Source organism: Saimiri boliviensis, chromosome 2 (assembly GCF_048565385.1).
Source record: "Saimiri boliviensis isolate mSaiBol1 chromosome 2, mSaiBol1.pri, whole genome shotgun sequence".
Classification (NCBI taxonomy): domain Eukaryota; kingdom Metazoa; phylum Chordata; class Mammalia; order Primates; family Cebidae; genus Saimiri; species Saimiri boliviensis.
In genome coordinates, this window is record NC_133450.1 from 72,769,724 (window position 1) to 72,913,902 (window position 144,179).

General features: G+C 40.5%; 2 long non-coding RNA genes across 4 annotated transcripts; both read right to left on the reverse strand.

The window, feature by feature from the left end:
* Nucleotides 1-13,951: 13,951 nt before the first annotated feature.
* LOC141582670 (uncharacterized) lies at nucleotides 13,952-16,135 on the reverse strand. The gene is made up of 3 exons (XR_012515553.1): nucleotides 16,020-16,135; nucleotides 14,369-15,366; nucleotides 13,952-14,287 (listed from the first exon to the last, which is right to left on the reverse strand). It is a non-coding gene; the product is annotated as an uncharacterized LOC141582670 (long non-coding RNA).
* A 1,003-nt stretch (nucleotides 16,136-17,138) lies between these two features.
* On the reverse strand, nucleotides 17,139-117,202 carry LOC141583593 (uncharacterized). Of its 3 annotated transcripts, none has more exons than XR_012516256.1 (8): nucleotides 117,031-117,202; nucleotides 89,896-90,013; nucleotides 86,558-86,676; nucleotides 81,733-81,865; nucleotides 80,141-80,296; nucleotides 35,154-35,327; nucleotides 29,729-31,679; nucleotides 17,139-17,232 (listed from the first exon to the last, which is right to left on the reverse strand). It is a non-coding gene; the product is annotated as an uncharacterized LOC141583593 (long non-coding RNA). The 3 variants fall into 3 exon arrangements; XR_012516255.1 differs by having other exon boundaries at nucleotides 81,733-81,868; XR_012516254.1 differs by having other exon boundaries at nucleotides 81,733-81,905.
* Between the last annotated feature and the right edge of the window lie 26,977 nt (nucleotides 117,203-144,179).

The window sequence follows — 144,179 nt, forward strand, 5'->3', positions numbered from 1 at the left end:
TGGAAATCAAGATATCAGCCAGCAGGAAAATCTCTCTCTTCAGGTTTTTATAACACAACCCAATCAAAGAAGTGACTGCTTCATCATATTCACAGGCCTTATCCACAGACAAGGGGAAGAGATCAGAGGTTCTGTGCACCAGGGGGTAGAACTCCTGGAATTCTTGCTGTCATGCTTGTCACTCCTGGTGTCTCCTGTGTGCACCTGCTGTGTATCCTCTTCTGCCAGGTCCAGGGTCTGAACACATTTTAAAGTGGAGATGATTTTGGCCTGGGTTTTGAAGGAAGAATAGGAGTTAAATTGAAAAGGGAAAGAAGACCATTCAGACACAGGGAGTGAGATGACTTGGTGGAGGTTTAATAACAGTAATTCCTGCCGTGCTTGGGTCTATGTCTACTGCTGGGGACATGGAAAGTGGTTATCAGATACTTCATTTTTTTATATATCATGTATGTGGTGCTAGTCACTCCTGAAGCCCTAATTCTTACAATGTAGATCGAAAAGCACGAATGAAGGGAAAAAGTAAAACAGCTTTCCTCCACTACTCTGGCATAATAAGAATAAACATGTATTTAGAGCTGCAATCTTTCCTTTATGCTTTACCACAGATGCAAGTTACCACAGATGCAACAGCCTTGAAAAAAAAAAAAAAGCAGATTCTTGAGTTCCATGCCCAAAAATACCAATTAAACAGGACAGATATGATTAGCCAGGAATCTGAATTTAAACAAACATCAGGTATATTTCTCATACAGATGTCCAAGGGCATCTCTCCCCCAAGGTAGAAGCTACAGGCTTTTCATATAAAGCTGCTGTGAGCTGGGCACAGTGGCTCATGCCTGTAATCCCAGCACTCTGAGAGGCCAAAGTGAGCAGATCATGAAGTCAGGAGTTCGAGATCAGCCTGGTCAACACGGTGAAACCCCATCTTTACCAGGCATGGTGGTGGGAGTGTGTAATCCCAGCTACTCGGAAGGCTGAGGTAGAAGAATTACTTGAATCTGGGAGGCGGAGGTTGCAGTAAGCCAAGATAGTGCCATTGCACATCAGCCTGGGCAACGATGGAGACTCCATCTCAAAAAATAAAAAAATTTAAAAAAGCTTTTGTGATCAGGTTTCTGGGGCTTCCAGGAATTCCTACAGTCTTCTTACTGTATCTTCAGTATTCATCGGCTTTGTTGTATTAGTTTTCTGTGGTTGTGTAACAAATTACTGCAAACAGTGGCTTAAAACAAGCAAATTGGTAATTGCATGGTTTCTGTGGGTGAGAAGTCTGGACACTGGTTCTTTGCTTTTTCCAAGGGCAATCCTTTGAGATACACTGGTTTAATGTTTTCCAAGTCCTTCACAGAGATGTCACTTTCCCTCGAAGTGACATGATGTTCATTTTACAGATGAGTCAACTGAGGCTTAGAAAACGATCTTCCAAAACACTAAATCAATACATGATAAGAGTTGGGAACAAATTCAGATTTTCTCTTTCAGGACCCAACATCTTTTTTGGCTTTCCTGTCTCTGAAGGCATCATTTATCATAATATACACATGTGAATATTGACTTGATCTGCTTCCGACTGGCGTTTTGGCTTTTCTTTGTTTGTGACTTCATCTCCTTAATATTTATGCACCCTGGACCAAAAGGTCTGCCGTTGCTTCGATTCCTATCCGAAGCCCTGCGGAATTCACATTAGCACTTCCATAACAGTCATAAAGGCTCTGCAAACTGCTCAGAGTTTAAATATGGAAGTGGAAACCCTAATCACAATTTAATATAACTAAATATGTACATACTTTATGGTCAATCATCCAGACCATTTACAGGGTCCCCGGGCTTTGAAATTACTAGATCTCAAATGGTGCCATAGATGAGCTTGGCTTGACATGACATATATTGAAATAGACTGTGGAGTGATTACTTAGGGATGAAAACCTCACTGCAGTCTTAGTGAACCAAAGCTAAGAGGCAAATTATTCAATTACAGTAAATTTACAGTAGCTTAATATTTGATAAAAGTGGTTCTTCTATCATCAGAGCATCTTATTGAAAACTCTTGAGCAGCAAAATAGCGCCGGAAACTCTTAAGATGTTTTAACCACTTATTAAGAAAATTCATCTAGCTTGATCTTTTATGAGCCGTTTGCCTTAAATATACTTTTTTTTTTTTGTAATTGTCAGGTACTTTGCACATGCACCATTGGCCTTGAAATTAACCCACTAATTGTTCTACTGTGAGCAGGGGCAGGCGTGGGTGGAGCACATAGCGACACCCACTGCAGAAAAGGCTGCTTTGGGTTGAAAGCGCGGCCTTGGGAAGTAGGGACTTTGTCTGTACTTTGGACTTGCAGGTGAGGTTTCAGTCCTGAGTGCTTGCCCTTCTCAGATGTGTCTAGCAAGGGGACAAATGGCTTTATGAAAAGGCAAGATGCACGTCACAAGTCACGTTCAATGAGAAGCCAGTTGTCTGCCCCAGAAAACTACAAAGCAGGACTTCTCATATTTTCATGCAAAGAGGGAGGAATTTGGTTAAAATGTAGCTTCTAATTCGGACTAGCATCTGCATTTTATTTTTTATTTATTTATTTATTTATTTTTTGAGACAGAGTTTCGCTCTTGTTACCCAGGCTGGAGTGCAATGGCGCGATCTTGGCTCACCGCAACCTCCGCCACCTGGGTTCAGGCAATTCTCCTGCCTCAGCCTCCTGAGTAGCTGGGATTACAGGCACGCGCCTCCATCATGAGGTCAAGAGATCGAGACCACCCTGGTCAACATGGTGAAACCCCGTCTCTACTAAAAATACGAAGAGTCTGCATTTTTAACAAGCTGAAGGGTGATGATGCCCCTGCCGTTGCTCTGCAGAAGGCTCTGAGAGTTGCAAGGAGAGGCAGATGCTCCCAGCCCCACCTGCATTGGGTGCACTTACAAAAATGGGGTCTCAGTTGCAGCACCTGTCCTGCAGGAAAACTGAACAAAGCAGGTGCAGTGATGGGGGGGTTTGAACCCAAAATCTATCGGTTCCTAGTTGTGATAGTTTGGGACGAGCTGTTTAATCCAACTGAGAAAATTCTATTCCATTGGACCTGAGGAAGGACACTGATACCCATCCGTCCTAACTCTGGCATGCTGGATTGAGGGGCACTTAAGGAAGTTCACCTGGCCCTCTAGCCTCCTTGGATAGGTGCATTCAAATACCAATGCCACTCTGCGGCTTGCTTTGGAGTCGTCCTCACGTAAATAAACATTCTCTCTGCCCATACTTCATCCTTGTGAAGCCACACCGGCTATTTTTCTAACTTCTAGAACGTGAGTTCGTTCGACTTCTTAATCTGGGTTTAGTTAAACTTCCCTACTGCTCAGGCACTTGTCTTCAAATATAAAAGAGGCAAAGAGAGGGGGTGGAAATGCTAATTAGGCCCTGTCACAATTCCAGCTATTGTTGTGAGAACTCACAGTATGCAAATCAGATTAAACCGACCCTAAGCTTCTCAGGGCTATAAGGGCAGGGGCGGGGGACTGGATTGACAATTGCAGGGTGAAAAGGTAAAAGCTGGTCCTCAGCCTCCTCCCAGGATTCCCGTTTTTTTCTTTTTTTTTTCATTTGCTCTGCAGTGTCTCTGAAGCCCCCAAGCTGCGAGATACCCAGGAGGTAAAGTCGAACCAGATGAGATGTGTGTGCAGTGTGTGTTAAATACAACACAGCCTGCTCCCCAATGTCGCAGCTGTATTCAGAGTAAAAGTGAGCTAATGGCTTTAAACACACACACACACACACACACACACACACACATACACACACACACACACACACAATCACTATTCAGCTCAGTATAAATGTCACAGCATCAAATACCAAATACTGAGAATTATTAGCGTAAGTGGCCTTCTATAATAAAGCTCATTATTAATAGGCCTATTAGCTCAGCATTCATTTGAACTGACAGCAACTTCTTTCTACAGCAGCTGTTTGCTCCCTTTTTACATCCAAGACCCCTTCTGACATCTCAATGTATATTAAGAGGCAGAGACTGGGGTGGGGGAAGGCAGGGTGGCATAATGAAAGGAATGTAGATTATTTTAAAAGGGAGAAGAGAGATGGGGAGTTACTATTTATCAAGCATGCATTATAAAATAATGGCAAGCATTATTGGGCATAGATCACATGCAAGCATGTTACAGGTATTATTTTATCGCAGTCCAAGAAAATACAGCACACTAGTTAAAATTAAATTACAGGTAAATCACTTTAGGAAATACAGGCATGTTCCAAATATTGTCCCAGTTGTATATTGTTTATGTGAAATTTAAATTTAACTGGGAATTCCATATCCTTAGCTGCTAAATATAGAGCAAATCCTGTTATTATCCGCATTTTACAAGTAAGGGTACTGAGTCTTAAAGGAATGCAGTCCAAGGTCAGCCTGCACGCTGGGTGAGAATTGCTGACCTTGAACCTTGTTCCCTTCAGAATTCGTTCTCTCACCAGGATTCCTACATGTGTATCAGTTATGATGCACACAGCTCAATGCATGCTTTCTCTCATTTATTCTCCCAGAGGTTCATGTAGTTGTCTTTACTGTGCCCATTTTCCAGATGGAATTGAGACTCTGAGCTGTCAAGTTTCAGGAGAGTCATCTCGGTCATTTATCCAGCATTTGCTGAGCAGGTACTCAGCACCAGGTGCTCTGCTGGACACTGGGACCATAAAACACATATAGAGGCTCAGTCCTCAAATATGATGCACACAATACATGGAATAAGGCAAGTGCACCAGTCAGGTCAGCGAACTGTCTGGTGAGACAAGGTTACCTATCACAGCTCCCAAAATATTCAAGCGGTTATGTCAGCTTCTCTTTTGCAAAAGCTTTCACCTAGTGAAGACCTTTTGAGGGGCAGACAGTGCAGATGATTTTTTTTAAAACAGTCTTAAAGAAAACCCTATATTTCTATATGCAAAAACAGTGTTTTATTTTTAGCTTAAAAGTATTGTAAAACTTCTAGGAGAATGAATCATTAGGTGAAAAACTGGACAAGTTTAATAAATGAGAATCTGCAGAGACCAGTTTAATATCACACAGAAAATGACATGAAGAGATGGTCACCTTTCATTCCTCCATCTCAGCTAAAGATCAAATGATGGAGAACAGATTATTTGACATTTATTAAATGAATGTGTGTTAAACACCTAGTATGTGCCAAGCATCACAATGGAAAATTACACACCTGCTCTAAGGGGATACACAGCTGTTGGATACCCTCTTTGACCCTCATTTTACCCATCTGCAAAATGGAAATTTTGATAATGTTTGCATCGCAGGGCAGTTGTGAATGTGAAATGAGTTAATATACTTAAGCTCCTAAAATAGGATCTGGCATATACTAAATGTTCAGTAAACTTGAGCTCTCATTATTTTTTTTGTTGGGAGCTGATAGAATCACATAGAGCTATACTAACAATGGGTATGACATTACAGCATTACAGTGTGATAAGGGATTATTTGGGGCAAACACATGGTGATGTGGGCCCAATAAAATCAATCCCGAACAAGGCCCGAGAGATAAATGAAGTCTTCATAGACTACAAGATGAGTCTTTCCCCAGAAGTCAGGAGGAAAGGGCTTCCCAGCTTAAAATAAGTTAACATTTATTGATTGATGCATTGGTGTAGGCACTATTTGCACATACAGGTGAAGAAACAGGCTGTGGCTTGCAGATCTGGGATAAGGACCCATTGGTGTGGTTCTTGTTCCTGGTAAGTCTCTCTGGAGTACAATGGCAGGTGATCTGGGGCAGTTGGCACCCAGTGAGAGTGGAAGGAACATGGAGGCTGAATGTGTGGAAGAGGCCACACCAGGGGCAGCCTCAAAACTCATGGAAGCTGCTGACTTTGTCCTGTGAGTGAGGGAGGACCACTGACTAATAGGCAACAGAGGGACACAGGAATAACTTGGTCAGAGTTGAGTTGTAAAAAAAAAAAAAAATGGCTCTACTGGATATGACAAAAATGATTTGGGGAAAGAGAGACAGATTAGCACCACTTTCACTCATTCTCCTTTCCCCCAGCCTCATAAATAAGCACACACACACACACACACACACACACACACACACACACGGAGAGAGAGAGAGAGAGAGAGAGAGAGAGAGAGAGAGAGAGGGAGAGAGAGAGAGAGGGAGGGAGAGAGAGAGAAACAGAGAGAAAATGGAGGAATAGTTTTCAAGTTGTTTTGTTTGTGTAGCTATAAACTCCAAAGTAGTTTTGGCAAATGCGTCTAAATTACATATATAATAGCTTTTTATTTTTCAACAAAGAGATCCTTCCTGAAGGAGGCTAAAGTATTCCTTGTAGCCCAAAGTTGATCACTCCTTGTAACTGAAACCACTCAAGATAGTGTAACATGGCTCTCCACTTGCATGATACCTTTAATGAGCTGTTGAAAGACATACAGGAAATGGACTGTGCTTAGTCAATCCCAGTACTGTGTTTGCGTGTAACTGATGGTTGGTAATTTAACAAATGAAATGGATGGATGGATAGAAGGATGGATGGATAGAAGAACGGATGGATGGATGAATTAGTGGGTGAATAAATGAATGGATGAGTGAGTGGATGGTGAGTGGGTGGATGAATTAGTGGATGGATAGATGAATAGATGGATGGATGGATGAGTGGTTGGTGGGTGGATGGATAGGTGGATGGATGGAAACATGCATAGACAATAACATGAATTATTAGGCAAACAGAAAAGTCAAAAGATCAATGGATGAGATGCTAGTTTAATGGATAATAACTGACGATTGAGTGAACATAAGGTTTACAACTTACTGTTTCTGGAGTCTTCATCTTCTCAGTGGATATCCTTGGTGAAAAACAAAGCTATTACATATGTAATTTAGAGGTAGAAAGTCGTGAACTTCAGCAACTTAATAAAAATACATGACTTCTAGAAATTCAATCACTTTTAGAAGATAAAGAAATCATTCAGAAATGTGTCTTCTTTTGAACAATAAACCCACAAATACTGTGTTGACAAAAATTAGATGTATTTCCCAAAACTTTGGGGTTTATAGCTGCACAAACAAGACAACTTGTTACCATCATGAAATGAGTGAACAAATGGCCAATGCTTAGTAGAAATTTATTGATGGCTAAATATCAATAAATTTAGGAATGGAGCTATAATATCTAAGATATTCACTAGGTTAATGAACACTAGTTGCTATAACAGGTAAGTCTTGAAATCTCAGTGGCTTACCACCACTGTAGTTTGTCTGTTTTCACACTGCTATGAAGAACTTCCTGAGACTGTGTAATTTATAAATAAAAGAGGTTTAATGTACAGATAATTCTGCAGATCTGGGGAGGCCTTAGGAAACTTACAAGCAGGGTGGAAGGGGAGGCAGTCATGTCTTCCGTGGCAGCAGGTAAGAGACAGCAAAGGAGAAACTTCCAAACACTTATAAAACCACCAGTTCTCTTGAGAACTCACTACTATAATGAGAACAGCATGGAAAAAATCACCCCCACGATCCAATCACCTCCCTCCTTTGACATGTGGGAATTACAGGTCCCTCCCATGACACATACGAATTACAATTTGAGATGGGATTTGTGTGGGGACACAGACCCAAACCATATCAACTGCCAAAGGTTTTTCTTCTTACATTACAAGTTCAACACCAATTATAGGAGATTGTGAATGCATGGATAGTTCCACACAGTAACTCAGGTATCCACGCTGGTAAGTTCATCATGGTACAGCTAATTCATTTGAAACATAGGGCTGCGTGGTCACTGAGGTAATGGAAGATAAAAAGTGGTGAAAGCAGCCCTTAGCCTGACAGGGTTCACGTCACCTCCTCTCCAGTCAACTGAGCAGAACTTGGCACATGGTTGGTGTCATGTTCACATCCACCTTAATGCTGCTCATCTTGCCATGCTCTGCTCTGCCATGGGAGATGACTGCCCACATACAGGGTCAGCAGGGAGTGCCTGAGAGTGCAGACCTCTGAGAGCAGCCCTCAGCCAACAGTGAAAGATGAAGCAGCAGATAACACCCCAGTCTCCTTATTCCATCAGGGTGATTCTGAGGCTCCTTTTATACTAATTTCTAGAGTTCCAGTGCAGTAAGCTCCAGCTGACACAGTGGAAGTCGGCTTGATACCATACTGGTTCTTGCCCTTGGGTTCTCCATCTGGGGAAACCCATACCATGAAACCATCCAACCCTAAATGAATTGCATAGGAATTGAAGAGGAGCACATGGAACATTTGGAATCCACTGGCTTTGCCACACCCAGCCTGTCCAGTGAAATAACAGCACCCAAACTCACAGCACAAGGAGAGGTTTCTGCCTGTTCACAAGATATTCTTAAGTACCCAGAAATGGAGAAAAATTGGAAAACTCGTGGTCCCCATGAATTGATTCTTAGTGTTGTATGTCTGAGCCAGCCACATAATGAGGCTTTGTAATCACATCCGCCCTCCTTACACTGATGCTAAGCTTTGATTAATGAAGCGATGCCCATTGTATGAGTAGGAAAAAGGACTCGGGCCTAGTCACTTCCACTCAATTGCACATAGTTAGTGTGATACTTGATATAACATTCCAACAATTCTCTATTCAGAGTCCAGTCTTTTTTTTTTTTTTCTTTTTTTTTCTTGTCTCTTCATATGACAACGAAGTCGAAAGTTATTCATCTTGGTATTAGGCCCTTAATTCCTATCTATGCATAAAAGAGCAGGAATAGCTACCCCGCTCAGGGACTTAAGCTGTTACTTAACCTTGAATCTTTTTGGCTCTTGATTTAAAGCCTTTCAAACCCTTTTTTTAAGAGAAAAAAGACATTTATCATTCTAACAATAATATCTTCACAGTCTTTTCTCCCCTGAAGGATGAGGCGTAGAATATGTATATGGGCCAGATTAACCAAAAAAATAACTATGCATCATTCATTCATCCATTTATTTATTGCTCATACATTCATTGAGCATCTACCATGGGCTAGATGTTGTGATGGCTCATGGTGGTTCTCTCATCCATGAGAATTGTGCAGCCTTGTAAACACAATACAAAATGCACACATATAGCAGATCCGAAATAAAGAGGGATACATTACCTAAAAAGAATATAGTTCAGAGTTTGGAGGAAGAAAAGATGGCAGCTCACTGGGTATGCAAGTGTGTATGGAATCCAACAGATATTTATTTATTCATTCATTTAGAATAAGGGTGATCATCTGCCATGTGCTGGGAATCTGCTAGCTCTAGGGAAAGTGTGGATGGATACAAGGGACCCAGTTACCGCTTTCCTGTGATGTCTACAGTTTCCTGGAAGGGAAGGTAGGTAGTATTTGAAAATGTTAAAATAAATGAGTTGTTAGAGGTATGAGGAGATAAAAACTTTTTAGACCAAGGGAATAATGCAGGCATAAAGCCACAAAGTAGATATGGGCAAAATAGTGAAAACAAAGAAGTCCATTCCATTGAGTAGAAAGGACTGGGGTTACACATGAAAGGACACCAGGCTGAAATCAGGGCTCTTGGTCAGATCTGGGAGGAACTGGCTGCCCATCCAAAGAGAATCTGAGATCATTTCAGCAAAAAAGGCATGGGATTGACTGATCCAGCAGAGAAAGACAGGTGAGCCATTAACGCAGAGAGGAAGCAGTTCCAACAACAGAAGTGAAAACACCAGGACCTGAACCAGGGCAGTGGCAGACTGGTGAGTGACGTGGGAAGGACCTGAGAGGTATGATGGCAGCAGGGCCTGTGAGAATTGTGACTGCCAGGATGCAGCTGCATAAGTTCACAGAGAAAAGTGGGACAGAGGTTGGGTGCTCACTGATATCAGTTCCCCTTCATCCTGGGCACAAAGATGGACATTTTTTCCAGCATCCCCGAGAGATGAATGTGGCCATGTGACTGAGTCCTGATCAATACAAGAGGAGCAGAAGTTTCCTACAACACTTCCTTACCCAGCCCATAAAAAAGACTTTCACGTGCCAGGAGCGTGGGCAGAACAGGCACAGAGAGGAGAGTGGAGCCAGTCAGAAGGGGACAGCACTCCTGGGCACCTGCCGAGGGCAAGGGTCAGCAGACATGTTCTGTGAAGAATTAGAAAGTACACTTTCTAGGCTTTGAGGTCATATGGGATCTCTGTTGCAGCTACTCACCTCTGCCATGGTAGTGCAAAAGCAGCCGTAGACAAAGTGTGAATGAATGGTGCGGTTGTGTTCCAAATTAAACTTTCTTTGGGAAAACAGGTGACAGGCTGGATGGGGCATATGAGTTTTAGGGTGGTCAACTCCTGGCCTCCAGCAAACAGCGACCACCTGCTGACATCCCTGGACTGTGAGAAACCAGGGCATGAGGTCCACTTGGGCTGGTTAAACTCCTGAGCCTCGGGGTAGTTTGCTGTGATTGCTAACTTTGACTTATATAAGAGAAGAGAAAAAAGGCCATGAGACTGTCCTACATTCCTCAGTGAAAAAGTGACACCCATGGGATTTAAGATAAGAAATTCCATCACAAGCTTTAAACAATCCCTTGAAAGTGAGTGTGACTGGGAACGTACTGGGACAGAGCACTAATATGCCTAGAAAATCCTGGACGACACAGTCTACGAATACCCAAGGACCCAGAATTTCATTGCTTAAAAGTGCAGCGAATTGATGGCGAAGGGCCCCTTTTCGTGGCACGGTAAGATAATTGGAGTTTAGACACTTTCGTTTACTGATGGAAAATTTTGCTGTCTGCATTCCAGAATTCAAAAGAAAGAAGGGGTAAAAGAAGCCTTGGATGTGAGCCAGATAGAGGAGAACTGAAGAAGTCTGTCAGCAAGCCCTCAGGTAACAATATCGTAATTTAAAAATCTTTCTAACAGTGGGGGAGTAATTAACGATGCAGCTTCTCCTTTTCCTGTTTCTATTTCGGCCAGGCAGAATTCTCCGTGTGTGTGTGTCTCGCACACACATGCGGGTGCACACATGGAATTGTCAGGGGCAGGAGAAGGGAAGAGCGTGTAGCAATAAGTTTTAAAAAGTGGATTTATTCATTTGAAAGTCATCATTAAACATGGGCCACATATTTGCCTCTGTTGCGACTTGCAGGTTCCTTGAGGTGTTTTAATCAGTCTGCAGACTCCGAGACAAGTTGATAGACCACCCTGAGCAATCCACAGCGGTATTCTTGCAGGACGGATTTAAAAACCTTTCTGATTTATTTGGGTTTGAAAGGAGAGAAGACAAAAGTATCATTCTGGCTGGCAACCACGTTGATTTCTCTTAGAGAGACTTCTCCTCATGCCTTAGTGACAGGGAGATTTCAAGACCCCCAGATGCCCAGTGGCAAACATTCCATTACAAGGTCACCCAAGACGGCTTTCTTTCACTGAATTTCTGTCTGAGGTATACAAAGATCTGTAATTCATACACTCACACATTTATACAGTGGATCTAAAATGATTTTAGAATTGATCTGGCAAAGATACGTGAGTGTGGTAAGAGCAAGAGACTGATTCTCAGGTCACTTGAGCCAAAATGCAGTTGTATGGGTATACAGCTGTGTGACTACTGACCTATCACCGCCATTTCCTGAGCCTCAGCTTCTTCTTCTTTTTTTTTTTTTTTTTTTCCGAGACAGAGTCTCACTTTATCACCCAAGCTGGAGTGCAATGGCACGATCTCAGCTAACTGCAAACTTCGCCTCCCAGGTTCAAGCGATTCTCTTGCCTCAGCCTCCTGAATAGCTGGGATTACAGGTGCGTGCTACTGCGCCCAGCTAATTTTTGTATTTTTATTAGAGATGGGGTTTCAACATCTTGGCCAGGCTGGTCTCAAACTCCTCACCTTGTGATCCACCTGCCTCAGCCTCCCAAAGTGTTGAGATTACAGGCATGAGCCACTGCACCCAGCCAAGCCTCAACTTTTTCCCTGCAGAAGTAGGCATTGAAGACTGGCTCAGATTTCTGTTTTTTCAGAACATGTTCCAAAGGATGTTAGTAGCAATACTGTGGTAAAAGAGTTCGATGATTAATTCTATCAGGAGTTGTGTCCAGTACCACCAAAAAAGGCCAGAAGTGACAGTAGTTTAAGCAAGATAGAAGTTCTCCTTTTTTTTTCAAATAAAAGAAGTCGTGACCAGGCACAGTGGCTCATGCCTATAATCCCAACACTTCGGGAGGCCAAGGCAGGAGGATTTCTTATAGCCAAAGTTTTAGACTGGTCTTGTCAACATAGTGAGACTCCATCTCTACAACAACAACAAAAAATTAAAACAATTAGCTAACTGTGGTGATATGTGCCTATAGTCTTAGCTACTGAGGAGGCTGAGGTGGAAGGATTACTTGAGTCCAAGAGTTCGAAGCTACAGTAAGCAATGATTGTGCCACTTCTCTCCAGCGTGAGCAACAGGGTAAGACCCTGATACGGTTTGGCTCCAAGTCCCCACCCAAATCTCATCTTGTAGCTCCATAATTCCCACACGTTGTGAAAGGGACCTGGTGGGAGATGATTGAATCATGGGATGGGTCTTTCCCATGCTGTTCTCATGTTAATGAATGGGTCTCATGAGATCTGATGGTTTTTTACAAAGGAGTTCCCCTGAACAAGCTCTTATTTTTCTTGTCTGCTGCCCTCCATGTAAGACATGGCTTGCTCCTTCCATCATGATTGTGAGGCCTCTCAAGCCACTTGAAACTGTAATTCCAATGAAACCTCTTTCTTTTGTAAACTGCCCAGTCTCAGGTATGTCTTTATCAGCAGCATGAATACAGACTAATGTAGACCCCATCTCTAAACAAAGAGATACACGAGTAGAGAGGTTAGCAGTCTTTGGCTGCCATACCAATGAACCCGGATCCTCTGTCTTTCATCTCCCCGTCCTTAGTAATGACTTTCTTCTGTGAAATACTTTGTACTTCAAGATGGTTGCTAGAGCTGCAGCCATCACACCCACATTCCTAGAAGCAAAAAAATCCAAGAAGCGTAAAGCATGGTGGACAAAAAGAAACTTCTAGATAAAAAGCTCTTTTAAAATATCTTTCCTGGTGCTCCTTAGGATACTTTTATTTTAATCTCATGGATCAGAATATAGTCATATAAACATATCCAGCTGTAAGAGGTAGTGAAAAATGTAACATTTTAGCCAGAAGTATTGCCAACGTGAACAAAATCAGAGTTCTATTACCAAGAACTCTGAAGAGAATGGTTACTTACTGGTAACTAGTAATTCCTGCCAAATTGGCCAAAGAAGACTGTAACATACCGGGTTACAGTTGAGTAGATTTTCCTACTGTATTTTTCAGAGTTCTTTAAGTGCAAATGTGCATTGTAACAGTTCCAGTATGGGTTGTATGTCTCTTAATTATTCAATTATAGACTCCCATTATTTCGGAGCATCGTGTGAAATGTACAGTGTGAGAAGTAATTGTGAGGGTAGCTGCAAGCAAAGATTTCAAGTTTTCCTTTTGTTATTGACAGGTATTATATTACCTAGATCAGGGTCCCTTCTTCCTCACCAGATCCCCCAAGTGGGGAGAAAAGATTTTCTTTATTCTTTCCCTCCTGACAGCCCTCTGAATATTCCTGATAATCCTAGGACTGACTCCAAAGTGCCCTGTGGGCATTTCATTGCCCTCCCTGGACTGAAGGGACACAGGAATACCTACCTCCTCTCTGTCGTTGTCATATGTAGTCACTCATCGATGTATATTCACCAGGATGAGATCATGATGAAGTTAGGCAGCAAAGTCTTGATTTGATTCACATCAAGTTAGGATGTATTTGGTAGAGACCAGAATGAAGTGTTTTCCATTTTAGGAAAAGCCCTTTATGCAGAAAAATGTAGTGATCATGTCATTGTGATTTAAAGGGGCAGTTGTGAATTAAAAGCATGGCAAATAAAAACAAAAATTACTCTTCTCTGTGTTCCCTTCATGCAAGGCCCTACCTTGGTTCCATTAGCAACACGATGACCTGTGATGATGTCAACATACAGTTCTAAGTTTCAAAGCTTTTCAAGGGCATCACTGATGCATGCATACACATTTATTGAGTCCTTACAACTTGTGAAGCCCTTTGTGTTTGTCCTTTACAACCTCATGGGTCAAGCAGTAGAGAAGAATCCTAAACAATTAAGTCAGAAAAGAGTTCTCGAGGTCTTCATAGAGCTGCAGGTGGCTGATGGAGAGAGGAACTCTAGCATAAGACATGCCCACAACTAAGTCGCAGCTAGTTGGCATTTCCTAGACCTTGAGCAAGTTATTTCACAGCTTTGCCTTAGTTTCCTCATCTGTAAAATAGAATAAATGAGAGATTTTATCTCATAGGATAGAATTAGCTATTAAACAAAATAATGCACATAGCATTTTACCTGACATGTGAACGTCCAGCAATGACATTGTTGTTGTTAATGTTATTCATTCTTATTATTTTCATGGCAATATGGCGATGGGGATACACGAAGGAGAGAAGGATGGCTCAATCTTGGAGAAGGGTGACTGGGTTACCACTTTACATGGAAAAAACTTTAAATGAGGTCAGGAGTTTGAAACCAGCCTGACCAACATGGTGAAACCCCGTCTCTACTAAAAATGCAAAAATTAGCCAGGTGTGGTGGCGTGCGCCTGTAATCCCAACTAACTACTACTCAGGACACTGAGGTAGGAGAATTGCTTGAACCTGGGAGGCAGAGGTTGCAGTAAGTGGAGATCACACTCCAGCCTGGGTGACAGAGTGAGACTTCATCTAAAAAAAAAAAAAAAGTTCCAGAAGATGAAGATATTTCAGTGATCATCTAGACCAGCCTGTCAAACAAAACATCAGACTTAGTTTATAGTCTGGTCCATGCTGGTTTTCAAATCTGCTGTTTACAGTAAGCTTCAGCCAGTTCCAACCAGCAGACATATTGCTTTAGCCAATCAAATTCGAGTGATTCTCTTTCACTTGATGACCTGCCCAGTTTCTGCGGGATTTTTTTTTTTTTAACCTGGCATATTTTTGTGTTTACATGCCCGGCCCTCTTTTAGGGGAAGATGTTGCTAAGAAGAGAGACAGTGGTGACCTACTGAAGGAGTAAGGCCTGGGCCAAAAAATCCACTGTCAGGTCAGAAGCCAAGAAGGCAGAGAACGGGACTGAGCATGTAAGGTGAGTGGACCAGGGCAAGGTGTGGAGAACCAGCCTCCACCTGCATGGTGCTCACTCCACAGAGCCATTCACAGCTCATCAAGGCCATTCTCAACCACCGGACCACTCTGGACAAGTGACTTCCTCCCTCCAGGGCCTCTAGTTTTGTCACGATGAAAGGAAGATGTGGGTAATTGACATCACGATGGTCACTTTCCGAAGTCTGGTTTCAATCGCACAGCTCCCTAGAGGCAAGGCAGAAAGATTTTGTTAGAGGAAAGAGTATGTCTTCATCTACCGACCCACATATGCTATCCAGAAGCTTCTGAGGTTCTTGGAATTTCTTGCAAGAAGTCCCACTATCTGAAGAATAATTCACAACACCACAGTTTCTTTTAATAAGCAGTTACATCATCCTTCTAGAGACTACCACCCACAGCCTCACCACAGATGGGTTGTTCTTAAAAATGAAGTCTTTGGATGTCGAGGTCACCCAGGCCGCATGGGAGCCTTGGGTCCAGGCCTCCCACCTCACAGCCCCCTCGCTTCTGCCCACAGAGCAAACCAGCAGGGCAAGAGAAGCTTTTTGCTTTTCAAGGAGATGGTTCCCTACTCCTCAGCTGCGTTTCTGTGTTCACTGCACTGGGTTTAGCAACGCCTGTTCACGAAGTGCAAAGAAAATTAAAGTGAGGTGTTTGTGATAAATCTGATAGTTTCCATTTCCATTTTTAATGTTTCTTGAGGATATGTAACTGATTTGCCACACCTCCTGTGCCCTGTTTTGTTCCAGTTCTATAATGAGAGTATTAATTGGTACCACTTTTCCACGAGGTCTGGAAATGCTGATGGGAAAGAGGAGGCATCCAGAGTGAACATAAGCTGTAAAGTCTTCACTTACCAGAGCTACGGAAGATATGGAGTTGCACATTGGAAAGCATTCTTTTCAAGGCAGCCTGTTCAAAGGTCTTGGAAGCAAATGTCATCTGGGTGGCATCTTCATGTGCTGGAGTCACTATGGTGGCTGCAAAAGAGTTCCTGGCATTGGCTAAATTCCTAGCACCACATTTGAGAGCCATGCAATTTATCCAGTTTATCTTAAAGTCTAAATCTGCAATTTGAGGATTGTCATAATTTGTATGAGATTGCTATGAAGATTAAATGACATAGCAGAAGCCAGTCATAATAAGGACCCCAAAACCATTTGCATCTTTCTTCTTTTTCTCCTATTGGCACAAGGAGTTCACTTATTAAGGTATTTTTCCAAAATGTAATGCTTTTATTTGTTTGAAGCCTTGAAAACCTCTAGCAGTATGTGGACTGATTTTTCAAAAATTAACCGATCTATATCAAATACACGTTAAGTTTATAAAACGATACTAAGCACTATGGGAAACAAAGTTGGCCCCTTATTCTAAAGGCACTTAGTTGGAATGGCAAAACAGAAATGCATGCATTATTGAGTGACTGTGAAAATCTGAAGGGAGGTATTAAGAGGGGTGCTGTTTGGTCACTTGGGAGTGATGGGTCAACAGCAGAATGAGTGGTATGTCTGTGAGCTCCTCCGGGCCTTCACTTCTTTCTTTACCTCTGCAGCCCCCAGGCTTATAGTCTATGATACACAGTGGGACATCAGCAAATGTGTCTCTGGTGGATGGATGAGTAGGTGGATAGATGAATGAATAAATGAATGAATGAATGAATGAAGTTTGGTTTCTTTTTGTGACCAGCAGCAGACTCACAGATTCTGGGTCAGCAATAGGAACGATGCAGAGTAGAGATATTATAGTTGTCTCTACTCCAAGATATCTGAAGTCATAACTGGAAGACCTGAGTTAGGGCTGGCTCAAGGGCTGGAGCTGCCTAGAAACTCATTCATTCACATGTCCAGTGTTTGAGACTGCCTGTAGGCTGTCAACAATGGGAACACCTATGTGTTCCTCCCAGTGGCCTCACAACATGGATGACATCTCAAGGAAGAGGGCTAGCCAAGGGCTGCATGGCCTTTGCTCACCTGGCTTCAGAGTCCACACAGTGTCTCTTCCACCTGTTGGTTAAGGCAGCAATCACAAAAGCTTCTCACGTTCAAGGGGAAGAACACAGAGACTCTGCCGCTGGATGGAAAGAGACAAAGCTTTGAAAGAGAAATATTGTGACCATTTAAAAAAAAAAATCCTCCACAAATATGACAAATGTGAATGAATGCTTCTGAGTTCAGATTCGCCCAAGTTGGTACTGACGTGGGGTAACTGGAACATATTTTTTGGGAGATTTGGAGCAGGGAAGCCTGGAGAATAGAGTTGGAGGAAGGTGTTGGAAATGTACTAGCATTTCAAAATCAGGAGTGAAGGGCTCCTTGGTTACTTATGATATAAAGGAAGGACTTGAAGGAGCACACAGCCAAAGAAGCATCACTGGTTTGACTGGAGAAGTGGAATCCTGCGAGAGAAATACGGAGAAAGAGAAGCCTGGGGGGAGCCGAGTAGCTGGTGGCCACAGGCCTTGGGTGTTCAGTCCAAAGTTCACCTTCCCCACTTCCCACTTCCTACTTCCATGCCTTGGAGATGATGGGAGGCACATGGACCCTGTTTCAGGCCAACATATAGTGACTCAGCAAAATGCACTGAAGAGGATGGGAGAAAAGGAACCGGGGTTGATTCTTATGATTTGGGGGGATAAGGGAGAACCTATGGGAAAGAAAATTACTCCACTGCTTTCATTTGAAGCAATACTGAAATTGTCTTTCTTGAAGGAAACAGAAAAGGAAATATATATATATATATATATATATATATATATATATATATATACACACACACACACATTTCCATTTTTTTGAACGTTGAAGGCCAGCACGAGATGGAAAGCATTCTCTGAGAAGAACACGTGAGGTCACTGTGTTCCCCAAGCAGGCTGACACGGGAGGAACTTTTTATTTTTCCCTCCGATGTTAATTGAATGTGCAGATAGAGAGGTACTAAAGAGATGACATTAAAATGAAATGCGTCCCCCAGGCCCCTACTTCATCTGCACTCTCACCCACTGCCCTCAAGCCTGGCAGAATAACTTTTTCTGGCCAAGAAAGCCATCTTCAGTTATTATTTCTCTTTGTCTCTTCTCATATCTCCTAATGGAAACGTTCCAGTAGCTGCTGGCTAGAAAATTAGCCATATGAACTCTGATTCTCCCTCTCTCTCTCATGTTCTTTCTTTCCATGTCTCTCTTCTCTTCAGATTAGTGAGAAAATTCAGCATTGAATCTCTTTCAAACCCTTCTCTCTGCGCAGCCTGTTAACACATGGAAAGGGCTAAGATTAAACCTTAATTTAACTCTGTCTCTCACCCAAACGTCACCAGACTCCTGGCCCAGTTTAACTTTCAATCATTTTCAAAAAAGCCTGGAGAAGTGTGGCTCCACACTGCCTGTGTCTCCTCCGTGACCTTCTTCGCCTGGTCAGACGCCTCGTGATGAAATCCAAGATGGCATTAGGGAGGAGAAGGAGGGTGAGAAGAGATGAATATTTATTGAGTTCTGGCATATGCCAGGCACTTTAAATGCATTATCTCCTTGGATGGAACAGCCCCAAGGAATGAATATGTGTTTCTCTATTTTTTTCATGGAGAGAAACTGAGGCTCATAGAGTATATCTCTCTTGTCCAAGTTCACACCAAGAGTAAGGGTAGGGTCATAATTTTCTAGCACTGATGCCAGTGTTCTAACTGTCCATGAGGCTGGATTGGCCACAGGAGTGCTCAGTGACCGACACAAACCCAGGGATCAGAAGCCATCACAGGGACTCTTCCAGTATATGCTGCCATCCTCCATTTCCAGATAGAACACTGAAGCTCAAAGAGATTTAATCACTTTTTCATCCTTCACACATTTAGAAAGTAGAGGAGTTGAGATGGGAACTAGGCTCTGCTATAGCTCAAAGCTCATGCTGTTCAAACTGGAATTATAATTTTGAATATTTGCACCACAGCTAAACCACCTAAAACCAACTTATTTCACTTTATGCCTCCTGGAATACCTAATATTTTTTCCATTCAAAATCAAATTAATGGAAAGATGAGCGGCAAAATGCTTTCTAAAAAACAGTATGATAGAATAGAGTCAGTTATGTTTTTTTTGTTTTGAATAATTATGAATAGTAATATTAACTCTAACACAATCAGGCAAGTAGGCATGAATAGGAGCCTAGACCAGCAATGCCCCTGGAATGATGGATCCAGTTCTTAGTAGAAAAGATGTGGTACCCAAAAGGTGGGGAGACAAGTAGCAGGTCAAGCAAGAGGGTGCAATCCATCATTGATGAACCCCAGAGAATCCAAGGGCTAAAACTCAGGGTGGTGCTTATGTCATCCACAAATGCAGGAGAGGAGGTAAGAATTCAACATTAGTTAAGCTCATCATGTCAGCAAGCCAACAGATACTCTCCAGGTTATATGAATGAAGGTGGGTTTATCACAGTGTTGTCCAATTGTAATAGCCATATATATATATATACATATATATATACATATATATATATTTATAAAATTTGTGTATGTATGTTAATAATTTTTCATTCAAGAATCGTTGAATGAATAGAGACACTCCTTCACCCAAAAAACTATTACACAGCCATTATAAAATGTTGCAAAAATTTGCTGACAAAGAATGACTTTCAGCTCTACTCCCCTCACTTCCCAAAATGAGAGGGTGAAAAATTGTCCTCCCTCTGGATAAATTTACCCATATAAAATATATAGAATGTACCCGGAGGAAATAGTGCCGAAATATTCATAGCACATGACTCTACACACAAAAAATGAGGATTTGTTTCTTGTTAGTTATGCTTTGTTTTTATTTTTTTTCATAACAAGTGTCTATTTTTTAATAAAATGACAGTCCAGCCAAGAGTCCAAGGCAGAAGAGTCTGGGGCAGAACTGGCTATGATCCAAGGCCAGGGGCTCCAGCTATGTGCTGTTGGTAAATTTCAACACACAGGGGCTGTCCAGAATGACAGCCAGGAGGGAGAGACCAACATGGATGGATGCCCTCTCTGTTCCAGGAACATGCCTTGTTATCTCACTCCATCTTCTCAATGCCTTGCTTAAGTACATATACTTATCCCCACTGTTTAGATATGAACTTGGAAGTTAATAAAGATTAAATAACACATCCAGACTCAGCCAGCTCGAATAATAACAGTAGGTAACATTTATTGAACACTCATGTGCCACAAAAAATGCTAAGGTCATTCCATACATGCATCAGTTTAGTCCTTGCTACAGACCCATCTGGTAGGTGCCATGCTTTCCTCAATGCTACAAACGGGGAGCATGAGGTGCACTTGACTCAGCATCCCACAGGTCATAACAGTGAAGTCAGTATTGGGTAGTGGACCCCAGAGAGCACCATAAATGACTTCAGGACACAGCAAGCAAATTCTGTAGCCAGTAAGATCAACATCCCAACTCAGAGTGAAGCCAAAAGATGTTCCTCCTTCCAGTATAGTTCCTCTGGTTATACAAATGTCAAAAAATGAAACAGCTGCAAATCGATGAATGACCCTGATATTTCATTACAGCTTGATCACCAATGCATTCATACCCAAGTTCATCCTGTCTAGGATTCTATTTAATTTTCTACATGGTGGAGAGAGGATGTGATTTGAAAACCTTTGAAGTCCCTTCCAAGTCCAACCTTATTAGGAAACACATCTCTGCTCTGGAGTCTTTGCTGGCTTCCTTTAACCTTTATGTCTTAGAATGCTTAATAAAAAAAGTGTATGTGTGTGTGTGTGTGTATGTATACATACACATAAATATACATGTACATGTAAAAATATACATGTATATATACACACACATAAATATACATACACACATACATAAATATATAAAAAGTGTGTGTGTGTATATATACACATAAATATACATATACACATACATAAATATACAAAAAGTGTGTGTGTGTGTATACACACACATAAATATACATACACACATACATAAATATACATTTATAAAAATACATATATTTATCCCCATTGTATACATATTTACATGTATGTATATATGTTAAGAATCTTCCATTCAAGAATCATTGAGTAAATACACTCCTCTCCAAAGAACTATTATATTACTATAAATATTACAAAAATTTGTTGAGAAAGAAAAATGACTTTCAATCTGCCATGCATCACCACTTCATGGCAATGGCTTGCTCAGTATATGTATATATTTACATATATAATATACGTATATAAATAGATATATATTATAAATACATATATATGTATGTTTAAAACTACTTTTACTTTAAAATGATTTTAAAATCATAAGAAATTGAAAGAAATTCATGCAGAGAGTTCCGGTGTACCCTTCACCCAGCATCCCCCAAAGATAGCCAGGAAATTGACATTGGTTCTTTTAACTAAGTACTACCACTAACTAAGCCACAAAGTTTATTTGAACTTTTCTCATTTGCTTGCAATCATCTATCCAGCTTCCTTTACCCTCACAGAGGCCAGGCACATGGAGGAGCCCACTAAGCTGTCCTTCCCATTACCAGCTCACTGCTCACCCTTTGCTCTGCAGCAATTTTGTCTGCTGATGAGTCCCCAAGACATCATGTTGTTCGATTGTGTTCTGCTCTTGATTCCAATTATCCTTTGTCAAATCACTGCCAGCAAATGTCTCAGATCCCAGGCTCCCACCTTGGGGTCGCCTCACCTGCCCTTCTTCTCCCATGTCCCTGCTGCTGCCATGTGTCACCATCTCATTGCAACGGATTGCTCAAAGGCCAGCCCCCTTTGGAAATATGTCTACCTTGGGCTGGGATTCATCTTTACTTTCTGGAGATTTCTATGCCAGCACCATGCCTGAGACACATGCTCAAGGGAGGAATGAACAAGATGCAATCTGCGAGCTTCAGAGCTACTCTGTTTGTATTCTGAAGTATTTCCTAAAAGAGAACCTCCTTCACCTTAAAAAGCTTCCTACTGAAGGATAATTAATTTGGAAATAAAAAGTATATATAGGATGCAGTACAAAAAATAAAGAAGGATGTATATACATATATACTCAAACTATCATCCCACTTAAGGTGCTATAGAACTGTTTTGCCATTTAAGGAAAAGCAAAGCCACTGTACATATAATTGAATTTAAATGGTGAAAATAATATTCATTCCACTATGCATTAGAGATGCTATTTTAAAATTATTTCTAATTTAAACACATTCTCTCCAGTCCTCATTTTTTCTCCTTTTTGCTCCTGCTCTCAGGCACAAATTACTGTTAAGTTAGGCTGAATAATGAATGAAAACAGTGTCGTTAATGACAAAGTGTAATATTGAGCTGATGAGCCCTCTTGTTTGCAAAGCTTTCTCTCTCTCTCTCTCTCTCTTTTTCCCTCCAAACATTCCTTAGCAAGAATCACTGGGAAAATAATTTATATTCAACTGAGTATCTAATTGAAAGATTATGAACCCGTGGAAATGTAGACTAGCAGGACTGCTATCCTAAGGAAAAATAAATAAATAAAACAATCCTCCCTTTGGATAAACACACTTACTGGTGTATGGAAGTATCTTATGTGGAAGAGGAGCTTCCATTTTAGAGCTTATGCAAGTCCCACAGAGATAAGCTCTCAGCTTATGAGTCTCCATCACTGCGTTTGGGAAGAGTTTACTTGAGCAGAGGTTAATTTCACCCTATTACAGTTACTGAAGTGCAGCGTGCCTTGACATCAATTTCCTGTCAGACACATGTTCTTTGAGATGTGAGATTCATATATATGAACATTGACTTGGAGGAGGCCATCTGTTTTCTCAGGGCTAGGTGATCTTCAGGGAGTAGGTCAGGTGGGGCAGGTTCAGGGTCTGTATCCCATCAGTACCACTGTCTAGCATTATTTTACTACCTACCCAGGTAGACGTCATCACTTCTTGCCACCTTGGACTTTTATAGATAATTCTGAAGTATCTCTAAAGTATTTCAAATTATTTCAATTAACAAAGACTCAATCAGAAAATTGTAGAATCTCAATAATTAAAGGATAACTATGCTATTTTTTTCAGTTATTTATTGAACAAAGCCTAAACTGAATGCCAGTGAACTAAACAATTAACATAGGGCAGATTAGAGGTTGGACCCCAGAGATAGAGAGATCAATATTCCACAAGGTCCTAGTTCTTCAGGAACTTAAAAGTCATTCAGAGGAGAGAAGCAGGTAAAGCAGGTACACTATGTCCTCCCATGTGAAAAGTCCTCACGCAGATTGCAAGAAGAAAAGCCTGCGGATGAAATAAACGAGCAACATAGAGGAGTGGGCCCTTATCACTGAGGAGGGCAGACTTCTTAGAAGAAACATCACTAAGCTTTAAAATTTACAGCATGGTCCTGAGGTGTGTCTCAGCCAACGTTTAACCCTGGTGTTCAGAAAGTGCTTGTACACATATGGGTGTGGGGTAGGGTAGTGGCTCAGTGGATGGGCACACTGTGTCCTGGCATGTAAGCATAGCTGCTGAGCCCCAGATGCTGATGTACTGTCCTAGCATGCATTCAGAGGAAGGCAACAGGGATGTCTGACTGATTATTTGCTTACATAGGATGGAGATGATTTCTGATTTACCAAATACTAGAAGAAGTGGGGTATAAAGGTAAAGGTACAATTCTCCTTCTCCCAGAGGGTGGATAACCCCATACAGACATGGGCAGCCATGCTGCTTAAAGGCAACAAAAAACAGGCATTTAGAAGGGACGCATGTGTTCTCACATGTCAGGGCTCAAATACAATGTGTTCTGGTTCCTAAGTCCCCAGGTATGACATGGATGTCTTTATAGCTGCTTTGGCTGAAAGAACAAACTGGCTTTCTCTCAATTTTATCTTTTCCTTTCCAAGTTTAACATTCTTCAAATATGTACCTTAGTCTATCACACATTTTGCAATAAATAATAGCTCAGCCTGCTGGAATCTTCCAAGGTAGTGGGGAAATAACCCCAACCCAAGGAGACAGCATTTTGAGCAGGTGTTGTGGGGCACTGGTAACAGCATGAATGCCTAAGTTTGGGGTAGTCAGAGAGGGCTCCCTGGAGGTGGTGGTAATGTTTGTGCAGGCTTTAGAGAAGTAAAAATAACTTCTCCTGATCAGTTTATTCAACCAATCTTTACTGAATCTGCAGCACAGAGGTGGAAGTGAACATTCTAGACAAGTGGATCAATAAATTCAAGAGTACCAAGATCATTACTGTAAGAGTAATCAGAAAAACAACTAAAACAGCAACATCTAGAATAGAATAACCAACATTAACTGAGTGTCACTATATTCCAGGCAAAAAATATTCAGTACAGTGAGCGCATCTCTTTTATCACTGGAGTCTTGGGTACTGGGGTGGAAGGGAGAAAGAGGAAGTTAGAGAATGCTGGTGCAGTGCCTATGTGGTTGCAACTTGATGGCATGTCCTGGATTCTAGGTCCCTTTGTAAAGCATCTTAAAAATTATGCAAAGAAATTCGAGTTTTACCCAGGTGGCCTGCTTGTACAGTCTAAACAAATGCATGATATGGGGAGAAAGAGTTCATTTGCTGATTTCCTAGAGAGACAACCAGACAGAGCAGATACCTACTGATTCTCCCCCAGGTGAATGGAGCCGCTGGCTATGGGAGTATTGCAGAGGCACTCTTGTGTGGACAGGAACACAACTAGGATACAGTTTTATGTTCTCCAGGTCCTTTTGAGTCTCTGTGCACCTGATGTCACCAGCCAAAAGGCTAACAGGCAGTCCTTCCCACATCCAGGAAACCCAAGCTCCAGTGTCCCCACATTCACTTCTGTTCCTTCTGTTCCCCTCATCCTAGCCACCCCCATCCTCACCTGGACAACTTCACCACCTACAGACTGACATTTGGGTTTTTCCTCTTGCCTTCTTGCAGACACTTTCTGCTCAGCAGCCTGAAGGCTGTCAAGGAAGTACAAAGTGTTTACATCCTTCTTCTATGTAGACTCCTCCCGTAAGAATTCCATCATATTTTGAATTCAGTTCAAACCCCTTGACCTGCTTACCAGGTCTTTCAGAAGCTGACCCTCCGGAATTCCTCTCTTGCCCTCTTTTTGCATCTGTCACCTCCCCTTGTTGCTAAATAGGCTCCAGCCACACTGACTTTCTCCTTGATTCCTGAGCCCTCTAGCTTCACACCCACTATAGTGCATTAGCTCCAAGGGCACCTCCACCCAAGTGCCTTTTTTGCCATTGTCATAAAGGGTTCCAACTGCATTTCCATCTCCACCCAAGTGCTATCTCCTCAGAGAGGTCACCCAGGCTGTCCACTTCCAGCAGCCATCAGTTGCTGTCCATGGCACCACCCATTTTCATTCTCTGCATAGAATATTCACTGTTGTCTTTCTCTTTATTTTTCATTTTTTTTATTGTCTGTTTCCCCAGCAAGCTCCTTGGGGTCGGAGGCTTTACTTCACCTTAAGGGGCACCTCCTGAACAGTGCTAGGCACAGCATAGGGTGCTCAGAAAACATACACAGAGAAAATGAATCTTGCATATTCATTCTGTAGATGGGAGGACATCTGGTACAGTGTGGATTTGTGCTCTGGCCAAAATCTCATGTTGAGTCATAATCTCCAGTGTTGCAGGAGGGTCCTGGTAGGAGGTGATTGATCATGGGGGTGGATTTCCTCCTCCTTGATGTTCTCATAATGCTGAATGAGTTCTCATAAGCTCTGGTTGTTTAGGAATGTGTAACACCTCCCCCTTCACCCTCTTCTTCCTGCACTGGCCATATAAGACATGGCTGCTTCCTCTTCACCTTCCACCATTATCGTAAATGTCCTGAGGCCTCTCCAGCCATGCTTCCTGTACAGCCTGCAGAACTGTGAGCCAATTAAACCTCTTTTCTTTATAAATTATGCAGTCTTGGGTAGTTCTTTATAGCAATTGTAGAACAGCCTAATATGACATCTACCATGGAATAGTTTGACCAAAGATCATATGATGAACTTTTAGGTGTCTGCACAACAATAATAATAAAAATTCAAATGAACTGACAAATATTGAATTTCTATATCACACCGTGCTAAACATTTGAGAAGCTCCAATTCCATTAAACACATCACAAACTACTCAATGTAGTACATACTAGGCAAATTCCTAATTTGGGGATGAGGAAACAAAGATTTGGAGACTTTTAAGTATTTTGGGTTAAAAACTGGTGGAGTAATGCTTGGTCAAGTGTCTGGGTGCACGGCCCAGACATATGGACACATAAAATTAACCATCATTCCTAGTTATGCCCACCTACTTACCTTCTTTAAATCAGCTCCCAAAAAGCTGCTTGCAGCTAGAAAATGTTACAGAATGATGTTGAATGGACACATATCAGTAAATGACCAAGCATCTGAAACAGGCATTTAATCCAACCAGATGATTCTTCTGCATTTTCTAAGCAAATTTATTTTCCCAACTCTAGACATGATGATTTCACAGCTTCTCTTTCCTCAGTCACACGGTCTATTGATGACCTTACCTTACATCAAAGATAGATTTAATTGGAGAGTTTATATCTGATTGCATCTATCTTTGATGCAATCAGATATAAAGTCCCCAACTAAATTTTTGCAGTGATCCTGGCTGGTTTCTTTATGTACAAACCCTGACTTCCACCCTATTGATGGAATAACCACCACAACTCATCCCAAAGACAAACTCCACTATTTTCAATCTCTACCCCGTACGTTCTTGCTTTCTCAAGAACTGTATGCCTCCGGTTTTTCTCATTTTAGTCAGTACTATCAATTTCTCCTTCTCTTCTAGATCATTTCATAAGCTTACAAATTTGCTGCAAAATTATACATCCAAAATAAAATTTCCCATGCCCTGACATCCTCTTCAACTACCATGCTGTCTTCCCGGTTCATAACACTTTCCTCTCTCCACCCAAGAATATTCCACAATTTGACTATGATTGCCCTTGTTACCTATATTTTCCTTAGTGGACCATTTACTTGTCGTCTCTGTGGAGAGGTCATCAGACCCTGTCCAAACTAAAGCAACCCCCTTCCATTGCTTTCATGATACTATATTTTTCTTCTTCACAGAAATTAGTAGTAGTAGCAGTATGTTTGTATCTACTTAGTTTTTTATTCATGCACATGTTTTTATCTGTCTCAGCCCAGGAAAATGTAAGTGAATTGAGAACAGGTCCTCAAGCTGCATACACAATCCCTCACTGCCTGTCACTAACCTATATATTACATGGTTTATGGCCACTATTTCTAAACAAATTGCAACCAGCATGAATTGTTACCAAGAAGAGAAACAGTGTTGTAGGGGAAACCAAGTCTGCAGAAATGTAGTTTCCCCTAAAAACAGCACTTAACAATTTGCATAATAAAGCAGGATATTTAACTTCTGAGTCTAACGCACCTGCATTCTCAGATTTTACCGTGAATACCGAGGAGGGTGTTTGCTTAATAATCTTCCCTGCGTAGAGATTGCATCCAAGAAACAAAGCAGCCTCCACCAAGGGCCAACTCCAGCCTCCAGCTCTTGGGAAAGGGGAATTGCCTATAGCTTTTAAAAGACAGCTTTATTATTTTTACTTTTTCTCTGTTATTGTACTCATTTTGGTTTTTGTACATTTTGCTACCCCACCCATCAAGATAGCAAAAAAAAAAAAAAAAAAAAAAAATTTTTTTTTTGCATCCTGGTTCTGGGCATGACACCCTAAAGCTAAATGTTCCACATGTTTATGTTGTTTCCTTGGGATAAGTTTCCAGATGCAGGTCTGCAGGGTCCAAAGGTATGCATTTTTTTTAAAGGTTTTGAAACACAATGCCAAATTGCCCTCCAGAAAAGCAGAAACTGTTTATCCTCTCCCAGGCTGGGGATGTGGGGGCCCAGCACCCCATGGCCTTGCCTGTGCTATGCATTATTTTTCTCAGGCTTTCCAATTTAACATCAGGGTGTCTCTTCCTCTTGCAGGGGAAGGGCAAAGTTAGCTGCTGCCAGCTCTTCCCTTTCCACAGGTGTTGAGCCCCTTCCTGACACCTCAATCATGCCACCCACGAGGATTTGGTGGAAGGCAACCCAAAGCACCCCTAAGCCTACCTTTCCAGGGCTCTGAGTAGCTTGTAAAACTTGGGCTTTCCAATTCAGGCTCCCCTGCTCTCAGAATGAATGAGGTTGGAAGGCACACTCTCCATCCCAGGATCCCTGATCCTCCACCCTCTCCACTTCTAATACCATATCCTCCCAGCAGCTTCCACAATAATGGACACATTTTCAGCTTTCTCAGGTCGGGCAACTTATCAAAGAGAACTCGGTGGGCTCACGCAGAGCTGCAAGTGAATCTTAGCAGCTTCCTGCACAAGTACATCATGCAGGGACTTGTGCTCCATTTTCATGGATTACGGACTCTGCCAGTCCCTGGGAAATGAAGTTACTATCCAATACATGCAGCTCTACTGAGCTGTGGAAACTTTCTAAGGCAAACAGACTTTCTTCTTTTATTTCTCTCCAAATTTTATTATCATTTTGGGGAGGAAGGAGGTGGAATGCACAAGAATTCATTGCCGCCAGAATTTACAGGGATAAATAAATCTGCAACGTTGTCATTAGCTGTAAGATTTTTTTTAAAAGGTGATGGAACCACATGCATCTAATTTAACCTACCTTGTTCCCATCAGGTGGCTAATCTCCGCACTGTTCTCATGAGCACGATATTAATAATAATAGTAGCAGCGTTCCCTGATGGAGCGCAGTATGTACCAGGACACACAGGGAGGGCTTTTATAAGCATTGTTTGGCACAATCTTCATGGTATTATTAAACATAAGCCATCTGCACTTTGCTGATGAAGAAACTGAGGTTTGCAAAATATGAATCATAGGTTTTAAGTTTTCATGATTCAATGTGGAGTCTAAAGATCACTAGCCTGAGTGTCACTTACTGTGGGGTCTGTGGCAAATGTAGTTTCAGGCTCACCCCAAACCTGGAAAATTCGAACCTGCACTTTAAAAAGATGCTTGGATGTTTCATGAGCACATTACAGTTTGCAGAACAGTAATTGACATTGCATAGCTAATCAGGAGAGCATCTGGGATTTGAACCCTTGTCTCAAGGATGCCCAAAGCCCAGTTTTTTTCTATCATGCAATACCATCTCTCATATAGTAGCAAAATGGAGAAAGAAATTTTCTAGCATCAATAAAGGAGCTATTATCATGTGACTATGCCACCATTATCTTGCTGGTGTGTGTGTGCATGCCTGATTGTTTATTCTCTGTCTATCAGTGTGGGAATATAGCCACAGATGTAGTAATATCTCTACTGTAATGGGGTATGAAAATAAAGGTGTTTTCATGAATAGAGAATGCCTGTCTGTCGCATGTTCATCTGTGACACTAAAGGATTATTTACCTATCATTAAGATACAAATGCTTTATCTGGTACTATTTTGCCTGTAGCAGAAATTGTATGAAACGTGCAGACTATTATGCTGTCCATCCATTGAGCTGCGTTCCAATCCTATGTAATGTAATATAAATGATGAAAAATAAATCCAAGGCAATTTGTCAAGCAGTTTCCCCATTCTCACTCCCCTGCCCTTACCTGATTTTGCCAGAAGGAGCAAAATCCAGCAAGTCTTGAACAACACGGATCCTCTTCAACATCTCTTCCAGGCTCAGTGTGGAATTTGTGGGGCAAAGTTAAAGCAAACACTTAGAAAGTTTTATCATTCATTAAAAAAATCATATTCTTCATAATGGGTCCCTCCTTGGCACCCCAGATGGGCTAGATCACGCGCTTCCCAGCGTCACTGCTTCCCTGCCTCCTAAACAACTCTCCACCTCCCCCTGTCTTCTGCATGGTCACGCTCTGGTGTTGCAAAGTCTAACAGAGGTATTTGCACTGTAAATCCTGCCTACCCTTTTTGTCTGTCTGTTTTATTTATTTTCAACTTTCAGTATGTTAGTGTTCACTTAGAGAAACACCAGAAAGCAATCTCTCTTCTTTAATAATAAATAAACTCAGTGAGGAAAGGTTGGTGCCTTATTTTCCGTAGTTTCTAACAACAACAAAAAAGCAGGCAATATATTTCCTTTTATTGAACACTTATTAGCACCTTGGAAATGATATATAAAGTGACAGGGCCCACAGCCAGCACTCTGATATTGGTGTTAGGAAACCCATTTTGCAGTTGAGAAAATGGATACTTAACATTTCACTGATCAAACAAAAGTGACATTCCTTGAATATGATTTTTTATATTTACATCAACAGTCCCAAGGCAATTTGTATTCTTTTTCCCATGTAAAGAAGAAATGTTGCTTGTTGAAACTCAAACTATTTATTTACCAATGTATTTATTTATTTCTGTATTCATGTCAGTCTTACTATTTGGGCTGTTTTTATTTGTTTATTTTTGAGAGAGGGTCTCACTCTGTCACCTAGCCTGGAGTGCAGTGACGCACACCTGTAGTCCCAGCTACTCAGGTGGCTGAGACATGAGAATCACTTGAACCCGGGTGGCGGAAGTTGCAGTGAGCTCAGATGGTGCCACTGCATTCTGCCTGGGTGACAAAGCGAGACTCTGTCTCTCTGTCTTCTCTCTTTCTCTCCCTCTCTCTCTCTCTCTCTTTCTCTGTCTCTCTCTCTCTCACACACACACACACACTCACACACACACGTATGTATGTTTATCCACACATGTGTGTGTATGTGTGTGTATATGTTTACATAGCGTTGTTGGCTATTAGGGAATTTAAGCAAGCAGGAATGACAAAAAGCACTTGAGACTACGAGCTCTAGCAGAAAGCATGTGGAGAGCAGAGTTTGTATGCTGGAGTCTTGGGATCTTAAGCACCAGGGCTTTATCTCTCGGAGACGGACAACAAGGGGGTGGGCTCTGGCTGCTCCACACTGTGGCCACCATGAAGAGGGGAAATATGCTTTGCGAATCAGAATTCCTGAGAATCCTAGTCTGAGGTTTAATACTGAGTATCCACTTGATTGGATTCAAGGATGCAAACTACTGATCCTAGGTGTGTCTGTGAGGGTGTGGCTAAAAGAGATTAACATTTGAGTCAGTGGGCTGGGAAAGGCAGATCCCTTCTTAATCTGGTGGGCACAATCTGCTAGTGAATATGAAGCAGGCAGAAAAACGTGAGGAGGAGAGACGGGCCTAGCCTCCCAGCCTGCGTCTTTCTCCCGTGCTGGATCCTTCCTGCTCTCGATCAACGGACTCCAAGTTCTTCAGTTTGGGGACTCCAACCGGCTCTCTTTGCTCTCCAGCTTGCAAACAGCCTGTTGTGGGACCCTGTGCCTGTGTAAGTTAATACCTAACAAACTCCCCTTTACCTATATATATCTCCTATTAGTTCTGTGTCTCTAAGACAACCCTAACTAATACATCTAGCTTTATCGTTGTTAGAGAAAATGGTGTTCTAGGAAAGAGTACAAACCAAACCGTCTTGATTGCAGCTCTGACTAATTTCTATGGCGTAAACTCCTCTACCATAGCTGATTGCAGGCCACCAATGGGACATCACTTGACATGGATCTGTAAAGAGGTGGTTGTAGTGAGTGTCTCCCAGGAGCAGGTGTGCCCTGTGCAGCCTCCGGCTCCTCACCAGGTTGGAGTGTTTTTAGTCACTCTACCGTTTAGCATCTTGTGTTAGAGTTCTCCAGGAAGCAGATACAAAAACTACTTCTGAACCGTAGGAGATCTATCAAGAAGAATGCCAGGAAGGATAAAGGGAAGAAGGAGAAATAGCAAGGAGATCTGTGGGTCTGATACCTGTGAGAGGAGAGAGAGAAAGGAGGAGGGTAGATTAAGAAGCGCCTTGGGCTTCAGAGCAGTTCTGAGAAAGGCATGGATTCCCTGTTAGGGACATTGTGCTACAGGCAGAAAAAGGCCTGGCTCTCTCTCCCTCATTGAATCTCTAGTTATTAGCTGTGAGCAGCTCAGGGAGTGATGGTTTTGTTGTGAGCCCGTGGAAGATTCTGGATCTTGAAGGCATGGCCACTGGAGGCTGTTGGCTAAATACAACCCTCACAGAAGGTTCTACGTTGGAAGGAGATTTGAGTAGTCCAGATCTGAAGCTGTGCTACTTCAGCTGGTAACACATCTGAAACCAGAGAGGATCAAATACAAAGGCAGCCTGGTGTGGGATGCCACAGACTCCCTGTACCAGAATCTAAAAATACAGACTTCTGGGACCCTCTGACCTGTGGAATCAGACAGTTTTGGAAAAGCTACAATTTTTGATAAGCTTCCTAGGTATTTATTTTTTCTCATCATAGGCATTTTTTTTTTCCTCATCAAAGCGTAGTAGAACAAATCCTGCCTTTGCAGTCGGATCTTGCTATGTAATCTTGGAGGAAAAAAAGATACTTCAATTTCCTAACTGCAATTTCTTTAACTACAAAGTGGACATATTAATAAAGTGATTATTTGGATTTTGGTTTTTATTCTAATCTTTCTATTTCTGACAAGAAGTAGATGATAGGAATAATTATCTGTTAGTTGCTATCTGCCATAACAAATCTCATTATAATCTTCTATCTCTGGCTAGGCACGGTGGCTTAAGCCTACAATCCTAGCACTTTGAGAGGCCGAGGTGGGCAGATCACCTGAGGTCAGGAGTTCAAGACCAGCCTCACCAATGTGGAAAATTTCTGTCTCTACTAAAAATACAAAGTTAGCCTGGCATGGTGGTTCATGTCTGTAATCCCAGCTACTTGGGAGGCTGAGGCAGGAGAATCACTTGAACCCAGGAGGTAGAGGTAGAGGTGAGCCAAGATCGTGCCATTGCACTCCCGCCTGGGCAACAAGAGTAAAACTCCATCGCAAAAAATAAAAAATAAAATAAAATCTTCTATCTCCAGTTGCATTCAGCTCATCCAGAACTGTACAAGGAGATAGGTTCTTGTTTCTCCTGATGGCTATTGGCCTGAGAAAACCAGACCTGCACTAATAATTATACGGATACAAGTTTTAGAAGGATTGTCCTGTAAAGTAACAGATACAGTGGAAAGGACATATTCCTTGGAGCCAAATACAACCAGTTTTTTAAACTTTCTGAGTCTGACTTTTCCCCTCCATTACATTGTTACGCCACCTCTGAATTGTCTGTTTCCCTCTGAGGAATAAGAAGAAATCATGATATATTAACACACATGCTGTTTTTTAATGTGCTCATCCCATTGCATAGATTCTATGCTGAGGAAATAATGCAGAATGCTGTTTTGCCTTCTGCCAAGATATTCATTGTAGGATTTTAAACATTATTGAAAACAAACAACTCAGGAAAAATTCAGTTGTCTAATAATAAAATAATAATGATTAATGTATTCATAATGTCAATAACGGTCTTCCATTCCAGAGACTGAGTGATTTAGTCTCAGGGAAGGAGGTACTCAGGCACTGAGGTTTTTCAAAAATCACCCCAACGCCATTCCAATGTGTAGCATCCCAAATGCAGTAGAATGTTTTGAAACCATGAAAACCATGTTATCAAGCATTTGTTACAGCACGTAAGTGCTTATATTATTTGGCAAAAATAAAGAGAAACACCAATGATGTCAAAATATATGCACAGGTAAAATAACAGAAGGAAATACAACACAAGCTGATCTATAGTTGTTTGTAAGTGATAATACTCATTTCTTCTTACTTTTCTACATGTTTAAAACTTTCTTCCATAAGCATGTTTAACCTTATTTATGATTATAATAACATTTCCACAACCTCACCAACATCTGTTGTTTCTTGACTTTTTAACAATCACCATTCTGACTGGCGTGAAATGGTATCTCATTGTGGTTTTTGGAAGGCAGTGTGGTGATTTCTCAAAAATCTAGAACCAGAAACACCATTTAAACCAGCAATCCCATTACTGAGTATATACCCAAAAGAATATAAATCATTCTATTACAAAGATACAGGTATAATAGGTTCATTGAAACACTATTCACAATAGCAAAGACATGAAATCAATCCAAATATTCATTATTGATAGACTGGATAAAGAAAATGTGGTACATATACATCATGGAGTACTATGCAGCCATTAAAAAAACAAAACAAAACAAAAAAACGAGATCATGTCCTTTGCAAGAAGATGAGCAGAGCTGGAAGCCATTATCCTCAGCTAACTAATGCGAGAGCAGAAACCAAACACCACATGTTCTCACTTATAGGTGGGAGCTGAACAATAAGAACACATGGGCCCAGGAAGGGGAAAAACATGCATTGGGGCCTGCTGTGGGGTGTTGAGGGAGGGAGAGCATTAGGAAAAATGGCTGATGCAAGCTGGGCTTCAGGCCTAGATGATGGGTTGGTAGGTGCAGCAAACCACCATGGCACACATTTACCTATGTAACAAAACTTCACATCCTGCACATGTACCCCAGAACATAAAAATTAAAACAAACAAACAAGTGTGCATAGATAAGATAATCAACTATAGGCGGATAATCCTGCTCTCTACTAAAAAGTCCAAGTTCGCCCTTCCTCTTCAGTCCTCTGCCTTCCCCGTTAGTAGTCATTCTTCCAAGTTCAACATCTTCTTCCTTGTAGAAACCATGACTTTTTTTTATTGCGTTTTAGGTTTTGGGGTACATGTGTGAAGAACATGCAAGATTGTTGCATAGGTACATACATGGCAATGTGGTCTGCTGCCTTCCTCCCCATCACCTATATCTGGCATTTCTCCCCGTGTTATCCCTCCCCAACTCCCACCTCCAGCTGCTGGTACAGAATTTGGCATAAAGGTGGCACTTAATGACTATTTGTTAAATGAATAAGTAGGTGGTTCCGGGCATTTAAAAGGTATTTAAATCGCATACTCCATTATTTCATAACTGAAACATAACAAACACTACAGCCCGTTCCTCAGGATGTGTGTTCATAGTGGCAGGATCCTGATACAATGAGGCTGCTTATCCATTCTACCGGTTGGAGTGTGATTTTTAATGTGTCTATAAAGAGTGGTTTTGAAATTTAATTGCGGTGCCGTCTCTTCACACTCACCCTTATCTTTGACCGCTCTTTCCTCTTGGTGCTCAGCCTGGATTTTATGGCACTTCCACATGTAATAAAGCATCCAAACAACTTTTTCACGTCATCTTCAATGAATTCAGAAAATGCAACAGTTTGCACTCTCCTCTGTGCACGGTTTATGGCTTCTGCTTTCATTCTACAAGGCTAAAGCGAATCAGGTGATAAATATCTGTCCTGCAGCTGTGAGTGTGATAAACTGTTTCCTTCCAAGTTCTCGCCCCTTGTAACTTATGAAGCCAGAGAAAAGAGCATTCCAAGACATCTTTCTTTTTCCTTCTTAATTCTACCAAATTTTCCAACATCAAGATTTCTGCTGTCACCCCATCCCAACCTCCATTCTGGGCTCTTGGGTAGAGAATCAAACTTCCAATAAGAAATGTATGCCTTTTCACATAGAGTAATTGTAGAATGTGGTCATATGCCATGATTAGTACTAGTTTGAAAGAAGGCAAGATAATTAGAACAGGTAGAACTGAATATAGAATTAATACAGAAAGAAAAGGCATCTGTCCTGAAACAGTGCCACTTCAGATGTGTGACCACTAAGAAACCTCAGAGCCCATTCCCAATGTCAGTTTTCTGTTCTCTAGCAGAAGCATAGAGAAGCTTATAGAAGTTTCCACCTTAAGTTTTTAAGTCATTCTTATAAACATAAATGTCATGAGGTGACCCACTTCGTTTATTCCTTTATTTAGCCAAGGTTTATTGGATACCTCTGAGGCAAGACCATAGTCAACACTAGGACAGTGTAACACTTAAATTCAGGTACCCGGAGGCTCAGAATTAGGCCCTGTATTCTCAAGGGTCCTTCTGGTCTCTCCTCCAACCTTAATCTTTTCATCAAGACAAGGACTTCCTGGAGCTGGAGGGACCCGCTCATCCAGAACCCACTCCTCCTTCCCCATCACCCTTCCCCTGCCCATGACCGCAGAATTCCTTGCTTAAAGCTGCAAGACCACTTCTCCTGTGCCTCTGAGGGCCTCTTGTGACTGCATTCTGCAGGGCGATGGTGGCACCAATGAGAGAGGAGTGGCTGTAGACTTGCAGGCAGTCCTTACTGCAGGATGGGCTCCAGGGTGGGAGGGAACTGTGGAGAGGGCCTGGTTCTCCTTTCTTTCTCTTATACCTACACCGCAAACACCGGGATTGCCCTGACTGAGGAGACCATGTCATTAAAACACTAAAACAATGGTCGCCCTCCTGAGCATCTTTTCAATTAGGAAAAGTATAGAGCTGTTAAACAAATAGATTCAAACAGTGAATACGCCAGGCAAGATGACTTGCACCTGTAATCCCAGCACTTTGGGAAGCTGAGGGGGGCTGATCACCTGAGGTTAGGAGTTCAATATCAGCCTGGTTGACATAGTGAAACCCCATCTCTACTAAAAATGCAAAAATTAGCTGGATGTGATGGCGGGTGCCTGTAATCCTGGCTACTTGAGAGGCTGAGGCAGGAAAATAGCTTGAGCCCGGAAGGCAGAGGTTGCAGAGAGCAGAGATTGAGCCATTGCACTCCAGCCTGGGCAACAGAGCAGCACTCCATCTCAAAATAAATAAATAAATAAATAAATAAAACAACCACCACAACAAACAAATAGTGAATGCGATGCTAGTGCCAGATGTAAAATATTTAATTTAGGTAAAATGAAGCAGTTGGAATCACTGTGCCTTGATTAATTTTTTCTTTACAGGCATGTACATATATACATCTCTTATTTTACAGTTTTGTTCCCAGGAACAAGAAAAGCATGATTATTATTTCAAACACCAAAGATCTATAAATAATAAAATTAAACTAAGACTGAAAAGCATTACTCAGATATATTCACTGTTAGTACGATGTTGATTGTACCCTCTTCTAAATTTTTCAGTCTTCAAAGTCTTCTAACACATGTGACCACATTCGATACAATGCCTGATATGGTTTGGCTCTGGGTCCCCACCTGAATCTCATCTTGAATTACAGCTCCCATAATTCCCATGTGTGTGGGAGGACCTGGTGGGAGACAATTGAGTCATGGTGCAGTCTCCCCCGTACTGTTCTCAGGGTAGTGAATAAGTCTCACGAGATGTGATGGTTTTGTTAGGACTTTTCGCTTTCACCTGGCTCTCATTCTCTCTTGCCTGTTGCCATCTGAGATGTGTGTTTTGCCTTCGGCCATGATTGTGAAGCCTCCCCAACCACGTGGAATTGTGAGTTCATTAAACCTCTTTTCTTTATAAATTACCCAGTCTCGGGAATGTCTTTATCAGCAGCTCGAAGATGCACTGATACAACACCCCTGCTAGGTAGGAACGATTAGCTTCATTTTGCAGAAGGAGGTGGGGTGGGCTCCCTGAAGATAGGAGGGCTCTTACATTCACACTCCAGAGTCTAAGGACACCGTGGCATGGGAAAGGGTTGTTTAGACAGGAACCTTGTCTTCATGATGGTGCCCTAAGTTTGTGAAGCTGGATGGAAACCTCTGCCCCACCTCGAGCTCCCTCTTGGGGAAGCCTCTGCTCCTGTAATTTCCCACGGGTGGCCTCGCTGCGTCCTTTGCTTTACTGCTCTTCCTATTTTAGAATGCTTTTTCTCATCCTTGTCTACAGGGGCTTAGAAAGCCTTAGGAAATTGCCATTAATGGCCTTGTCCAAGCGTCTTCTTCTTTGCATAGAGAAAGGGAGAGAGTTGGATAAAATCTGCAAGAAGAAAGTACGGTGTAAAACAAGATCGGCCTGCAGAGGCGGAGAAAGCAGAGCTGTGTGCTGGGCGCTGTGTTGTGACTGCAGTATATATGAAAGGTAACATTTCAGTTGTGTACGTGAAGCAGGAAAGGAGTTTCCAGGCGTGAACACCGTGAAGAACGTTTCCTTCAGGGCCTCAGTGTCCCAGCTCTGGCAGCCTTATTGTAAGTAAGCGTCAGTGTTAACCCACTATATTATTAACGTGTTCCATTAGCCCTAATACCCAATCTAGCATTCATTCTGCAGATTACTTCCCTGAAAGAGAATAGCACCTTTCCACACGCCTCCAATATTTTACAGAATAAAATTAAGTCACTAAGTACTAGCTGCAAACCAGCATTTACAATTTACAATTCTCAATGCTGTGAATAGCCACCTGCCTGGAAGGTGGCTCAAATGGGAAAGACAATTGAATAAAATGCTGATCAATGTGTATTTATATCTCTACTTATATAACATTTTAATAGATCAGAAATCAACTGTAGTTTTTCAAAAAGCACTCAAATTAAGGACTTATTTTGCATATGCTGTTATAGACAGGGAAGAACAACTTTCTTTCTACACCGTCTTATCTTCTACCCTCCTATGGGTGGGTTCCCTGCAGACGGGAAGAGATCTTTAATTCTCACTCCAGAGTTTAAGAACAAGACAGGCAATCATTTTAAACACACACCCACATGCACACACATACACACACTATATATACATATATATGTTTCTATACATTGAAACATACATATGTTTTTGTATATGTATTTATATTTATATAGAAGAAAGAAAATGCATCTGTAACACAAAGCTGTGTAATTTTGTGGGAGGCAAAAACTATCTGCTTCTCTTCTGTCCGATGTGGCTTGAGAACCAAAAACATCCACCATACACACAGCTGGATCAAACCACCAAGGACTGAAACTCTCTGTTCTCACCCGATCTATTCCCCACATTAATAGGAGGCCAAAGATTCTGGCCCCAGGCAAATGGCTTGATAACTTTATTGTTCATAAAAGGACTTCCCAAAACAACCATCAACTCTTCTTCAGTGTAAAAAACAATTGACAGTGTGCACCCTAACATTCTTTTAATCCCTTGTTCACTTTGCAAGCTCTATTCAGTCTGGACTGTAGTATTACGATTCTTACTTAATCACAGTCAAGCTGTCCATTGGAAAACTTGCTTTAAACCGAATTTTCAATCTGGAATAATTTCCAGCCTTCTCTCCCTACCTCACAGACACTGCCTCTGCTCTTTTGAGGTTCACCATTACTTTAGTAGGCAGTAAACAGCTTTTACTATCCACAGATTGTGCTGGTGGTATTTGGAGTGCCATTGGTAAGGTTGTACGAAAATAGAAGGTAACAGTGTATGGGCAAAGACTTTGCTGGCCTTAAATACACAGACGTGTCCTTATGGTACTTCTGGACGTATGATCAAAAAGGAATACAGGGGTAGTTTGGCATTTATTGCTTCTTTATTGAAATACTGATGCAAGACATATACTTTTAGATAAAAAATTAGCATTCACCTAAAATACAAGTATAAATTAACACTGATGGTTCACGTTTTTTCTTATTTTAATGAAATTACGTTGTTGCAAAGAAGATGCATATGTACCCATTCCCAAAGACATTTCAGTATAGAAATTTGCTTCGTCCAGCCCTAGGTTCTGCATCTTTTGTTTATAATAAATTCTTAATTTTATGATTTGGTTTTATAGACTTATAACTTACAGAGCTTTATGCTTTATTGTTAGTATGAATCTTTAAAAAAAAATAAAAGTAAAAAGCCTTGGATTAACACATAAGAGGAATCATGTCATTTAGTGGCAATGATCATTTAAAAATAGTAGAATCATAGCTTTGGAAAGTGATCATTTCTTTACTCATATATTCATTCAAATATTATACTTTAAGCCACTCCTGTGTGTTAAATGATTTTCTCAGAGCCTGGGAAGATGACTATAAGCTAGACGTAGACCCTGCTCTCAAGTAGTGGATAAGAAACATCAACAAATGTGTATAGATCAGCCATCAACAAGGCAACAGGTGTCAAACTTCCAGAGAGTTGCAGTTTAAAAGCCACAGTGGTCAAAGCCAGAGGACATCATTCTCAAGTCCTTTAGAGGGAAGAAGATGAGGAGACAAGAGAGAAGCATTGAAGCCGGGCGCGGTGGCTCAAGCCTGTAATCCCAGCACTTTGGGAGGCCGAGGCGGGTGGATCACGAGGTCGAGAGATCGAGACCATCCTGGTCAACATGGTGAAACCCCGTCTCTACTAAAAATACAAAAAATTAGCTGGGCATGGTGGCTTGTGCTTGTAATCCCAGCTACTCAGGAGGCTGAGGCAGGAGAATTGCCTGAACCCAGGAGGCAGAGGTTGCGGTGAGCCAAGATCGTGCCATTGCACTCCAGCCTGGGTAACAAAAAAAAAAAAAAAAAAAAAAAAAAATAGAGAGAGAAGCATTGAACTGAGAAAGCCTTCCTGAAGGTGGCCTTTCATTTCAATTTTGAGGTCTGGGTGGGAGTCAGTCATGAGGATGTAGCTATAAGAGGATATCCCAGTGGGCAGAGACCCTGTGAGAGCAAAGGCCACAGCCCAAGGTAGCTATGGGGCATCTGGAGGACCAGGTAAGGCTGGAAAGTGGTGTCCCTTTAGAGAGCTATGACCCTCCAGTGCAGGCATCCCCAAACTTTTTACACAGGGGGCCAGTTCACTGTCCCTCAGACCATTAGAGGGCCGCCACATACTGTGCTCCTCTCACTGACCACCAATGAAAGAGGTGCCCCTTCCTGAAGTGTGGCGGGGAGACGGATAAATGGCCTCAGGGGGCCGCATGCTCCCCGGGGTCCGTAGTTTGGGGACGCTTGTTCTCGTGGATAGAAGCTTGTCATCCCATTTGTTCACTTTAGCAATGTATTTTTGACACCTGCTACATGCCAGGTGTGTTCTAAGTGTGGGGGTGACAGTGGTGAAAGAGATAAAGATGATCCTTACTCTCCCAGAGCTTACAGTCTGCTTAGGGGAAATCACCATTCAACAAATCAGTGTGCAAATCATTGGTTAGAGTTTTGAAGGAAATGGACCCAGTGGCAGGCAATAGAAGTTCAGGGGGATGTCGAGTCCTTAGCCCTGTCTAATGGAATGCTCTGTAAGGGCAGAACTGCTCTCTGCACAGGGTGACACAACAGTCATAGCCACATGTAGCTACTGAGCACCTGAAATGTGGTCAGTGAGAAAAAGGATTTGTATTTGTAGTTTTATTTCAACTAATTTGAATTTCAGCAGCTGCATGTCGTTGGCGACTACTGTATTTTCCTCCAATTATACTTGCAGAGAGTATGTTTCAAGCCCGTGGATACCAGATAGTCTTTTCAGTGCTGCAATACTTCTCTAGCCAGGTCCCGACTATGTACTAGACACAAATTTGAATGCCAAAAGCAAATGCTTTTGCAAGGTTTGCTGTGACAAGTGCAATAGGAAGGGCTGAAAGAAACTGCTGTCCTGTTTGGGGAATCCAGAGACTGCCTTTGAGTACCCAAGGTGTGTACAATACATCTCTATGGAAGGAAGGGGCAGAGGAAAGGAGGCATTGCAGACACACCTTGCAGCATTCAGAGAATTTCACTGGGTGGAGTTGGCAGGTTAGGCATTTCAGAGGGTGACTATATGAGCAGAGACCAGAGGGTGCCTAAGGATGCTGAACTCTGAGAGTGGGGGACAGTGCAAGAAGAGCTGTCTGCAGCTTTATACACTGCAGCCACTTCTCATTCATGGACTCTTACAGCAGAGAGGGTAGCTTCAGCAGACGTCTGCCAACCTTTCCAGGATCCTCACATTTGGCCTTGGCCTTGAAAATTCAGATCACAAAAATGGATCTTGACATTCTTGAGTCTCATAACAGGTTGCTGCCTTCTTATTTCCCTGACATCTACAGTGGAAAATTTCCCAGCTCTAGAAGGAAAGCAGGGGCTCTGGTAAAGAGTGCCAATTACGAAGGACCTACTGAGAATCAAGAGCTTTGTGCACTGTATCACCTCTAGCCTGCCAGTGGCAACAAGGGGTAGGGGTTGATGTCAGAAGGTCTCAAACAGTATATAAGGCTTGTCTCTAAGTACTCAGCTGGTGTACTGGGGCCTGGCTTACATAGTTGATACTGCTCAATCCAGACCTGTGCATGTGCCTCCAAGACACACTCACATTGACGTATATACCTGTTACGTTCCAGTTTTATGTTGAGCCTTGAAACATGGGCTATCTCTGCAATTCCTTAGCTTTTGTAATTTAGGTGTTAAAATGACCACCATTTATAGATGAAGAAACTGAGATTTCAGGAGGGCCCTGGCCTAGAACTAAGTGACAGGGTTGTAACTCCAATCTGGCTTTGTCTGACATCAGAGCCTGCTGCATCTTTGACCTTTCAGTCAGCTTCCTACAGTAATAGAGCCTTTGGAAGTACATCTTTTCTGAAGTCCCTGATTTTATAGAGGCAAATCTTGCTTGGGGTTGAAGCACACCTGTTTCAGACTTTGAGAAAGCAAGGTGGGAGTCTCAGCTCTAGGGCAAACCCAGTACATGGTGAGCATTGTAATAAGAGTAGTAATAACAATATATGCTACTATTATAGTATCTATATCACAAATATGATTATATACTCTATTATAATAGATTACATTATATACATCATGCTTCCACATTTATAATAATTTATAATTATAATTTATAATAATAATAAAATGTAGGTATATTAATACGTATAACATGATAAAATGATGTAAAATAATGCCTTTATATAATACTAATTTAATATGTATACTATGACATAGTTTATTATAGTTATATTATATACAACTATATTATTATGTTAGCATATATGAAGACATGTTATGATATCATGTTATATTGTATTAATACTATGCTATTTTCTGTCATATCACATAACATATATAATATAATAAGAATGATCATCACCCACACTGGTAGGTAAGCTCCCTAAAACCCAGGAAGATTGTCTTGCTCACACAGCTCTGAAGAGTTAGGGTTTGTTTCTGAACCAGACCCTCAGCTCTCAGTTCTAGGCCCTTCCAGTCAGATGTGGGCTGAGCTCATCCTTCCCCTGCCAGAAGGTCCTCTGTCACTAAATGCAGGTGCTCTGTCCAGCTCCCAGTGCTGCCTCTGACCAGCAAGTTGCTGACCCTCTCTCATATCTTCAGGGGATGTCACCCTGAAGCATCCTGGCTGCAAGGAGGCCCCTTAGGCTCAGGCTGCCTGGGAAGACAAGGGACTTTTACCTGTCAAGAGACCTCACCATTCCCCTTCCAGGGCTGGGCGGGCCTGGAAGTCACCGAGGAAACAGACAAGATTTCAGAAAACAAAAATAGACTAAATCACAGTGAAGCAACCTGAGGGTTGGGATCAAGTTTCTGCACAAAGGATGATTAACTGAATACCATCACTGGAATGTGGGCTTGGCAAGGGGTGAAAGGCGCATGAATGAAGCTGTCTGCATACTTGGGAAGTGCTTTTAATTCTCATTTTCACTTAAGAAAATATTGTCTAACTTGCCAACTCTACTTGTTTCCCCTCTCCTTTTTTCGTGGTAGACAGCGAGATATATGAAAAGAACAGGAGCTTTGGGGTCAGACCCTCACTTAGTGCCGTGTGAACTTGCAAAAGTAACTTTAGCTGCCTGAACTTAGGTTCCAGATTCACAAGGTCTGAGAGGAGCCATGAGACCTTTGCATATTTAGTAAATTCCAAGGTGAGGTTGGTGCTGTTGATCGGGGCCACACTTTGATTGCTGCCAGAATTGGAGACCGAGGTGATTTAACTCAAAGTTTTGTAGCAGATTAGGACCAGGAGAGCCCAGAAGAGGTAGATAAAAATGTTTGCAAGTTTTCATACTCCGGTTGTATTTGAATTACATATTCATGCCTTTGGCCATGTGACTTTCAAGATCACTCACTAAGGTGGTATTCCTCTGCCCCACTAATATCAGCCTTGGACATATGACTTGCTTGGGCCAATGGCATTAGTTAAAAGGACCGTGAGCCAGCTTTGAGCCAAGGCTTCCTAAGGCGTTGTCTGTTTTTGTTGACTCTTGGATTTCTGCCATTCACCAAGAGCAGAGCATGCCTCTGATGGCTCTAGTCCAAAGAGAAGCAGGAAACACACAGCATGGTATTCAACACAACCCTCAGTCCAGAAGCAAGTCCAGCTGCTCATGATCGTGCATTAGAGCCACTCAGGCAAGACCCCAGCCTAGCTCAGTCAAACTGCAGGTGACTCATAAATAAGAACATATTTGTTGTTGTAAGCCACTGATTTGGAGGGTAGTTTGGTATACAGCATTAATGCAGCAATTGCTGACAAATACACATTAGTGTATTAGCATTATGCTAGGATCATCTTTCTGTGCAGAAAGACAACATAGCTTGTCATTTATTGCCTACCATGTGCCAGGACAGTGCTTGTCACCTTGTATCTCGGAACGCAATGTTTCGATCCTTGTAATACATGTCTCTCTAAACTTAGCACCCTTTAAAAAAGCAGTTCCTGTTAATTACAGCTTTTACTTGCATGAGCTTCACTCTTTATTGATAGCCCTAAATCCAAATCCTAACATGTTTTAGTGGGTCCCCTCAAGACTCTCTGGCAGGTGTCTCTGATGTTTATGTTTAATTACCCAGGCTTCAGAGGTCAACAAAGTCTTTGCTTACAGTCTAGCCGTCACCGTCATTGCTTCATCCCAACGCATTCTTTGGGAAAAAAGAAAAAAATAATAAAACAAAAAAATCTGAACTTTAGAATATGGGAGAGAGGCAACTTGTTTGGTTGGTTCTCATTTGCAGAGAAAGAAAAAAGGGGCCTATTTTCTTCTTATGAATAGGCAGGATTGACATAAAAAAGTACTTAAAGAGCTGAACTCACTCACTGAACACAAATGCAGAAAAATTCTGTATATCTTTAAATGTTTTATATGTCCCAGTCATATATAATTTATTATGTTGTGAAGCTGAGTCCTTCTTTGAATGAAAATTTTACTGTCAGAGCCTAGGGTACTTTAGTTTGATGATTTAAAACTCCCGATGCACTTGTAGCAAATAGCACGATTTTATGACAGTGTGTTTGTCCAAGAGGTCAGCTTTCAGCACGGTAGGAAATGTCCCTAGTAAAACTATTTCAAAGAGAAATATGTCTCCCAGCCTAATTCTTCTTGCAGAAAATGCAGGTGCAATTCCAGATAGCACTGGTGTCCATCTTACAAGAAAGCACAGGGCAGCAGGGCTGTGCACTCACCTTGCTATTTTGGATGAGGGCTTCAGACATGCAATTTGAATCCTGTCTTTGCCCTCAATTGGTTGTGCCTCATGGCTTTCAGCTATAACATGAGGTTAATAATACTAGTTTTGAGGTATTTATCTGTAAGAATTAAATGAGACAGTCATTTGTTGAAGTGCCTGATCCACAGTTACTGCTATTTCATATTACTCTGCAGGCTCTACTTTGAATAGAAATCAGCCCAACAATGAGATGTGACAACATCCAAAATAAATAAAGTGACCAGTGTGCTTCTAAGAAAAGATCTAAGAACATCTATTTAATGCTGCAAAGATTCGGCAGCTGGTGGAATAGGCACTAAAGGGAACAAGTAAAGATAATTTAGTTATAAAGGTTTGATGAAGAGAACAGTGTGCATCAGGGAAGTATACTCTGGTGCTTCAACCTCCGCCCCCTTCCTATCCTGTGTAATTCTGGGAGCTCTGAACTAGGAAAGGCAATAGCCTTTTAGACAACTATGCATCCAACCATCCATCCATTCATCTTTCCAACCAACCTTCTATCCGTTTATCCATCCATTCATCCACTATCTACCTACTCATCCATTTATGCATCTAACCATCCCCTCATTCACCCATTCATTCATCCAACTATCCATTCATCTACCCATCCACCCATCAATCCAACTATTCATTCATCCACCCATCTAACTATACATCTATCCATCCACTCGTCTACCCGTTCATTCATCCAACTATCCATTCATCCACCCATCTACCCATCCAACCAGCCATCCATTTGTCCATCCATCCGTCCAGTCTTTGTTTACTTATCAATTCATTTCATCCATCCATCAGTCAATCTACTCTACCAGCAATGATGAAATTTGAGTCCCTTACATATACTAAAATGGGTTGGTTGGTTCTGCCAACACCAAGATGTAAGTCTGAGTTTAGGGCCTCAAGGTATTTAAAGTTTAGTTGAGGGCAAAATTAGGCAATGCCACATTTTCAACATAATATGTTTGACATTATAAGAGAAGGGGTATAAGTTTCTAAGTAAGCACTGAGCAAGGATACCCTTTTCAATCTAGGAAAATCCAGGGCTTTTTTCAGGAACTTGAGCTGAGGATCATTTGATCATCAAGGGGGTGATGATCAAATAATCCTCAGAAAAGGCATTCCAAACAGAGGGAGCAACTGGCATAAGGCCTGAAGCATAGGGATTACTCTGAGAATAGAAACTTACTTAGTCCAGGCTGCCATAACATAATACCACCAACTGGCTTGAACAACAGGTATTTATTTTCTCGTAGTTCTAGAGGCTGGAAGTTCAAGATCAGAGTGCTACCAGGGTTTGCTTCTGGCAATGACACTTTCCTGGCTTGTAGACAGCTGTGTTTTCTCAGCGTGTCTTTGCATGGCCTTTTTTCTGTATACATACAGAGAGAGAGGGTTCTGGTGTCTCTCCTTTTTCATATAAGAACACTAGACCAGGCATGGTGGCTCATGCCTTTAATCCCAGCATTTTGGAATAACGAGGCAGGTGGATCACCTGAGGTCAGGAGTTTGAGGCCAGCCTAGCCAACATGGCAAAACCCCATCTCTACTATAAATACAAAAAGTAGCCAGGTGTGGTGGCACATGCCTGTAGTCCCAGATACTCTGGAGATTGAGGCAAGAGAATCACTTGAACCCAGGAGGCAGAGGTTGCAATGAACTGAGATGGTGCCACTGCACTCCAGCACCAATCCTATTGGACTAAAGTTCCACCTTTATTATGAACTCATTTAACCTTCATTATTTCCTTCATGGATGCATTTCTAAATACAGTCATAGTCATATAGGGCACTAAGGCTTTGACATATGAATTCGGGAGACACAACTTCATCTATAACAAATGATAACTAGCTTCATAATTCTGGCAGAAGTGAAGAGAGGCAAGGCTTGGGTGGTAAGCAGGGTGCATTCAAGGTGGGTCCTGGTTCTCATAGGATCATGCATAAGCCTGGACTCAACCCATCAGCATGAGAAGGGGCTTGCCTTAGGCAGAAGGAAATTGAAACCAGGAGACTTGAGCCCTTTTGGGGTCTGTATTCCATTCAGATGTGCCCCTTTTCCCTAAAACACAATTGCAGGCCACAAAGCCAAAGCCACCTTTATTAAGGTTTCAAAATTTTGCTTCCCACAGCTTTCTCTTGGGCTGGAAGCTTCCAACCTCAGAAGCCTGCAGATTTGATTGGGGAGCAACTCTCTCAAAATCCAGGTGTACACTGATGGGTTTTCATTTAGGATTTTGTTACCTTTGAGATGATCCTAAGTGGAAGCTGTCTCCAGAGTAGGCTAAATTCATTCCTGAGATCTGTGGAAATGGATTAAAACCATGTGCCTGATGCCTTGAAATTTGCAAAAGGAGGGGTTTCCAGTTAGATGAGAAGCCACATTCTCCAGGCACTGTGATCAGCATCCCCTGCCTCCCAAGGAAGCAGGGTGGACGCCCTTCTGCCATAGGCCCCAGCCTGCATCCCCAGCTCTTATTCTCTGCTGAACTTATTAAGTCGGTATCAAGTCAACGTGTCCCTTCCTGATAGTACACAAATTCTCCGAGTGCTGCAGACTTCTGCATCTCTCCTCTTACCTGTCACTTCAGCTGCCTTTTAGTGATGTTAAAAGAAATCTTTACTGTCACTCCTATCACCCATTCACTTTGTTCCCTGGCTGTGACACTCTTGTTGTGTTTCTCCCACCGCCGCAACCGACTCTTGTAAATTAGCATTCGCCAAATTTATACACGCTCATTAGTCTGAATAAATTTAAAAGCTGCTGCTCCTGAGTTTTAAAAATGTAACCAGGCTTTTCCTTGGATATAATTGAGGCATCTTTAGAAAAATAAATTACAGTCTGACTCCCAAGTAGGCATTTTATGAGTTTAGAGTCAACGGGTCTCTTTGCAGCATTATTTGAGCTATAAATATCTGGGGATGGTGGGGGGAATAAAATAATAAAATCCCCCAATCAATTATTCCTTCTCCTGTTTACTTTGCCCCCCTCCTCACCCTCCTTTCTCACGCATGCATAGAATATCAGCTACGTACAGCTACTAAGGAAATTCCAATGAAATTCACTCCAGCTATTTCAATAGAGGGCAGTGGGCCAAAAAGTGGGGTTTCTCAAACCCAGGTCCATGGGCCAAACACATCAGAACCACGTAGGACAGCTTCTGAAAAATGTGATTCCCTGGACCTCTGGAATCAGAAACCTTACAACTGGGCCCCTGAGAATCTCTATTAAAGGGCCACGTCAGATTCTGACTCTCAATAAATCTGAAACGTCCTCTTTCAATGGGCTGAACATGAACTTTGGAGCCAATCTGGCACAGGAGATAATCCAGACTTTGCTATTTTTTTCACATGATGGTGCTGAGCAAGGTGTTCGTCCCCTCTAAAGGGAACAATTCTTTATAGTGCTCCTGATACAACAACAAAAAGAGATCTTGTAGTACATGTGGTTGTAGGTAATTGACATGCAATCAAGGGTAGCTGCTATAACAATAATTCAGTCAGGTCAATATCCTATCGATCAGGGTTAATCAGTGTGTTAGTTCCCAAAATCATCTGAATGCCTGGCCTACTTGGCAAGAATACTTGCCTGCAGGAATTTCATTCAAGGAATATTATTTTAGAGCTGCAACTGTAGGTGATGAGGATGTGGGAGTGAATGCCCTCTTAAACATTTCAAATAACAAATCATATAAGCTAATATAAATAAAATATGAAAAGTGCGATATATAGCATTTTCGATAGGAATAGTCCTGTGAAGGCACATAAAGCAAGATAGGCAGATAGGAAATGCCAGGGTGGGAGACTGAAGGGTGCATTTTAAACAGGGTGGTCAGAGAGATTTTTTAGAGTGGCAACATTGAAGCAAAGACCAGAGAGGAAAAAGGCACTAGCCAGAAATATGTGGAGGGAGCACATCATGAAATACCAGGGAAGGAGAGGCTGAGGGTCAGGTCAGGGAGCAGCTTCTTTAGCAGGAAGACTTAGATGGGCAGAGTCCAGGAAACATGTGCCCCAGAAGGCATGTGCATGTGCAAACCCATCTGCCTGAGTCCCAAATGTCTTCGAATGAGCTCCCTGGGCAGAGGCTGTTGAGGATTTATCCTATTTCTCTTGAAGCAGAAGTTACAGTTCTGCTTCTAGCTGTGTTGCTTTGTGCACGTCACTTACCGTTCCTGGGCTTCCATTTCCTCATCTTTCAAACAAGTAAATGGCACCTGTCTGTCTTGGGATGTGGCCTCTAACAGGTGCTCATTTAATGAGGGGTCAAGGAGGTTCCTAACTGCAGGCTGAAATCAAAGCTGGGAATGATCTTAGAAGGACTTCTGAATCAGGAAAGTGACCAAGCCAGGACCTTGGTTCAGCTGGAATGCAGGAGCCTGGTTTGCAGAAACAGCGGCAACTCCACAGCAGTGGCTGTTTATCAGGACAGGGATGGGCCACCAGCAAGAGCATATACGTCAGAAAGCTCTAAGAGTATTTGGATGTTTCAAGAGGAGGGAAAGTCCATTTGGGATAAAGAGTAAACAAAACAATAAAAACATCATTAAGTAGACCTTTTTTAGTAACAATAACAACCATTAATTAGCAAACATTTGTTATACCCTGGGAAATAACCAGGGGCTTTGGTATTAGATATGGTCCTAATCTTTGTGAATTAGGCACTTTGAAAAGCAGAAAGCATGGATCAGAAATGCAGAAAGGAGCCCGAGGTTGCACAGGTAAGAAGACTAGCCCCATCTTTCTGCTTCCATCTGCCTTCTCCAGAACCACCACTTCCCCAGGCCCCAGAGCATCACCATGTACCCCTGAGCCCAGACCGTATTCACAAAGTGAATGTTCTCAACACCAGAGGAGAGCAGAATATTAATACATATGGCTGAGAAAAACTCAACAAAAGCCCAAAGTGACTTTTCTTCTGTGACGGCAGCCGGCATCATTTAATACTGATATGTGTGCATTCATGCATCAGTTTGGGCCAAGGCTCTGTTGTCTTTCACACTCACGAACCCACAGATACCAGACTCTTCAAACTCTCATGAATGCAGCCAGGCAGCCCAGATGCCTTCAGGTGCATGCCCATGCATTGTCCTGCAGTGGGGCCTGGGGCTCAAGAGCACTGGAGCTTTCAAATTCATGCCTGTGTCCTCAAATGGCAGAAGAGGCAAGGGAGCTCTCAGGTGTCTCTTTTATGCAGGTGATAATCTAATGTACCATCTAATCACCTACTGAAAACTCCCTTCCTGAAATCATCAGGGTGAAAATTAAGGCTTCAACATACGACTTTTGGGAGAACACAAATAGTGTGTCTTTAGCAACTCTAAACTCCTTGAGACTACATTTTATTAAAATGTTTTATTCAAGCCTAAGGACAGCACTTAGAATATTGCCTTCACCGTGCGGCATGGTGGCTCACCCTTGTAATCCCAGGACTTTGGGAGGCCGAGGAGGGTGGATCATGAGGTCAGGAGTTCAAAACCAGCCTGTCCAATATGGTGAAACACCGTTTCTACTAAAAAATTCAAAAATTAGCTGGGCAGGGTGGCACACACCTGTAATCCCAGCTACACAGGAAGCTGAGGCAGGAAAATGGCTTGAACCCAGGAAGCGGTGGTTGCAGTGAATCAAGATGGTGTCACTGCACTCCAGCCTGGGACAGAGTGAGAATCCGTCTCAAAATAACAACAACAACAAATAGAATATTGCCCTCAGTTGCAAAATATATGTTGGATAAAATATCAGTTTGAGAATTGGACATAATTCAGAATATGCTTGTTTCAACTGAAGCAAGGACCTAATGCAATTTTGTCATCTTAAAGAATAGAACTGAAGAATGGAAAGGGCACAGATGAGTGGTCACTGCACTCACACTTACCACCGCCACCATCATCAGCTTGGTCACCTCACGTCATCACCACTGTCCTCATCCTCCCAACATCAGCACCACCATCGCTGCCGTCGTTACTACCATCCCTCTGTCCGCACTACCATTGTCATCTTCACCTCACTGCCACCCTCACAGTCACTTGTTCCTAGGGTCTTCTAGCACTTCGCACATGTTTGAAGAGCATTTCAAAGTTCCTTCTGGACCAAGCCTTCCAAAGCCATTTTGGTTTTATTTATTCAGGGTGAATCATTAATTTTGTTTCTTCCGCTAGGAAGCAGAGCTTCAGCTCTGTGGGTGAATTGGATAATCTCTCTCCACTGATTCTGTCTGATAGCATAAAGGACACTACAGGCTGGCTTTGATTTTTATGTTTTAGGTATTTTGCCTGCATAGGACTTTAAGGGAGCTCTAACCTCTAAGCCCATAGGCACTGGATATCCCCCCAGAATCTGCCATCCTTCTCGTGTTTCTTCACCATTTTGGGTTTGATGACAGACTAAATTCGGGTAGACAGAGAGGGGCAAACATTGCCGGGCTGGAATTCAAGCCTCTGTGTGTTCTTCAGTCCTGTGTGATGAGCAACAGTCTTCTTAAGTAGCCTTAAAAATACCTTTAAAGAAACCATATTTTTTTTTGTCTTGAAGAACATATTCTGTTCACACACCATTAGAAAAGACCTGTTACTGGCAATTCACTTTGAAATGAATGGAAAAAAGCATGCATCTTGTAAATACGCCCTTACTTATATATGGATTATTAAAAATATTTGAAAGTATGTTTTCGAGGCACAAGAAATATTATCTTTAAAACCTTCTTGTTAAAATATCATTCCTGATTGAAAAAGCCCAGCCTTGTTCTAATCTACCAGATTAACACAGGCCAGAGGAACCTTGATAGGGTGAGACATACCATGAGGATGGTACTAGATTAATTGCTCTCTGCCATTACTTTCAATGAAAAACAAAAAACAAAACAAAACAAACAAACAAAAAAAAACACTTACTTTGGCACCAACCTAATGTTTCCTTTGGCTTCTGTAACAAAGCAAAATTAGTGTTGCTGGTTTGCTAAAAACTACAAAAGTTTTTTCTCTCCTAGTTCTAGAGGTTAAAGTCTAAAATCACAGTTGCCAGCAGGGCAGCCTACCTGAAGGCTCTAGGAAAGAATCCTCCCTTTCCTTTTCCAACATCTAGCAGCTCCAGATGTTCCATGGCTTGTGACCATATCATTTTACTTTGCGACTCCTCCTCTCCTGTCTCAAAACTCTCTCTGCTTCTCTGGGATAAGAACACATGGGACTGCATTGAGGGCCCACCCAGAGAATCCAGGAGAAACTCCTCTAAAAGCCCTTAACCTAATCACATCTCTTGCTGCAAATATGTTCATATTTGCAGACAGGTTCTAGGGATTAGGACACAAACATATCTTTTGGGGGATCACCATTCAGCCCAGGACAAGGAGGAAGCAGATACTTGGGTTCAAATTATAGCAACACTTACTAGCTGTACAGCTACAGGCATGTTACCCTGATTTCCTGAGCCTGTTTTCTGCCAAATGGGGTAACTTCTATTATATAAATTCATGTAAATTTTCTTAGGGTGATTCGATGAGATGATGAGTATAACAGCTACTTTTAAGTGTGACTCTAGAGAACCATGTACAGGGAATTTTTTTCTGAGATGGGATCTTGCTATGTTGCACACTGCAGTGCAGTAGCTATTCATAGGTGCAATCATAGTGCACTACAACCTCGAACTCCTGGGCTCCGATGATCCTCCCACCTCAGCCTCCCAAGCAGCTGGAACTACTAGAGGCAGGCACCATCATGCTTGGATGGGATTTTTTAAAAATGTGTGTTAGAGTTGACAGTGAATTCATATCCAGGGTATTTTTTCTTCTCTTTTTTCTAAATGTCAGTCTCAGAATCAGCTCCAGCTATGTATGGCCCATGGACTATGACTTCCTCAGAACACTAATCCCCACAAACTTTGGTTCCTTATCTGCCCCTCTGTGGTCAGGGATAGTGAGTGGGTTAGCTCTGGACCACTGGGCTCGTCTGCTTGTGTAAACCAATTTCCCAGGAGCTGCCCTGTGCTGCTAACTTGAATTAGACTGAAATTAAAAGCTTGTGAACAAAGCAGAGCAGGCGTGGGAGTGAGTCTCAGTATGACTCCCTCACAGAAAGTAACAGCACTGCCCTGTAAAATGCTGGCTTTGAATGCAGGGTTTGCCCAGAACTTTGCAGAGTGAAGTTCTTCATAACTCAAGAGTGGACTGCCTGGATTCTAATCCCAACTCTGCCACTTGCTTGTGAGCTTGGTCACATCATGTAATCTTCTAGATGTCTCTGTTTCTCATGTTAATGTGGTGATAACAATTGTGCTTACCTTGCAGAGACATGAGAATAACCTCATATAAAGCATATGAAATGCTTAGCATCATATAACACACAGTACCCATCTATGCCTCCATTCTTCCATCCATCCATCCATCCATCCATCCATCCATCCATCCTTCCATCCATTCTTCCATTCATCTAATATTTATTTGTTGAACTAGGCAATGTTTGAAAGAATTCAGTCAATTTAGAAAGCAAACACATTAAAAGCAGATGATTTCGGAAAACGGCAAGTGTTATGATTAAACCTAAATAAGTACAGTCACAAGATAATGGGCAATTGAATCTTGAGACCATGAAAAAAAGATAAGGAGAATTTAATGCAGGAGCCATAAGTAACCTTTGCTTATAAATGAAACATAAGAACATTTTCCGTTTAAGTTAAATATGAAGGAAGTCACCTCAGACTCATTCTTTGTGCCCTTGGACAACATAGTTTCCCTCGTTGGTCTCAGTTTTCTCAACTACGGAATCGAAGAGACGGCCTGGACTGCTCAGAAAGTGTAATGACAGAATCACTGCTAGCCCAACACCTCTCTCTGCCATGGGTTCCAGGCTAAATCTGTCTCTAGACTAGGCTCCAAATGTGTCTATGGGATCATGTGGTCCCCACCATGTGTGATCAGCAGAATAATGACCCCCAAAGATGTCCACATGATTATACCTGGAAATTATACCCATGATACCTTATGAGCAAAAGAGTCTTTGCAGACGTGGTTAAGTTCAGGATCCTGAGCTGGGTAGAGGATCTTGGATTATTTGCATGGGCCCAATATCATTAAGAGGGGATGGTAGCAGTATCAGAGCTGGAGAAGGAGATGTGAAGATGAAAACAGAAAAAGATTTGAAGATGTCACGCTACTGGCTTCCAATATGGAGAAATAGGCCATGTGCCAAGAAATGTGGGCAGGCCCTGGTAGCTGGAAAGGGCAAGGAAACAGATTTTCTCTCCCCTGAAGCTTCCAGAAGGAATGCAGCCACACCAGCACTCTGCTTGAAACTCAGTAAGACCCATTTTGGACTTCTGACCTTCACAATTTTAAAATAAAAAATAGTTTTGTTTTAAGCTTCTAAGCTTGTGGTAATTTGTTAGAGTGGCAATAGGGAACCGCTATGTAGGAAGCTTCAAAGAATTAATCTATATTCATAGAATGATAGCCCACTGTGTGACCAACACGATGTACATCTTATTTACTTCCTAATATACCTCCATGAGTTAAGTATGGTCCTCGTTTTAGAGATGAGAAATCTGATGCTCAGAGAGGTTAAGTGCTTAGTGAAGGTCACACAGCATGTGTATGAGAGAGATTTTGCAATTCTGGAGTGGTGCACTCTTAACCCACTGATTTCCAAGTCTACCATGCTGCCTGCCCACTCAATTCAGTGTCCTGGCTGCCCAGCGATCAGCCTTTCTCTGATCTCACACCTGACCCTTTCCCAGCATCCAGGTGCCCAGGTTTTTACGTTGTTCATGAAGTAGCTTTGAACCTTGTACTACAGCCCAGGAAATGGAATTCTGTGCTTGGGTTTCCAGTCAGCCCTAATACACAGCTTGCAGGTTTTCCAAACACAACCCCGTCTCTAGATTCTCTGACGACAAATGGTGCCTGTTGCTGAGTCTCGGTCTCTCCAGCTCAAATCTTGTAGAAAAAAAGAGGGCTTTTCCAAGCGCTGGGGGTTCATATTAATGGAACATAAGCAGATCTCTGGGAGGCAAATAAAGAGGCTTTTGTGAGAAGTGTTTGCCATTGGAAATGAGGGAGAACCCGATGTGTGCTGAGGTCACTCAGGTCATTAACATGGACCTTCACACTGACGCTCAGAGTCCCCACCAAACAGAAAAACTGCTAGAAAATAATGAATTTCAAGGGGAAGAGGGATACACGATTTTCTTTCAACGAGATAAAAATGTAGAGTACAATGTCAACTGGGTAAAACAAATGAGAGGGCATTTCCCCTTGGAAAATCAGGAAAAAGGAAGTGATCAGTATTCATTGTACCTGTATAGGAAGCAAAGGTAGAAAGAAGCACTCCAGACTGGTGAGTTTGTCTTTCCTGGCTCTCCTACTTGTTAGCTGTGATAATTTTATATGTCAACTTGACTGGACCACAGGGTGCCCAGATTAAACATTATTATGAGATTAGCATTTGAATCAATAGGCTCAGTTAAGCAGATTGCCCTTTGCAGTGTGGGTGGGCATAGTTCAATCTGTTGGAGACTTAAATAGAACAAAAAGGCAGAAGAAACTACTTCTCTCTGCTGGACTGCTTCTGCCCTCGACTGGGGCTTATCAATTCTCTGGTTCTCAGGACTCCATCACCAGCTTTCTTTGGTTTCCAGCTTGCAGACAGCAGACTGTGGAACTTCTCAGACTCCATATTCACACCAGCCGATTCTTTACAATAAAGACGTTTGATATTCCTGTGGTATTGGCCAACCACAAAGCCTCAGTTCTCCTGTTTTCTCCTCTCTACATTGTGCAGAACCCAACAATTCCAGGAAGAGTTGTTGTGCATAAAAAACAAAATGCACCAAACAAACAAACAAACAAAAAACCTTGTGTAAGTTTTCTAAGGTTAGCAGAATTGCATTTGCTGCCATTATTTTTGTTGTTGTTGTTGGCATGACCTAGAAGGGATTTGTCTTCCAAAAAGAAAATTGACATAATTGCATGATGTAGACATTTGACCTGCTGGGTGTTAGATGTGCTCTGAAAACAAAATCTGAGTAATGTAGCCCATTTCTACATAAGGCAGTCATGTATCTCTGATAATCATTTTTTAAATTAGTTGATTAATTATAAAATGGTTGCAATGCAAAATACTGCAATAATACAATGGAGTATACATAAAACTAGAATGTTAAGACGAAAGAAGAAAAATAAATAATACCATAGCAGCCATATCTGACTAAGTGGACCTTCCAGTTTGTTCCAGAGATTGCTGGTGTCCCAAGTGAAGTAAAGACATGATCAGTCTTGAAATACTCATTTTTGGAAAAGAATGATCAGATCACTCTCTTGGGGTAAATTAATTTATTTTCTAGCTATATTTCTAAAGTATTTTTATGAAGAGTCTATATAATTTTATATTTTAAAAATTGAGATATTTCATAGCTAGTCTCAAATGTTTAGAATATTATGCCAAACCTCTTTCTAGCCCAGCTTCATCAACAACTTTTTTTTATATATTTTTTTCATTATCGACTGGTTGTATAACAAATAAACACTATTCACTTTTACTCTCAGAAATGCAGTTCCTTTACCATGTTAAGAAGACTAGAGAAGACTAGAGATGCTATTTGTTAAATAGTTAGCATGGTCTCTGAGCCTTTGTCAATTCTCAGTATACAGTTGCTGTTATTATTACTGTTGTTCTTTTCAATATGTGGAAGTCCAGGAGACACTGAATAATACAGATGGAAACATTCCTCTAAACTTAACTCCAGCAAGTGGGCTTCCGGAGCATGACAGGCAAAAAGACCAGAAGGATGTCTTGGCTGAGATACACTAGCTCTTGAGTTGATTAAAAAATTACAGCACAAATATAATTTCGATGCTTTTCTGGGATTGATAGAATGTAAAGGAAATCTCTAAGAAATAAAAACAAAGAAACAGGTGTATTAGCAAAATGACTGAGCTGAGACTGGAACAAGAAACTTGAGCAATGACCAAGTCTATGTTAAGGAAGCCAAGCTCAAGACCCCGGTGAGATGGAGGAGCTTGACCTCAGACCTACATGTAAGACCAGCAACAAAGAGCCAAAATAGTACCAGGTCCACAGCATTCTCTGGCTCTCAGCAAAAGCAAATGAAATTCCTCTCTGAGATCATATGGCACATGTAGTCCCTATTCACGTGTGTATGTTCACTCACACACATAGAGTTATAGATTTGATATAAAATAAATAATGTGAAACAGCTGAAGAAGTAAAAGATGAAATCAAAAAATTAGAAACAATTTATCAAACATGGTGCAGCAGATTAGAGAACTACATAGTCCTCCTAAAAATAAAATTATTGAAATTCAAAATCCAGGAATTATATAAACATTAACTGAGACACAAATTAACTGAAAATTGGTGATTAAAGATATACATCTGAAGAATTGCTCAGAATGTTTGAAAAAAAGGCAAGCATACAGAAAATATAAAAAGGTTATAGAATATAGAGATACAGAATCTAGAAAAATACAGAAATTGTAGTGGATATCAAGCAGTATTACAGAAAGCACACAAGTAACTTCACACTTCAATGTAATGTTGTAAAACTAAAGAACTTCAAATAAGATTTTACAGTAGCCAGAGTGAAAATATTATGAAGTTGACACTAGACTTCTCAAAAGAAATAATGGAAGAAAGAAGACAGATGAGTAACATTTTCTAAGTTTTGAGAGATAGTAACTTTCAAGCAAGAAATGCATACTCAGTAGAACTATCATTAAAAAGAAATGTACAAAAATATTTTGTTTTCCGACATGTATTTATTCCAATATTTGTTTTCCAACATTTTATTTATTTTAAATGTAGGGGGTACCCGTGCAGGTTTGTTACATGAGTAAATTGTGTGTCACTCAGCTTTGGTATACAAATGATTTTGTCACCTAGGTAGTAGCCGTAGTACCCAATATGTAGCTTTTCTATCCTCTCTCTCCTCCCAGTCTCCATCCTCAAGTAAGCCCCAGTGTCTATTGTTCCATATGCACTCACTGTTTAACTCCTACTTATAAGTATGAACATGCCATATGTGTTTTTCTGTTCCTGCATACATTTGCTCAGAATAATGGCCTCCAGCTGCCTCCATGTTGCTGCAAAGCACATGATTTTGTTCTTTTTCATGGCTGTACAGTATTCCATGGTTTATATATATGTGCCACATTTTCTTTATCCAGTTCACCACTGGTGTGCATCTAGGTCGATTCCATGTCTTTGCTATTATCAAAAGTGCTTCAATAAGCATACGTGTGAATGTGTCTTTAGAGTAGAATGATTTATATTCCTTTGGGTATATACTCAGTAATTGGACTGCTGGGTCAAATGGTAGCCATTTTTCCAGTTATTTGAGAAATCTCCAAACGGTTTTCTGCAGTGGCTGAACTAATTTACATTCCAATCAGCAGTGTATAAACATTCCTTTTTCTCATCTTGCCAAGATCTGTTACATTTTTTTTGTATTTTTAATAATAGCCATTCTGACTTATGTGAAATGGTATCTCATTGTAGTTTTGATTTACCTTTCTATAATGATTAGTGATGTGGAGCATTTTTTCTTATACTTGTGGGCATGGTGTGTATGTCTTGTTTTGAGAAGTGTCTGTTCATGATATTTGCTTATTTTGAATGGAGTTTTTTGAGGTTTTTTGCTTGTTGACTTAAGTTCCTTACGGATTCTGGATAGTAGACCTTTGTCAGATGCATAATTTGCATATATTTTCTCCCATTCTGTAGGTTGTCTGTTTACTCTGTTGATAGTTTATTTTTCTGTGCAAAAGCTCTTTCATTTTATTAGGTCCTATTTGTGAATTTTTGTTTTGTTACAATTGCTTTTGGAATCTTTGTCATAAATCTTTGCAAGGCCGATGTCCAGAATGGCATTTCCAAGATTTTCATTGAGAGTTTTATAGTTTTATCTTTTAAGTTTAAGTCTTTAATCCATCTTGAATTGATTTTTGTGTATGGTTTAAGGAAGTGGTTCAGTTTCAGTCTTCTGCATTTGGCAAGCCAGTTGTCCCTGTACTACTTATTGAATAGAATTTCTTTCCCCCTTGCCTGTTATTGTGAACTCTGTGGAAGATCAGATGGTTGTAAATGTGTGGTTTTATTTCTGGATTCTCTAATCTGTTCCATAATACCACGTTGTTTTGGTTACTGTGGCTGTGCAGTATAGTTTGAAGTTAGGTAGCATGATGCCTCTGGCTTTGTTCTTTTTGTTTAGAATTCCCATGACTATTTGGGTTCTTTTTTGTTTGCGTATTAATTTCAGAATGGAATTTTCTAATTATGTGAAAAATGATGTTGGTATTTTGATAGAAATAGCATTGAACCTGCAAATTGCTTTCAGTAAAAGATATTCTCTAATAGCTCAAAACTGAGAAAATTATGAATAACAGAATGTTCTAAAGACATTTTTAAATGTCTTTAGACATTTAAAAGGTATTTTAAAGACATTTTAAAAAGTATTTCCAGGTGTACATACAAATATTTTGGAAAGAAAATTTGAGAAAATGTGAACATCTGCATTATCCCAGCAGTTTCCCTCACAGGATTTCACTCAGTTTTCACAGCAGATGCATAACATAGGTATGATTCAACTCACCTGAAGGCGAGGACTGGAGTGAATTGACCAGTGTGAGCCATGTCAAAAGTAGCAATAGCACTTTTCCAACACACCTCACCACTGTCCACTGGCATCAGCATTTGGCCATGTCTTAGCCCTAGTAAATAGTTTGCAGCTCTCATTCATGTCCTGTTTTGGAAAGGGTTCTAATTCTAATTTCCCGCTCATGTAGAGGACTGGGAGGATTTGCATAATGTAACCTTGAAGCACATAGAAAGCCAGAAGAGCTCCAAAGTCATTCTCCCTTTCTGACAATGACAGGTGCTTTGAAATCTTTGTTTTACTTCAGAAGTTAGGTGTTGAGGAAAAGGTCTTTCCATGTTCCACGGAATTAGTACTGATCAAGAAAATGGATTTGTAAGACATGGCATTGAAAGGCAGGTAGATGAAAAATAAACAAACAACAAAATAATAAGCTAAAGTAAGTACCTCGTAAAGCCTGTTTCTCATTGTAGCTTTTGACCGGAATCATTCTCTCTGCCACTGCTATAAAAATAAATTTCTGCCCCTGATCTGTCACTTTGTACCCTACCACTTGAAGACCCAAATGCTATCAGATGTGGACATTTCTCCACAGCTACATTTTAACAGCCTCAGAACTTTCAGTTTGATTAACACATTGATAAGACATATCTTTTACTTAATACAAGGGTGCCTGTGGGATTTTTTTGGGGGAAAAGAATTCCAAAAATGAGGCCACACTGGAAATATTAAATACAGATATAGTAGTAAAACACTCAGCTAAAATGGCAATAAAATGGACCTCCAATGGGCCCCTTGAGGAATTAAAAAGAGCAGCTTCATTGCGAGGGTGTGTTCAGACAGAAATAAATCAACTCAGCTCTACCAAGTAGAAATAAGACCCCGATATATCTTTATTTAAGATATGTAGGTTGCCAAGTCAGGAGACTTTGGAGGAGAAATACATATTGTTTTTAAAACTGAAACATGAATATGGTTGTAATTTTAATGTTTCTTGTTGCAAAAAAGGTCATCTTTGGCGAGGTCGGGGCTTTCTTAAGGTCATTTCCCTTTGAGATATCTGCCTTCCCTTGACATTTCATCCAACAGAAGCCTAACTCTTCTGACATACGAAATGGGTTCTGTGCACACCCCATGGCTATTTCCATCAACATTTGTGATTCTTACATGGAGCAGAATATGCACTGATCACAGACAAAGCTCCAGTCCCTTGGAGGCTGGAGATGAAGTTCAGGGAACAAGAGAAAGGTTTTTTTGTTTTGTTTTGTTTTGTTTTTATTATTATTATTATTATTATAATTATTATTATTATTATTTAAAGGGATAGAGACCATATTTCTAAAATAAAAATCTAGTATTAAATCCCTGGGTGGGCGAAGGGGCTATAAAGAGATTGTGAATATAAGAAGTATTTGGTTTGTTGTTGCCCCTTAGTATACTTTAAGGAGACAGTCATTTAAGTCATTTCAAAATACTAGCAGGTCACCTCTACTCTCAGGAAAAGCAGAGCAGATTTATAATTGTATAATAATTTTAAAATTAGATTACCTGAAGCTACACTCTAGTAAAATACATTATGAGTACCTACCTCAATCAAACTTCCCTTGGGTAGAATTTTTAAATGGCATCAAACGTGGATCTGAAAGAAGACCTTGTAAACCTGCCCCTGTCACTTTTCATCTGTGTGACTATGGTCTAGACGTTTGTCCTCTCTGAGCATTGATGGAATGTAGTGGCAGTAATATATAATTCTAGAACATGGATCACACTGCTCTGAGAGATGTTTGCAGAATAGTCTAAATTGGAAAATACCATTATTATTGTCTTTTGCCACTGATGACTGTGATGTTTATTTTAACAGCTATGTACAACAGAACTGGATTTCCTATGTCATTCAGGGGCTATTAATCTATATGGAACTTCATCTAAAAAACTGCAAGAAAATCATTTTTTATTGAGCTAAACTTCCATTTATAGTATCCATTTGCTTTTCATTAATTTACTTGATGTAATCTTTTTATATTATACTTTAAATTCTGGGATACATGAGCAGAATGTGCAGGTTTGTTACATAGGTATACTTGTGCCACGGAGGTTTGCTGCACCCATCAACCTGTCATCTACATTAGGTAATTCCCCTAGTGCTATCCTTCCCCTCCCCCCACCACAGGCCCCAGTATGTGATGTTCCTCTCCCTGTGCTTGTACGTTCTCATTGTTCAACTCCCATTTATAAGTGAGAACATGTAATGTTCTTGTGTTTGTTTGCTGAGAATAATAGTTTCTAGCTTCATCCATGTCCCTGCAAAGGACATGAACTCATTCTTTTTCATAGCTGAATAGTATTTCATGGTGTATATGTGCCACATTTTCTTTATCCAGTCTATCATTTTTTGATGGGCATTTGGGTTGGTTCTAAGTCTTTACTATTATGAATGTGCTACAATAAACATACATGTGCATATGTCTTTATAGTGGAATAATTTATAATCCTTTGGGTATATACCCAATGGGCTTAATGGATCAAGTGATATTTCTAGTTCTAGATCCTTGAGGAATTGCCACACTGTCTTCCATAATGGTTGAACTAATTTACACTCCCACCAAAAGTGTAAAAGCATTTTTATTTCTCCACATCCTCTCCAGCATCTGTTTATGACTGTTACACAGAGAATAAAATACCTAGGAATACAACTTACAGGGGATGTGAAGGGCCTCTTCAAGGAGAACTACAAACCACAGCTCAAGAAAATAAGAGAGGACACAAACAAATGGAAAAACAGTCCATGCTCATGAATAGGAAAAATCAATATCATGAAAATGGCCATGCTGCCCAAAGTAATTTATAGATTCAGTGCTATTCCCATCAAACTACCATTGACTTTATTCACAGAATAAGGAAAAAAACTACTATAAATTTCACATGGAACAACAACAACAAAAATCCCATATAGCCAAGACAATCATAAGCAAAAAGAACACAGCTGGAGGCAACATGCTACCTGATTTCAAACTATACTACAAAGCTACGGTAACCCAAACAGCATGATACTGGTACCAAAACAGATATATAGACCAATGGAACAGAACAGAGCCCTCAGAAATAACCACCACACATCTACAACCATCTGATCTTTGACAAACCTGACAAATACAAGCAATGGGAAAAGGACTGCCTATTTAATAACTGGTGTTGGAAAAACTGGCTAACCATATGCAGAAAACTGAAACTGGACCCCTTCCTTACACCTTACACAAAAATTAACTCAAGATGGATTCAAGATTTAATCATAAGACCTAAAACCATACAAATCCTAGAAGAAAACCTAGGTAATACCATTCAGGACATAGGCATGGGCAAAGACTTCATGATTAAAGCATCAAAAGCAATTGCAACAAAAGCCAAATTGACAAATGGGATATAATTAAACCAAAGAGCTCTGCACAGCAAAAGAAACTATCACCAGAGTGAATAGGCAGCTTACAAAATGGGAGAAAATTTTTGCAATCTATCCATCTGACAAAGGTCTAATATCCAGAATCTATAAGGAACTCAAACAAATTTACAAGAAACAAACAAACACACCATCAAAAAATGGGTGAAGGATAAACAGACACTTTTCAAAAAAAGGCATCTGTGCAGTCAACAAACATATGAAAAAAAGCTCATCATAAATGGTCATTAGAGAAATGCAAATCAAAACCACAATGAGGTATCATCTCATACAGTTAGAATAGTGATCATCAATAAGTCACAAAGAAATCCACTGGGGAGAGATAGCATGGGGAGAAATGTCACATATAGGTGAGGGGGAGGAAGGCAGCACATCACACTGCCATGTATGTACCTAGGCAACAATCTTGCATGTTCTTCACATGTACCCCAAAACCTAAAATACAGTTTAAAAAAAGAAATCTATTCTTTAGAACAGAGCTTTCCAAATAAATGTAATGCAAGGCACATATAAAATTTTCCATTTTCTAGTAGGCACATTAGAAAAAACAAACAGGTAAAATTAATTTGAGACAGAAATTTGATGTATCTAAATATATCAGAAATACTGTAATTTCAATATGCAATAAAGATTAAAATAATAATCATTACTAAAATTATAATTATTTGGAGACAGGGTTTTGTTCTGTCACCCAGACGAGAGTGCAGTGGTACGATGATGGCTCACTACAGATTTAATTTCCTAGGCTCAAGCAATCTTGCCTCAGCCTCCTGAGTAGCTAGGACTATAGGTGCACACCACCACACTAGGCTAATAAAAGTTACTTATGAGGTATTTTACATTATTTTTCACACTGCTTGCTTGAAATTTAGTGTATATTTTTATACTTGCAATCATATCTCAATTCAGACGAGCCACATTTCAAATACTCGACAGCCCCGCATGGCTGCTGTGACAACCGTGTTGAAGTGTGCAGTCTTAGAATAAAGGGGCTGAGAGGCCAGCTACTCCATCCTTGCCCTAACTTAGAGAAGAGGAAAATGAGGCACAGAAGGAGGAAGTGACCTGCCCAGGGTCATGGACTGTAGTCATTTAAGTGGTAGCCCCCAAGCAGATATATCCATGTTATAAAATCATTTTTTAAAAAGTAAACACAAAACAATACTTGATTATTAGAAAGTTGATACCTCATATTAAAAAACAAAAACAAAAGGTACCCTAAATAGGGCCAAGCCCATTTCCTACCTTCTTTTAGTATTGTGCTTTTGGACCTGGTAAACTCTTAAACAAGAGTAGAAAAAAATTCCCTTGTTTTCTTACCTCCCAGATTAGCATTCTTTGTTGTTGGAACATTTCACTAACTGGATCTAACTCCACCTACTGGGACTTGGGGACTTGTGTGTGTGTGTGTGTGTGTATGGTGTTTGTCTGTGTGTGTGTGTGTGTTCAGGATGAAGAGTTGCTTTGAAGAAGAAAATCACTTTACCGAGAGGCAGGGAAAGTGTGACTCCATGGTTTCAGAAAGGTGGGATGACTCGTTTAAGAACCCGCCTCCGTACACCCCACCTTGTGCACTGGGATCAGCGTCCCTCTTACAGTGCTGACTGCTCTGCCCAATATTCAGGAGGAGGCAAAGGCACATGGCAGCTGTCCAGACAGTGGGGGACCCAGGTGCTGTCCTTCCGGAAAGCATCCAGTTGCCCCCAGGGCTAGAAAGAGGAGAATTTCCAGGTGTAACTGAGATTTTTTTTCTTGTTGCTGCCTCCCACCCTGTGCTATCCTGATTACACACAAACCATCTTGGGCAGGCCTGGCAACCATACCTTCATTTTCCGCCATGCACAAAAGCCAGAGGCTGCCAGGGGAGGCCGTAAAGTGTTTTTGCTCATTCATTTGGAAAGATTAGGAAATAGGGCAAGAGAGTTCTACATTTCTCCTGGAGGACCTCTCAACATTGTGCTCTGAAGACAGGCCTCGTCTTTCCTGCCTCATAAACTAGAATGGTCTACCTTTTCATAGGGTGAGGCATAATGGGATGCAGACAGCTCTGCAGGCACCATGGCAGATAGCATGTTCCATTTCTAGCTCCTTCTCATTTCATTTCTTCACTCACTCACTAAAGTCTCTGCCTTTGGGGAGTTAATTACCTAATGAAGGAAGGCGAAGCATCAATCAGTAACATCAGATTAGAATAACACTGTCAGTGAGTGCCTGTTGACAGCAAAGATGTGCGCGGTGGAAGAAGCTTCTGTAGAGAGGGGGTCTGGGCAGCTCTGAGTCTTAGAAAGAGATTCCGTGCAGAGGGAAAGAGGGAACTGGGGTCAATAGGATGGGCAGGGTTAATCAGGTTGTGGGGAGTAAAAGGGCAGAGCTAGGCACAGCTCTCTCCTGGTGGGAGAGTGGATTGTGCCCTTAAGGAAAGGAAAAAGGGAATGAAACCATTTTAAAAATCTGATTCTGGAATTATTTAACTCTCCTTTCTTTTCATCAAGGGGATCAATTTATGTCCTCTGAAATGACGTAGACTTTTGTGACTGTCTCGGTGAACAGAGTATGACAGAGCAATGCTTTGTAACTTCCAGGACTCAGTCATGCAAGGGTAGACAGTTTCTGGCAGGTTCTCATTGAACACTCGCTTCCAAAAGACTGCTACTTGCTACCTTTCGGCTACTTGCTCCTAGCCTTGGTCCACAGTCCCAGCTGCACCTGGCCTCAGCCATCTCAGCTCAGACTCCAGCCTTGTGAAGAAAGATGCCATCTAGTAGGTGGACCCCCCAGTTCCAGCTTATCTAAAGCCCAATACTACCTGGTCTCAGCCATCCAGAGCAGAGTAGAGGCAAGGACAACCCACTGGGGGTTTTTTCTAAATTTTTTACCCATAGGATTTCTGATCTAATAAAATGGTTGCTGTGTGGCTCTTCTTAGTGTGGGGTTCTTTGTTTCATGGTAACAGAGAAGTGGAACAAGTCTTGTAGGCAGAGTACAATCTATCAGGACCAGGCAGACTGAAATGAGGTTGGAGAGATACCTGCTTTAGAACCTGCTGGTTTGGTGGTGGTGGTGGGGCGGGGCGGGGGGCACGTAATGAAGACTTTGGTCACTATCGCTAGGGAAATGGGAAGCTATTGGGAGGGTTTTTTTTTGTTTGTCTGTTTTGTTTTTTTGTTTGTTTGTTTGTTTTTTGAGACGGAGTTTCGCTCTTGTTACCCAGGCTGGAGTGCAAAGGCGCGATCTCGGCTCACTGCAACCTCCGCCTCCTGGGTTCAGGCAATTCTCCTGCCTCAGCCTCTTGAGTAGCTGGGATTACAGGCACACGCCACCATGCCCCGCTACTTTTTTGCACTTTTAGTAGAGATGGGGTTTCACCATGTTGACCAGGATGGTCTCGATTTCTTGACCTCGTGATCCACCCGCCTCGGCCTCCCAAAGTGCTGGGATTACAGGCTTGAGCCACCGCGCCCGGCTATTGGGGGGTTTTAATCTAAGAAAAACAAAACAAGATTTGTGTTTTGAAAGATCGCATGGGCTGCAGTGTGGACAATGCTGGATTGAAAAGGGTCGGGGCTGGGTTTGGAATCTAGCCTCAGGTGTCATTGTGAGGTAAGAGATGGTGGAATCTTGAACTAATAGGGTGCAGGTGAACCTTGGTAGAAGTGAAAAGAATAGAGAGATCCTTAGAAGGTAAAGATTTTTTGTGTTGACCATGGCATGATGAAGAGGATATATCTCTGGGAGGGGTCTCTTTGGCAGAGTTACTCTGCCTAAGAGACAGGGTTACACTGCTTTTTGATGGCAATGCCATTTATTCAGACAGAGGAGTGAGGAAGATAAGGAATTTGGCTCTTGACATTCTGAATTTAACGTAACCTTTTTCATTCAAAGTAGAGATAATGAGTAGGTGTCTACATGTAAGAGTCTACAACTCAGAGAAAGAAGCTTGGCTCAGTCCATCATTTGAGAGTCATCAGCCTAGAAATGATCATGAAAGCCACAGATTTGAATGAATTGGCCTAGGAAAGAAGTTCAAAATAAAACTGTGGCATCCAAGATGAAGAAATTCCGGCATTCAAAAGGCAGTAGTGGAGGATAGGCTGAGAAGAAGAAACCTAGAGATGGAGGAGTGCTCCTGTGTCCTGGAAGTCTGGGAAAGATCATGAAGAGAATGAAGATCGTGAAGATCACTAAGAGAATGGCCCAAGAGAGAACCCATGAAGAGGGCAGATGTGAGCAGAAGGCAGATAAGCAGCAGAAAAAGCCAATGTTGGGAACTGTGGGGAAAAAAAAGAGATTTTTTCTAGAATCTATCTGCAAAAAAGGAGGCTCAAGATAAGATATTCATCAATGAGGGGTAGAGGATGGTAATTTTTTTCTCTATAACAATGGGAGGATCATAAGTAAGTTATCTATTATTGTTGTGAAAGATCTCATGAAATGTGCTGGAGATAGACAAGGAACAGTTGTGATTTTAAGATTCCTGACCAAGCAGGGAAGTCTGTCTTAGAGCAAGGGGTTAGAGAGAACCTCAAATGAGAGGGGGGACTGCCTCCTTGAAGTTACCAGGACAGAAGAAGAGGATGTGATATTCAGGCGAAGTTGAGAGACTTCTCATTCTATTGTTTCAAATTTCTCTAAGGAATAGGACATTTTGTCATCTTCTGTGTGTTGTGGGAGTGATTGCAGAGACTTGAGAGAAGTGCTCAGGGTTTAAAATGCCAGATATAGGTGATGGGGAGGAAGGCAGCAAACCACACTGCCATGTGTGTACATACTCAACTATCTTACATGTTCTGCACATGTACCCCAAAACCTAAAATGCAATAAAAAACATCTGTTGTGAAAATGGGACCTCAATGGAACAAGAAAACACAGGAACGTTCCTGGGCAGTAGTGAGCCTGCCCTTGAGGATAAACATTAATGCATTCTGCCTTGCTGGGTTATCTCTTTCAGCAGCATGAAGATGAGTGAGTCAGAGAGCTCATTTGGAATTTGAGTTTACCAAAATATGAAATCCCTAAGGGATTTCAGAGTCCTGGCAAAAATATTTCTGAAGAAATCTAGATGGTGCTAGAAGGAAACATGACTGGTTAATGGATTAGGAGGAATCCCAGGGGATTGTTGACATTATTAAACAGCTGAGTCAATGTTCCTCCAAGACACCAACATTGACTGAGTTACATGCAGACCAGTTACATGCTTTAATACCTCATAGTGGTTATGAGATTAGGCTCTTGCATCACGCTATCTAGAGCTAAATCTCAGCTTCTCTGCAAAAGATAGGGAGTTTGGGTACATCACTAAAACTTGCAGGGAAATTACTCTCCCTCTGTAAGACTGAGATGGTGGTTATTGTAGAACCTACATCATGAGCTTGTCATACATGAGTTAATATACACAGAGCACTTCACCAATGCAGACATGTATAAACAATGCATATTTAATAGCATTGCTTTGAATTCCTACCCAAAACCTTGAGGCAGCTATTATTGCTTCTATTTTATATTTGAAAGAAACCGAGGCTCACGGAAGTTTAGGAGTTTGCCCAAGATCCCAGGTAACTAAGGTATAAGATCAGCTTAGCCACAATAATGCTTAAAACACATATTGCAAAGCTTGTTTAACATTTACTGTCCTCAGTGGCTGGAAGAATTGGAATCTAGAGAGAGCTGGTTTAATTCTTTCTTTTTCTTTCTTTCTTTCTTTCTTTCTTTTGCTTTTTTCTTTTCATTTTGGTCTTTTTTTTTGTTTCCAAGAAAGCAACAGCAACAGTCCTTAGAAGAAAAGTGAAAAAGAGACCATGGCTGGTGGACATTGATCTGTCCTATGCAATGAATGTCTGGGAAATAATGATTTGTGGCCCTGAAGTGTGACCTGAGCCACTCATTACTTAAGTGTCTTTTTAATGCTTTTCTTCTCTAATGTGAACTCAAAAAAACACATTTTTTTAAGTTACTGGGGTACAGGTGTATTTGGTTACGTGAGTAAGTTCTTTCGTAAAGATTTGTGAGAACCTCATGCACCCATCACCCGAGCAATATACCTTGCACCGTATATGTTTTCTTTGATCCCTCATCCCCCTCCTACTAATCCCCCCAAGTTCCAAAAGTCCATTGTACCATTCTTATGCTTTTGCATCCTCATAGATTGTTCCCTCATATCAGTGAGAACATATGATGTTTGGCTTTCTATTCCTGAGTTACTTAACTTAGAATAATAGTCTCTAATCTCACCCAGGTCATTGCACATGGTGTTAATTCATTCCTTTTCATGGCTGAGTAGTATTCCATTTTATGTATGTACTAGAGTTTCTTTATACACTTGTTGATTGATGAGCATTAGGGTTTGCTCCACGAGTTTGCTATTGTGAATCGTGCTGCTATAAAAATGCATGAGCAAGTTTCTTTTTAGAATAATGATTTTTTTTTCCTCGGGGTAGATACCCAGTAGTGTGATTACTGGATCAAATGATACACTCCTTGCACTATTCCAAGATGCTCTCTGGAAAATACATTGGACCATTTTCCCACCTGTACCATGTGGGTTTTTACTAGGTACATCTACTTCACAGGTGTGTTGTAAATATGACATGGAATATGAGAGAAAGTGCTTGTCAACTGTAAAGCAGTTTCTGTTCTCTGACTTTGTCTCTCATCTTCTTGTTACTCTCATTTCTTCACATTTCCAAATGTGCATTAGACTAGAGCAGGCGTCCCCAAACTTTTTACACAGGGGGCCAGTTCACTGTCCGTCAGACCATTGGAGGGCCGCCACATACTGTGCTCCTCTCACTGGCCACCAGTGAAAGAGATGCCCCTTCCTGAAGTGTGGTGGGGGGCCGGATAAATGGCCTCAAGTTTGGGGACGCCTGGATTAGAGTATTCCCCAGCCCATGGACACATCTGCTTTACTCCAGAAGGGCCTAAGTGGGCTGTGAATGAAATTGGGATTCCAACAAAACAGATTTCATCTGCTATCAGCATCCTTGGTCCATTAACAAGCCTCAAACACAGACAGTAGTAGATCTTCTGCCTCTTTGTCATCAAGATAAAGATAATTAAAGATATAAAACCACAAAACAATGCAAATAATAGACTCTTTATCAAGAGATTTGGGATTGGACCAGCCTTGGACATAGAGCATAACTGTATCAACTGTACCTATTATGGTAGCAATATCTCTCTTACAGACTTAGAAGCCAGCTCCAATTGGGTTACAAAGAAGGCAGAGAGAGGAAACATGTAGTGTAGGGCTAGAGAAGTTATGCATTCACCAAAGACAGCTTTTCCATTTATTTCTTCTGACATCCATGCCATGTGGCTATTTGATGACACAACTAGTTATCTATGGTATCTTCCCCTCTGTGATGCCTTCCCATCAATATGGCAGGGCTGGGGCCTACCAGTTGGAGACAGACTACTTGCTCTGGGGGTACTATGTCTGTGACCCCATCTGGGCCCAGAGCTGCCCTTCTGTGCAATGTATTATTGAATACATAAGGCAAATTACTGCCAGGAGCTCTTGGTCACTCACAGACAATTCTCCAGCCCTTTAGTGTGGCCTTTTCCATAGAAAGCAGTGATAAATAATGATTTAAAAGGGAAAGTCAAGAAATAGTAGCAAGAGCATATCATTTAAAAACATGGAGAAAACAACAAATAAGTGAGATACAAGTGGTTGGTCCTGAGAAGCTGGATTTGGAAGAGAACAGGATTAGGGTGGGAGATTTCACACTATTTGACTCATTAAACTTCATTCATAGACAATTTTGATAAAATTAAAACTTTAAAAAATTATTTCAATGTTTCTAGTCTATCTGTGAGCTAGGATAATAAGAACTTTTTATAACTCTCCATCTTTAAGAAAAGCTGAAAAGAAATTTTTCTGTTGCTACTTTGGTATAGCCCGTGTTTCTGAGTTATTACCTATATTTTTTATTTCATCAAAATACTCTATAACTAGAAAGTAAATAGGCAAGAGAGAGATGATAATCTAATATATACAATAAAATGATATTTACAAAATAACTAGATTATTAAGGTACAAGAGCAGTCTAACCATAATGCTATTTAAAATTTACATATTTTTAAACATTTTGTTTAAGACCTATTACTTTACCTAAAGTTTGCAGGGGATTAGAGCTTGTTATTCACAACTCTGGGTTTACGTACATTGGTTTCCCCATGGTTTGATAGTCTCAATGAGATGGAGCCCAATCTACTATACAGGTAGTTTCTTTTTTCCCTCCTTTTGCAATGATTTGTCTGGGATTCTGGATAAGATAAGTTTCGCTACAATAAAAAATAGCCCCCACAGCTCCATGAATTAAATCAACAAGCATGTGTTTACAGCACCTGCTACGTGTCCATTGGACCGTTGGTCATACTACATGTCCATTGGTCCTACCAGTCCAGATAGACTGAATCACTACTATTTGGAATATTGCCAGGCCTCACCCCAGGGTGAAAAAAAGCTCTGAAGCCTGTTGCCTGGATAACCTGGAAGTGTGCCCAAAGCATCGCTCAAACTCATTGAAAACTATGAGACTTCATGTGTCCACAACGGAAAGAGAGAAATGTTTGGGGAAAAGGTCTAATGACTACCAAGCCTTTATGTTCATGGGTGATTGAAACCACTCCACCTTAATAGTAAGACTGTTTTTCTCCACAGTTAGCTAGGATAAACTTCTTTTCATTGCCTGCACCTCATCACCCCTTTAATAGTAACAACTACTGGGGCAGCAGAGGGAGAGAGGTTGAGAATTAGGGAGAAATAATTCAAGTGATGCACATTGGAGGGCACCATGTTCAATGCGATTCATTTGTGCTATTATCACTTGATTTGCTGCACCAAAGTGTGTATGAAAGAGCCTTTTCTTCTAGTGATCCTCCTCCGGGTTGGTATAACCACCTGAGCAATTATTTTTAAAGTAAATAATGACAATAATGATGATAAGTGTGAAAAGTAGTTTATTTCATTTTTCCTAAAGTCAATGTCTGTGAAAAGGGAGAAGAGGTTTCCACATAAGCAAAAAATTACGGGAGGTAAGGTGGGGTGCTAAGGGCTAGAATGCAGAGACTGAAGACATGGCCGTTTGTCTTTTGACTGAAGATGAGGCAGGAAATGGGGGTGAGAGTGTTTATACTACTTCCCCGTAACAGTAAAGAAAGAGAAAAAATAAATATATATACACACATTACTAGAAGTGGTGACCAGAATACTCTAATAAAGACACGGTGATTGACAGTGAAGAATAAGAGTCCCTTATGTTTGCATTCATTTTCTTCTAAAATAGACTCGATTTTGATCATCTAGAAAGGCATAGAGCAGGCAGAACTATGTGTAAAACCTGCCTGCATTTAGGAACTTGATTAATGTATCTCTGAGTCTGAAAAACAAACCCTAAGTTCTTGCAGTGTTGAGAAGATGAGTTTTAAGTCACAGCTGCTCAGGAGCCTCTATCTCTCCTTCCTCTGCATCTCTGTTTAGTGGTTGTTTTGAAACTTAAAGTAGTCAGTATATGAAAGACGTCTGACACATCTTCTGGTTTGTCAAAGGTCAAAATACAACAGTAAGTTATTCCATTTTTCTTTGTTCTACTAAAGTAACTTGGTCTGATTCACACATTCAAGGAAAATCCCTACTTGCTCTAGCTTTTTCCAGGACAAGCCCTTATTGTACATTGAAATTCAACTCAAGACCATCAAAGTGGTACCTCTATGAGTTTGCAAGAACCACCATGTTACTGGGTTTAAGATGCCAGATCTCAATAATCAGTAATGCAGATACAGCTTAGATCACAATGCCTAAGTCCTTTTAAATACATGGAAAGCCTTCCCAAGAAGGATGAGTACCAGCAAGCCCAGACGATGAGAAATAAAATAAATAGCCAGTTCTTCAGTGCCCAAACACAGACAAACATCCATAAATATCAAGACCATCCATGAAAACATAATCTCATCAAGTGAACCAAATAAGTCACCAGGGACCAATCCTGGAGAAGCAGATGTGTGACTTTTCAGACAGAGCATTCAAAATAGCTGTGTTGAGGAAACTCAAAGAAATTCAAGTTAATGCAAAGAATGACTTTGAAATTTTACCAGTTAAATTCAACAAGGAGATTTAAATAATTTAAAGGAATCAAGCAAGAATCAAGAATTTCTCCAAGCAGGAATTCTGGAGCTGAAAAATGCAATTGACATATGGAAAAAGTATCAGTCTCTTAACAGCAGAACTGCTCAAGCAAAATAAAGAATTAGTGAGCTTGAAGACAGACTATTTGAAAATATACAGTCAGAGAAGACAAAAGAGAAAATAATAAAAGAAATGAATATGCCTATAGGATCTAGAAAGCCTCAAAAAGGCAAATCTAAGAGTTATTGGCCTTAAAGAGGTGATAGAGAAAGAGAAAGCAGTAGAACGTTTATTCAGAAGGAAAATAACAAAGAACTTCCCAAACCCAGAGAAAAATATCAATACCCAAGTGCAAAAAGGCTATACAACACCAGGCAAGTTTAACTCAAAGAAGATTACCACAAAGCATTTAATAATCACACTTCTAAAGGTCAGTGATAAAAAAAAGGATCCTAAAAGCAGCAAGAGAAAAGAAACAATGTACAATGAAACTGCAATACATCTACCAGCAGACTTTTCAGTGGAAACCTTACAGGCCAGGAGAGAGTGCCATGACATATTTAAAGTACTGAAGGGAAAAAAACTTTTACCCTGTGTTAGTGCATCCAGTAAAAAATATCATTCAAATATAAAGGAGAAATAAAAACTTTCTCATTCAAACAAAAGCTAAGGAAATTTATCAACACTAGAGCCATTCTATAAGAAATGCTAACAGGACTAATTCAATCAGAAAAAAAAAAAGAACATTAACAAGCAATAATATTATCTGAAGGTACAGAATTCACTGATCATAGTAAGTATACAGAAAAACACAGAATACTATAACACTGTGACTATGATTTCTTAAATGGAAAGGCTAAATTAACCAATCAAAAATAATAATGACAACAAGTTTTCAAGACATAGATAGTCCAATACAATATAAATAGAAACAGCAGAAAGTTAAAAAGTGGGGGACTCTAAAGTCTAGAGTTTTTATTAGTTTGTTTGTTTCTTCTTTTGTCTTTTTATGCAAACAGTGTTATCAGCTTTAAATAATGAGTTATAAGATAATATTTGCAAGCCTCATGGTAACTCAAATCAAAAGACATACAGTAAATACCCAAAAAATAAAAAGCAAAAATTAAATTACCTTAACTAAAAGGAAGACAAGAAAGAAGGAATAAAAGGAAAAAGAGACCAGAAAACAAACAGAACACAAATAACAAAATAGCAGGAGAAGTTTTTACTTATCACTAATAACCTTGAATATAAGTGGATTAAATTCTCCAATAAAAAGACATAGAGTAGCTGAACAGATAAAAAGCAAGACCCAATGATCAGTTACCTACAAGAGACACACTTCATTTATAAAAACACACATAGACTGAAAATTTTAAAAATGGATGAAAAAATATATTTTATACTAATTCAAACCAAAAAAAAGCAGAAATAGCTATTCTTATATCAGACAAAAAATATTGCAAGACAAAAACTGTAAAAAGAGTCAAAGAGGGTCACTATATAGTAATAAAGGGATTAATTCAGAAAGGAGATGCAACAATTGTAAATGTATATGCTTCCGACACTGGTGCATTCAGATATATAAAGCTAATATTATTAGAGCCAAAAAGAGAGATAGATCCCAGTACAATAATCGCTGGAGACCTCAACACCACACTTTCAGCATTGGAAAGATCTTTCAAAAGAAAATCAACAAAAAAGATATTGTAATTAATCTGTACTAAGGGCCAAATGGACTTAATACATATTTACGGAAAATTTCATTGAATGGCTACAGAATCCATATTCTTTTCCTCAGCACATAGATCGTTCTCAAGATTAGACCATATGTTAGGTCACAAAACGAGTCTTAAAGTATTCAAAAAAATGAAATAATAACAAGCATCTTTCCTGATTACAATGTAATAAAAGTAGAAATCAATAACAAGGGTAATTTTGGAAACTATACAAATATATGGAAGTTAAACAATATACTCCTGAATATTCAGTGGTTCAATGAAGCAATTAAGAAGAAAATTGAAACATTTCTTAAAACAAATGATAATGGCAATGAAAATACCAAAACCTATAGAAAACAGAAAAGGTGAAACTAAGAAGAAAGTTCATAGATGTAAGTGCCTACATCAAAAAAGAAGAAAAACTTCAAATAAACAACGTCATGATGCATCTTAAAGAACTAGAAAAGTAAAAGCAAACAAAACCCAAAATTAGTAGACGAAAAAAAATAAAGATCAGAGCAGAAAGAGCAGAAATAAATGCAATTGAAATAAAAAACCAACAGTGCAAAATACATATGAAACAAAAAGTTAAACAAAATTGAAAACCTTTAGTCAGACAACAGCAAAAAAGAAAAGATCCACATAAATAAAATTATAGATGAAAAAGGACACATTACAACTGATACTGTAAAAATTCAAAAGATCTTTAGTAGCTACTATGAGAAACTATATGTCAACAAACTGGAAAATCTGGAAGAAATGGACAAATTTCTAGACATATACAACATGCCATGATTGAACCATGAAGAAATCCAAAACCTGAAAAGATCAATTAAAAGTAACATGATTAAAGGGGCGGTAAAAACTATCCCAGTAAAGAAAAGTCAAGAACCCAATTACTTTACTGCTGAATTCTACTAAACATTTAACTAAGTAATATCAATATTACTCAAAATATTCTGAAAAATTGAAAAGCAGGAAATACATCCAAACTCATTCTATAAGGCCAATATTACCCTGTTATCAAAACCAAAGACACATTAAAGAAAAAAAGACACATCAAAAACAAAACAAAACAAAACAAAACAAAACAAAACAAAAAAACTAAAAACTAAAGGTGAATCGAAGACACATCAAAAAAAAAAAAAAAAAAGAAGGAAAGAAAGAAAGAAAAGGCCAATATCACTGATGAATATTATTGCAAAAATCCTCAACAAACAAATAGTGAACTGAATTCAACAACACATTAAAAAGATCATTTATTAAGACCAAGTGAGATTTATCCCAGGGAAGCAAGGATGGTTTAACATGCAAATCAATCAATGTGATACCTCATACAAGCAAAGCAAAGCACAAAAACCATGCGATCATTTCAATTCATGCTGAAATAGCATTTGGTATAATTTAGCATCTCTTCCCAGTAAATGCCCTAAAAAAACTAGGTATAGAAGGAACATACATCAACACAATAAAAGGCATATGTGAGACCCACAGTTAGCATCATATTGAATGGGGAAAAACTGAAAGCCTTTCCTCTAAGACCTAGAATATAACAAAGATGCTTACTTTCACCACTGTTATTCAACATAAATAATGCAAGTCCTAGCTAGAACAATCAGATAAGAGAAAGTAATAAAGAGCACCCAAATTGGAAAAGAAGAAGTCAAATTATCCTTGCTTGCATACCATCTAAGTTTTTATCTGAAAAATCCCTAAGGCTCCACCAAAAAATAAAATAAATCCTGTGAAGTTGCAGAAAATAAAATTAACAACAACAAAAAAAATAAGTCATATTTTTATATGACATCAGCCAACAATCTAAAAACACAATAAAGTAATTCCATTTATATTAACTACAAGTAAAATAAGATACCTAGGAATTAACTGAAGAAGTGAAAAGTATTGATATGGTTTGGCCGTGTCCCCACCCAAATATCATCTTAAATTGTAGTTTTCATAGTCCAAACATGTGATGGGAAGGACCCAGTAAGAGGTAATTGAATTATGGAGGTGGTTTCATGAGATCTGATAGTTTTATAAAAGGCTTCCCCTTTCACTCAGCTCTCATACTTCTCTTTCTGCTGCCTTGTGAAGAGGGATGTGTTTGCTTCCCCTTCCGCCATGATTGTAAGTTGCCTGAGGCCTTCTCAGCCATGTGCAACTGTGAATCAATTAAACTTCTTCCTTTTATAAATTACAAGCCTCAGGTATTTCTTCATAGCAGCATGAGAATGGATTGATACAGATATCTACAATAAAAACTAAAAAATTAATGCAAGAAATTGAAGAGGACACCAAAAAATTGAAAGATATTTTATGTTCATGCATTGGAAGAATAAATACTGTGAAAATCTTTCTAAACCCAAAGCAATTTACAGATTCAATGCAATACCTATCAGAATATTAATGACATTCTTCACAGAAATAGAAAAATCCTCAAAAAAAAATAAAAAATAGAAAAAAAGAAATAGAGAATCCTAAAATTTATATGGAACCACAAAAGACACAGAATAACCAAAGCTATCCTAAGCAAAAAGAACAAAATTGAAGGAATCACATTACTTGACTTTAAATTAGACTACAGAGGTAAAGAAACCAAAATAATTATACTGGCATAAAAACAGACACACGAACCAGTGGAGCAGAATAGAGAAGCCAGAAATCAATTCATATATCTACAATAAACTCACTTTTGACAAAGATTCCAAGAACTTACATTGGGGAAAGGGCAATCTCTTCAATAAATAGTGCTAGGAAAAATGGATACCCATATGCAGAAGCATAAACTAGACTCCTATTTGTCATCATATAGAAAAATTAAAAAAAAAAAAGGATTAAATGCTTAAATCCAAGATCTTAAACTATGAAACTACTAAAAGAAAAAAAATTGGGGAAACACTCCAGAACATTAGAGCGAGCAAAGACTTCTTGAGTAATACCCCACAGGCAAAGGCAGCCAAAGCAGAAATGGACAAATGGACAAATAGCAAAGTTTAAAGTTTTGTTAACTATAGTAAAAGATAACTTAATTATTCCTTTAAAAATAACTGAAAGTATAGTAGGATGTGTCGGTAACACAAAAGATAAATGCTTGAGGTGATGAATACCCTATTTACCTTGATGTGATTATCACACATTGAATGCCTGAATCAAAATATTTCATACAACCCATAAATACATATACCTACTATGCACCCACAAAAATTAAAAAGTAGAAAGAAGGAAACTTAAATGAAATGGAAAATATGCTGTCTTCCTGGAAGATGAGGTTTCTCTCTTCTGTGTAGCTCTATTAGTTTTCTAGGACTGTTGCAACACATTATCACAAACTGGGTGGCTTAAAACCACAAAAATTCATTATTTAATACTTTTGGAGACCAGAAGTCCAAAATCAAGGCTTCAACAAGGTCATACGCCTGCCAAAAACTCTAGGAAATAATGCTTCCCTGCCTCTTCCAGAGTCCTGCATCTCCAAACATTTCTTGACTTCAAGAAGCGTCACTCTACTCTGCTTCTGGCTTCCCGTGGCCATCTCTCTGCTTCTGTCTGTCTCAAATCTCCCTCTACCTTTGTCTTATAAGGATACCTATCACTGGTTTTAGGGCCCACCCTAAATACAGAATGTTCTCATCTCAGAATTCTTAATTACATGTACGAAGACCCCATTTCAAAACAAGGTCACATTCACAAGTTCTAAGTTCTCTTGAGGGGGACGCTATTCAATCCACTATAGTACCGATTTAGAAACGGTCACGCAGCATAGATGGCTGGACTTCTTCAATGGGCTATTGCTCATGTAAGAGGCGGATATGATGTTTAGAAAAAGGTAAATCCTTTTAAGTCCTCCTCACTCACCCAATTAGGATGACTTAGATTTGTAAAATATTCTCCATTTCTAAGAGAGTACTAACTGGCCTCTAGAACTTGGGAGAAAATTATTCCTTATCACTAGCCAGGCTTATAGCATTCAGTTGTTCCAGTTTTTGATTAAATTTTTTTTTCTCAGCACCCATTAGGTGTCCTGGGGTAGACACTGGGTTGACAAGGAGGTGGATGGGACAAGGACAGGGCATTGGTCACTTTCTCCCCAGCCGTAAGCCCTCTTCTAGGGAAAAGTGAATTTACATGACACAGATTCTGTCTCCCTGGACTCAGCTGATTGGATCAGGAATGGATAACTGCCCCTACATCAGCCTCACAATGACAAGAGATGAAGCCCCTGTTTTCTCGTTTGTTCATTGTTTGTTGAGCAGTCTTATTCACCATGTGCCCAGTGACAATTTGCAAAAAGGATGAGGTGAGTGTTTAAGGGGAAGATGCTGCATATCTCCAAGGAAAGAAGTCTTTTCACTGCCTAGAACATCCCGTGATCTTTTTTTGAAATTAAGTTCCAAATGTTCTCAGGTTTCTTTCCTCTACAGCCAGCTGATCTCTGGCTATGCCCTCGGTGAGGGCAAGAGAGACAGACCTCTGGCTTGCTAGACACACGGTGCAGTGCATGGTTCAATAAAGATGTGAACAAAGTGCTACAGGAGTTGGGAAGAGGGTGGCTGACTGGCTCTGTAAGCAAAGAAAGTGTCACCAAATAGGCAACACCCATCTGGGAAAATGAGTAGAAGTTGTGGGGTTTGAATTTTAATAATTAGTATGCTCATGAAGTAGTTCACAGCCTTGAATTCACATCTGGGCAATACCTGAGCCCACTTCAGACCAGTTGAACAGAAGTTGTAAATTCTGCATGTGTATATTTTTAATTTCACGAGGTGATTCTGATGTACAGAGAGGGCTGAGAATCACTGACTTAATGAGTTACATAATAAACCCACCTCCTTCTAGAGCAGTACGTCCTCAATTTTCTTTAGACTAATAGCTACAGTGTCATCATCCTGAAGCCAGCCACGTGCCAGTCACTGTGTGAAACATGCAGCAGGTGCTAAAGAAATATGTTTAGCTTTTATGCAGCACTAGGAGACATAGGCTTCTGATACTCACTGGGCTTCATCACTTGTCTTTGTCCACAGCTCCCTCTTCTTCATTGATGATGTCACTGACTCCTAAAAGTCATTTCATCCTTCACGTTTGCATCCTCCTTTCTTCTGCCACTGCATTAGTCCAGGCCTCCACATGACATTTTTATTAAAGGTCTCTCTGCATCCAATAAGTGCATCATCATAATTATGATCATCATATACTCACACACCCCAAACACAGGCATGCACTCCACTATCTATCCACACACCCATCTATTATCCATTTATCCATCCATCACCCACGCATTCACCCACTCACTTATCCATCCATCCATCCATTCCTTAATACACTCATCCACCCACCTATTCATTCATTCACTTATCCCTATAATACTCATCCATCCACCAGTTCATTCATTTATCCATCCCTCCATACACTTAACTATCCACCTGTCCATTTATTCATCCATCTTTTCATACACTCAACCGCACAACCCATCCCTTCATTCATCCATCCCTCTATACTGTCATGCATCCACCTGTCCATTCACCCATCAATTTATTCATCCATCATACACCCATCTATCCATCCATCTTACACATTGTTAGGTGGCAGTTACATTTAGGATTAGGAATAGGTAGGCTAAAGTAAGATTTAGGCTTAGATATGGAAAAAGTAATAATAGGTTTACAATTAGGGATGGGCAGGGTCAGATTAGGTTTAGGCTTAGTATGGATTGGCTAAAATTAAGTTTAGGGTTAAGGATGGAAAGTAAGGTTAGGTTTAAGGATAGGGATGGGTAGAGTGAGGGTTCAATTTAGTTATTGATGAGGAGATGGAGGGCTGTATTTAGGAAGGCCATGAAAGCCCTCCAGCAGAGTTAATACCCAGTGGACATGTGAATGGTCAAGACAAGTGTGTTCACCTAAGAGTGGATTCATAGTCATTCCTCGCAGAGGAACAGACTGACCATCTGCCCGAGGAAGTGAAACAGAATGATCCCTGCAGAGAACTTCCCAGGGGACTCATGCAGGTTTGGGTGCTGGGAGGGGAGGAGAGATGGTATTCAGTGGGTCAGAAGGGAGGATCTTGGAGTCTGCAATAAAGTGTTCAATTTATATGGAAGACTACGGGGATAGCAGGAGGATTTTATGCAGGGATGGGAGTGACATTAAGCACATATCTCCAACCATGGAGGAGTCCCTCTCATCTTTTCCAGTTTCTGTGCATGGTCCTCAGCTAGTTTAGGAAGTTGGCTCTGGGTAGATGTGCCAACACAAAATTAGGGAGTACTAGAAACTGCTTTTTCAAGAAATAAAGAACTCCAAATGTGTGAGCAGTCAGTTTAGAAAAACTCAGCCAGCTGCCATCACTCCTGCCTTACAACCAGTTCCTGCCATTCCCCACCACAACTAAGAAGGACTTTAGAAAGATTTGTGCTGAAGAGTCAATACTTGGCTTGTGTTCTCCTTCCTTTATTCTTTCCCTTTTATCTGCCCTCCCCCATCTTATCCTGCAAGAGAGGGCCTGGACATTCTCCCTGGTCAGTTACCAAGACTGACATTCTCCCTGGTCAGTTACCAAGACTGACACTGAGAAGAAAAGCAACCCACCATCCTTCAAGGGCAGCGGGCAGCATATGAGAAGGTCCAGAAGTGCAAGGGAGCCCGGTCCACTGAGGTTTGAAATGAAGCCTCTTCTTCTAGGTTTCTGGTGGCCGGGTTGGAGGGAATGATGTAGCAGAGTCTGCTGGAGAGTAAAAGGACGCTAGGGTTTAAACTTCATTCTGAAGTGGAAGAAGATAGAAGAACAGAACAATAAAGTATTTTAAACTTATAAGGGAGATATTAAATTTACATTTTTAAATTTTTAATCACAGATATAAAAATTACTGGAGATAGAAAAGTATATATATATATGTGTGTGTATGTGCATATGTACATTATATATATATATATATATATATATATATATATGATAGATCTAAATAGAGGGATAGATAATGGATGGATGGATAGATAAATACATAGGTACAGTGATAATTGAAGAATGGATGGACAGATGGATGGATGAGTGAGACAGATACATGAGTAGATAATGAGTGAATGGATGTATAGACATTAGATAATGGATGTATAGATGATAGATACATACATAGATAAAGGATGTATGGATGTTAGATAGAAACATAGATACTTGCATAATGAGTGAGTGGTTGGGCAGATGGATGGATGGGTAAGATGGATAGATAGATCGATAGATAGATAGATAGATAGATAGATAGATAGATAGATAGATGATAGATAGATAGATAGATAGATAGATGATAGATAGATAGATAGATAGATAGATAGATAGATAGATAGATGGATACTATGTTGGCCAGGCTGATCTCAAACTCCTGACTTCAGGTGATCCTCCAGCCTTGGTCTCCCCAAGTACTGGGATTACAGATGTGAGCCCACATACCTGACCAGCATATTTGAATACATAAAATTATAAATGTTTTATGTGTCAGAAGATACAATGCAAAAAGTTAGAAGATAACAGGTTGAGAGACCATATTTGTCACTTTTGCACAAAAAGTTATTAACATTTCTTAAAAGCAGCTCCATAGAAAAATTAGTCAATTCATAGGAAGATGGAATATTAATTCACTGCAAATAGCCACTAGTAGTCAGAGGGATGCAAATCAAACCAATAAGATGGCATCGTTCAACCACCACAATGTTTTTCTTTTAAAAACTGATAATGGTTCTAAACTGAGAAGCATGGAAGAACACCTGCTCTTTCACAGACAGGTACTCACAGTGTTTCATAAAATGATACAGTCTTTTTAGTGAGCAATTTGGCAATTAACTTTCAATTTTTATTTATTTATTTATTTTTAATTTTTTTGATATGAAGGCTCTCTCTGTTGCCCAGGCTGGAGTACAGTGGCATAATCTCAGCTCACTGCAACCTCCATCTCCTGGGTTCCAGCAATTCTCCTGTCTCAGCCTCCCAAGTAGCTGGGACTGCAGGCATGCACCATCACGCCTCATTTTGTATTTTTAGTAGAGACGGATTTTCACCATGTTGTCCAGGCTGGTCTCGAACTCCTTAGCTCAAGTGATTTGCCTGCCTCATCCTCCCATAGTGCTGGGATTACAGGTGTGAGCTTCCACGCCTTGCCTTCAAAATGTTTTAAAAGTCCACACTGTTTGTTCCAAGGATATGCACACACCAGTTTGTTTCCACTGCATCATAGCAATGGCTCCAAAAGTAATCCCCATGTCCTTCAGTAGATAAAGTATATATGTAAGTAATCCAAAGCCTTGAACTCTGAATTAGTAAAGAGCTGCTGAGCATAAGTTATGGCAGTTATATGAACAGCTGTAGAGTTATGTCATTGCTAGATAAAAAGAATAAACCCCAGAAATAGATGAATGCTCCCATTCATGTAAACAAGCAAAAAATTGTCTGTGTACAAAGACCTCTCAATGAGTAGAAGATGGTCTGGGAGCTTTGCTGGAGCGGGCGGGCTTGTGTGAGGGTGCAATTTTTTTTGGGGGGGGGCCAAAAAAGAGAGTTTATATAACTGGCTTTATATTATTTATTTTTAGGAGTTTTACAATGAGAATCTATTATTTACTCATGTGATTAGAAAGAAAAACCAACTAACAAAATATGCCTTAAGAAACAGATCACTCTGGCTGGGCATGGTGGCTCACGCCTGTAATCCTAGCACTTTGAGAGGCCAAGGTAGGCGGATCACAAGGTCAAGAGATCGAGACCATCCTGGCCAATATGGTGAAACCCCCATCTCTACTAAAAATACAAAAGTTAGCTGGGCATGGTGGCGTGCACCTGTAGTACCAGGTACTTGGGAGGCTGAGGTAGGAGAGTTGCTTGAACCCAAGAGGTGGAGGTTGCAGTGAGCTGAGATTTCACCACTGCACTCCAGCCTGGTGCCTGGCAACGAAGCAAGACTCTGTCGAAAGAAAGAAAGAGAGAAAGAAGGAAAGAAAGAAGGAAAGAAAGTCATAAACAGATCACTCTGGTAACAGTGCCCAGGATGGAGTGAAGTGATCAGAAAGCTTGCAGAGGGGATCTTTTCAGGGATCTGGGCAGCATGTGAAGATCTGTGGGCTGATCCACAATGGACATGGTTGAATTTGGAAGACAGGAGCTAAATGCTCTCAGTGTGAAATGCTGAGAGGGCAGAATCCAGACCATTTGGTTATCCAACAGGGCAGGGAACTTGCCAGTAAAGATGCTCAGAGTGTATTGGGAAGTTACAGGGTGACGGTGGTGCCATTAGCAATAATAAGTAATGGAGAATGTGGAAAAGCAACTGCATCCTGAGGAAGCATGCACTTGGCATTATTTTATGTAGCAGTTATACTTAGGAAACTGTGAAGGACAACTGGGATCAAGGCTATAGGAGATGGGTGAGCTGCAGACTAATTTTATTTGGCCTATAACTTAGTTTTAATCAGTTGACTTAAACCATCCGGCTTTGGAGCCAAAATGGGCATCGATTATCTCAGTTCCTGATCTGCGGACTCTGAATTTCTACAGTTGCTCAGGACAGCAAGCTCTTCAATGCCAATGTTTCAAAAATCTGAAAGGAAAATGTGTGTTTGTCTGGAATGAGGTTACCCTCACTAACTTTGCTTTTGCCTGGAATCATCCCACTTGTACTGCTCACCTCGTGCCACTTAAAAGCTCTGATTGATAAAATGGAAAGGCCAAGCAACAACCAAACATCTATGGAAAACAACAGTCTACAAAGAACGAGCTTCACCTTGTACCTTCAGGGTTGGATAATAGCGTGAGCCTCAGTGCCAAGAACTTTTTTTTTTTTAAACCAGTTGCGGGTACGAAGTGCAGTTTTATTCGCTGGATATATTGCATCGTGGTGAAGTTTGGGCTTTTATTTTAGTGTATGTAGCACCTAAATCATACACATTTACCCAATAGGAAATTTCAAGCTTGCTGTCTCAGGCTGGCCTGGCAACTTGTTGAGACTCAGTTTCCTCCCTTGTAAATGCTTTCTTTTATGTGTGTTTCCTCTTTTACATTGTAATGTATGATCAACCTCAATTTTAATATCACCCCCCAGCCCAAACCCCACTTTTAGTGTATAATTTTTTTCCTCTGGAAGGGTAGTTGATTGATGGCAGCAGAAAGGACATTGGAAAGAAAAATAAATTAAATTTATGCAAGTGGGAAGGGAGTTGCCTCATTAACAGAATAATTGAGCCGTTAGTTAATTTTACTTGTTATCCACAGAAAAGGGCAAAAATCTTCTAAGCAATGACTCCCTTCTTCCAAATGATTAAAAGAACAACAAAAAGGTTTGTATCTTGGATGTATCTAGTAATTATATGCCTGACACTTTTTTTTTCTTTTTAAATATCATACAAGGCAGATGTATTTTTAAAATCCTGGCAATTTACACAACACTATGAAAGTGTCAGTTCTTCCTAATCAGAATTTTCTGCACTTCCCCCACCCTTATTAGCAGTAATTTCTGCTAATTGATAATTATTACCTTTTTTCTTAGTCAAATCTCGTTGTTAGTGTAACAACACTTCCTGCTTTGCTAAGATCAATATGTTTAACTATCACTGTAAATAATGCATAAAATTAATAATAAAACTATGCTTCCTCAATAGAATGCAAACTTCATCTATTTTCATATCAGCTTCTTAATTTAGAGTCATTTTATTTATGTATTTATTTATTATTATTATTTTTTTTTGCCACAGACTGGTAATAATAAGTAGTTCTTAAGCCCAAATAATGAAACTCTTCATATGTAAACGTCATTAGGACTTTAACTAAAGCCTGTTGACACAAACTAGGCTATCACCGGGCTCTGGAAGTCCCTGTGGATAATAAATATAACTCCCTTTTCAAGCCCATTGCAATAAATCTTAATTGATTTGCAAAAGAGAATTGTTCTTTACCTCCTTGAACTGGACTGGACTGAGCCCTGAGTGATCACTCTTGGATTTCTGTAGCAAATTTCCAGGAAATTGATGATGTCTTTACGGTAGAAAAGGGCAAGGCCAGCTGGCTGCTGGGTCCTAGCCCAAAATGAGCCCTGATGAAGGACCACTGGCAAATGGCCCCGAAAATGCTTCAGAGAAGATAACATCATCATCCCATTATCCCCGAATATGTCTTGCACCCCAAACCTATCACTCACCCCACCCTCATTCTTAATTAAGTCAGAAATACTCTACTCTCTGCAAGACAAAGACCATGGCCTTTAAAAATTATTGATGTGTCTATTTAAGATACAAGAGTCTGAAAATACAGGAAGGTATTGCAGACAGAAGAGAGAAGTAGCCACAAAGCCAAAGCTGTCTCCTCATTTTGGAGTGAGGGTAGTCCTTCAAGAAACACTTTCCATGTGACAGGATCCTTATCATAAAGGTTACTCACTTGTTGCTGTAGTGGAGAGAGCAGGCGAGCTGGGAGCTCCGGTTCCTGTTTCTAAAGCTTTGTAAATTAGCTTTGTGACTGACCAAGACCATGTTCTTGAGGCGCCTCCATTTTCTCATCTGTAAAATGAAGAAATTCAGAGTGTAAGAAGTCTCTAAACCTCTTCCTATTCTTTTACTCCACTTGAAGCCAATGTCCATTGACCCCACTATTTGTTTATTTACTTGTTTTGAGGATGAAAGCAGCCATAGCCAAAAGACTGATTTCATAAGTGACAAGGGAGCAAAAGGAATTTAAGAGCTGACCAACTAGTCAGAGTCCACTGCAGGCCAAGGAAAGGTTCTACCCTTGTAATAGAGAGCGAGAAGTGCTGGAGGTGTCACCAAGCTCTTGTGTCACCACGTGTTAGCCAACATGGCTGCTCTCACTTTTTAAGTAGGAGTAAAAGTATCAAGAAAAAGGAAAGACTATTCTCAGAAAAGAGGAAAGATCAGCTTCTGAATAAAAAAGACAAATCAGAATGACCTGAAAAGTGGCAGGTTTTCCTCATAGGAAAAGAGAGGAAAGAAGAGATTACCTCCCTGAAGTCAAAATAGTCCTACAACTAAGAGAAGCAACGGGATAAGATGGCAATAGAAATGGGACAGAGCACAAACCACCAGGAAGTAACGCAAAGCAGGATGATAACGATCAAACTCACACTAGAGCCAGAAAAGGACTACAGGGAAGGCAGAAGAGGTGGAATCAGTCCTGTGGAAAGTAAGCCGCTGTTGCAGAATAGGAATTTTACATTCCTCCTCAGAGGGTAAAGGCAAAGAAAAATGATGTGGCAGATCACATAGTCTTGGGGTACAAAGATGAATTTTAGTCTACGGTTCACTCAGTGAATATGTATTGATCCCCTGTCATAGAGCTGGACTGTTTTTGTACTTTAGCTATATTAGTGAACAACACAAACAAAATTTCTTCAGCTCTTGGAGCTTATAGTCTAAGTCAGTGGTCCCCAACATTTTTGGTACCAGGGACCATTTTCATGGAAGATAAATTTTTCCTCAGACAGCAGGTGGAGAGTGTGGGGGATGGTTTCAGGATGAAACTGTTCCACCTCATATCATCAGGCATTAGTTAGATTTTCATAAGGAGCCTGCAACCTAGATCCCTTGAATCCTTGTAGGCACAGTTCACAGCAGGGTTTGCACTCCTATGAGAATCTAATGCTGCTGATCTGACAGGAAGTGGAGTCAGGCAGTAACACTCACCTCCCACTCACCTCCAGCTGTGCGGCCAAGTTCCCAATAGGCCATGGACTGGTTCCAGTCTGTGGCCCAGGGACTGGGGACCTCTGGTTCAAGTGCTAGGTCTTACTGAGTGCAAATGTTTTCAATCAGAAATAATCAAAGAAACACCCATATTTTTAGCTGCCATGTTTCCATTTTTTTATATGTAAAGTTCAGCCACCCATTCTTTGAGATGGATTATGTTCATCTATAACTCAGAGCCCTATGCCCAACAAAAAGCACCAACTTGCCACAAATGGCCAAGCAGAAAAGGGAAGAAATGAAACTCCCAACTTGTTGCTCAACAGACTGCTGTTTATTAGTTTGCTGTCTTGACCTCTATTGAACTCTAGGCTCTATGAGAGCCAGAATCTGTCTCAGTAACCACTATGGAGGATATTTTCCTGAACCAAACAGGAGACCAATAATGATCTGTGGAGTGTTAAGCTAATGAATGAAACCTGAAGTTGTTCTGCTGCCGAGTTCATACTTTCTTTTTTTTTTTTTTAATTGCATTTTAGGTTTTGGGGTACATGTGAAGAACATGCAAGATTGTTGCATAGGTACACACATGGCAGTGTGCTTTGCTGCCTTCCTTCCCCTCACCTGTATCTGTCATTTCTCCCCATGCTACCTCTTCCCACTTCCCCACCTCCTCATCCCTCCCCCATTTCCCCCCAACGGACCCCAGCATGTAGTGCTCCCCTCCCTGTGTCCATGTGTTCTCATTGTTCAACACCCGCCTATGAGTGAGAACATGCGGTGTTTGATTTTCTGCTCTTGTGTCAGTTTGCTGAGAATGATGGTTTCCAGGTTCATCCATGTCCCTACAAAGGATGCAAACTCATCATTTTTGATGGCCGCATAATATTCCATGGTGTATATGTACCACATTTTCCCTATCCAGTCTATCGAGTTCATACTTTCAAACACTTAGCTATACTTAGTTTACAAGTGAACAAAAGGTTCTGACATTTATGAGAGACCTGAGTATAGAAATTAAAGTTTAGTCCATGATTATGGAAAGCCAATAAAAATAATTTTAGGCCTAAAGATGTCCTGACAAAAGCATCGAAAAGATGTAAACAAAGACAGTGTGTACCTGGTTAATAAATAATTTGCTCAAAAAAAAATCCACATCGTGCTAACTCAGACTTTTGCTTTCCAACACTACATGTTTTGATTGTTGTCTAAATACTTTGCAAGGAAAACAGTTCTGATCTTTAACTGCAGAACTGGCAAGGCTTGGCTCCACCTAGGGTGGCAATCAAAAGACATCATCATCTATTTGAATACTCAAAAAAGGGTGCCACACAATTCATCTTCTTGGAAAAAAAACTGATGGAGGAAAACCCAAGTTTTCTATAAGATGAATCCAATTCCAAAGAACTCAAGAAGGGAAAATATGTGGTAGTTGAAAAACACGATTAAGAGACCTTTGGCCGGATGTGGTGGCTCATGCCTGTGATTCCAGCACTGTGGGAGGCCGAGGAGGGTGAATCACCTGAGGTCAGGCGTTCAAGACCAGCCTGACCAATATGGTGAAACCACGTCCCTACTAAAAATACAAAAATTAGCCTGGTGTAGTGGCTAATTTTTGTAATCCCAGCTACTCGGGGGGCTGAGATAGGAGAATTGCTTGAACCCAGAAGGCAGAGTTTACAGTGAGCAGAGATCATGCCATTACACTCCAGCCTGACTGACAGAGTGAAACTCCATTTCAAAAAAAAAAAAAAAGATAACTTTGTCACCAGCAGCTGATTAGGTTCCATTTTAAAGCAGAAATACTATGGGCCTTTCCTTATTCAGTTTACAACACCAAATAAGAAATCTACTTGGGTCATATGCTGCCAGTTAGATATGACCCTCAAGCATGAATTTGCTCCTAAATCAGGAAATATATTTCCTAGGTTTATGTATCATTCTCCTTTTTTTTCTTCTCTTTCTTTCTTTTTTTTTTTTTTTTTTTTTTTTGCCAAGTTTGATGACCCCTTGTATACTCAGCATTGTCACAGTAGTGCCCCCAGACTTCAGTGGCATAGAGTAGCCACAAAGGCTTACTTTTTTTCACGTTCGTCTTCACCTGTGGGAGCTGCAGGATGACTCAGGTCTGCTTTGCATGCCTTCCTCGTGCTTTTCGGCAAAAGGAACGACGCCTCTTGGGATGTGGTGTTCTCACCTCAGAGAGAAAAGGGCGAGAGAGCAGATGAAAACCACTATTATCACTTCAGCTTGGATGTGGTCTATCTCTGCTAATACACCGTTGGCCAAGTGAATCCAAAACTAAGCTCTGTCAATGGGGCAGAGAGGCATCCATCTCCAGTGGGAATGCCTGCAAGTTATGTGGCAGTGGCCGGGACGTATAATCTTCTTACAGGGAGGCAAAGTGAATAATTAAGAATAGTGATTTAGTTTCCCACATAAATTAAAGGAAACCTTGTGGTGGGACTCTAAGCTGGCTAGCCATTGAACTGTCCAGGCTCTCAGAAGCTTTAGAGTCTGTTGACAGTCTGACCCCAAACTACCTCTTCTGAGTCAGATTTGCCATGTCACCAATGTACCCTGTTCTATTTCTCCTTTTTCTCTTATAGTCTCTGTCTGTCTGTCTCTCTCTGTCTCTGTCTCTGTCTCTGTCTCTCTCTCTCTCTGTCTCCAAAAACCAAGTTAGAGAAAAATGATGGTCACATTTTACTGCCAGAGGATTTGCTGAATAGCTTTTGCTTCTTTAAAATTTACACTGAATGACTTGAGTTAATTTGAATGACTTATAAACTATTTAGTGACAGATATTACTGCTTTCATCTAATCTGGTTTATTATCAATCACAAAAAGTATCATTGTTTTATGTACCACTAAGAAAAAAAATAGATGTCAATTAAACTGTGATATGCCATTAATTATAAGATGCATTCCAATTTCAGAGATGTTAAAATGTGAAAAATGTCTTAGAATCAATCAAATATAGTATCTATTATTGTATTTCTCCATATCTAGTATGTTTTAGATGAGACCTATGAATCTTTCTGTACTAATCATTATTTAAAAGCAGCTTATTTACCATATGACATCAACCCAATATGAAAAGTTGGAGAATAAGTAAGCACTAAAATATCCTAGAATATTCACCATGATTGTTATGTCTGGGTATTAAGGCTAAATAACTGAGTTTCCGTTTATTCATTATACATTCTGTCACTTTATAATTGTTAAAAAATTAGTGTTAATATTATAATTAGGAAAATTGTTTATATTTAAATATAATTTTATACAGGCCATATGATAAAATAGATAAATAATACATTAGAGCAAAAATTTTTAAGGAGACATCAAAGTTGAATGGTAGTTATTATTGGTAGTGGACCAAGGCTACTATTTTTATTTTTTTCTCTCTATTTGTTCTCTTTTCTAAAATGTTTACAAAGAAGATACTTTCTTTGGCCAGAAAAGCAGGTTATGGCCTCTAACAGGTACTTACAAGGCAAAAAGTCAACTACCAGTTGCTTGCCAAAGAGCCATTCTTCCCATCTTTCTTACAACACCAGATTTATCCTAAACGGGTAGACGAGCTGAAAAAAGACTCTTTCCCTACCAACTTCCACTCTCATCTTTAATGTAGCTATGTGAATAAGTGTCCACAAAGGAGATATAATTGAAAAGTGTTCAATGAATTTTTCAGTAAGGTTTCTTAAAAGCATGACAGATACATATATTCTTTTTCTTCCTTTCCTCCATCTTCCCAGAATGCTGCCATAATGGCTGGTGCTTCCGCAGCCATTCTGGGCCTTGAGTTAGCTTGAGAATGCAAAGTGTGGCAGAACAGAAGGATAGAGGCAGCTGGGTCTCTGAGGACATCAAATTGCCATGCCATTCCCGATAGGCTTATCTCTAGAGGTCTTTCACAAGAATATAACTCTAACTTAAGTTGTACTATTGAAATCTCTGTTAGCTGGTAGAAATTTTGAACTTATAGCCGGCAGAAATTGCTATCTCATATAAAGAATGTAAAGGAAGCAGAGCTCAAAATCCTCATCTGCCTTTGCCTTCTATGAGTGATGTTAGGGCCTTTAGAAAACATTGGCCAGGCTGCCAACATGGTGAAAGCTCATATCTACTCAAAATACAAAAATTAGGTGGGTGTAGAGGTGCAAATCTGTAGTTTCAGTTATTCGGGAGGCTAAGACAGGAAGATGGCTTGAACCTGGAAGGTGGAGGTTGTAGTGAGCTGAGATTGTGCTACTGCACTCTAGCCTGGATGATAACGTGAGACTCCATCTCAAAAAAAAAAAAAAAAAAAAAAAAACATTGGTAATGAGTGCGGACAAGACAAAAGGGACAGTGCAGTTCCTGATCTTTTGAAATAAAGAGCTCTACCTAGTCAAGGTAAAGTTTCAGTTCCACCATGCTCCATATTGTTGTCTATGACAGAAGGAACTTCTAAGAGCTTCATGAAGTCAGTTGGCGACATGGACAGCATGAGCTCCATGACAGATGAGTCTTTTTCCAAGTCCTGTCTACTATTCCCCATACGGGTCAGGGTCTCTGACTCCTTGTTCATTTCTTCCCTTGTTGCCCTTTCCCTCAAGCACTCAGCTAATTTTGTGCTCCAGTGATCAAGATAGGCATTTGTCACTTTCTGCAGAAAAGAACAAAATCTGATGAGTATTTGATATTCCCAGAAGCTAGTAACTAAATTTGGGCTCAGGTGACAGCCCACTGAGCACTTGCTCTGAGTACATATGCATCTAGACCTTGGGTATTTCCCACAAGATGCACATGTGTGTTTCTTTCCATACTTTAATAGCAAGAATCTTAGCTTTGAAATCCAGTGAATCCATCTCAAAAAAAAAAAAAAAAAAAGAAAGAAAAAAAATGTTCTGAAAACATTTTAAGAGTCTTTCCAAGAAAGAATCTATGTTTGAAAGCGTTGTCTTAAGGACTCTATAGACAAGCCGTATGAGCTAAGATAAATAATTCATTTAATCAATACCCTACATAAAGAATTGGCCTGGGTAAATTGCTGACAGAGACAAATATCACCTGATGTTTTTCTTCTTGTATTGGTGTGGAACAAAATTCTCTAATCACTCATTCACCTTGTAAACGATGTAGATTTGATGATTAATTGAAGCATATGATTTGGGTCATCCCAGATCAAAACTATGGTCTCTGGACAGCACGAGCCTCTGTTGAGGCTGTTCCTGGATCCATTGTCTTCAGGATGCCAGGTAAGGCCATCTATGGTCAAGCCTAGCATCATCCATACCTTCAACCTCCCTTCGCCCACTAAGAAACAGACATATTATGCTGTACACACACCCTTTGCCTGGGGCACCATGTTTCCGGCTGCGTCCAGATCTTTGTCTATATTCCCCTTTGTCTGAAATGTTCCCTTCTGTTATTTTGGGGAACTGCTGTCCAGTCTTCAAAATCTAGCCCCATTCTCCCATTCTGGAGGAAATGAAAACCATGAGAACCTCAGTTATTTGCCAGAGATCACGTAGGTGGTGCTAGTGTCAGGACTTTACTGTACCTCTGTGTCTGCCTTTGGGTGGAGAAAGAGAGGCTGTGTATGCTGTTTGGATCACAGTAGTATTTATTTACGTTGTGTGGTTATGTATAAATTGAATGGAACTTTATTTTTCAAGTTTCTTAATACGGAAGCTGACATCACTGATTTGAAGCCTTTCTTCTTTTTTAAAACAGGCATTTTTGTGCCAAAAACTTTCCTCTAAGAACTGTGTTGGTCCCATCCCACTCATTTTTTTTTAATGTTGTGTTCTAATTTTCATTCAATTCACAGTACCTTCTAATTTCTGTCTTTCATTTCTTCTGCTTGATGTTCATTGAGATTCTTGAATCTTTAGAATATGGTTCTCATTAAATTTTAAAAATTGCAGACTTTAGTTCTTCAGGTATTTTTCTGCTCCGTCCTCCTTCAAAGACTCCAATTACATGTATTTTAGGCCATCTGAAGCTGTTCCACATGTTGGTGATACTCGGTTCAATTTTTTCCTGAACCTGTTTTCTCTCTGTATTTCATTTTAAATCGTTATAATTATATCTTTAGGTTTATTAATCTTTTCTTCTGCAATGCCTAATTTGTTGTTAATCTTTAGCAATGTGCTTTTCATCTCAGACATTATAATTTTTATCTCTAGAAGTTTGAATTTTTTTTTTTAATATGTCTCATGTCTCAACATACTCATTCTCCAAGGTCATTAAACACATGAAATACATAGAAAAGTTATAATAATTGTTTTAATAGCCTTGTCTACTAATTTGATTAGTTATATCATTCCTGAGTCAGTTTCAATTGATTTATTTTTCTCCTCATTATGACTCATATTTTCTTTCTTCTTTGAATGTCTGGTGATTTTTTATTAGATGTTACAGACAGTGAATTTTACTTTGTTGAATGTTGGACATTTTATATTCTCATAAGTATCATTAAGTGTTATTCTGGGATGTAGTTAAGTTACTTGGAAACAGTTTGATTCTTTTTGATCTTACTTTTAGGGTTTATTAGACAAAACCAGAACAGCATTTAGACTACATCTTACTGCTAAGATAAAGCACATCTGAGTGTTCTACCTGCTGTCCCATGAGTTACTAAGTTTTGGATTCTGGATGATGGGAACAGGAACTCTACCCAGGCCTGGGAGAGACTGGGGATTACTTCCTTTGAATTTTTTCTTTCTGTTAATTTAATTTAATTTAATTTAATTTAATTTTTGTGGTTCTTTCCCAGTGTTGCATATACTCCACACATACATGTGCTGGTCAGCACTTAGTTAAATAATTGAAGGGAACCCAGAAATTATCAAATTTTCTCCCAGCACCTCTCTCTGCTCTCTGATACCTTACCCTGTGAGCTCTAGTAACCTTAGCCTCCCAGCAATATCCCCTCAACTCATGGAGACTGCAAAGCACTCTAAGCAATCAGCTTGGATAACTTGAGGCTAGGCTTAATTGGTTTTCCATCTCTCAGGGATCCCTGTTCTTCTTGAATATGGCCCATTTTTTTTACAATGATTGCTCAAGTATTTTAAAATTATTTTTATGCATTTTATTTTTGAGGATACATTTAGTCTCTTATACTTCCCCTGGTCATACACTAAAGTTGGGTTTAGGTTTCTACTGTAACATGACTCATGTAATTAGAATCTTCGAGAAGAATCTAGAGAAATACGTTTTGCTGATAAAAAAAAAAATGTTGATTTTCTTTTTAGATAATGGCCAATTTTATCCTTAGTTTAGGGAGCAGTTCTCTTTGAACCAACTGCCTTTCTTCAATTGCCCTTTCTGAGAGTCTGATAAACTGGGTTCATGCCTTAGGTTGCTTTTACCAAGCTATATAATCTCAGACAAATTACCTGGACTCTGTTGCCTCAATGTTTTTAAAATGAAAAGTAGGAATTTTATCACCTACATAATGGACTTATAATTAGTAAATTAGGAAAAAAATATATATATATATATATTTATACTTGCAAAGCCTTCCTCATAGAAAATGGCTGGAAAACTATTGTCTAATTAAAGGCAATTAACAGTTGAATACTTTAAAATGTCAAGATTTGTTCATTGTTCCAAAGCCCATAATAGGTTTTTTTTCTTTTAATTCCATCTGCCTATTTATTTATTTATCTTCATTTTCATCAAGAGAAACCTGTAAAGTGTGTTCCTTTAGCAAGGAACTCAGGTTGGGCATGGTGGCTCAGCCTGTAATCTCAACACTTTGGGAGGTCGAGGCAGGAGGATCACTTGAGCTCAGGAATTGGAGACCAGCCTGGTCAACACAGAAAGACTTTGCCTCAACTAAAAATTTAAAAGATAAATAAATAAACTGGGCCGAGTATGGAGTGATGTGTGCCTATGGTCCTATTATAGTCCCAGCTACTTTGGAGGCTGAGGCAGGAGGATCACTTAAACACAGGAGATTGAGGCTTCAGTGAGCTGTGACTGTGCCACTGTACTCCAGCCTGGACAACAGAGCCAGATCCCATTTAAAAAAAAAGAGACAGAACTCAAATTTGGACTATTTTTTTCTTTTCCTTTCTCTAATAACAGCTATACTCTAAAAGCTGCAGAAATAAAACATTTATTTGAAATTTAGTGTGTTTGCAGCAGTGTGTTTCACACATAAATGAGATTGGAGTTTCTCTTACAGGTAAAAATAAGTCCTCAATTAATTGCCTTAGCCCAGGATGCAGGCATTTTCATTTGGGAACCTGCCGAGAGTTCTGCAGAAGGCTCACCATAGGCAATGCTAGCAGCTCTTATACCTTCATCTGGGTCCCACCAGGCCATGAGGGCAGAGCTGTCCACACACCTCAGTCAAAAGATCTCTTGTCATCTATCCCACTGGAGAAAGATCATTAAAAACGCAGCCAGGTGTGATGCTCTCACATTCTGCAGCTCTGTGCTTCATGCAAAGGAAACTTTCCCTCTACTAGCATTGATATTTAAGCTTCCAGAGGCTTCCAGTGGCTTTCAGATGATATTTACAGTGGGTTCATCAATATAATTTATTTCCCTCCATCTTAGATTGTCAACTCTATCATGGCCTGCAAACTGAAACCAGAGTAATTTCTCCATGTCCCTGAAATTAATGGGAGTAAGAAGAGGAATGCAAAAGTCTGTTTTTTCTCATCTATGTTATTCAGAATAAAAATACAATCCTTCTTAATTGCCCACTGTAGTAGACATACTCTGAGGCTGTTAAATTCAAAACATCGTCTTAGCTACTTTCCTTACTGCAGAAGGGCTCCCTGAGAATCCACACGATGGCCACAGTGGGTTAGGCTAGGTGTAAACAGCTGATATAAGATGGGCCAATTGAATTTGGAATTGGAATTTTATAAGCTCTATTTCATAGTAGATTAGCTCCCAGCAAACACAAAGTCTATCAGGGAGTCTTTAAAAATTCAGAGCTACGATTTCGGTGTCTTTCACCTGGTAGATACTGTAAATAGTAACGTGGATCTGCAGACAGAAGAGAAGTTGGAATGAACAAAGAGAAGTCGACATCTGACACGTTTGTGCGTTTCCCAGGCTGTTTAGATGCTGTCCCATGCCCTGTCCACCCCAGAAGCTGTGACTGTGGAGTTTCTTCTGCTTGCAAACAAAATCTTCTAACTCAGTGGGGTGACATGTAGTAAAAAATAGCTGAGCTACACTTAAAGAGACAAAAAAGGTACCAAGAAATGAATGAACACCTAACAGGATCCCTAACAACTTTGCTATAAAAAATGTGTTTAATTCTAAAAGCATCTCATGAGAAGGAGATTTTGTAGGTCCTTTTTACAGAAGAATAAACGAAGGCTAGTCCAGGTGATTTGGACAGGTCAGTAAGTGTTGGAATCAACGTCTAAAGCCAGGTCAGCTGTATCAAAAGTATAAAGATGCTACACTAGTCCTTTGAGAGTGACAAAGGTGATATGGGGCATGTGACTTCTGAATTCCTTTACTACAAGTTGCTTTATAAACAGATCATAGAAACCTACTTATCAGAGTAACTGAAACAGAGCCTCACATGTCATTCAAATGCAGTCAGATAGAGATACAAACCCATGAGGACAACCTATCTTCTCCATATATAATACACAATCAAATGAGTTTCTTGTTAATTCAATCAGAGAGGGACAGAAATATTGCAACTACTTGGATTAAGAAAAATTAAAATTTTTTTGTTCAGCTGACCTTTGTCATTTTCATGTAAGAGGAACTGATGATGAGTCACTGAGCTAGCAAATTAGCTCTTCAGAGCTGTTGACAGGGTCAGTAAGAAATGAAACCCATTTTAACAAAGATGAGCTGGTTTCTTAGGTGTATGACTCAGTTTTGGAGGTTTTAGTCATAAAGAGGTTCCAAGGAACTTGGAAAGCAGACTTTTAAAATGTGCAGATTTTACGTTTTTATCTCGAGACATTTAACTCTTTTCTTCCCTCTCTAAAACCAGTGAAATGTAAAGCATGGGATTACCAAATCTTCTGAAAGGGACAATCGTTTTATTTTTTCAGTTATTTAAAGGAAACAGAAATGCTGGGCATCTAAACTACATCAGGCACTGTTACTTTCACAGATCGTTTACTCCTCACAGGAGAAGAGGAAACTTTATTTCCAATTTACAAATATACAATTTGCAAACAGGAAGTTTTCATAACTTGCTATAATCACTTTCCCCCAAAACCATGTTGAAATTTAAGATCACTCTGGAGAATGTGGGTGCAGAAATAAGGCAAAAGCTAGTTTGAAGATCATCAGTTTTATTGTTTATATTTTCTGGGTGCAAGTTTATCTATAGTTCCCATACTTCTTTGAGATGGGCGTGGACCTTTGACTGAGTTCTAGCCAATGGATGTAAACAAAAGTGCTTTGTAAAGATTCCTCTCTGGTATCTAAAATACTCCCACTAGCAATTAGTCTTGTTCTCCCTCATTCCAATGGCCTTATAGAGACCAGCACAGCAAGTCTGAAAATCCTGTGTTAAAGGTAGGAGATCACAACACGAAAGGTGTCTGGGTCCCGGAATCACCACGTGGAGAAGAACCACTCACCAATTGGGAACATTTATGTTGGACCTCAAATGGCAAAAAATAAATTGTAGTGTATTTGAATACTTAAGACATTTGGAAATTTACTACCACGGTTTGTATCAACATAACTAGTATAAAGAGCTGGCCAGGAGCAGTGGCTCAGGCCTATAATCCCAGCACTTTGGGAGGCCGAGGCGGGTGGATCATGAGGTCAAGAGATCGAGACCATCCTGGTCAACATGGTGAAACCCCATCTCTACTAAAAATACAAAAATTAGCTAGACATGGTGGCGCAGCCTGTACTCCCAGCTCCTCGGGAGGCTGAGGCAGGAGAATTGCTTGAACCCAGGAGGCGGAGTTTGCAGTGAGCTGAGATTGCACCACTGCACTCCAGCCTGGATAACTCTATCTCAGAAAAAAAGCAAAAGAGCTAAAGATCATGAGGATGATAGGTTTGTTTGTAGGACTTTTGAAGCACGGTTCTTAAACGTGACAATTAATTTTATTAATATATGACAATGTGGCTAGACTGTGGTGACCAGTTGTTTGATCAAACACTAGTCTAAATGTTGCTATCAAGGCATTTTTCAGATATAATTAACATTTGCAATCCATTGACTTTGATGAAAGCAGATTACCCTCCATTTTGTGGGTGGGCCTCATCCAAACAGTTGAAGGATGGAAGTGGAAAAACCAAAGTTTCCCGAAGAAGGAATTATGGCTCCAGACTGCAATGAGGAAATTCTGCCTGAATTTCCAGCCTTTGGACTCAAGACTGACTTACTACCTCTTACGGATCTCCAGCTTACTGGCTTGCCCTGTGGATTTCAGACTTACCAGCTTCCAGAACTGAACAAGTGAATTTTGTAAACTAAATACATATATGCATACATATTACATATACAAATAAGTCAATACAATATATATTATATAAATATAATCTGTTATATATTATAATAATATATAGTCTATGTAATATTTATTTAAAGAAATTAACTTAAATGCATTTATTTATTTATTTTAAGCAATATAGACACATCTGGAAAGAGAGGGAGGTGGGAGGGAGTGGTACTTGGGACTCTGGCTGATGAACGAGATGTTGCTACTCACTGACCTGCTCTCATTCCTAGAGGATCAAGGAAGACAGAAGGAGAAGCACCAAGGTTCCAGGACTCCTAACCAACCTCCTGGGACACAGGGACACTGGTTGAAATTCTCTGTCATTTTCCACGGCAGACAGTCCTGCAGGACTCAGGTAACCACTGTCCCTACCAAGGGAGGATTCTACTTTCCAGCCCCACTGGCATAAGGCGTGGCCATTTGACCCGGCTCTGTCTGATAACACCTGATCAGATGTGTATGTCACATCTAGGCAGGGACTATAAGAGTCAACACAGGGTTTCTTCTCTTTTCCTTTTGCAGCAGGGCTTGCAATGTTATAGAGACAGACTGCACCCTCTGTGGGTCCCAGAGACCCACAGGTGAAGTAGGGCCACAGCCAAGCCACCATGGAACCACAACATGAGCAAGAGATGAGCCTTCTCTATTGAAAGCCATACAAAGTGTTGAGTGATTTGTTATTGTGGCATATATTAACCTATCCTGACTCATGTATATCTAACTATCCACAACTATAGACGGCCCCAGTTCAAATCCTGCTTCCTACCGCTTTCTAGCTGTGTGTTTGGACAAGTCATTTCGCTTCTCTGTTGCTCAGTTGTCTCCTTTTTTACATTTATTTTCTAAAACTTTTCCTTTTTTATTTTTTATTTTTATTTATTTATTATTGCATTTTAGGTTTGGGGGCACATGTGAAGAACATGCAAGATTGTTGCATAGGTACACACGTGGCAGTGTGATTTGCTGCCTTCTTCCCCTTCACCTATATCTGGCATTTCTCCCCATGCTATCTCTCCCCAACTCCCCACCCACTGCTGTCCCTCCCCATCCCCCCCCTACAGACCCCAGTGTGTAGTGCTGCCCTCCCTGTGTCCATGTGTTCTCATTGTTCAACACCCACCTATGAGTGAGAACATGCGGTGTTTGATTTTTTGCTCTTGTCTCCTCTTAAAAAGAGGAGTATAGAGTACTCATATAAAGGGTTGTTGTAAGGATTCAGTTAGTTAACACATGTAAAGCTCTTATTTGTTGCAGGCACATAAAATATGTTAATCAATACTTTGTATGATTATCTCAGGCTTTTAAGACTCCTCTCTACACGGTGACCCAGGAAGCCATCACCTTTAGAGCAAAGAAGGCAAAACTTGAAAGTAAGGCATAATCTCCACTCCACAGAGAATCAGCCAATTCTTGGGGAGGGGGATTGGAAGTAATTTTTTAATAAAATGCCAGGTAATGCCCACTTTAGGATTTGCAGACTTTATTTGGTATCTCTTATTCTTATTGTCATTTTTTTTCTGTCTTTCTCTTTATTTAGACCTTTAAACACGTAAAAGCAATTCTTAGTTGGAGGGACATACAAAAACAGGTCATGGCCAAATTTGGCCACTGAGCAGAGTTTGACAGTCTCTGAACTAACCAATATTTATGGTGTCTATTTTGATTGATTTTCTTTATAGGAGATTCCTATCTAACCTTTATTCTGGAAGGAGCTCAAGACCACACTTCATGCAGGTAAACATCCAGCCCACACGGTGTGTGTCTGCATTCATCTATTCAATGCCCTTTCCCTGAGAGCCAATTGTGAGTCATCGGCTCTTCTCTAGATGGTTTCACTTCAATAATATGGGAGGTGATGCATCCCTTTGGCTCATCCATCAGCAGTGAGGTAGACTTATTCATTACTAGAGATTTTAAGTACAGCTAATGAGGCCGATTCCTGAAGGGAAAGCAAATTTTTTTTGTTTATATGAACAAATATTGATGAGCCACATTGCAAAATGACACAGGACTTCTGGTGTGGGTGTTTAGCACAGTCTTGTTTGATAGGAAAACTGTGCTGCTGGCATGGATTCTGTTCAGTTCCTGTGATGGCCATCAGCGGTCCATAGAAGTTATGTATGCACTGGGCTAGAGTTGTCACGAGCATGTGGATAAAACAAATGCTTACCGTTCCTCATGGGAAAAACTAACTGCAGGTTAATCTTCAAGACTGGTTCCTCTTTCCAATACTGCAAAAATTCCAGCCTTCTGAGTATTAGTACAAGACAAAGGATCCAGTGAGCAGGAGTACACATTTCCAGAAGGAAGTTGTGACGTCCTGTGCTTCGGCCTCCACAGGTAGGAGCCCTACGAAAGTTCTCATTGGCTGAATCTGATGATTTTGCAATCTTTTCTAACAATGTTGTCCAACTTAGCTATTGCCTCTTCTAGTCTCTGGCGTTTGCTTTCAAATTCTGTTTGTCCATCTGTTATTTGTCCTCTGGCATTGTTGCCTACCCATTTTTTATGTTTTTCTGGTTTTTGTTTTTTTGTTTTTTTGTTTTTATTTTCTGTATTCTCAGTAATTTCGCAGTATCAGCCGACTGTTTGAATTTTCTATCTTGCTCTGTTTTTGAGGACAGGCTATGAGAAATTCTAGAACTGGAGAGAAGCATAGGATCTTATTTCTCTGGTGGCGTATGTCTGCATCCAAAGTATGTGTTTACAGGAACACAGGGTACACAGCTCTGTGCTTATAAAGCCACAAAGTCAGTGTGGCCTGTTTTCCCAGAAAACTTTACATCACAATGAGTTGAAATTTTTTATTATAATCAATATGGGTCTATTATAGAAATGGCCAGTGTATTTTGTTGTTTTAAAGTAAATGTAAGAACAACATTGCTGAATGCCTTTTTGTGTTTTGCCTCAAGTTCTCTCTCCCCTGCTCTTAGAGGACATGTATAAAAAAGCCATCTGGGAAACAATGATTAAGCCATTGGATGAGGGAGGGAGGCCCTCAGTGCACACCCCTCAGTGTTCTGAAGCACCAGGCACTGTGCTTGATCTTCCCCACGTATCATCTTGATGATAATCTTCATAATACACAGGACCACCTTAATATTTACCCCTTTGACAAAATGAAGGCTGAAAGAGACAAATTAAGGATAACAGTGATAATGTTATTTCCATTATTTTAAGTAACTTTTCTAAGGCCATGCCTAAGAAAGATATTAATACATTTCAAGTTAAGAGCTTTTCTCTCCTTTACTAGGAGAGATTTTTTTTTTTTTTTGCATGATATTATGGTCTAAATTATATGTCCCTAAAAAAAAGCCTGTGCTGAAGTCCTAAGCCCCAGTACCTCAGACTGTGACCATATTTGGAGACAGGGTCTTTAAGGGGTTTATTAAGTTAAAATGAAGTCATGTCATTAGGGTGGGCTTTAATGCAGCACCACTGATTTCCTTATTATAAAGGACGCAGAAACACACTGAGGAAGACTATTTGAAGACACAGGGAGAAGACAGCCATCTGAGGCCAGGAGAGAGGTTGCAGAAGCTCCAGCCCTACCGACACTTTGACCCTTGACTTCCAGCCTCCAGAACTGTGAGAAAATAACTTTCTGTGGTATTAGTCACCTGCTATGTAGCATTTTGTTACAGCAGCCACAGGAAACTAATACAGGAAACTCCTAACAAGGCAATCTCTCTGTATGTCTCTCTGTAATATTTACCTATATCAGGCGTCCCCAAACTACGGCCCGCGGGCCGCATGTGGCCCCCTGAGGCCATTTATCTGGCCCCCCCGCCACACTTCAGGAAGGGGCACCTCTTTCATTGGTGGTCAGTGAGAGGAGCACAGTATGTGGCGACCCTCCAACAGTCTGAGGGATGGTGAACTGGCCCCCCGTGTAAAAAGTTTGGGGATGCCTGATCTATATCATCTATATCTATACCAGTTGACTATACCTTACCTGAAATGCTTGGGACCACAAGTGTTCCCAGTTTGGGATCTTTAAACATTTTGGAATGTTTGCCTGACCCTATGGATATCATGCAGGGATTTTTGACATTTTCATCAATGTCTTTGCACCATAGAGCAGAGAATAAGCAAACAAATACAGTGAGTAACGCACATAGGTCCGGGCCCCAAGTGAGGCATGGCAGGGAACCTGCCATTGGCACGTCTGGCCTGTACACATGCAGTTTTATTATCATTTATGTGTGTGTTTGCAAGGGGGATATTGGGTATACATGGAAAAGACATGTTACAGATGAAGGGGTTGGTCACATGAGGTCAGTGCGAAAGTTTCCACTTGTTCAATTATGTTGGCCAACGTTCAAAAAGTTTATGATTTGGGAGCACTTTGAGTTTTAGGTTTTTCCATTAGTGATACTCAATCTGTATCTATGGCTGTCTAATCTATTATAAATCACATATCAATATTAATATATAGCATATATAGAGACATATTTAATTCAAATATAAAACATTCTAAGAAGGATTTAGTCTTCTCTTTCTAACTATTGCAAAATAAACCTATTTTAATGGCAACATAATGTTTTCCAATCTGTACCCATCTACATGCTTGCAAGATTTCTATACAGTGGTAATTATAGCATACCTATCCATGTATATTCTAATTATTTCTCCGTATTATTAGGACTCAAATATTTATAAAAATGTCTGTTAAATCACATACTATTTCTTCTTAGCAATATATTGAAATGTTTTTTTTATTTTTGTATGTTCACACATTAATAAAGAATCATTTTAGAAAATGTACAGAGTAGGAATATAATCTCCAGAAGAAATTTAAAAATCACTCATAATTTGATTATTCAGAGATGGTATGTGAACATTTTGCTGTTAGTGTTTTCATTCTACATTTGCGTAAATACACACATATGCACACTGACACGCATACATATTGAACATACTTTTCTGTGTTCTTTATATAGGAAAAGTACTAAATCCTTACCTGTCATCTCTGAAGCAAATATTTTACCAGATTTGTGTTGTTTTTATTCTCATTTTAAAAAGTTTAATATTTTTGTACATTCAAACCTCTTGAATTGCATGAGATTTTTTTTCCGTCATTTTCACTCTTCGAAATTACGCCTCTATCCTGAGATCAGATTAGTATTTACCTGGATACTATACGTGTTATGGACAAAACATTTGTGCCCCCCAAAATTCATGTGTTGAAATTCTAATCCCCAGTAGCATGGCATCAGGAAGTGGAGCCTTTGCTAGGTAATTAGGTCATAAATGCAGGGACCTCATGAATGGGATTAGTGCCTTGTAGGAAGGGGAAGAGGGCTAACCCTCTCTGTTTCTGCCATGTGAGAACACAATGAGAAGTCTGTAGTCTGCAAGCCAGGAAGAGAGCCCTGACAACCCAGCCATGCTAGCACCCTGATCTCAGCCACACTAGCACCCTCACCTCAGCCATGCTAGTGCCCTGAGCTCAGCCAGACTTCCAGCCTCCAGTATTGTGAGAGATAAATTTCTGATGTTTATAAGCTGCCTAGTCTGTGGTACTTTGTTATAACACCTCAAACAAAGATAACACAGTTTCACTTTTTCCATCTAATTATTTAATCTCTCTGGAATTTATCACTACAGAGTATTTTATGCAAGTGCATACTAATATTTCTTGAGAGGTTAATACCTGATCCCAATGATATGTTTTGAACTGTCCTTTCCTTTGCCACTGCACTGTTTTTCTCTTTCTGCATTGCAAGATCTACAAATGTAATGACTTAAAACAGCAGCCACTGTTAGCTGACTGCTCTGTAGGTCAGAATTTCAGGCACAGTGTCTCAGGCCCCTGCTCAGGGCCTCACAAGTCTGGAATCAAGGTGTCAATGCATGTGCCCTCATCTAGAAACTCCACTAGAGAAAGATTTGCCTCCATCTCTCTCAGGTTGTGGGAAAACTTCATATTTCCCTGCCTTTGTAAGATTGAGGTCCTCACTTCCTTGCTCAGAGCTGAAGGGCTGAGGATCACCCTACAGTTACCTCCTTGTCATGTGACCCCACCCATAACCCCTCTCACTTATTTTTTTCCCTCTTGAGACAGATTCTTGCTCAGTCACCCAGGCTGGAGTACAGTGGTGCAATCTGGGCTCACTGTAACCTCTGCCTCCCAGGTTCAAGTGATTCTCCTGCCTCAGCCTACTGAGTAGCTGGGATCACAAGTCTGCACCACCATGACTGGCTAGTTTTGTACTTTTAGTAGAGACAGGGTTTCACCAAGTTGACTACTCTGGTCTCAAACTCCTGGCCTCAAGTGGTCTACCTACCTGGCCCTCCCAAAGTGCTAGAATTACAGATGTGAACCATGGAGCCCACCCTCACATTTTGAATCTTGAGGAAGTAGCAAATAACTTTTAGATCACTTCTGATTAGGTCAAGACTACCAGAATGTTCTCCCATCTTATTAACTCAGTCAACTGATTAGGAACCTTAATTACATTTACAAAACTTTCTTATATTTGTCATATATGGTAATCTAACAAGAGGAATACAACTCATCATATTCAGTCCTGGTGATATTCAAAAGAGCTGGTGGAGGGTGGTTATGCAGGGTACGTACCATGGAGCACAGATCTTGGGGACAAGTCCAAAATTTTGCCTACTTCCTCATTACTTTTCTATCATATGTTACTACTATAGTCCATCTTTGGTAACTATTTGATAACTTCTTTATCACATGTTAGTATATTTCATTTTTATTCTATGCATCAGGACCTGCCAATGAACTAAGTAGTCAGGTCTGTGCTCTGTTGCTGTCATTATTACAGAATTATAAAGTGTTTTATGACATGGTTAGGCTAGGTGCCCTCAATTTTGTCTTCTCCCAAAAATGTCTGACTGCATTGCTTTGTATTTCTATATTTATTCTCCCAGGTGAACCCCAGCATTATTCGTCAAGCTCCCATTCCCCAGTCTAGAGGCTGTCTTATTTGAAATTTGATTTTGAGCTAGCAAAACCAATGTATTATGGTAGGGAAAAAATTACACCTTTACAGAGTACGGTCTTTCTACATAGACCATACTTTTACTTTCGAATTTGCTTAAACACACATATGTTGAGTGTCAGCTGTTCACCAGACAGAGATGAACATAAAGAAGTATGTTCCATAGAGTTTTGGTTTGTGTTCATAAGACGGATGATCAATACATAAACAAGTGAACAAAATTATTTCAAACAAGGCTGTGTGCAAGGAAGGATAGGGTAAAGTGGCACAAGTGACTAGGCTGACAGTGGGTGTTAGAGATGGGAAAGTCATACTTGTTCCTCTTATAAAGTCAATACTTCTGACACAACATCTGTAGAGCTTTTCTCACGCATCAGTTCTCTAGCAGACACCAACTGGTGTCCTACGATTTAACTCAATTCTGACACTATCTGCTTGGAGATAGCATTAGATCCCATGGGCTAAATTCTCAGCCCCACAAGACTACTCCCTACTTTAGATGCCTGTGAAAGATAGAAGGTTATCCACAACTTCAGTCCAACTTGCCTACATACAAATCAGGTTTTTTCCAGCCCTGTTCTCAGGTTTGATTATTTGCTAGAGTGGCTCACAGAATGCAGGGGAACATGTGCTTGTGTTTACTGGCGTACTGTGAAGTATATTCCAAAGGACACAGATGAACAGCCAGATGAAAAGTTGCATAGAATGAGACAGGGGAGAGAGAGCAAGGAACTTCCATGCCCTCTCCAGACAAGTCACCCTATAGGCACCTCCAAGTGTTCAGCAATTTGGGAGTTCTCAGAACCCTGTCTTTTTGGGGGTTTATGAAAGCTTCACTACATAGGTATGATCAATTACATCATTGGCCACTGGTGGTCAACCCAACCTTCAGTTTTTCTCCCCTTCCCAGAGTTTAAGAATGAGTCTGAAAATCTCAATCCCTCAGTTTTAGGGCTGGTTCCTCAGACAACCAGACCCCACCCTGAAGCTGTGAGCCACCAGCCACCAGCCATCTCATTAGCATACGAATTAGATACTCTTAAGTGATACTTCAAAGATTCCAAGGTTTTTAGGGAGCTATGTGCCAGGAAAAAGGGGAAAAATGAAGGTGAAATTTATATGTATATATATATATATGTGTGTGTGTGTATATACATATAGCATATAAAATATATGATACTTTATATATTGTGTATTTTAAATATATTTTAACATTTTATATATTATATTATTTATATATTTTTATATAATATATTTTTATATATTATATGTTATATATATATCATTATAATTATAATTTCACAGTGGGCAGCTATGGAATGGAAGTAAGGGAATCCTCGTTGAGATAATCTGATGGTTTGATAACTCTCAATCAATTATGAAATTAGGAGGACAAGCATTTGGGGAAGAGGAAATGGTAAGTTCACACACTCTGAACTGCCAGGATACTATTCAACAGGTATGTAGTCATAAGGGATCTAAATCGAGATCATGCTTACAATTCTGATGAATAAGTTCATGCATTGTTTCCTATATGTGTACTGTATCCACAGTGCTTCTAGATAAAATTATGTTTTCTGGCTTCTCAAGAGACTATGTTAAGTATATGTTTTCTGGTTTCTAGAGAGAATGGGTTAAGATTTCCATGTTTTCTAAGTGATTGCTGCTAATACATAGAAAACCTATTAAATTTTAGATTTTTTTGAAACAGTCACGTTACCTAACTGTGATTATTTCAAAATTTATTCAGCTTATAAACCACCGGATTTTCTGTTCTTTTGTTTTTGTGGTAGACATTCATGACAAATGCAACCATGACGATTTTGCAATAAGCTGAATTTTGCATCTTCCTTTTGAAAAGTCATCATAGTTTTGCTCTCATTTCATATCTTAGCACTAGTTTTATTTTCACAAATCTCAATGGAAATTATTCTTCTGTTTCACAGCAAGTTGCATTTTGGTTTAAGGTAGAGGGTGTGATTCCTTTTTGATATTTTCATGCTGTTACAGGAGCTCTTCTCAATTTGGATGTATTATAAATGAAAGCACTCTACAGTATCTGTTTTCTTCAAGTTTATTTTTCCTTTGAATGATTTCCTTTAAATACAGGAAGAGCTGGATTCCTGGGTTAGAAGGAATCATTGGGGTGCTGGCTGGGAATCAATGACTCTGGGCAATATTTATCAGTTGTCTTACTTGCAGTGACTTATCTAGGAGTTTGCTTTATAAATAATAATTCAGTTGCCTTGCGGGAAAGTGACTCTTTGTTACAGACATGGGGAGGGACAGAGAGAAGAGAGAGGAAAACTGACCCAGGAAACATGTTGAGAACACAGCTAGGAGTCTGTTCTACGCCTTTGCTGCTAAGTGACTCTTGCCTGTTAGGAATTGGCCATTCTTATCCCTGTGAAAGTAGTAATGCATCCTGTCCTGAATCTACACCCTGCTGTTAATTTGCTGTGCAATTTGGGCAGACCAGTTAACTCCTCTGAGCCTCTTTTTCCTCATGACGGTTATGCCCTTTATCTTGGAGAGGCTGCTATTAGTATTAAATAACATACCCTATTTACAATGGCAAGCATCTTGCATGGAGCAAATTCTCAAAAACGTTACCATATTTTCTTTGTTTTTGTTTCCAAACCAAAGAGAATTTCTAGTTGCAACAGTCTACAGACTTTTCTGTTGAATGTCTCATGTGGAAAGCAAACACTCAGTAACTGGGAAGCATGATCACTGTGGCTGCTTTGTTGTTATTGCTGTTTTCCTGTCATCATCATCATCATCATCATCATCATCATCATCATCATCCCCATTGAGATGAGTCTAAGTCAACTGGGTCACCTGGTGAGCAGGACTTTATAATCGCTAGGCCAATTAGACACTGTATCTTGAAATCGTAAAGCCTGAAGACAGCTATCTACAAACGAGACACTGTTCCTTACACGCTAAGAATGACTGAATCAATGACTGAAGAAGCCACAGGGTTCATTTCTTCCTCCATGTGCAAATTCTTCCCCTGGTCTTTCACTGTACATCCCCTCTTCCCATCAGTCTATGTGACTCAACAGACACTTTTGAGAGCAAACATTTTTATATTGATTACAACTGTGCCCATCTATCTCGAGACGAGACTGCCAATCTAGTACCCCCTTAACCCTGCCCCACAAAACATCAAATTTCTCATGTAAATTGTATGAATTTATTTCCAAACTCTGCCATAATTTGTAACTATCAATTCGAGTGCCATTTCTCTAGGCTTTATTATTTCCACATCATTTCACAGGGAATGACAGATATACAGAGTAAAATATAAAGTGAAGGAATGATTAGGCAAATTTAACACACAAAAGCCATTTAAATTCACATTCCTGTACCTGGATGGTTTTGTTGAAATGCTGTGAGCAGGCAGTAGAGTCTTTAGGCCCAGGAGTTATCACACTTGACTTTGGGAGTTGTTTGATGATGGCTTGGGCACTGCCCAGATGCAAGTGAGCAACACTCACCAGGGATCATTCTTTGCCACATACATGTTAAGAGTCATAATGAAAAAAGGAAAAGTCTGCTGCTGAAATTTTGGCCTTTAACTTGGAGTCGAATAAATACACTGGTTTTGGAATCTGCTAGACCAAGCTTTAAAGCTCATCTCCAACACATAGATAATTCTTCTTGAAATGCTGTTTTCCACGTGGAAAACTGGAGTAATAACATTTACCACAATAGCATTTTGGTGGGGGTGTTAGTAATATGCATTCTGTATAGAGTGACACTTTATAAGCTTTTAATAAAGTGTAACAATCGTGAGTATAATTATCATTTTTTGTGTCTCCAAAGTAGAACCATTGTCACTTATTGAATGTTTATGGCTTTTACTTGGAGTTGTGACTTCTGAGACAAAGCCCTCACCACCACGGCCAATGACCATTTCCTCCTTTATCTTTAAGACTTAAAAATCCCAGGGAAAATGTGGCACATATACACCATGGAATACTATGCAGCCATAAAAAACAGTAAGTCCGTGTCCTTTGTAGGGACATGGATGAACCTGGAAACCATCATTCTCAGCAAAGTGACACAGGAACAGAAAATCAAACACCACGTTCTCACTCATAGGCAGGTGTTGAATAATGAGAACACATGGACACAGGGAGGGGAGCACTACACGCTGGGGTCTGTTGCGGGGAACTAAGGGAGGGACAGTGGGGGGTAGGGAGTTGAGGAAGGATAACACGGGGAGAAATGCCAGATATAGGTGATGGGGAGAAAGGCAGCAAACCACATTGCCGTGTATGGACCTATGCAACAATCCTGCATGTTCTTCACATGTACCCCAAAACCTAAAATGCAATAAACAAATATATATATGTACGTGTGTGTGTATATATATATATATATATATATATATATATATGACTGAAAATCCAATGATCTCTCCAGTGAGTTCATTCTAGCTGAACCCCAAATTAATCTCCTTTTGTCAGCTTCCAACCGGCTACTTCTGCTGAGATCTGCTTGCCTTTCCTTTGGAGCTCAAAGCCATAGAGGTTTAAGAATTCAGCTGGGGATAAACTTGAAGCTTCTTCTAGATTATTTCGTATGGCCCAAGAATTATTCTTTTGTCCCTGACCATTGTCTCGGGTGCACAAGAATAGGTTTAGGCCCTAGCAACTAAGTCAGCACTGAGCAGAAGAGGTTATTGCTAACCCTTTGTGAGGTCACCCTGCCCTACTGCACATCACTGAGCTTGCAGTCCCAAGGAGCAGAGCTGAGATGGAAATCTCTGATCAAGTGATTCACTGAGCGAGAAACTTTAAAAAGAGGGAAAAAATCAGGGAAAGGGCAAGAGAAGATGCTGAGCAAGGATGAAGTCTCAGCTGCAGGCTGGCTCATGCCTAATCCCACAGAAGCTCTGGGGTGTAAATGGCACCACAATATCAGTCCCCTTGGTGACTTGGACTCCAGACGATTGTTCCCACGCATCAGTTAGCTATTAGCTGCAGGCCACCTGTGTTGGGGTGGGTGGGTGGGGAATGCGATTTCTATGGTGAGGGGTTCTACAGCAGAGGGTGATTCTCTACAGAATGGTGCAGCTTTGAGCCTACAACAGCCAATACTTGCAGCAATTGGAAGATGGGTACTCAGGCTGAATAAAGCAGATCTATGCAGAGTCCCAAAGTGACCACTAAACCAACAGCTCTTCCTGAACCCCTGACACACATTTGTCCCCATTTTGCATAGCAACTGGGGCTTGGTCCTGATTCTCAAATGAGTGCCCAGAGGAAATAATAGATCCTCAGAGCTCATTTCTGCATCTGACAATCTCCTACCATCCTGATTGTTGAGTGCATTCATAATCATTTATCTAATCTAATGCATCTCTTTTTCACCAGATGGCAAACTTCAGCCTGGTAAAGACAGTTTACCATATCGCCTCTATCCAGAATATTGCCTACCCTGCAGTAGATGCTTAGTAAAAACGTGCAGACATACATACATGAACATACACAACTACACAGATGCAGCATCTCAGGGATGTATGATCATTCTCAGAAGCAGAGCAGTTCAAGTTCATGTTGAGAAAAGACTGGCTCTAACTGTAACAGAATCTGCTTCTGTGTATCATGGACTTGGCACCATCTGCCACTTCCGTCATTCCGCAGAACTGACCCAGTCCTGTTGTTAGTCATTCTGATTCCTAGCTGTGCCAGAGCTCACTGTGGACAGAAATAAGTGGCATGTCTGATATGCAAAGACCTAGTGAGGGTTTGCAATGACTGACTTTCTTTGACTTGGGCCACTGTAGGTATCTAAGCAAAACCTCCTCTCCCAAACTGGCCTAGAAATGTATAAAAAGGGTGGAGTTGAGGGGAGGGGGTGCTTGGAAAATATGACTCTCTTCTGGACGGTGAGAACAAATAAGGAAGTGTCACCTCCCAAGGATCACAGAGCCAAGTTATAAATGGGCTCCCATCACTTACATTAAGCAGAGCAAACCCGCCCATGGCCCACCTTTAATCCAAGTCTTTTGTTGCACAAGCCCAGGCTTCCAGAACTCTCTCTCCTTGTCCATCCTTGCTTCCTTCATCCATTTCCCATTCTCTGATCATTTTTATCCCTACCTGTTCAAGACACAGCGGGGAACAGATTCAAGGCCTGACCAAGTCAAACTCAGGATCTCGGATACAAAACTCTCCCACGATCCCATAGTCTGAACTGTCCCTGGACGTAGCTGGATCTTCACTTTGAGTCAAAATCATCTTTCTTGCTCGCCAGGTCTAGCTCCTCCCCAGTATGTACACACAAAATAAGCCGCTTCTTTTCAACATAGTGGTCATTTCCGAGGTCAATGTCAGGTATCAGCCTGTTAACCAGACAAGCAACACTCAAACCACGGGAAGCAGGACTCAGAACTAGAGGCCAGAGGGAAAGAGTTCAGATATGGAAGGAGTCTGATCATAGAGAGGTCGGGACTCACATAATGTAGCTTTTCTGGACGAGAGGACTGAGAGCAGAGGATAGGTCCTGGGATTTGGTGCTCAATGTCATGTTCCTGGGGAATGGTATGCCTCAGAACCAAGGGGCCTCCTTTGCAGGGCTGCACACTGAGGCTACAGAAATGCTCAGTGGCTCTGTGGCTGGGAGGGGCTGACGCAATGTGGATGCCTGAGGAGAGAGCAGAAACCCTGAAGGCAGAGTGGATTTTGCTTCTCAGGTCCTGTGATTGTGGGTTCTGGGAGGCTCAGGCCCAGTTTTGAAAGGAGCCCCTGAACTCTTGGAAAAGCTGCTTCCAAATCAGAAATGATGAGAAACTGAATCTAACCTTGGGCTCCAGTTTCCCAGTGAAGAGCTGAGGAGTAGTGTGTGAGCCAGGGGTCATCCAGTTGAACTTTATGCTTTTATTAAAGATAAATACCATGCCCCAATGCTGTGTCTTCTTTGGTAAAATATGCCAGCCAGACTGGCTGTTTATGAACTTTATTTAGAAGTATTTATTGAGCACCTACTGTGTACCAGGCACCACATTATACGTTATGGATACTAACACAAAGTCCTAGCTCCTACCTGTTGTTAATTTTACGTGTCAGCTTGATTGGATTCCGGACTAATTAGATATTTGATCAAACATTATTCTGAGTGTTTTATGAGGCTGTTTTGGAATGGATTAACATTTAAATTGGTGGGCTTTGGATAAAGCACACTGCCCTTCTGACTTTGAGTAGGCCTTAACCAGTCAGTCAGTTGAAGGCCTGAGTAGAACAAAAAGGCTAACCTTCTCCTACATTAAGGGGAACATCTGCTACCTGACTGCCTTGAGTTGAAACATGGGTTGTTGTTGTTGTTGTTGTTGTTGTTTTTCTGCTTCAAATCTGTTTCTGGGTTGAGAGCCTTCTGGCCTTTGGACAGAAACTTATACTATAGATTATCCTGATGCTCAGACTTGGACTGGAACTAAATCACTGGGTCTCCTGGCTCTTGAGCTTGCCAACCACAGACCTAGCCACATGAATGATACAGACCCATTTTGTCCCTGCCTTTCACGATGTTGGCTTCACCCTCTGGCTCTATGCAGTAGTCCTGGACATTCTGGACTCTTCCCCATTGACTAAAAAATAAATGGCTGTAGCTTTTGCATACTTTACACCCTCACAAAAGGCTATCCAGAAAAACAGAAAGAGTTCCAAGAGATCCTACGAAGAAAAAGAAGGTTTATTTTTCTCAGAACCCCCAAAAGATACCTGACATTTCCTAGTCTCTAATTGGGTGGTATGAACGTACTTGAACCAATCACAGTGGCCAAAGAGATGGGTACAATAATCAGTAAAGCCAATGAGAGTCCAGGCCTGGATCTAGCCAGAGGGGTTAATTTTGTATTAACTGCAGCTGAGAACAGGAGGGGGTGGTTCCCCCTAAACAATGTTAAGTACCGTTTCCTGAAGAAGGTTGGATGGAGGAAGGAGAACAAGTACCATACAAGTTCACTCCACTGACCTTCTCAGTCAAACCCTCCCATGTGCTGTTCCTCTCACTTTTGCCAATTCCCCTACACTCATTTCTCATCTCAGACTTGTCCTTCTAACCCCAGTGACTGGTCGACATTTCTGGGGCGCTCTCCTGACCACTCCCTTCCTGGATGAGATTAAGTGGCCCTGCTGTGCCTTCTCCCAGCCTTCCCCCAACAAGCACCTGCTGCTCTCCTGGCACTTCTATCAGCATCCAAATCACTTATTTACTTGTGGCCAAACCCACTTGACCATACATTTTGCAGAGTAAAAACTGAGTTATTTTTTCACAGTATTGCCAAGAGGAAACACATAGATTCAGGCACTGGTATCTGTGCTCAAAACTATTTGAAAGGTAAATGCAGGCATAGATGAATGAGTGAATGAATGAAGTGGTTGAATAATAAAGTGAATGAGTGAAGTGACCTGGACTTTAATCTTAATCAACTGAAAGAAAGGTCTCATTATCAGCTCCAGGCAAGCCAGCAGAGATCTTGTTTTCCTAGATACTGGTCAAATTTGATAGAGAATTCTGTTTTGAAATACGAAATACTGAAACCCAGGAAGGACCTGATTTAATATCATAAGAAGAATCAGAGGTACAAAAATAGCAAGTGAATGCAGTTAATTACTGTTTAAATATTGATCATAAAAGACTCTTTCAGCCTGAATTAATGTAGTGAATTTCAAATCAAAGACCCTATATAATCAGATAAAGATTGACCATTGATTCTGGCATTGTGCCAGATTGACTAAGTCAGGTCTCATCCTTTCTTGGGAAGCCTCCCCTTGTTGTTGACATTCCAGGGACAGGCATGGGTCCAGCAATGCACCCCAATGTTGAGTCTGCATAGATGTAATCAGAGACGGTGCACCGGACTGTCTTTGAGAGGGATTTCCTCCAAACCATGAAACTGATCATTAATCACTTTTGTGTGGCTCTTGCTGCATTGTTGCAATTATAGAGAAATTCATGTGAAAAACAAAATTCACCTGACAAAAAACAAATCTGTGTCAATATCACAATATGTGTGGCAAAAAGCAGCCAACATGGCCTCGACGCAGGATAATCAAGTCAGAGAGTCTATATGTAGTGCTTGGCATCTCACAGGGGCCTTGGCTTTCCTCATGTCTTTACTGTACTTTGCTTTAACCAACCTGGGAGAAAGACATCACCTCATCTGTCTTGCAGAAGAGAAAACTGAGGCCCAGAACGCTAATGGAATGTGTGCAAAGCTACTAATAATTGTCCACCTAACGATTGTAATTCAGATACAGCTTCTTTGATGCTCCTCAATACAACTTCCTCACTCTCCTCTTAAGTCAAATGTGAGCAGCATTAAAAGGAAATAAAAGTACAGCATTGTACAGAAAGCCAGAGATGTCATTCATGGGTATGTGTGTCCATAAATATATGTGGGTATATATGTATATATGCATGGCTATATGTATGTATCTACAGGCATGATAAAAAATAAAAATAACAACAACAACAAAACACAGAAGTAAAAAAAGACAGTGATTTTCCAGCAGGTGCCTGCAGAGCCCTTCTCTTGATTCCTGAGAGGTTCAATTAACGGATGCAAGTCATAAAACAGTGCATTTTCTCCCTGCTATGATGCATTGTTTTTAATCTCACTGCCTTGTATTATATCACATTCCTATAATTCTTCCGACAGGAAAAGGCTTGTTTCATAAAAATATAGTCCCCAGCATTTGAAATATAAGTTCACATGCAGGCAACATATATATCACCGAGCTGGCAAACTAACTCACTTACTTAATCCACTAAACTTCAGGTGCTTTCTATATTATGTGAAATGGCTTGAAACAGGCAGAAGCTGCCAGGACCCATCACGGCTTCTTTGCTCAAGAGAGACAAGAGGAGAAGGAGGAGGGGGAGTGGAAATTCCCTCAGTGGATTCCACAATAACATGCCTTTCATTATCACCCAGGACACTGGGTAATGTTCATTGTGCATGCACAATAAATTACTATTTACCTGGCAGTGCCTTTGATAAGCGCATCTCCTCTCCCCATTTCTGTCCACACAGCACGGAGCAGCGAAACCCCTTTGCCTATAATTCTTATTAAGGTGATACCTTTTCTGAATAAGAAAGTACACACTTCCAAAGCTGGCACTCTCTGGGGTTTTTAAGGGACATTGTTTTTATTGGTTCCCTTTTATTTCTTCCACCCCGCTGTGTTTTAATGCTATAGTGACTTCTGTGTATACAACTCTCATATTGAAATGTCGGCTGCAGATATATGCAATATTAAAGAGCGCTTATGAATTTTTGACATCTAATTAGTCGCTACCCAGTTAACATGTCAGGACTCAGAGGGATTAGGGAGGCAGCCCTTTCTGAATAAGTTACAGGGAGGCTCCTGTCCTTTTCATGTATTATTCTTTAATGTAGGTGGTGATTATTTGGCTGTGATTAATTGATGAAGCCCATTGGTCTGGCAAGAGGTGCTGAATTCACCATTCCTCACTTTTATTTCTCTCAGTAGGGTTCTGCCACTTAATCGGAGGGGCTTGCTTCCTTCCAGGCAATCTCTCTATGCAGCCTTCTGGGGCAGAGGGACTGTTCCTGGGTGACACACCTGGACCCTTTCTCAGCTCTTGACTCCCTGGTCAGCAGTGGCCTTTGCATCCTGCCTTCTTGGACAAGACCTGTGGCCTGTGCCCCCCCAACCCCCGCACATCTGAAATGCTGCAGCACCCCCCCTACAAAGGCTTCCTGTTGCTCCCCTTTTCTCTTCTATCTGATTTTCGAACCTTGTTTCTGGTACCTTTAACACCTGTAGCTCCCAGCCTGGCTCAGTTTACTTCTTGGTTCAGCTGCCTGCCAAGACACCAGGTGACATTCGGGGCTCTCCAAAGCCGCTCCCACCATTGTCTCCAGCTGTGGGGCCCAAGAAACCACACACGTGAGATGCACAGTCTGATATGGCCGGTTCTGCCCCTCTGGGTAAGTGATATCAGGCTCTACAAAAAAGCAACAATGAGAAGCGGATGTTGATGAGCGGGGACTGCTCGCTGCTTTTATTGGGCAATGCCCCAAGGGTGTCAAACACCCTGCTGTGTGCAGGCAGCTTCCGCTTCCTAGGAACTGTATGCCCACGCAACCCTCCAAGAAGCCCCTGTCCCAGCTCCCTGGGCTCCCACGAAGGCATCCTCTTGGGCAGTGTGTTCTTGTAAATGTCAGATCTGATCATCTTGGATTTGAAGCTGGGCATGATTTTTAATATTCTAGATAAAGCAAGCAGGGAAATGGTTTGCGAGTACAGCTCTGTGTTTCTTCACGGGGCTCCGGAGTTGTTTTCTCCTGCACCACATGACTCTCCTTCCATGCACCCACATGTGCAGGCAGGCACACATGTGTATACACACAGGTGCAGGAACTCATATGCACAGACCCACACATATACACATACAGGCCCACACACACGTCCATGTACACATGAAGGTACACATACCCATGCACACACAGGAACACACATGTACACACACAGACACTCTCTCACCCACAGCTTTCTGAACAAAGGCTCCGCCATCAGACTTTCCTACCCTGGTCTCCGGGTTTTATGGACACATAATTCCCTTTCTTTTTGCAAAGCAGATTCCGCCCCCCCCCCCCGTTATAAACTCCCACCATTCAAATCTATAATTGGGGGAGTAACAACTGTGGCTGATTTATCTTTTTAAATGCACCGACCCTGGACGAGCCATCCTAAAAATGTGTAATTATAAATAAACCTTCACCTATGTCAGCTGGCGGGGTTTTTAATTACTGCACTTGATGTCAATCAAGGCCAGCTCTGGGTGCGCATGTTAGGGGGCAATTTCAGAGGAATTTTGCGGACATAAGCTGTTTGCCTTTTTCTATTATCTGCATTTAAAAAGGGAGGGGAGGAGATACCGCGACAGCCAGGACGGAAGAGAGAAAGAGCAGCTCCTGGAAAGAAAACGGTCGGGGAGGCATTTTACCCAGGCTGCAGCGTCCTGCCAGAGCTGGGAAGGGCAGAAACTGGACATCTTCCCTAACCCAGGGCCCCACACTACTGACCCCCTCTTTGTCTCCCCAGCCCTTTCTTGCAGGAAGATAAGGAGGGAGCTGGGAGTGGGGTATATATTTGCTGATGGAAAGGGGTGCTGGGGGGGGTCCCTGCTAATTATGTGGGGACAAGGTAGGGGTAGGGGTGGGAGTAGGACAAGGCAGGGAAGGGGAAGATCAGGAAGAGCAAGAAGTGGGGAGGGGGAAGCGCTAAAAGGAAAAAAAAATCAATTGATGCATATTCACTTTCTCCTCCACTGCGGATTCAATCCGAAGGAAACACTGAACTTTGTAGTGTTAGCAGCAGCTGAAATTTAGAATTATTGTTTCCTTCTAACAGAAGACTCATTTTCCACGGCCGCATTTGCAGCATAATAAGCTTTTTGTTATTTTTTCAATTAGAGTCAATTGACCTAACAAAATGCTTGGCAATTAAGTGATTTTTGTAATGGTCCGGGGGTAATTTAGTCGAGCTTGTCAGCTGTGTTTCATGAAGCCAGGCTGTCTTTTTTTTTTTTTCCCACTGCCTCTCTCTCTCTCCCTCTCTCTCCGTCTCTCTCTCTCTCTTGAGCATAATGGCTCATAATTTCGAAATCTTTTCCTTCTGTTTCCCTCACAATAATTCGCAATTACAGGAAGTTGTTGGAGGTGATTTTTTTTTCTACCTTGCCTTTTGAGTCAGTAATTTTAAATAAAATGTACATACTTATAAAAAGGCAGCTATTACTGAAATCACTTTTTGTGTAAACTCAATTATTTCATGAATAGTGACACCAGCTTATACTGGGTCCCACTCCTGAAGGCTGAGGCATTATTATCTTCAGGGTAAAAAGGTTGGAACATTCAGAACACTCTTTCCAAATCAAACCAGCATTCAGTAAGGTAAACACGACTTCAGGAGAGCAGGAGGCAGCTGGGTTACCTGGCCGTGAAAAATGGCAGCCTCTAGGCAGGCTTCATCTCTGTTTCCTCCCCTGGGCAAGGACTGGACTTTAGCTTCTCATCCTCTGATTTATGAGGAAATTCCTCATTTGCCTAATTGATTCATTTTCTTAAGACGACATCTGGAGTTACATTTTCTTTTAAAAGGCTGCAGTTAGAGCTGATGACTGGCTCAGATGTTCCTTCATTGTATCACTATCTGTTTATACTTATCTTAAAAATATATAATATTCTGCACGTATCTGCATATGTGCATACATACAGAAATAGCAGAAAGCCATGTGCCAGGGTTTTATTTCAGACAAATTCACCTAAGAAGTAATGCGAGTTGTTATCAAGATTCATCTTTAACCTTTAGGAGGCTCATGCACATTTCCGCATTGCCTTAGGTGTTTGCAAATGATCGCTGCATTCTACCGCTGAGTTACAATCCCTTGTTGACTTTAGTTGCCCCCATTGTGAAAAACAATTTAGCAGCAGCCCACTTCGTTCCTTGGCAAAAAAAACTTCCCAGTAGGGGGCAGTAGAAGAGCAAGCCAGCGGAACCCCATTTTGGCTGGCCCTTCCACGGGGGAGACCCATCCTCTCTTGACTCCGGTTGGAACACAGAGCTGGGAAGATCTATTAGTACAGAACACTGGTTTTGAATTGGTCTCCTAGTTCTGTCTGGATAACGTCTAATCAAATGCTCCTCCCTCTCCCTGAAGATTTTCTGTCTTTTCAAAGTGGTTCATTTGAAAGTTGTGGCTGTTGTCCTCTGGATGCTGGGAGCACTGGACAAATTTCCTGCCTAGGTTGTGTAGACAATGTGGGGAATAAGAGACCCCTGGACCCTGACAGTCTCGCCAGGCCTAATGAGACAAATGTCCAGTGCTGTCAGACCTGTGCTGATGCAGCTACTTACTCTGTGAATTTGACCATCGAAATTCTTCCTACATTTCAATTCCCCCAATTCTAAAATGAGGAGGTTGAGCTAGATACCATCTCAGAACTCTTGCAGCTATAAATTGCAAACCAATCAGGTATTAATTAATTCACTCATCCACTCTTTATTACATGTACCCTGATCTGCAGAAGACATTCTTGTGTATAACATTCTTAGGTTTGATTTGTTCTTTTTAAAAATATGGAATTTTCGTTTAATTCCAAATGGTGGTTTTTTATTCTTTTTGATGTTGTTGTACAATTTACCCTCAACCGAAGAATAAATAAAGATATTTTGGAGAGTTAAACTTATTTCTTAGCTTTAAATAGGTGTGCACTTTCCACGGTGACTGACATTTCACCTGTATTTTGAGATATTTGGCAATCTTTACATGTTTCCCCAAGGATCATGGCTAGCCTTGGGCTTGACTGGGTTTAGATTCTCAGACACCATGGTTTGGCTTGGGCTGGGGCTGGGCCCAGCCTCTCAAGGCTTTGATTAATCCACTGCACCTCTCATTTTCCTGACTATAAAAGAGAAGCTACAGTTCTGAATAAGCATCTTGCAGAAGAAAGAAGCCAAAGCAGAAAGTATTAAACTTTCATCCAGCACCATAGGAGAGATGTAGTTATTAAATTTCAGCTGCTTATCAAACTGATATGAAAGTCATTTTGCATGATTGCTTTGCGTTCTCAAATCTTCTGCTTTTATTTGCAATGCATCTCCGTGCTTTCTTATTAGAAAAATACTCAAAGGATAAAAAAGCTGATAATATTATTCGGTTTTGACAATTAGGTAGAAAAAGCATTCAAAGAAGTGCTTTTTTATTGCAGCTGGTAATACTATTGGAGGTCCTCCTGATAGCAGTCTATCCTGATGCTACCCAAGGTGACACTGGTTTTATCTTCTAATTGCCATGTACTGGTTATGCTGGATCTGGGCAAGGGAGGCTATTTCTAATCTTTGCATTGGGACATAGGACTCTAGCTTAGATGACAGGTAGAATATCCTGAACCTCTTGATTTCTGTCATGTCCACTGTTCTCGTTGTTACTGGATGTGGGAAGAGGACCTTTGCTGGCTATTCAACACACTTTTGTTGAATATTGACTGCGTGTTGGGAAACACCTTAAGGCCCAGGGCTATAGCTTTGAGCCATAGTCCATCTGCAATTGAATTTTATCTCCCCTTTTCCATTAAATCATTGGTTTACTTTTAAGTTATATGCCCATACCAAATTCTAAGTTATGTATACATTTGTGCACATAAGGATATATAATTTTTTTATCATTTTATTATCTTTTCATGGTCCAGAGAAATGCAAAAATGATTACTTTGACTTATTAGCCAGTTCTGTGTACCTGATTTTACTTTAGCCTTTTAAATAGCTCTATGAGATAGGGATTCATTTTCCTCTGATAACAGAGGAAAGTGAAGCTTAGAGAGGTAAAGAGACTTGTTCAGGGTCATACAGGTGGCATATGACGTCTATGTGATTCCAGTCAGGTCTGTGAGAGTATCAGTCAGTGCTTTCTTTTGGCCCTCGCCTACTGCCAGCATCTCCATCAGCATTTGTCACCAACAGTCATCAGGGCCCTTTTCTTCATGTGTTCAGGTTCTAGCAAGGTAGTCAGAGACCTTAGCCCAACTGGCATCATCCAGCAAAAGACCTGAGCACCAGGGCTTTGGGAGCTCAGATAGAGGAGTAGGAGCCCCACTTGGTCAGATATCTAAGCCCCGCACTTTCTGCATTTTGCAAGGAAATGGACATTGCTTACCACAACCATTAGACTGATACTGATAACAAGGCAGATGGCAGCCACTGAAATCTAATTCTGGAGAGCTAAAGGAACCCTTGTCAGAAGAGGAAAGAGGTAGCGGCACCCCATGGAAATAGCTCCCACTGAAAGTCAAGGTCTTCCTTAAAATTAAGGAAAGGTTAAATTAAGATCCTAATTAATTTAACAATAATTTCTGGAGGTCTCACCATAAGCCGGACCTGGTTCTTGGTGCTTGGGGTACCAGTGAAACACATGAAGGCAATGATGCTTGCAACACTGGAACCTACTTTGTAGCTGGAGAGTCAGACTAAGTGGCAAGCCACAGAACAGCATGTCAGAAGGCAGAGGGCTACGAAAAAAGCAAAAGCAAAGCCAGATCAGGCAGACATGGGGCACAACTTCACTTTTCATCTTAAATATCCTGATCAGGAAAGTGAGATCTAGCCCCACGTATGTCTTCGGAATCTTTTTCTTCTGGGCTTCATATTTCATGAACCAAAATATTCTAAACTTGACTGATCTTAGGAATCAGTAAGGAGGAATGTGGTTTTTTAACTGTATGGAATCCCAGGCTCACTTAGGGATTCAGATTGTCAGACTATTCTGGACCTGGAGCTTCGGAATCTGCATTGTTTAACAAACCAGCCCAAAGTACTACAGATGTGCAACTACATTTAAGAAGCCCTGGACTAAAAGGCCAAGTGTACTTTAAAGGTCCTAGGGTGAATCCTCTCTGTTCATCTCCATGATCCTGGGAATATTATTGGACAATGAGGTATTCTTTACTGCTGTGGTTGTTAATGAGGGTTAACTAATACAGCAACAGTTGGCAAAACACCTAGCCTGGGCCCTGGCACATCACTGGAGCTGTATTTTTTTTTCTATTACTCCTTGTAGCACTAACATCAAATCATACCTCATTGAAATTATGAGCACAAGACAAAGCCATTTGAAGAGAAGCAGCAGTATAATGGCTGAGAAAAGAAGACAATAAAGAATTTGTAAGGCTTATCACAGTGATGCATGCCTGTAATCCTAGCACTTTGGGAGGCCAAGGAGGGAGGATTTCTTGAGCTCAGGAGTTCGAGACTAGCCTGAGCAACACAGCAAAACTCCATCTCCACAAAAAATACGAAAAATTATCTGAGTGTGGTGGCACATGTCTGTAGTCCCAGCTACTCGGTGGCGTTGAGTTGGGAAGATTACTTAAGCCCAGGAGGCCAAGGCTACCGTGAGCCCTGATAGTATCACTGCACTCCAGCCTGGGTGACAGAGCAAGACCCTGCCTCAAAAACAAAAACAAAAAGAGCTTGTAAAGTGGTTACCCTGCCAAGAGAGAGAAATAACTCTAAGCCATAATTTAGGGAGAGACCATTTTACCAATGGAGTTTTGAAAATGTGCATTCAATGAGCTGAAATGATGAAGAAAAGGTGGAGCTGAATGTTCTCCATAATTAATGCTTCCTATATTGGATGGGGTCCTGTTTCCTCCAGGTTGCGGGTGATGGGAGGCAGTGATCACTGAGTCTACCTGGCTCAATGTCAGTGAGAACTGTTGTTATTGGTCCTGTTTGCACAAAACCCTGACATTCTGCCTTTGCCATTGAATTGTCTGTGTGCTAAGCAGAAAGCGGTGTTTCATTCATCACCTCAGCTCTTACAAAACTGAAATTGCATTTAAAAAATAAAAATGAAATAGAAATACAAGTGCCAAAGAGCACACACCACAAAAATATTCATCCATGCAAGGGAGGAGTTATCTCTTTCACCTCTACCTCCCAAGCAGGTTCCTCCTGCTCCTCCCATCACTCCTTATCCTTTTGCTCTGCTCTATGCTTTATAGGACTTGTTCCCACCTGATAGATCATCTGCGGTTCTGTTTGCTTATTTGTTTTGCTGTATACCATTTCTTTCCCCCTATTTGCAATGCAGTGTCTTTGTTCACTGCCCCATCCCTTAACCTACCATGTAACAGGTACTCAAAAGTGTTTTTTGAATAAATGAATCTCAACTCACTCCAGGTTTCCTACTGGTAGAATGTCACCGAGCTTGTAATTCTCTCATAAATTCTTCTAAGCAACTAAGCTGCCATAATCATAGTATAAAAGGCAATTCAAAAAAAGATAGAGAAAAAAATACAGGGAGAAAGAAGAAAGGAGTGGGAAATTGAGCTGATGTGATCTTTGGCTCACTGCAACCTCCGCTCCTCAAGTTCAAGTAATTCTCCTGCCTCAGCCTCCCGAGTTGCTGGGATTACTGGTGTGCACCACCACACTCGGCTACTTTTTAAATTTTTAGTAGAGATGAGGTTTCACCATGTTGGCCAGGCTGGTCTCAAACTCCTGACCTCATGATCTGCCTGCCTCCGCCTCCCAAAGTGCTGGGATTATGGGCGTGAGCTACTGCGTCTGGCCATCAGCTTGATAAATTGTATGTCACAGTCTGGAGACTCCAAGTATCTTTTAGCTTAAATTTTAACGTGGGGCACATTTTTGTAGAATTCACCACGTTAAGGGCAGGGCAAGATTTTAATGGCCAAAGGCAATGTGCAGATTCGTTTGCAAAACTGCCGATTTCCAATATATTACAGAGAATTGGACAAGGCTGAGATATATTTGGAATGAGTCAAATATAGAGTTTATTTTTAAAAATATACTTTGATTAATTTCAGGTACCTAATTATCTCCTCAATTTAACAACTACTTCTGTTTAAATGACAGCTTTTAAAATATTTGACTCTAATAAACCTCCCCTGAAAACTTGTTATGCTATTAATTTGATAATACTTTTTGTAAATGGAATGTTCATTTTGTAAAGACAACTCAGTGTGTGTCTAAAAAAGTCAATCCCTTGCAAGAATATGATATAAAATAGTATTTTGCTATCTCACTACTAAAATGACTGTACCGAGTGTTCATTTTGTCTGCTCTGATGGCATAGGGTGATGTTTCTCTGAGGCTGGGGACTGGATAACCACCCCAGCTGAAGCCCATCCAAAGCCCCCAAGTCCATATGGACCCCTGTTGTAGAATGGATTCTCAGTGCAATCCAATCTCACACCCAAATACAAGTTGAGAAACTCAGACTTCTACGCTTTTCCACGTGTTCTTGACAATAATGAAAAAGACATTTGTAGTATCCAGATATGTCTTCCTTTCCTTAAATAATCATTTGATGATCAGCAACTAGAGAAGAATAAGGAGAAACTGTGACTGAGAACAAATGGACTTCTCCATTCCCATGAGATGTGGCATGTGGAGTGGCTGTTTGGGATTCGGAAGGCTCAGATTCCAAGCCTAGTTCTGCCAGTGACTGTTCTGCTCAAACCCTTGTTGCTACCTCTGTAGAATGAGAATGTGAAGCTAGCATGAATATTTTATCAGTTTGTGAAGGTAAAAAACATCACCGTGGACCATCTCTTAGACGTGGAAATTCAAACCAGCAAGCATTTATCTGTTGAGTATTCTGTGCCAGGCCAGTTTATAGTCTTTCTGTGGAGTTAAAATATACAATACGCATATGTGCATGCGCATGTGCACACATGCACACACACTCACACACAGCACAGTGGCTGCCTGCAGTAGGATTGCAATCTTCAGGATGCTGTCAGTCAGAAACAGTATTGTATAGAAGAAAACAGGTAGACTTCCAGGATTCAGATCTCAACTCCACCCATCAGCATCTCTGCCCTGGCAAACAAGTTGCTTATTTGACCCAAAGTATCCCGTACTGAAGAATAAATGGAGATAAGACTCCATACATGATTGGGTGATTACAGAAATTAACAGTCTTTTTTAATAGACCGTAATAAGTAATACTCCCAGGCACATAGTAGGTGCTTGGTAAAGAGTGGTTGTGATGACTGTAATTATGACAATGATAGAAATGAAGATAGAAGGCTCTAGATTGAATCTTCCCATAAATGGGTTTGCCAGGACAATAGGAAATTGCAGCTCAGAAGCTGTAACTCAGGGACCTGAAGGCTATGAGTCATCACTTTGCTTCGTGCCTGTCAGTTCATTTTTGAGAATCCACGGAAATAGAAATGTTCTATCAGACCAACTTGGATTGCCATCTGGCCCACACATTTTCCTGGCACGGCCCGAAGGCCAGCTCTGCTCTTCTCCCCTCCAAGCAAAACCCCACGTTTAGCAGAACAAAATCTGCTGCTGAAATGCATCAAGCACAGCATCGGTTCATTATCACGATGAGCATATTAGCAGTAGTTACAAGGCAATTAATGTTAATAATAATTGAATCTGTGCTAAGATCATTAATATAACTACTAGTTATTATAACTGGCTAGTATGCCATTTAATAAAAACAGAAACAGTCATAGGGAGGGCATCATACTTTTCAAATGGCTTTCACACTCTTCAGCTCACTGAGTCTTCTTTGGATATATTATTATCTTTAGTTTCTCTGCGGGGAAATTGAGGTTTGGAAAGTTAAGAGATTTATCCCAGACCATAAACTAATATACAGAAAATTTGGAATTAGAAATTCCACCTTCTGATTACAGGCGTAGCAAGCCTTGGAGTTTGAGTAAAGAGAGGAGGGACATACTCATCAAGTAAAAAGCATTGTTCGGCTCAACCACTGAGTATCATAGGATGCCAGAACCAGGAGAACTTTTATGTCTGTCAAATTCAATGCTTTTATTATACAAATGAGGAAACTGAGGCCCAGAAAGGTGAATTATTTACCTGCAATGAGTGGCATTGTGACACAAATTTAAAAAAAAAATTATTTCAGTTTCTTTATGTAGTTCCACTCTTGAGCCCCGTAAGTGACCTACTTAAAAATTTTCCTGTGAGCTGAAAATCAGATAATCAAGTTTGCTTAAAGTGTGTATTAACTTATGGATTTAGCTCTAAAACATAGCCTACTTGTATTTCCAAACATGTGTCTCTTTTAATTCTGTTGCATAATATTGGTTATTTTGTAAAAATAGGATGTTTTGGGCAATTACATATGAAATATACTGGGTTAAATTGTGACTTAAACAGTCTCTGTTTTTGTTTTTCTCGCTGACCTTTCAATTTTTTTTCCCGTGTTTCCATCCATCTTTGACCACAGCATTATCTGCTCTCTCAAAACTCCTTGAGACTCATGTTTAATAGATCATATAATCCGGGAGATTCGGGGGCAGCGGGATCTTCTGCAGAGCTTCCATGCATTTATTTGCAGCAGATATTTCTGATATCTGAAAGTCTACTGGGTTTGCTTCTGAGTCTGTGACCAATTTATTTCAGGTTAAGGTCTCTGAAAATATCAACTGCAGATATGAGGGAAATCATAGCAATCTTGTTTTATTTTAACTCACAAGGACATCAGAAGCCACTGAATCCACACTATAGGAGATGATTCCAAACTTCTTTCTCAGCCTGAAAACCTCCAATGAGTGGCATTTGTCCTCAATCACTGTTTACTAAGTGACTACAATGTGCCACTTTTCATACCATTTCTGGCTATTTTTGGCTCCTTCTGGATCTGGGTGTCCTGTGGTGAGACACCTGAGGAGGAGGCAGGCACAGAAGGAAGACTATTTCTAGGTTTGGGGGCTTTGAAATCAGGTAGCTGTACTGGAGCAAATAATTTCTAACAATTTTATCATCTCTGAAGGTGGCCGGATAAATAACGCTGAGACTGAAAGCAGTCATTTCTTCTACATCTCCTGGATGGTGGGGCTACTAGAAAAATATTTTCCTGCTGAAGAAAATTAAGAATAATTAAAGAAGAAATGAGAAAAGTCAAGAGGATTTGGCCCAAAACTTGGTAACATTCGCAATTTTCCTCGGAGAGACATTCGTTTTGCCAGTAACCCTTAAAATGCACAGGCTTTGAAATAGAGGAGTTAGTTCTCACTGATCTAAAGTTTGGTTTCAGCTGTCGTCAGTCCTGGAAATCTGTTTGTTTGTTTTATAAGTTTTTAGGAAAAAAAATATTGACTTTGAAAATCGCATGAGAATAAAAAGTCCAATGAACAATAACTTTCTTTCTCAAAGACCTGTACATATGGATTTTTTGTTTTGCATTCAGGACCACATATCCAGCCGCTATCCCTCCCCCAGCCTCCTCTTTAAATATGTAAAACTCTGCATGCCTCTAATTGTTCCTTCAGTTGTCCACTTGCACCTTCAAATTATGGGACAAGTGGCCAATTGGGCCTGCAATTGGCTAATTGCACCGACAATTAGCCAATTGTGGGTATAATTAGCTGCATGTAGAATTAATCATATGCATAAAGTGGGCGTCCACTCTTTGAAATCATAGAACTAAATGTGTTCTAGATGCACATCTGTACTCGGGCACAAAAGGGACACAGGCGAGAATACGGGATGAATCACTGCTAAGAAAATCATTAAAACAAATCTGATGCTTGGTTAAAAACGCCACATGATTCAACTCTGAATATTAGCTCTACTTGCTTTCTTTATAAGGCGCTTGGTGTGGACAAGGCAAAGGAGGATAAATTCTTTCATCAGAAGCCTTCTGCAAGAAAATATCCTCATTGCTGTGACCCTCCAATTGCATTTTTTAAAAATCAGGTCTTTGGATTTATGATACTATTGGCGAGCTGTAGCAGGTAGACTCTGTCACTAGAGTCTCCATAAGGAATCACATTCATTTTGGTCCAAATACTTGCCACAGTGAGACATGTTCCATCTCAGCCACATTTTACACTCAGGTTTCTCAGGCTGGTTTGTGCATATCCTTCGGGGGACCAGGGGAGTCACATGCAAAAGTGGTAACCCTGGATAAACACATTGAATGTTTTCAAAGCAAGAATTTTATTTGATGGCAAGCAAGATAAAATAATTTAAATTTCAGAGTAAACACAAAATTTTGAAAGCAGTTAAAGTTGTAGCGGTTAAAATCTCTCCTTAGATTCATTATTTATTAACTGTGGGACCTTGAGCAATAGTTTATTGAACTTTCCTACAATCTAATTTCATCTATAAAAATAAATTAATATAAATGAGTGGTAACTACCTCATAGATTTTCTTTAGAATTAAATGAAGTTATTTAAAATTATATAACAAAAGTGAGAGCATGGAGGGAAGTAAAGAGAGAGAGTAAGATATGAAAATCCAAGACTCAACAGATCAAGACATTAACATATTAAAAGCTCTGTAATTATCTGTTTAGCCCAGAATTTCACCAAACAAAAATGATCAAATATCAGTCTTTTTTGGTAATACCTATTACTAGCCACTAAGAAGTACCAGTCTAAATCAAAAATGGCCAGTGGATGCCCACTGACCACAGAGCCAATTTCAGATTCTTAAGCTGATTTGAGTCTTCATCACGGGCCCTACATTTCCCTTCTACGCTAACCTTTTATTTATGGAGGGGCCTTTCAGAAATGCACCCATGCTCCAGGCAAGCTTGTTTACTGAACCTGCCCACCACGCTACTCACTCTTATGTTTAAAGTGAGCATCACTGATATGGGACAAAGGCTTTGTGAAATGCGTGGGGTCATATCCAATGTTAGAGGTTTTGAAGGAGAGAAAACTGCAAATGAGAAAACATATGCTGATAATAGACACGTTTCTTTATTACCTAGATAGAGCCTTTTTTTTTTTTTCTTTTTAGATGAATTCTCACTCTGTCACCCAGGCTGGTGTATAGTGGTATGATCTTGGCTCACTGCAACCTCCACCTCCTGGGCTCAAGTGATCCTGAGTAGCTGGGACTACAAGTGAGCACCACCATGCCTGGCTAATTTTTGTATTTTTAGCAGAGATGGGGTTTCACCATGTTGGCCAGGCTGGTTTAGAACTTCTGACTTCAAGTGATCCGCCTGCCTTGGCCTCCCAAAGTGCTGGAATTACAGGCCTGAGTCACCTTGCCTGGCCCATTTTTTTCCTAAGTTCTAAATTTTGGCTAGATTTTGAACACATATCATTATTTAATGCATAAAAAATGCACACATGCCATTTGTATTTCAAGAAAGGAAGAGAGGGAGGATAAGAAGTACTTACTTTTACATCAGGTACTTTTAAAGGTATTGTTTCATTTGCTTTTCAAAATAATAACATTACATATAAAATAAATGCCCGGGCCAGGCGCAGTGGCTCATATCTGTAATCCCAGCACTTTGGGAGGCCGAGGCAGGTGGATCACGAGGTCAGGAGATCGAGACCATCCTGGTCAACATGGTGAAACCCCGTCTCTACTTAAAATACAAAAAATTAGCTTGGCATGGTGGCACATGCCTGTTATCCAGCTACTCAGGAGGCTGAGGCAGGAGAATTGCCTGAACCCAGGAGGCGGAGGTTGCGGTGAGCTGAGATCGCGCCATTGCACTCCAGCCTGGGTAACAAGAACGAAAATCTGTCTCAAAAAAAACAAAAACAAAAAAATGCCCAGTTTCAGGGAAGAGACTGCTGAGCCTCAGAGAAGTTAAATGCTTTTCCCCAAGTCATATAACAGCAAGTAACAAAGAACCAGGATCCAAATTCTTGTACATATATCTCAAAAACTTGTGAACAAGCTTGATAACTATAACCAGTTAGAGAATTCGATTTATAAGGAAATACTATAATTGTATCTCATGTTCAACTACATATAACAACCTGTCTAAGAATAAGCACCTCAACACAAAAATATGCATTCATGATTTTCTAGATAAGTATTAGTTTGTGTTAGGAAATTCTACAAATGATCACATTGATGCTGACGTCATGTTTTGTGTATCTGTCAGCTGTGCTATAATGGTGCTGTGTAACAAATAACCTCCAATTATTGTTACCCCATGTTACATGCCAGCCTTGTGTAGGGTGAAGCTTTGCAGCTCTGTGCTCAAAGGCTTCACTACAATCTTCTGGTGAAATGTAGATCTGCTTCCTGAGTCTTCTCATGCTGGGACTCATGTTAGAGGAAGATTCCCTATATGTTGAATATTGTTTGTTCATAGCAGAGATCAAGAATAAGGGAGTTGGCTGAAATGCTCACTGCCTCTGAAAGCTCTTGCATAAATGAGGTTAATTTTACTTTTTCTTTAACATCCTGTTGGCCAAAGAGAAAATCATATAGTTTCAACCTCAATGTCAAGGATATGGGATATAAACTCTTCAGAATGGCAAAAGTGGAGAGGAAGTAAATATTTATAAATAAAGAACAAAATTGATTATGTTATCTTTCTGTATATGGTGTTTCTTCTTCCCCACTGATCAATAACGTAATGGGTCATAAAATACATATCTGTCTTTTAATCTCTTATTTCTAGCATAGAGTATACACACACACACACACACACACACACACCCTTTCCTTTAATAGTGTCATGAAGAAACTAAGACTTAAAGAAATGAAGAAAGCCTGTTTTATGGTAACATAACTAAAAAGGAGCAGGATGATAAATCATACAGAGTCTTATTGGACTGCAGATTATACAATCTAACCCATAATCTACCTACATTGCCTCCTTTGCTTTGGTAAATTGGATGAAGCAAAAGAGCAAATGGTTTAAGCACGAATCTGTTAGGGGAGCTTCTTAGATGATGTACCGGGAGATTAGAGTCAAGAAGGGAAGGTATTGCCATAACATTTTTGTCTTGCTGAAAGAGGCAAATGTGAAGATATACCATATAAGGGCATCCTTACAGTAGGCATTAGTAGCACATACACTTGGAGGATGAGGGATCACCTAGCATTGCTTGCCTAACTTTGCTTTATTACAGCACACGTAAGAAATGGTTTTATCTGTGTGACACTGTGAGAAACAGCAGATGTGTGAGCAATCTGGGAAGAGGTGACACAGGTTCATGAGGCCACCTAAAAGCACTGGGACACCCTCCTGATCATGAGCCTACTGAAGATTGCCCCATGCTCCAGAAAGACATACACTCACTCCATTGGGAACTAGAGGGGATGGATAAAAAAGTTGGGATGCAACGCTGTCACAGGCAAGGTGACCTAACACCTTGCATGACATATTTCTCAGAGGTTTACTAAGCACTCACATAAGTATTAGTGGATTCTTTATTCAAAATTCAACCAAAGGCATAGGATTGGCATGAATTACAATATAATAACTGGTCTTTTGTGTCATCCAATCTGAGAATGTGAAGGACTTTAAATGTCGTTATCCTGATTCCACACTTCAGGGCTTGAACATCCCTATCTGTGTGTTGCCCATTTGACTCTTCAACTGTCCTCAGCACAGCCCAGAAGCTGAAAAGTCTTTTCAAGAGACAAGATCTTTAATTATATGGGAGACCCTAGTCTTACACTGTGGACTCAATTCAGAATCGATAAATTTTATAATCATCACTTATTTTTTTAAGCTTGCTCAAAAGGATAGGAGACTAAAGTAGCTGATAAAATTATTATTGCTCAGAGAATTGGTTATTAGCAGGCCAACCAGAAAGAGAAAGACAAAAAGGGGTTGTTTCCAAAAATTAGAAAATATGAGGAAAAGAATCATGACATTCTGGTACATTTGGCATAAGGGCACCTGAAAGTCATGATTGTTTATCTAAGTAATAAGTGTTATATACAAAATAAAGTTTTAAGAATACTTAGGTGGTTTTGAATATGTATTGCAAAGTTTTCCCACCACCTTGAAATAAAACAATCACATAAAAATAAGATAATAGGAATAAATTTGCCTTCAGAGGGAGAAAGGAAAGGATTCATCCTTGTTGATGTCCCACCATATGCCTGAGATTATCCACGTATTATTTCCTCTAGTTACCATAAAAAAGATCTTTTAGGACTGGTTTATCTCGTTTTTACCACTGAGGAGGCTGAGGTCCAAGGAAAACCCTCTTGGTTAAATTTATATTGTGAGTCTCTAACACAGGGGCTTTCTTTTCTAAAGCTCATGCTGTGAGATGTATGGATAATATGGATAATCCTTGCAGATGTAAGTGTGTTCCCAGATGAAGTAAGAAAATTTGAGGTTCTGGTATTAAAGACAATGTCTTAGAAAACAGGGGGTTATTAACATTTTGCACAAAGTCATCTGCAAAACCAACCCCAGATCCAGGGCCCTTCCCCTTCCTGCCTAGCTGGTTACAAGTGGCAAGCCCCTTCCCGTAAGTGAGTAAGAGAGGGAGGTACAGCTTGTACTTCACATGCAGCCTGCCTGTATGAGTGACTGACAGCAGGCTCACCCAAAGCATCAACTAAATGTTGCTTTCTTGTATTTATAAATAATAACAGCAATGTGCCACTAGCACAGTGCCATTTCATTTAATGGCTCAGCATTGAGCAACTTAATTAATCTTTTAGTTTCTGAAACATTCATCATATTTTTTCAGGGGCTCTGAGAAAATCTGCTTGCCCCTTGAAGCCATTGATGCAAAGACCAGTGAGGAGTGTGTTGGCTTTCCCTTAATAAATTTGCTCAGCTGTGAATCTGGGGTCTAATGCCTTTGAAGGTGGAGTTTCTGTAGATAACAGTCATTGATTTAAAAAGTAAAAACTGATTGCATTTCTACGATGTGTCCCTACTGTGTGCCAGGATCAGCACTGGACTATTTTACTTAAGTGTTCTCATGAATTCATCACTAAAGCCCAGCAAGGCAGATATCTTCATACTCATTTTACAGGTGAGAAAATTAAGTACTGGAGAGTTAACGCTAATTCACCAAAGCCACATTTCTAGCTAGGATTGGAGCAAGAGTCTGTCCAAAACTCTTACCAGGATCTTGAAATTTGTAGTTAATTGTAACAATACTGATTACAGTTATAATTGAAAGCAAAACTTACATACTATGGGCTATGTAAGTTATTGTATATTCATTTAAAACTTACACATACTGTTGGCTATGTAAGTTATAGTATATTCATTTAATATGCCAGGCATTTCTGCATACATGATTTATTTAAATTCTCCAAATAATCCAGCAAATTAGATATATTGTACATTTGTCTTAGTAGAATCATGATGGAATTCTTCAATAATTATTGTAAACATTAGTCAATATGCCATATTAGTCAACAGCACATTGCTATTGTTATTTATAAATACAAGGAATCAATATTTAGTTACAATTATCCTCCATTTTGTAAAATGGCTTGATACCTAGTTTGTTGGTTTTTGTGATATTTGAAAACGAGATAGGTTATGACATGTGTATAACATAAAGCAATGGATAAGTAGCTAGTTTTAGTGGCATCTAAGCCACTGGATTTTGTTGTATCAGTATGGCAAAGAATAAAATATATTTTTTCAAAGGGAACTAAGATACCTTAGTGCCTCCTTCCACCCGACTCCATTCTAAAACAGTTACTAACTGCAATATTTATCAGCTCTTTAAAATGATCTTACTCTATGGCAGTGAAATTACATTTTAGAAATTTATCCTAAGAAGATAATCAGAGATATGCTACACATTATATAAAGATATTCATTGTTGGATTAATATAACAAAACGCTGGAAATATCCTACGGATTGTAACTAGTTATGTAAGTTATTGTATATTCATTTTACTGCATGCCATGAAGCCTTAAAGATGATATATACATGTACAGATACATGTACACATACAGGAACAGGAACTCGCACACACACACGTATACACATCCATAGGCAAAGAACAGAAGAATACCAAGAACAATTTAACTGTGGCTTCGGCCTGGTACGGTGGCTCATGTCTGTAATCTCAACACTTTGGGAGGTTAAGGTGGGTGAATCACGAGGTCAGGAGTTCAAGACCAGCCTGGCCTACGTGGTGAAACCCCATCGCTATTAAAACCACAAAAAATTAGCTGGACATAGTGGTAGGCACCTGTAATCCCAGGTACTCAGGAGGCTGAGGCAGGAGAATTGCTTGAACCTGGGAGGCGGAGGTTGCAGTGAGCCGAGATCACACCACTGCACTCCAGCCCAGGCAACAGAGTGAGGCTCTGTCTCAAAAAAAAAAAAAAAAAAAAAAAAAAAATCAGTGGCTTCATGTTGGGTGAGGAGGAGGTGGATTATGGATGAGTTATGGTAGAGAGAGAGAGAGAGAGAGAGAGAGAGAGAGAGAGAGTGTGTGTGTGTTTGTGCCTGTGTGTTGTGTTTTATTAAGCTTCCTTCTCTTTGCCAGGTTTTCCTTATTGAATACGTCTTCTCTAGTATGACTAGCAAATGAAGAGTCATGCTGAATACTCTGTGGTATAGTCCAATCCTGCTCTTAACCATGACCATTGCTAGAACTCAAACAAAACATCCTGGAGCTGGCAGCACCTTCACAGCCTCAGTGAACTGCATGGTCTTATTGGTAATCATGAATATCTAATAAATGCTGCCAGTTCTAAATGAAACCATGATGCTGGGATCTCTTAACAAAATCCAAAGAGAACTTGTCTCAAACATTTGCAATTGGGTGGAGGAGAATCTCTCCATTTCTATGTGGACTGTTCAGGTGGCAAAGCAACGGTTTCTGCAGTGAAACAGGTTTCATACAAGGACACTGTCAGTATAGATAATATGCCTTTGTTTATTTAAAGTCTTGGGCATTTAGTTTTCTGCCAGTTATTTTCAGAACAGAGTCAATTTACGGCATGCAGAGTAGGTACCCTCAACAATTTCACATAGTGGGGCATCTTACCATTAACAACAAAACAGGAGTCTGCAACATCAGATTGTAGCATTCCTCAGATGAACTCATTAAAACATGCCTATAAATGAAAGGCTTTGATGCATTAGTTCAGTAACCTTTTAAAATGATTTGTTAAATTTCAGTCCCAACAGGGTCTCTCTTTATATGTATAGTCTTTATATATACAGTCTCTGGTATCTATATATCAACTCTATACATTCTATTATAGACTCTCTATATAGACTAACATCTCTATATAGACTATATACAGAGACTATATATATATAGAAAGAGATAGATACAGATATTGGCATACACATGATCTCTCTCTCTCTCTACACACACACACACACACACACACACACACACACGCGCGCGCGCACATTAGCATGTAGTATGCTTCCATGCAAAACCTAACATTTATTTATATGCACAATGAACATAAACTATTGAGGACTTACCATGTGCACCAGGCATTGTGCTCGGTGTTTTGTAAATATTATTTTTTGTCTAATGCCATCACCTCTTTGATAGACGGAACACTAGCTTGAGAGGTTAGTAACGTGGCATGGTCACACAATGCGCTTATCCCTGACCCTTGAGCCCGTATCCCACATGATTAGGGATGACTAGTTACAGTGTTACAAAGCCTGTTTAGTCCTACAGAGAACCAAAAGGATGTAACCTGCTTCCCAGTCATCCTGGGGACTTAAACACTGGGAACTTCCGCAAAGACAGTCAACACAATTGCTTCTAAAAGCTCTTTGGTGCAGACTATGGGAGGAGCCGCCTGCCAAAAACGGAGGCTTAAATTCAGACCTTGGATGGCTCTGTGATGCATGCGAGTATTTGGATGCTTGCCAGAATATTAAAAATATACAGTTATTTTGCAGCCTCGCCTCACAGCAGGTCAGACCCGAGAGTTCTAGAAGAAGCAGTGTGGGTTGTGAGGTCCCCGGTCCTACACTCAGGGGCTGGCCTTGCCTTCCACTCACTGGATCTGTGGCTGTGGGCAAAGACCTTTCTCTCTCTCCGCTTCAGTTTCCTCAACAGCAAATGTATCAGGCGGGAGGTTTGGGCAGTGTGTGCCAAGTTCTTTCACCCAAGGATCCTAAGACATAGAAACAATGAGTTTTTATTCTCTCTGGCATCACTCATACAGGCACAGGCGCTTAAATGCCTCCATTTAAGATAAGGCTATTTACAAAAAGATTCAACAGCTTTATCCTCTATCAGGCTAAGCTTTTTTTAGTTGTTGGTTTGTTGTTTGCTTGGGTTTTTGTTTTGTTTTGTTTTGAGGAGGGGGAGGATGTTTTGTCCATTTGTTTTGTTTCCAATTCAGCTAATGTTCTAAGAATCAGAGTAGGTTACTCATCACCTGGCCTCGGTTAGCAAGAGACCTCCCTAGGATGCTCCCTGCCGTCTTCCTCAGCACCCGCAGGTAGATGGTTTGTGTCCAGGCATCGTGGGAGACTGCAGGGAGGAAGAGCCACAGATATGAGTGAGGCAAGCTACGGAAGCCCAATCTCTGAGTCCAGGGGGTGTCATTCTTCGCTGCTGCTTCTAAGGGGTGAATCTGCATCGATCAATGCATTCGCTCAGCTCTCCCCTTGCCTCTCCCTCGGTTAACACCCCAGCACACACAAAACCAACGAAGGTGATTATCTCTGCTAGCATAATTCCTCCCTAACATCTGCTTTCGCCCATAACACTCCACTAATTTTTCCCTCATTTCATTACACATAATTTTCTTTCAACACAATCTACATGTATTAAGTGGTAATGACTTTCCAGTTAAGAGCAAATCGACACCAAGGGACCCCCGTTCCCCCCACGGTTGCCTGCAGAGCCTGACTCTGGCTATTAGAGATAAATTCGGTACCTCAGGAAGCTGCAGTGAGGTAATCAATCAATTAAGCGGTTAGGACATACATTATCAAACTTCCACAGTGCGGGGGGCAGGGGGCCATGCTGATCTACTTGCCATGATTTTTTAGGAATTCAAAAAAATGAATAAATAAGATGGAGAGCTATTATACAACCAGGCTATAATTTGCCACTCAAAGTCAGGGGCTGGTATTGTCAGACTCAATGCTGCGGAGTAAATGGGAGCAACTGTGGTCCTGGATGTGCCCTGTCTGGGTGGTCGGAATCACACCTCTATTGTTGACTAGCATCCTGTCCTGGGGTGCATGGGGTGGGGAGGGGGTACCTAGGAATCTGAAACTCCTGCCCTTTAAAAAGGAAAAGAGACACCTGGAATGACAACTCTGACTGCGTAGGTTTGCAGTGGGGATGGACTAAGACCACGCATGTGGAAACACCCAGACCACAAGGGGCTCGCAGGAAACTTTAATGACCTTACTTCTGCCCCTAGGCTTTGGACGTAGGAAATGCAAGGTGACCAGAGATCGCCAAAATGCTAACATCAAACTTAGAATTAGTCATCATCATCATCATCAAGATTTTCCTCAAGTTTTGGATGAAAAAATGCCAAGAATCTTGAAAATAAATTCAGAATATATGCCAGTCCTTGCTCCCTCGGTTAATTTATATGCGTTCCCTTTGTACCCAAATCTCAGTTAACCTCATCTGTAAAAATGGTTGTATTAATGTCATCCACCACAGCAAGGATTATTGGAAGACTCAAAAGAAATATATAGATAGAATAAACTGCTTTGAAAATTGTAAAGCATAAACAAAATAGGATTGTATTTAATAATATAATTTATCCTACTGGTTTTTTTTTTGCCCTAAACTTGATTCATCCTGTAAATATTAGAGGAGTCTGAAAAGCATATTAAGTGGTTCAAAAGATAAACTAGCTGTAAAGGCAGAAGGCAAAAAACCAAAAAGATGAGTAAATGCGATCATATTAAAATGAAATATTTATCAAATAAATAAATTGAATAGTCAAAATATTTTTAATGTATGTGTCAAATAATAGTATGCAAATATGTTTATATGAGACATAATATGTAATCGCTAACAACCTGATCAGATAATAAAATAGGAATTACAATAACAGTGCATACTGCTCACTACTTTACAAGCACTGGCCTAAAAGTTTTATGAATTTTAATTTATTTAACAAGAAAAAAATTGAATAAAAATCAACAAATAGAGAAACAAACACTGAGGCCAGAAGTGGTATCTCACACCTGTAATCTCAGCACTTTGAGAGGCTAAGGTGGGTGGATCATCTGAGGTCAGGAGTTCAAGACCAGCCTGGCCAACATGGAGAAACCCTGGCTTTAATAAAAAAAAAAAAAATGCAAAAATTAGTCAAGCATGGTGGCACATGCCTGTAATCCCAGCTATTGGGGAGGCTGAGGCAGGAGAATCACTTGTACCCATGAGGCAGAGGTTGCAGTGAGCTGAGATCACACCACTGCACTGTAGCCTGGGTGACAGAGCAAGACTCTATCTCAGCAACATCATCAACAACAAAAGAAACATGGATATAATATATAAAAGTGTTAAATCTCCTATAAGGAGATTTATGCTATAAGGAAATGTAAAATGACATCAAGGAGATATGACTTTTTTAATCTATCAAGTTAATAAGGTTTTGAAAACTGCCATCACCGGTGCTGAGGCTTCAGGAAAAGCGATTTTCTCTACTGCTGGTAGATGTGTAAATTGATTTTAAAAAACAGACAAAGGGCTGGGCATGATGGCTCACGCCTGTAATCCCAGCCCTTTGGGAGGCTGAGGCAGGCAGATCACTTCAGATCAGGAGTTCGAGACCAGCCTGGACAACATGGTGCAATCCTGTTGCTACTAAAAATACAAAAATTAGCAGGGCATGGTAGCAGGTATCTGTAATCCCAACTACTCAGGAGGCTGAGGCAGGAGAATTGCTTGAACCCAGAAGGTGGAGGCTGCAGTGAGCCAAGACCATACCATTGCACTACAGCCTGGGTGACAGAGCAAGACTCTGTCTCAAAAAAAAAAAAAAAAAAAAAGAAAAGAAAATGAAAAAGAAAGAAAAGAAAAGAAAAAAAAAATCCTTTCTGGGAAGGAAATTTCCAATATACATCAAAGGCTTAAACATATACCCACCCATTGACCCAATAATTATTCTTACCTGGAATTTACTCTTAAAAAATAAAGGGATATTAGCAAATATTTAATGACAAAGATGTTCACCACATTGCTGTTTACAGCAGCAAAAACCTGGAAGTGGTAGAGCCCCATGGGAGATGGTGTTCATTCACGAAGCAGTTTCACTAAGCACTTGCCCAGTATCAGGCCCTCATCCAAGGGCTGACGTGGTACACAGAGCAAAATAGACTGGGTCCTATGCTCATCCTAATTATAGTGCAGGAAGATGTAACAAGTGGTGTTGTGTGCATGTGATGTAATATTGTGGGTCTGTTTTCTCAAAATATTGACTTTGGGCCTACCATATTCCAGGCAGTGTTCTAATCAGGACATGGCAATACACGAGGCAAGGATCCTCTGCATTCATAGAGGTTATGTTCTAATTGGGAAGAGGGAAAATATATAACTAAACATTATGTTGCTACAGTGTATTTCATGATGTGGGGAGGGAGAGAAAAAACCATGTTCTAAGAAGTCAAAATAGCTATATGACACTACATAACTACATACAGTATGAAGCCATTGGTGTGAATCAGCAGCAATATTCAAGCTATGCATTTCTAAAATACTAGGAGGATTTACACCAAGTCTCCAGATTTTGTTCTAAATTCTCTGCATTTGATACTTTTAAAATAAGAACTAAACTGAACCAGAGATGACTGATACATACATCAAGTCAATGCTTAGCTATTGATTCTACTTTAAAAAAAAAATCACTAAATTTATACTTGTGGAAGCCTCAAGTTTTGATTTCTTCGTAACTAGAAACAATGAAAATGAGTGCTAGGTCATTCTCCTGATTTTGCTTTTCGTAATATAGAAGAGTTATGTCCTAAGATCTGAAAAAAGCAAAGGACTTTAGGAGTCATCTTCAGTCCAGTACTCAGTTCAGAGCTGAGGAAATTTAGGAGGCTTGCCCAATTCTTACGTACTCCTAATCAACTCAAAATGACTTTGCTTCACTTTTTTTTTTCGATGCACAACCTCACTAGCTTCCTCTCTATAATTTTAGTTTAATATTCAACCTATTGCTGCTATTCAGTATTTAAAATGATAGAATGCAGGGAGAGGGGTAAAAACATCACCAACAATTATTAGCATTTCCATGATAGAGTCTACTTCTAAACAAAAGCAAGACAAAGTTAAATAACCTATTGTTTACTCACCTTAGAATAGAAGTAGCTTGTCTGTCCTGTGCTCAGGTAAAGGGAGCATGAGAATGGGCATAATGTAGGAGCTCTATTTACCAACAAGAAATAAACAATGTTTTATTTCTGAACTCAAATCATTCAAGCCTATTTTGACCAAGATGTAGTTCTATACGTTTGTAAATGCACCCTCAATTAACCTGGAAAGCAGCAAGTTAGACATTGTCATCCTTATCAACAGTGATACTAGGATAATCACTTAGGATAATTATTAGAACATAACTATAGGCTACTTTATGGGTGATGGATTCCACTAGCAAGCATCTGTCATGTGATTCTCCCATGAATCACATGGTGCCCATCTTGTGCCCAGTTTATAGGCAAGCATGTTGAGGTTTTGGTCAGTCAAGCGGCTAACCTGCAATCACATCTCAGAAGTGGAGCAGAGCTGATACAAAGCCCCTGCCACCAGCTCATTGCTCCTTCTCACAGCACAGAGTGGGAAAAGGGTTTTCATAATAGCATTTGGATTGAAAACTCTTATCAGAAATTTGGAAAGGGGGTGCAAAATCCAATGAGGAATTTATTTCATTGCCTTTTTTTTTCTTTTCCTTCCCTCTTTTCTTCCTTCTTTCCTTTCTTTCACTCCTTCTTTCTTTCTAACATAACCAATAAAGTCTATTGCATGGACTCTAAAACTCCAGCTGTCTCTTTTGTCTGTCTTCAAAATCTTTCACCTTGTTTAGTTTTTGGACCCAAATATCTTCACTTGGCCAGCTTTCCAAGCCAAGCAGGATTTCACTTTTTTTAAGAAGCAAATTTTAACAGGACAATATGGAAGCTCCGAAGAACGGTCATCTATGAAAAACAAATTGTGTATTTGGCCATTTGTTTTAAGACAAAAGTAGAAACCCTGGGCTGAACAGAGACAGGAGAGGCTTTGGGCGATTTCCTCTGAGACCACGCGACCCGGCAGGATGAAACGTGAATAGAAAACGTGCCAGATGAACCCCGCGCAAACACAAACACAACTTCGCATCGCACACTAATTTGGTTGTCTCTCTTTTTTTTTTTCTCAGAAGCTGATGCCCCCAACACTCTAAGGAGCAGAAGAATACAATCATATGCAAAGTGATTCTAAAGACCCCTTTGCACCAAGCCAATCCTAATGCACAAATCCCTTCCACCTCTCGGGGTTTGTGGTGCATAGTTCCTCACCCTGGGATTGTCTCAGCAGGTGTCAGTACCATCTATGTGCCAGAGAAGAATGCAGTCAGGATGGTGAGAAGGACAGTTTTACTTTCTTCCATTCTGTCTTTCTATTTAGCCACTATTTTTCTTGTCCCCCTCCTCCTACCACCGCCCCCACTTATTGCAAGATGTCTGGCACCCAGCGTCTGGCATGAAATCTTACGGATCTGCATTTTCTGCAGGGCTGTAACAACAGGTTTCAACTTGATTTGCCATCCCTGTGAAACATGGAGTTTCATTTGTTTGCTTCCGAGGACAAGGAGGGCTGTAACTCTTAGTGCTGAAAAGGGGCATCTTCATGTTGGATTGGATGTTTTTAAAGAGATGAATTCAACTGTCATGTATTATTTAAGAAAAGTATTTTTATTGTATTATGTATTGTGAAAGCAATGACATTCCGCTTCTGCATGTCATTTCACTGATTTGTTGTTTTAAACTTGCTCTTGGCCTTGAGAAGACCCACTGGCAGAAATCTGTCCTTAGCATTCTAAAATGTTAGTCACAAAAGGATGCTGAGAATCATGTTACCCGCACATCTGAATTTATAAGGTGGGGAAACTGAGGCTGGAAACAAGAAAGGGTTTGCTCAAGGTCAGAGCTGGTTTATGACAACACTGGAAGAATTCCTGAATCGGAGGGACTCCGATCACTGGCATCATCCACATGGTCTTCAGGATTCATTCAATATTCATTTCATTTTTTGCTGTAGCCATTCTTAGATTCTTTTATACCACATCTACGTAGACTTAAAAATAGATGGACCTTATACGCAATGCTGTCTCTTTGGACTCACACGTATCATTAATATTTAGTTATTTTGCAGAATTTTACAAAATAGTTTTCCTACTGTGACTGTTTTAAATGACATCATATGTCTTCACAGATTTTTGAATTGGAGGATATTATCCGTTTTTTGGCCACTTCAAATATATTATGACTTACATACAGAAAACTGATTCTAAAGGGTGATGGATGGATGGATAGACAGCATGGATGAGTAAATAAGTTAATACATAGGCGTGTATTTACATATGCATACATACATATCATTTTAATAATACATGTATTATTTCGTACAGAGACCTGATTGATAAATGCTACACGTGTGCATCTCGTTGAGCTCCTCAGGGACGGAACTGCCCTCTCCTCGCTGTCTGCAGTACTCGGTCCAGGCAGGACCTGGCACCAGGTCCATGCTGCACATGTTAGCCACAGAAAAAAACATCTGCACCGTTGGAAGGACTGGAAGCTACAGAACAACGCCCGGGCTTTGAGATCCAATGGAACTCTGTCAGTTAAACACTAGTCTTGAATCCAGGTCTTCTTGCTTCCAAATGTGGTCCTCTGCTGTCTCATCAGCCTCTCAGGGACTCGCGCTGAGCTGAAGTTCAGGGCGCGAGGAGACGTCAAAGGGTTCTCAGAATGGCCGATTTGGGATCTCACCTAGTGCGTGCCTCCCTCCTCTTGTTATTTCTCGTCTTTTCTCTTCCTCCTCTCCCTGTCTCGGGTGCGTGTTTACTTGCAGCAGCCAGAAAGGCCACCTTGCACCCGCCCTCTCTTCGGTTCAGCTGCACCTCTCTACTCCAATAAACCGTTCGCGTTCCATCTGGTGAGCGTTTGCTCTGAAGACATTTCCTTGTCAATCTCTCCCGCCACATTAAAAATCTGTCATTACGATTGCATCGCCGCCTGGCTCCTGAGATTTCTGACTGCTTTATTGCTCTCCTCAATTTTTTTTTCTCTTGCCGGCTACAGCCGAGAAGCAGAAATAAAGGTTTGTTGTTGAAACATGGCCGCGAGGAAAGTAGGAGGCACACATCTGTCAAGGCATTACCTTTCTTCAACCAGGGATTAAGGTGTTTTACGGCACTCGCTACTGAGCAGTCACACTGAATAAATTTTCTCAGTACAACATAAAAATGAACTCATACATTTTGAACCAAGTTTCCTTCTTTCCAGCCAGCCCCGATCATTATGCAGTGGCACCGGCATACAGGGGCGCCGGTGAGTCAGGAAGTTTCTTAGACCCATCCCACCTCCCGCCAAAGCTGAATTACTAAACACCCATTGAGGCGAGCGAAGCATCCGGATTAAAGGGAGAAGCTGGTTGTGGATGCTCGGGCTTCCTTGCCTTATGGGAGAGAACAGAAAGATTTAGAGGAAACGTGGCCCCAGGTGTCCTTGCT